Source organism: Eumetopias jubatus, unplaced genomic scaffold (assembly GCF_037043125.1).
Source record: "Eumetopias jubatus isolate StellerSeaLion01/CBP00866 unplaced genomic scaffold, mEumJub1_p1.0 scaffold_16, whole genome shotgun sequence".
NCBI classification, from domain to species: Eukaryota; Metazoa; Chordata; class Mammalia; order Carnivora; family Otariidae; genus Eumetopias; species Eumetopias jubatus.
Window position 1 is genome coordinate 7,998 of NW_028274822.1, and position 121,896 is coordinate 129,893.

The following is a 121,896-nucleotide window of genomic DNA, read 5'->3' on the forward strand; positions in this document are numbered from 1 at the left end:
GTAGGGCTGTGATGCCTTGGGGCCGGCTACCGGTCCCTGTCTTTGCAGAAGGCCACGGAGGACACGGAGAGGCAGCTGGCGGACGTGCCCTCCTCCCTGACAGAGGGGGTGACCCCAAAGGCATCCCAAGAAACAGGTGCTGGGGATTACGAGGCAAGACCTCCGACACCACGTGGACCACCGTCCCAGGTGGTCGTCCACTGGACAGTGGTCCAGGAGCCGGAGCCCATGGAGGCCGAGGCCGAGGGTGAGAAGGGTGGGGCTGGGTGTTTGTGGTGTGTGGGGACGGGTCGGTGCGGCCCCACAGGGAGGAGCTCCCAGAGGCTGGTGTGGGGCCACGAGCAACGACTGGGCACAGAGCACACAGCGGGTGGACTGCAGTTGGGGAGACGTCCCCGTGAAGGTTCCTTCCCGGCTGTGGCTTCTCTGGGAGGCCCTGGGCTGGGCTCTGTCTCTGCAAAGGCCCATGGAGAGTAAGCACAGGGGTGAGCTTTTCTCCTCTCACAGCTGCTCCACCACCTGAGGAGCTAGAGCCCGATCTGGAGGGAGGGCTGATGCCTGCAGTGACTTCAGGAGGAGACCAGGAGCCGGCAGGTGACCCGGCACCTGCCCACAGAGAGCCTGGCGCTGTCCAGGAAGAACTGGCACCTGCTCCTGCCCCAGCCCCTGCCCCTGCCCCTGCTACAGTTCCTGCCACTCCCCCTTCCCCCACCCCAGCCCCTGCCCCTGCCTCGGACCTAGATCCTGACCTGGCTCCTGCCCCTTCCCTTACCCCTGCCTCTGCCCCTGCCCCAGCCCCTGCCCCTGCCTGTGCTCTTGTTCCTGCCCCTGCCCCTGTTCCTGCTCCTGCCCCTGCCAGAGCCACTGTCCCTGACCCAGATCCTACCCTTGCTCCTGCCCCTGTCCGTACTCCTGCCAGAGCCACTGCCCCTTCCCCTGCCCCTGCCAGGGGTCCTGTTCCTCCCCCTGACCCAGATCCTGTCCCTGCTCCTGCCCTGGATCCTGCACCTGCCACTACTGCTGACCCTGTCCCTCCCCTTGCCCCTGCCCCTGTCCCTGCCCCTATCCTGAGCCCTGCCCCTACTCCTGCTCCTGCAGGGCTCCCACAGCCACATCCAGAGCCCACAGCCCTGCAGGGAGAGCTCCTCGTACAATCACCCTTAGTTCCATCCCTGGAACCCGAGAGCCCGCCCGATTGTTTCATCCCCTCCCCCTGTGTTCTTTCTCTCTGGTACATATTAACTGTTATTTTATCCTTCCATGTCCTATATACTGTTTATTATTTGTTTTAAATAAAATTACTTGTTTTCAATTGAACACGTCTTGAGCATTAAGTACATGCCCAACGCTGTGCCACCACACCCCAGAACATTGCCGCAGAATATCTCATTCCCCAAAGGAGTCCCCGAACCAGAAGCCCTCCCTGCCCATTTCTCCTGCAGCCCAGACCCCGGTGACCCCTAAGCTGCTTTCTCTCTCTGTTCCTTTACCTATTCCTGATGTTTCTGTAAGTGGAATCACACAATAGGGGCCTTTGTGTCTGCCCCCCTATTTTCAAAGGGGACTCGTTTTCTTCTGTGTTTCTTTGTCATAAAATTTCCCTTATTTGATATTGAAATCCCCGACGGATGACACATCAGATGGAATCATAGAGGCCACTTTAGGAATTATGGGCACAATCTCGGGGCCGAGACCCCTGGTCCTGCTGGGACACCACAGCCTGAACCCAGACAGGACAGGGCTGGTTCCTCCTGAGACCCACACAGAAACCAGGGAAATGCAGAAAGCTGGAAGACACACCACAAAGGGCAAAAGCATTGCTCACAACCCAAGGCCAAAGAAAGGGTTCACCTGACTCTGGTCCAAACCACGCTCCAAGTCACTGGGTTCCACAGGGACGGAGACCAAACACATGCAAGTCCAAGGCGGAAGGATAGGCACGCAGGGAATATGAGTCAGAGATGCGGGAGCTCCTGGGGAAGGACTCCGGCAAAGGAAACCCTATGGAGGCAGCGCTGGTCACCCTCAGACTGGCAGCTGTCTGGTCTGGGGACCAGCAGCCCTGGGGAGAACATGAGGAAGTAGAGGTCCCCTGGAGAGAAGGGTGACAGGCACCCCTGTCTCGGAGAACAGTGAGCAGCACCCATCCCAGGCCACAGGTGCACCCATCCTCAGCCTCGGACTCAGCCCCGGAAACTCCGGCTCGGTTTTTCACACACCTATTGTCAGGAGTGTTCATCACAGCGGTGCTGGAGAGAGCAGGGAATGGAACAGCACTAATGCCCAAGGAGATGGATGGGATCCACGGTCCCAGTTCTCATGACAGAATGCCCTGCAGCTACTGTCCCGGTGTCATCCGGGGCACAGGATCCGGGAAGCCCCTCCTGAGACCCACCCCTCCTGCCACCCTGCCCCTGGGAACATTGGGAATTGTTTGAGGAGGAGGGGGAGAGGATCCAGGATGACAGCTGGTCCAAGCAGAAGGAAGGTCAGCACTGGGAGGACAGATGGACGTGCCCTGAGCCACCATCCAGGGCCCGGGCTGTGATGCCCTCGGACTTCACCCCAACTAAGGACTCCTGATTTATGGACCCGGCTTCTGTGGTTTTACTCCCTCCCTCATTCATTCTCTCCCTCATTCATTCCCCACCTCCAACCCTCCCCTCCCTCCCCCTCCCTCCCTCCCTCCCTCTTTCCTCCCTCATTCAGCAGAGGATCTGGGGTCCCTGCTGTGTACTGAGCACTGGGGCTTCATCAGTGAGCACCCCCCAACCCACATGGTCACGTCCACTGTGGGAGGTGACGGGGGCAGTTCTCAGGGCTAGCACTGGTGATGAGCACCAGGAATCTGCTCCTGAAAACACCGGCCAGTTGCACAAAGAATGGAGAGACCCATGCTTAGCACTTCCTCTAGAAAAATCTAGTCCTGAAAAGTGATGAAAAGTAAGTATATCCTAGACTTCATGCGATGTGAGTTCTAATGGCAGGTACACACTGATTCCTAGAACCAACAAAGAGTAAATCATCCAGTGTCAACTGGGGGGTTGTGACACAACTTTTCTGACCAAATGACAACATTTTAGCCAACATCTCCAGGGCCTCCGAGTTTTCCCAAGGGTCTCTGTGATCCTTTGATCCTTCCATCGACCTCCTTGGGAAGCTCTGTCCTGTTGTCTTCCTTGTCTCCTGCCTCTTCTGGGACCCTTCCGTGGCTTCCCCCTCCCCCCCGCCAGGGCCACCCTCACCAGGATTCCCCATGCCCCTTGGCTGGGTGCCCGCCTCCCACACTGGGCCCCATGAGCCCAGTGCCTTGTGCAAGTTCCGTGCACTCCCTCTGGGGTCACTTGGCATCTCCCATGCAGCGGCCTGCCTCTTGCTGTGCTGAGTCTCCTCTGACCAGTCTGTGAGGCCGGACTGTGCCCATGTCACAGGCATGGAATTGCAAGTTCAGAAGGTCCAGATGACCTGCTCCCAGTCTCAGCATGTGGAGCCTGGGCAAAGAGTGGTCCCTGAGCAGAGGAGGACTTGGGCCCAGGGAGCCTGAGGGAGGACGTGGCACAGTGAGCCTGCAGGAGGAGAGTGAGCAATGAGGGGGCCTGTTGCTCAGACCTGCTGGGAGACCACGTCACACTGGCTCTGTCCCCAGGGCTGGAGGTTGTCAGGGTATCCACCCTCCCAGGCTGCAGGCTGGCAGGGACTGGCAGGAGAGGAGGAACCTGGTGCAGGAGAGAGCCCTCAGGCAGAGAGGAGGGGGCAGGCTCTCCCCCAGCAGCTGGAGGAACTCAGGGTAGCCACCCCCCCAGGCTGCAGGATAGCAGTGGCTGGCAGGGAAGGAGGCACCTGGTGCAGGAGAGAGCCCTCAGGCAGAGAGGAGGGGGCAGGCTCTCCCCCAGCAGCAGGTGCACTGGGGCAGGCTGAGAGGGCATCAGTGGACAGCAGTGCCTGCAGCTGGGGTCTCCACACAGACCCTCTCCTGAGGCTCAGCACAAGCTTGTCTGGATGACCTCTGTCCCCCAAATACAAAGTCTGGCCCAGGAACCCCCTCAAGCCCCGACTCCCAATCCTTTGACCTCAGCTCAAGTGACAAGAAATGGCCAATAGTTTAGGTGGGGTTGGGTGCACGGGGACATCTGTTTTTCTGGCCCATGCTGTAATGTTGCTGGCATTTTAAAGATCTCAGGGCTTTGATTCAAAAACAGTAGGATGCTGGGAACCCCCTGACAGCTTTCTGGAAACCTGACTCTGGGCCTTGCAGCCCTCCCATCCCACCAGTTCTGCTCAGAATCCCTCCAGGTCACAGACCCACAGTCTTAGGTCCTCAGATGGCCCAGATGATGTGCCTTCAAAAAGCGATCCTGGTAGGACAGCAGGACACACTGCGGATTCCAGCTAATCCCCCTCCCAGAAAGTGAGGGTGCTACTGGACCAGCTGCCGAAAACAGCCAGGTCAGGGTTCCAGGATGACACCAGAGGCATAGGAGTAACTGAGGAGCATCCAAAGGCCAGGGAGGGACAGTGAGACTCTCCGTTTGTTTTTGTTTGTTTGTTTGTTTTTTGCTTTTTTAGGGATTTTATTTATTTATTTGACAGAGAGAGACAGCAAGAGAAGGAACCCAAGCAGGGGGAGTGCGAAAACGAGAAGCAGGCTTCCTGCTGAGCAGGGAGCCTGATGTGGGGCTCGATCCGAGGACCCTGAGATCATGACCTGAGCTGAAGGCAGTCGCTTAACCGACTGAGCCACCCAGGCGCCCTGAGAATCTCCACTGTTTTTGCCTAGGAACAGCTCCCGTCCCCCTAAACCCTCAGTGTGATGGCTCTACTGGGGGATGGGGGGACCATGCCTGGAGGACCCATGGCTCCACTGTCAGAGGTCACCGACTTGATCAGTGCACAGGTGGGGAAACCCAGCCACACCCCGAAGAATTTCTGGGAAGAGTAGCCATCTCAGTGGTAGCTGACCTGGGAAATCAACCTTCCAGCTGCCTGAGGTGGGATCGAGCCCCAGACCAGCGCACTAGCCAGAAATGGAGGAAGGAGAACCAGTTCTTCATTTCATAGTTTCTAAGTTACCCATTTGTTCCTATGATTAGTATACTTTGCATCCTGGGAAATCTCTGCCTCTCTAAGGTCTTAAAAATGTTCTCCTCATGTTCTCTGCTGGAGAGGTTCTTGAAAAATCTCTGGTTTATGTATAAATCATCCAGAATTGATTTTGGTTGGCACAGCCATGCTGGGAAAAGCATGGAGCTTCCCCAAAATACTAAAAAAAGAACTCCTGTATGATCCCACTATCAGGTAGACCTTTTCAGAAAATGAAGTCAGTTTCTCGAAGTAAGATCTACACTCTCCCACCCAATCTCCCTGAGGAGGGGCGGCCACCCTTAGCAACCCTCCCCTTGAGGCAGGTGCCTCCCTGGACAAGGAGATGCCCCAGGGCTGGGAGGTCTCCACAGCAGCACACCCAATATCCTGGATACTAGGAGACAGAGTACAGCACCAGGCCAGTGAGGGCCAGGACACACTAACCCAAATATGGCACCTTGGCAAATTAAATATAGAAGCTGAAAGAACGTTTTTATGGAGCAGAAGCAGGAAGGTCCCTCTGACCCCCAGCCATCAGCCCTTCTTCCCTTAAGCAGGTCAGAATACTCCCATGTGGAACTTTCTCTCCCCAGACCACAGGGAAGACATGCTTATCACCAGGGTCAAGGAATTTAGGGCCACGAAGGCTATACAAACACACCTGGTTAAACTAACCCTTATCTTCCTAGTTAGTTCTTTACCATATACCAGCCCTAGTCCAAACCCCTGTGATCTGTCAATTCTTCACACATTTATTGCTTCTTTTTTTTTATTTTTTATTTTAAAAGATTTTATTTATTTATTTGACAGAGAGAGACACAGCGAGAGAGGGAACACAAGCAGGGAGAGTGGGAGAGGGAGAAGCAGGCTTCCCGCGGAGCAGAGAACCTGATGTGGGGCTCGATCCCCGGACCCTAGGATCATGATCTGAGCCGAAGGCAGACGCTTAAAGACTGAGCCACCCAGGCGCCCCCATTTATTGCTTCTTTGTCTAAAAGGTAGAAGTGTCTACTCCAATCACCTCTGCTGGTCTCCATAGTCTTGTGAGGCTCCCACCAAAATAAATCAATACACTTGGCTTGCTTTTCTCCTGTTCATTTGTCTTTCCCAATTTCCAGACTCAGCCAGGGACCTTAAGAGGGTTGAGGAAAAGTTTTTCCTCTCTTGCAGCACTGTGTGTGTGTGTGGGGGGGGGTCAGGAAAACCCATCCCATCTTCCTGGCCTTGGATAAAACCGACCTCTCCTGGGAAGTAGCACAGGACTGTGCATGGCTCAGGGAGCCAGAGAGAGGCACATGGAACATGTAGGAGCTACTTGGCCCCCAGCCGGGGGACTTGGCTCCAGTGACAAGTGCAGGGTGTGATTATGAATAATATAATGGAAGCATCCTGAACATCAGACCTTCCCCACACCAGGCTTTATGATTGCTGCTCGTTGTAGTTGCTACGGCTGGCTCAGTGACTTTTTTGAACTGTCAAGTCTGTGTTCTTTGTTGTGTGTATGGCTACTGAATCCCTGTGCTGTTAACTTAGTGGTCAGCCAGTGGCTGGGCAGAGAAGTCACCCCTGTTTCCGAGCTATGGGTTACAGATTGGAGGTCCCCACAACCTCCTCCTCAGGTTCCAATAATCTGCTCGAGTGGCTCATGGAACTCAGAGAAACATGTTACTTACTAGATGACCAGTTCATTAAAAGGACAGAACTCAGAGCCAGGCAGATGGAAGCAATGAGCAGGGCAAGGTGTGTAGCAGAGGCTCGGAGCTCCCTCGCTCTCTAACTACCTCCACTCTGACCTTCGTTGGTACTTCCTAACTGATGACGTCCTTCCTTTGGGCTCATCTGTTAACTCAAGTGAAAGACCCCACGGGCACCAAAACGACCCCTCAAGCAATAAGCACTGCTGCTGTCCTGGTGATTCTTGGGCACAGCCATGAATCTCAGCTTCTTCATGACAGGGGCCAGCCCAGCAGCTGCGGGTCCCACAGGTCCTCCGGGGACAGCACCTTGAGGGGCTTGTGGTCCAGCAGGTGCCTGTTCAGGTGGCTCTCATTGTGCCACATGGCCTCAGTCCCACTGGCCAGGTCGACCCCCATCGCCTGGTGACAGGCCAAGGTCAGTTGGTGAACCTCCACCATCAACCCCCCAAAAAAGGCCCCCATGTAGTAAAAGTCACCCTTGTCCCTGGGGATGTGCGCCTGGGTCTATGGCCAATGCTCGTAGATGAAGTCCTTCTGGGCTGCCCAGTAGAAACTGGGGTGCATGGTGATGAAGAGGTCAAGATCTCCAAGCTCACGTGGTCGCGGAACTTCATGTCCACCTCTGTGCACACCAGGTAGTCCACCTCACGGAGGAATTGTGGAGTTAATCTTAGAAAATATATTGTCAGCCCTAAGGAGTGATTGTGGAAGCAGCTGAAACGTCAGCAGCGTTCCTGTTCTCAGGCTACTGAACACAATGGCCCGGTAGGAGCAGGATCCCATGATCCCCAGGGGCAGGGCCTATGTTAGGAGCCAGGAAAGAATGTAACCCTCCGAGCCCCCCTTCCTGCACCTGGCGTTTGCTAGCACAATCATCCCACTCTTCCCTGATCCCATGACGGCCTCCCTGCGTGCCAGCGCATACGGGAGGGTGCAGGCCTGCTTCACAGCTTCAGCATACTTGCCATCCCTTTGTCCTCCTTTCCCACGCTTTGAGGCGTCTGCCTTTGCTTTTCTGATAAAAAATGACGTAAAAGCGATGTGCAGAACCCAGCTGCTGCTGCCCTACTTGCAGAGGCAGCCCTGCATGGCCGCTCAGATTGGTGTCTGAGAACTTTATTTCAGCGCGCGATGACAGGAAGAGCTGCTTACAGAAGCGGTGGATCATCACGTGCTCTGCATGGACGCGACCTCCCAGCGTGGGGTGCCGGGGACCTCGAGGACCACCACCTTCCGGCCTTCCCAGAGGGGCACATGGGGCCCAGCAGCCAGCTGATTGGTGAAGACATAGTAGGTTACCCAGTGTCCCACCGTGAAGTCCTTCACCACCATCTGCAGAAACACCTCCAGGAAGACCACGTATCTACAGGGACAGGGGACAGGGCTGGAGGAGGGTCACTGCCAGAGGCTGGCGGCAGGACCCCAAGCTGGGGGCTGTGTACGTGTGCACCTTCTTCAAGGGGGCAGGCCCTGGGCTGCTTTAAGCAACAGCCACCCTCCTGGCCTGTCCTGAGTGAGTCTGCCGGCAGAGCCTCCCTACCTTCTGTCCCAGAGATGGGGGCCATAAACACCCCATCTTACAAAGGGGAGCCTGAGGCTTAGGAGGCTAGAAATCCATGCAGCCCCACAGTCAGCATGCTGGAGCCAGGAACACTCCCCCTGTGCTGAGCTCCCGGGCAAACCCAGCAGGTGCCTTCCCCTGGCTGCCCACATGCAGGTCCTGCCCCACCTGCCATGAGTTGAGCACCTTTGGGCACAGCCCTTTTTTCTGTGCCCTACAGACTGGGTAGAACCAGCAGGGCCAGCCACCTGCCCCACTTGGCTTTGAGTGGGCTGCCACTGGCCCCCAACAGAGTTGTCTCCGTCCCCTACAGGGTCCTCCCTTGAAGGCTACTGGGCCTCTGGCTGACAAGGTCCATCAGTAAACCACTGGTATTCCTAGGAGTGGTCACCCTCAAACTCCCCCAGATCAGGTCCAGCCCGTGGGCAGGGAAGGGGAGAGAGGACCTCTGGAAGAAGAGGGGGCTTGCTTAGGCCCCAGCCTTGAATCCAAGGGTATGAGCTTCCAGGTCCAGGTCTACATCTCTCCGGCCCCAAGAAACGGAGTCTTGTCCAACTGCCTCACATGGCTAGTCCCCATTTTAGGGGACTACCTGCTCCCCACTGTGGGGACAGCAGCTCTTCCATTGTCAGCAGTGTGGTGAGCCCCTCTGAGACTGATTTTTTTTAAAGATTTTATTTGAGAGAGAGACAGCTAGAGAGGGAACACAAGCAGGGGGAGTGGGAGAGGGTGAAGCAGGCTCCCCACTGAGCAGGGAGTCTGACACAGGGCTTGGTACTAGCACCATGGGATCATGACCTGAGCCGAAGGCGGACACTTAACGACTGAGCCACCCAGGCGCCCTGAGACTGATTTTTTAACACAGGCACTAAGGCTACTTCCCTGGCCTGCCCCATACCTGGCAGGTTAGTAATTCACTTACACACGGAAGGCAGGTACTATATTTAAATAGGGGACAAGCACACACCCCCATCACACAAGTCGGGTCACCAGGGAGCAAGTAGACGCACAGCCAATGGGGGAACAGACCTGACATGATGCAAGGGGAGAGAAGAGTGCTCCTGGCAGAGGGCACAGCAAATGTAAAGGATTAGAGTCAGGCCCGGGGCACATGTGGGACAACCACACACCTGGGTGTCCCCCAGAGGTGGGGGCTGGGGTGGGAGAGGTGAGGCTGGAGAGGATGGCCAGATGGGGAGCAGATTGCAGAGAGGCTCAAAGGTTATGTTCTGAAACCATGAAACTGGTTACCGGAGAATAGGATCCATTCAGCAGAGGACAGGGAGACCCTAACCCTAACCCCTAACACCTACCCAAACCCTACCCCCAATCCCTAACCCTAACCCTAACCCATAACCCTAGGTCCGTTTCTGAGCAATCCGTCCCCAGACGCCTGACTCCCAAACCTCAGGCATTGGGGACACCTGAGCAATACCAGAGGACTCAGCCTGCCACCCAGAAGGAAACCACGCCATTTGGAACTACAGAAAGCATTCAGAGCATGGGATCTCTGCATGCCCATCCCAGCAAACCCCCACTTTCAGCAGCCCCCTGGACGCAAACCCTGAGCCTGACACTCACCCTGACCCATGCCCTCAACTCAGCCCCCCAAGAAGTTCTCCACAGCACCAGCAGGTTGGGCCTGCCATGCCCCTAGGCCCTAACCCTAACCCTAGGTTGCTTCTGAGGGGTCTGTCCCCAGAGGCCTGGCTCCAAAACCCCAGGAATTGAGGACCCCTGAGCAATACCAGAGGACTCAGCCTGCCACCCAGAAGGAAACCACGTGATTTGGAACTCGGAAAGGATGAAGAGCTGGAGAACTCTGAATGCCCACCTGAGCCAATCCCAGTGAACCCCCACATTCAGCGGCCCCCTGGACACAAACCCTGAGTTTGACACTCATCTGAACACACCCCCTCAACTCACCTCTCCTGGAAGTTTGACACAATGCAGATATATCAGTCCTTCCATGCACCTGAGACTTAAACCTAAATTTAGGTTTGGTTCTGAGCAGGCCACTTCCAGAAGCTGCCTCTAATCCCCATTGATTAAAGACACCTGAGCAATACCAGAAGCCTCAGCTACAACACAGAAGGATTCCAAGCCATTTGCAAATCTGAAAGGATTTAGAGCAGGAGAAATCTGAATTTAAACCTGAGCCAATCCCAGCCTCCCCACATTTTCAGCGACCCCTGGACCACAAGCCCTGAGCTTCACACTCACCTGAACCCACGCCCTCAACTCAGTCCTCTGGGAAGCTCACCACAATGCCCACATATTGACCTTCCATGCTCCTAGATCATAACCCTAACCCTAGCTTGGGTTCTGAGAGTACCACCCCCACAAGCCAGGCTCTAAAGTCCCAGGGATATGGGACACCAGAGCTGTACCAGACAACTCACTGGAACATAAAATGAAATGGTGCCATTTGGAACTCCAGAAAGGATTTAGAGCAGGAGAAATATAAATGCATGCAAACTTGTGCCAATCCCAGCGAACCCTCACTTTCAGCGAACCCCTGAACACATTACTCTGAATGTATATGTGCTTAATACTCCAATCATAAGACACATGGTATCAGATTGGATTAAAAAAACCCAAGACCCAGCGATATGCTGTATGCAAGAGACTCATTTTAGACTCAAAGACACCTCTAGATTGAAAGTGAAGTTGTGGAGAACCATTTATCATACTAATGGACATCAAAAGTAAGCTGAGGTGGCAATCCTTATATCAGACAAACTAGATTTTAAACCTAAGACTGTAATAAGAGATGAAAAGGGAGACTATATCATAATAAAAGTGTCTATCTGACAAGAAGATCTAACAATTGTAAATATTTATGCCCCTAACTTGGAAGCAGCTAATTATATAAACCATTTAATAACAAAACTGATAATAAAACAATAACAACATATGAATAATAACAACCTTGATAATAAAACAATAATAATAGGGGACTTTTAACACCCCACTCACAGCAATGGACAGATCATCTAAGCAGAAGATCAATAAGGAAACAAGGGCTTTGAATGACACACCGGACCAAATGGACTTCACAGATATATTCAGAGCATTCCATCCTAAAGCAACAGAATACACATTCTTCTCAAGTGCCCATGGAACATTCTCCAGGATAGATCACATACTGGGTCACAAATCAGGTCTCAACTAGTACCAAAATATTGGGATTATTCCATGCATATTCTCAGACCACAATGCTTTAAAATTTGAACTCAATCACAAGAGAAAATTTGGAAGGAATTCAAATACATAGAGGTTAAAGAACATCCTACTAAAGAATGAATGGGTCAACCAGGAAATTAAAAACAAATTTTTAAAAATTCATGGAAGCAAATGAAAATGAAAACACAACAGTTCAGAACCTTTGGGATGCAGTAAAGGTGGTCCTAAGAAAAAAAGTATATAGCAATATAGCAAGAAACAAGAAACGTCTCAAATACACAACCTAAACTTACACCTAAAGGAGCTGGAGAAAGAACAGCAAATAAAGCTCAAATCTGGCAGAAGAAGAGAAATAATAAAGATTAGATCAGAAATCAATGAAATAGAAACTAGAAGAACAGTAGAACAGATCAACAAAACTAGGCACAGATTCTTTGAAAGAATTAATAAGATCTATAGACCCCTAGCTGTACTTATCAAAAAGAAAAGAGAAAGGACGCAAATAAATAAAATCATGAATGAAAGAGGAGAGATCACAACCAACACCGAAGAAATACAAACCATTATAAGAACATATTATAAGCAACTATATGCCCACAAATTAGGCAATCTGGAGGAAATGGAGGCACTCCTAGAGACGTATAAACTACCAAAACTCAAACAGGGAGGAGTAGAAAACCTGAACAGATCCATAACCAGCAAAGAAATTGAAGCAGTAATCAATAAACAAGAGTCTAGGACCAGAGGGCTTCCCAGGGGAATTTTACCAAACATTTCGAGAAGAATTAATACCTATTCTTCTGAAGCTGTTTCAAAAAATAGAAACCGAAAGAAAACTTCCAAATTCGTTCTATGAGGCCAGCATTACCTTGATCCCCAAACCAGACAAAGACCCCACCAAAAAGGAGAATTACAGACCAATATCCCTGATGTACATGGATGCAAAAATTCTTACCAAGATACGAGCCAATAGGATCCAACAATACATCAAAGGGAATATTCACCACAACCAAGTGGAATTTATTCCTCTGATGCAAGGGTGGTTCAACATTGGCAAATCAATCAATGTGATACATCACATTAATAAAAGAAAGGACAAAAACCATATGATCCTCTCAATTGATGCAGAAAAAGCATTTGACAAAATACAGCACCCTTTCTTAATTAAAACTCTCCACAATGTAGGGATAGAGGTAGCATACCTCAATATCATAAAAACTATATATGAAAAACCCACAGTGAATATCATTCTCAGTGGGGAAAAACAGAGCTTTTCCCTTAAGGTCAGGAACACGACAGGGATGCCCACTATCACCACTGCTGTTCAACATAGTACTAGAAGTCCTAGTCTCAGCAATCAGACAACAAAAAGAAATAAAAGGCATCTGAATAAGCAAAGAAGAAGTTAAACTATCACTTTTCACAGATGACGTGATACTCTATATGGAAAACCCAAAAGACTGCACCCGAAAATTGCTAGAACTCATACAGGAATTTAGCAATGTGGCAGGATATAAAATCAATACACAGAAATCAGTTGCATTTCTATACACTAACAATGAGACAGAAGAAAGAGAAATTAAGGAGTTGGTCCCATTTACAATTGCACCAAAAACCATAAGATACCTAGGAATAAACCTAACAAAAGAGGTAAAGAATCTGTGCCATGAAAACTATAGAACACTTATGAAGGAAATTGAGGGAGGCACAAAGGAATGGAAAAATGTTCCATGCTCACTGGAAGAACAAGTATTGTTAAAATGTCTATGCTACCCAGAGCAATCTACACACTCAATGCAATTCCTATCAAAATACCATCAACTTTTTTCACAGAGCTGGAACAAATAATCCTAAAATTTGTATGTAACCAGAAAAGACCCCCAAATAGTCAGAGGAAAGCTGAGAAAGAAAACCAAAGCTGGTGGCATCACAATTCTGGACTTCAGGCTATATTATAAAGCTGTAATCATCAAGACAGTATGGTACTCGGGGCGCCTGGGTGGCTCGGTCGTTAAGCGTCTGCCTTCGGCTCAGGTCAGGATCCCAGGGTCCTGGAATCGAGCCCCACATCGGGCTCCCTGTTCAGCGGGAAGCCTGCTTCTCCCTCTCCCACTCCCCCTGCTTGTGTTCCCTCTCTTGCTGTGTCTCTGTCAAATAAATAAATAAAATCTTAAAAAAAAAAAGACAGTATGGTACTGGCACAAAAACAGACACATAGATCAATGGAACAGAATAGAAAACCAGAATAATAATAAAATAATAGAACCTTCCAAATTCCTGGGCCCCAACCCTAACCCTAGTCATGGCTCTGGCACTACCCAGGCCCAAAGCCTAGGTCAGAAAAACAGAGGATTGAAGACACCTGTCCAACAACAGAAGACCCAGCCAGCAACACATAAGGAAGTCGTGCCATTTGGAAAACTGGAATGGAGCTAGTACAAGAGTATCCTGAATGAAAACCTAAGCCAACCCACCCATCCACCCACAGCACCTTCACACAACCCCTAACCCTACCCTAGCCCCTAACCACTAACCCTAACCCTGACCCCTAACCCTGACCATGACCGTGACCCTGACCCTGACCCTAACTCCTAGCCCTAAGCCTGCTGCCCCAGCCCAGACATTCAGCCTGCACCTCAGGCTCAGCCATGCTTGATCTGGCCCTCTGTTCTCCCTGTACCCCCATCTGCCATGTTAGGTCAGGGCAAACTGTGTCCTCACACATCCCTACCCTCCCACCCTCCCGTCTCACCCACCTCTGGTCTTGCTCTGCCCAAAGCACCAGGGAAGCCCACCGTCCTTGCAGTCAGGGGACCAAAGACTATAAGATGCTCCCAGCCATCCAGCCCTCTGGGGTCCCCCAAACACACCCCTGATGGTAGTGATGGAGATGCAGCTGGAATCTGAGCCATACTGTGCTCATCTCCCCTTCACTGAGAGGGAAGGAACTCTATCCATGAAACAGACTGCATTTATGCTCTTTAAAAATAAATCATTTTCTTGGGGACTTTTATCCCAAAGTGTCTTCTATAAGGCAAAGTTCAATTATGAAATTTCTTTCAGCACATTTTCCTTTTACATGAGTCCTTATATGAGTCCTTAAAGCAGGTTGTGTATTAAATGAGGTGTGCAGTTTGCCATTTCTCTGAAATTTGAGACACCAGGGGCAGAGTATGCCTGATATTTATTATTGTTGATTTCACACTGTGTTGCGTTTTCCCGCCTTTATCTCAAGAACCAAGGACAGGAAACAAAGTCAAGATGAATCTACACACTTTGAAACGTCTCAGGTTCCCACAGAAGTAAGCTAAAGGCTAGGGACCTAGGTGACAAAAATGGGGGGAAGATAGCAAGTAGCCAAAAGTAGGTGTCATGGTGTCTGCAACCTTCTCTACCTGGTGAGAGTGAGCCATGCTTCACACGAGGGGGTCATACCTGGACCTGGCCCCTCTGTCTGTGCTGCCCTCAGGCAGAGCAGAAGCTGTGCTGAGCCAAGGGGGGAGAGAGGAGCTGGCCATGGATGCCACCTGTCAAGTACCTACGGGACCAACTCCCAGTCCGCAGCTGAAGTTTAACAATAATTGTAATTATTTGTGTATTTACTGTGACCTGTAATGTGCTCAGTGTTTTGACTATATTCTCTCCTATTTTATCTTTTTAAACCATTTATGGAGGTATGACTGACATTTTAAAAAAAAGCTGCACATAAGTGATGTATGCAACTTGATGAGTTTGGAGATGGGTTTATACCTATGAAACCATCACCACACTCTATACCATAAACATGTCCATCACCTCCAAAAGCCTCCTCCTGCCCTCTTTATCTTCATCACCACTGCCATCATCTTCATCATTTGTGTATGTGGTAAAAATACTTAACACAAGATTCATCCTCTTAGAAACTTTTAACCTTGCAACACAGCATCATTACCTATAGACACCATGTGGTACAGATCTCTCAGGACTTGCTCATCTTCCATACTTTGCATACTTGGCAACACTGACCAGCACCTCTCCATTTCTGCGGGACTGGGGGCAGGGGAGGGAATACCACTTCAGGTCCTAACAGCTAGGATGTAGTAGAGGGTTGGTGTCTTCCTGTTCTGTGCAGACCTACATGCCAGTCGGTAGCTGCTCTGCTCCTGCCCATGTTCCCTCGATCACACACACCCTACATCTCAGCCTGTCTCCCAGGACCACCCATGGGTTGCAGAAACCTTTATCCCATGGGCCTCCCTCTGCCTCCTTTTTCTTAGCACTCTCTTCTCCCTTCTTCCAATGCCCCTCCTTGCTTTCCTACTAAAGAAAGAGCTGGTGGAGAAGAGGCGGGGTCAGACTATGGTAATAACAACACACAGGTGCCTCTTGCTGTAAGGGGGGCTGTTCAGAGTGCTGACTAATTCACACATTCAATCCTCGTAACAACCTTGCGTGGGCAAGTACCACTATTACCTTCACTTCACAGATGAGGGTACTGAGGCAGAGCGCGGGAGTAAAGTACCCAACCTCACACACGACAAGTGATCAGAGCTGGAAACCACCCAGATGTTTTTAACCTATGCCTCACGTACAGGGAAGGTTCTGGATCCAGCCCCCCATGAAATTCAGCCACAACCCACCTCAGATTCTAGGAGAACCTGCTAGATCCTTATCACAAATCCACTCAAGGGTCTTAAATAATCTTTGCTGCCAAGTTACTCCAACCTCAGGCGGCAAGTCTGGAAAACATTGAAGAAAGATTGGGAGAGCCCACGTAATAGAAGAGGAAGAAGCTGCTACCTAGCGGAACAGTGGGAGAACTTGGGGAGAGATGAGATACATGTGACTGGGAAGGAAGAGCATGTGGACCCTCTCACAGCCCCTTCCTCCACTCGAGCACAGATTCTCACTAAGTACAGTGCAGTATCAGGACTCTCCTCAACAAATGTCTGCAAAAGAAAAGAAACAAAATGGATAGTTCTATTCTGAGTCACCGAGACTCAGCTGTGAGAGGCAGACACCAGCATCACCTGCTCTTTCTCCAGCACATACATATCCAGGCCCGGAGGCAGATTCTCCAAGAGCCATTTTGGACATTTGTAGACATTATCGGCACTTTTTCTCCACAGAGGAGGAAACTGAGAATCACAGAACTCAAGTCCCCCAACCAGGATCACGCCCAGTCTACAGACGGAAGTTGGGAAACATCAGTGTTCTGGGAGGTCACCATTGCTGATGGAGCCATGGCTGAATGTACTGGCCAAGAGCGAGACAGGACCCTTTTGCAAAGCTGAGAACCTGCACTGAGCTGCCACATTATTAGGTTACTCATTACAGAAATGCATACTTAGGGCAGGCATTTCAAAATGCAAAAGACAATGGAGACAATACACACTCCTTGGTATGCCACCCCACTGCTAACCTACTGACGGGTCTCCTTCTGCCTCAGGCTGTGCTGCTCTGACCTGGAGCTTCATCTGGAATGGACACCATGCCACACACTGTTCCTGAACCTCCTGGGACACAGCTGGGCCACATGCTGAGAGCCTAAGAGGAGGTGTCTGTAACCAGGAAAGCCTTCTGGGGAATGGACTGGAAAGGTCCTGGGCTTGGAGTAGGAGTATGGGGGTGTGTCTTCGTCAGGCCTCTGCTACTTACCAGCCTCACCACTCAAAGATGGTGCACAGAGCAGCCCCTGCCTCACTGCTAATTGCCCTAATTTGTCTCTTTCTAATCCAAATACCACAGCCTACATGACCAGTAAGACTGACAGCAAACCTGCAACACTAAAGCCTGCAACCACTTGACTGAGTTCTTCAGACCCTGCTCCACAGCAAAGGAGGGAGGGATGGGGGTGCTGGGGACCCCGCTCCACAGCAGAGGAGGGAGGGGTGGGGGGTGCTGGGGACCCCGCTCCACAGCAGAGGAGGGAGGGGTGGGGGTGCTGGGGACCCCGCTCCGCAGCAGAGGAGGGAGGGGTGGGGGGTGCTGGGATGGTCACTCTGATCCCATGAAAGTTAGGGAGCTAACAAAGCCTTCTATTCCTGACTTCTAAGGATGGGACATTGGATCACCCATCATCAGTAGACAACAAAAGGTCCTTAAACTTGACCAAGTTAGAGGAGAGGACCACCTGTGGAGGCTGGAAGAGGGATGGGCTGGGATCCTGAGCTTCTCCTGGAGGCCAGCATTCCTATATGCCCATGTTTCTCATCCTTGGCACCACTGACATTCTGCTCAAGATCATACTTTGCAGCGGGGGCTGTCCTGTGCATTGTAGGGTGTTTAGCAGCTTCCTGGCCTCTACCTGCCATCAGCATACCCTCCAGACATCACCAAGTGCCCCTGGGGCGAGAGGGTAGGAGTTCTGTTTAGGAACCCTGAACCTATCCTGCTGCACAAACTCAGGCTCTGGCCTGCCCTGAGGCTGGCCATGTATGCAGGCCTCCCCTCCTAGCCAGGCACTCTGGGGGGCAGGGGGCACTCCGGGAGGTGGGGCTGGGCTGGGTGGGGAGGGCGCTGGGTCTCTGCTCCTTCACTGATTCTTTCCATCACATCTGGAATCAACAAGATGTGTTGACAGCTGATTTAGTGACTCACATGAGGTTAGCATTTCTCTATTATCAGAGTTTTAAAAACAATTTGTCTGTATGTGTTTCGTTATTAAATCCCTTTTCTTTGTGATGAAGATGCCTTTTGTCTTCATGTATTTAGCAGTTTGAGATCTTTAACTCTACTGCTCCTTCCATTGTGGATACCAATGACCATAGGGTGAAACCTAGGGTTTTGGGGGAACACATTTTTCTGGGTCTACAATGTTTCTCTTTTGACTCTGGGGGACTTGGTCACCAGTTTTGGATGGATTATTTGAAGAGGATTAGGCCCCTCTCCATTTTCATTCTTAGCCTCTGACTGAAACCAGCTGCTCACCCTGCAACAAATAGTAAGGGTGTATCTCTGTGACCCAGGCCTCTGGCTCAGCCATGTCCACTCCCCCAAGGGAGGTGCAGGCACTCCTGGCACCACCCCTGCCCCAGGCCAGGCAGGAGACCCCTCTGACCACTTGTACTGGTAGAGCGCTTTTAGATTCCCCAGTGGGACCACATCCGCTGTGTCTTCTCATTACTGGGATATTGCCAGGAAGCTGGGGGAGGGGGCACCGAGCACCCACCTCAAAAATAAAGAAACCTGAGGCTCAGGTAAGCCACATGCTCAAGTTCACCTGATGCAGGTCCTTTGTGGGATGCCTGCAGAGCACACAGTGCAATTACCAAAATTTCCAACACCAACACCAACACCTGCTGATAGTCTCCTCATTTAACTTCCTCTGAATCTCTGAACACTGTCCTGAGGCAGCTAGCTTAGCGATAACCAACAGAATGGCCATTAGGATTGTGTGTCCGGCCTGTGTGTCCATTGGGAGCCCACCTGCCAGCCAGAGAGAGCCCAACAACAGGGCCTCCCAAGGCTCCCGTGCTTATGTGTCAGGCCAGCACCTGTGGGGAGGTTTTCAGTCGTGCTGCTGGGCGAGAAAGAAGCTTTTCCATCTTCAGGCTCTGCCTGGCCACTCCGCTTTGTCTACACCCAACTCACACACAAGCTTGAAGCCCAGAAGAATCACCTTCAGGTTTGCGCTGCAGACTCAGGCTCCCTCCACATGCATTTCCTCCTGCTGACCATGCCAGTCAGGTTTGTAGAAAACTACAAAAATGGGGCACACAGCCCACCAGGGGATCTTGCTTAGGTGCAGATTCCGATTCCGCTCAGGGTCTGAGTGGGGTATTGATAACAAGTACTGGGCCTTGGACCACACTGGGCCATAGGCATGACAGAAATTATCTCACTTCCACCAAAGACAGAATCTTGTAGCTTCCAGCCCTCCCTCCCTATCTCCAGGCCCTGAGCTGGCCAGTGGTGCCCTGTACCTTCCCTATCACCTAGAATGCTGTTCATCTCCCATCAGCCCCTTCTCCCTGCTTCTTAAGAAATCTAGGTGGGAGCTCTCCCCCCACCATGACCGCTGTTCTCAGCAATTGGCAACAACCACAGACCTACATGAAGTTTAGGGGATTTCTCTTTGAAAGAAAGTGAGCACCTCTGTGCACAGAGTGTGTATCTCTTTGACATTAAAAAAAAATTCTACCTGGAATTTATTAAAATTTACATTGATAATAAACCATTATATAAGGCCTTTTGTAGCTTTCAGACTAGTGGACATCCTAAATCTTTTGTCTGGAATGTTTTTTTACTGACTTTCTGTGGGAATCTGTTGGCATTTTGCCTTAATTCGGAATTCTGTCTACATGTCTGGACCCCAGGCCAGACTGGTGTTTCTCTTATGGGTAGGACTGTAACTGTGGGTCTCTGCGGTTGTAGTCCCTGGCATGTATGTAAGAGGATACTTAGTGAAGTGAAGTAAAAATTAAATTCGGAGTGATAGTGTTTGGAAATCTGTGTTAAAGGATATGTGTACTCCATGGCATAGTAATTCCATTTTTTGGAGTCAATTCTAATGAAATAATTAGAAATAAGTGAATTCAAGAAACGCAATATTTTATAAAAACTAAATATTGGAAACATCTTGATTATCCAATAGTGGGATGATTAAAAGTTATGCCTGTATTCATATTTGCAGCTCTTAAAAACCGTATTTCTTAAGAACACTTAATGAATATGTTCCTTATATAACAGGAGGTGAAAAAAGTAGGTTGCAAAACTGGTTAAACAGCATGATCACAATTTTGTAAAATATATGAACATATACACAGAAAAAGGAACAGAGATAATATACACCAAAAGGTTAACAGAATTGATTGCTGACTAGTATAATTATGGGTGACTGTAACTTTTGTCTTTGAATTCTTTGTATTCTCCAGATCTCTTTTACAATGAATTTATAGTAATTTTACAATTACATAACTTATAAATTACGATTATTTAGAATATAATTTATAATAATTTTTAAATACTTATTTGTCCTGTTTTCTTAGCTTCATCACAAATTCGTGAAGGGTGAGGATTTTGGTTTCAGCAGCTCCTCTTCCAGAGCCCTCTAGAAAAGAAGTACTCACCGACATTGCTAACAATTGATTCCATCTTTCTCCTAAGATACTCTGTTTTCTACCGGCCTTGCAGAAGACTTCCTTCTCCATCAGCTAGGCCTAGAGGTGCTTCCGACCCTCTCCTTACTTCTACCTGTGCTAAAGTATGCCTTAGGAGTTTCCTCCTTGCAAAACCTTCGTCTAGAACCATTTACTACCTGACAGCTAGTACAGACAGGTGTGGCCCGAAGGAGTCAGTCAAGCCTCCATTGGTTCCCGCATCGCCCAGGAAAATAGCAAAAATCAGCCCAAATCAGCCCCCTCGCCTGGCCACCCAGTGGAGGTAAACAAAATCATGGCGGAGGCGAGCATGAGAGAGAAGTTGTGGGTGCCCAGGTGGGAATGAGACGCCCCGGGTTGGTCCAAGCTTATCTTCCCTGCTCCGGATTGCGCTGAGAGAAGCGCGCACCTCCCGGGGCAGCCCCGGCTTCGGGGGCGGGGCGCTGGGGGCGGGTCCTTGGGGCGCGGGGCGGGACCACGGTCCTCGGGACTCATGGGGCGGGTCCTCGGGGAATGGGGCGGGGATGGGGGCGGGTCCTTGGGGCGCGGGGCGGGACCAGAGTCCTTCAGACTCGTGGGGCGGGTCCTTGGGGCGCGGGACGGGATTGGGGGGCCTGGCCCTCGGGGGCGGGTCCTCGGGGCGCGTGGCGGGACGTGGGTCCTTAGGACTCGTGGAGCATGTCCTCGGGGGCGGGTCCTCTGGACGCGGGCGGGACAGGGGCCCCTGGAGCTTTGGGGGTGGGCCCTGGGGGGCGTGGGTGGGGCGTTGGCGGCTGGTCCGCGGGACGCGGGGCGGGACGTGGGTCCTTGGGGCTCGTGGGGCGGGTCCTCGGGGCGCGGGGCGGAGATTGGAGGCGGGTCCTCGGGGCGGCGCGCGCGGCGTCCCCCTGCTCCTCCCGCGCGCGGCCCCTGGAGTCCCGAGGCGCGCGGCCAGCCCAGCTCGGGCCGCCGCACTCGGAGCGGCTGGGCGGCCGAGCGAGCGCGGGCCGGGCTGGGTAGGGGTCGGGGCCGGGGCGGGGGGCGCCGCCCCCAGCGTCCTCCTGCAGCCCCTGGAGCGAGGAGCCAGGGAGGAGACGAGGCTGAGCGGGGCCGGAACCATGAACCGGAGTTTCCACAAGTCTCAGACCCTGCGCTTCTACGACTGCAGCGCGGTGGAAGTCAAGAGCAAGGTAAGCCGGAGCCGGCGGTCTGCGCCCCCCTGAGAATGAATGAGCGTCCCGAGGGGGGGACTGGGCGCTGCGGGAGGTAGGGGGGCTGGCGACAACTTTGGAGTGCGGGCGTCGCCGCGGGATGCGCGGGGGTCCCGCCGCCCTTCCCGCCCCTGCACGGACACAAAGCCCGGCAGCCCGATGGGTGCCGCTGGAGCCCGGCGCTAGGAGGGCCGCGCGGGCTCCGGACCCCGCGGGAACGGCTCTTTTGTTCCACGAGCGGGAGACGACCCGGCGCGCCGCACGGTGGAGGGGCGGCGTTTCCGGGGCGACCCGGGGGCTGCTCGGAGTGGGGCCGTTGGGGAGCCTGGGGGCCCGGGCCGAGGGAGGGCAGGGCCGCGCCTCCTCCTTCGCTACGGTGGAGCCTCGGAGCCCGCGAGGGGAGAGCGGCAGCCGGCCGGGGCCCCCAGCCCCGCCGGCGCGCCCCAGGCCCAGGCTCTCCGGGCGCGCCCGGCCAGTGGCCCCTCCCGCTGCCCGCGCCCCGGCCCGAGCGTGCCCCAACTTGCGGGTGGCTGTGCGTATTCGGCTAATTGGCTGATAGGATCTGGCGCTTCTGCCCTTTGCGGGGGCGGCTCTTTGGAGGCTGACGCTTTTGTCTGCGAGGGTCTTGGTTGCAGTTGTTCAGGGTCCCGGAGGAGGGGGCTCCTCGGGCCCTTCGCTGCTGCTGCCTGGGAGTCGGCCCTCTCGCCCTTTCTCTATGCCTCCCGCCTCCTGTAAAGCGAGGCGGAGCAGTCTGAGTGCTTGGAGAGGGGCTGGGCGGGGGTGGGGGGTGGGCTCAGAACCCCAACTCCGCGCGGGGCGATTGTGCCTTAGGAGCCGAGTACAGCGGCCCCCCTGCCCAGGCCGCCCCTGCCGGTCAAGGAAGGGCCAAAGGGGCCTTTGGTAAAGGATTTACAGGGCATCCGCCGAGGATGGGGGGCGGCTTCTCTGCAATGAACCAGCGAGTTACAGGATTTCATTCTCATCTTGGGGAAACGGTCTTTTTATGAACTCCTCACTTCTCTTAAGATCGCAGCCTTTCCCCAGTGCTAATTCTGTGTCCCTCCCCCGGGACTTATCCCCTCTTTAGCCCAGGAGTGCCCCCACCCTCGCAAATCAAATGTGCCCTCTCTGAGTTATGTGTGGGAATGTGGCTGATCAGAGCTCTTTGACCACTATCATGGGCACTGAGCACATGTGATGGGTCTTTTTGGTTTTTTTAACTTTTTAAGATCATCATGGATTCACAGGCAGTTGTAGGAAAGAATATAGAGATTCCCATGAAGGTCCGTTCTTGTAGCGTGGGCTTGGTCACGCACCTTTGTTGGATGCACATCCCTGCCATCTCCAGCAAGCACAGTGAATATACAGAACACTTCCAGCAAGGGTCCCTCCTGCTGTTCCTCCAGAGGCTACTTGATTTTAAGTGTAGGTTGACTAACAAACACTTTCCCTGAGTCACACAAGCCACATTCCTCGTGCTGCGTAGCACGTGCTCCTTGAAGCTGCCTGGTGACATGCACAGTTCCGGAGGATCTATCTAGAAGGATCGATCTGGAGACACTGCCCTCACCAGGCCTTATGCAGTCTGAACTGGTGGTACCATGCAGGCCGCTGGGAGATGGAGAGTAAAAGCCTACCTTTGCTTCTCCTCCAGGAGGGGTGGAGGGCTGTGGATGTCCTGGCTGCCCAGCAGGCTGCCTCCGACTGCCCTACCCCCTTCGGCTCCCCAGTGAAGAAGGGTGCTTGGGTTCAGGTTCAGGTGCAGTGAATCTTCCCCTGGCGGTGAGGGGCAGAGCTGGAGTTTTGGTTGAATTTGGGAGTACCCCTGGAAGGGCCACACCAACCTGGGTGGGCCCTGCTGAGCTGGCTGGTTCAACACACACACACACACACACACACACACACACACACACACACACACCATTTTGGATGATGGGGCTTGCCTTACTGTTTGTCCAGAGAGTCCACTTGGCTCTTCCCTCTGTACACACTCTCCTACTGGCCCCCTTGAAAATTAATATTTGCTACCCTGGAACCCATTTCTGCAGCTGCTGTTGTCAAAATACAGGAAGTAAGACTTTATGACAGTGATGTCTTTATTCACATTAAATGCAGCTCCAGAAACCTGGGTTTGCATGTGGGGAAAATGGTGCTGGGCTGAGTCCAGCCAGGTCTGCAGCCTAGTACTCTTTGGAACCTTCAGGAAAGTCCTTCAACCCTTCAGAGCCTCGTTATTCCACCTGTAAAATGGGCATTGTTCCTGTTCTTACCTCCCAGGACAAAATGAAGTGATGACTATGAAAGCTCTTTGAAATCTACGGACTGCCTGCAGCTGTACCGGTCACTCCCTGCAGTTCAGGGTTCTGTGGCATTTCAGAATTTTGGGCCTGAAATTCACCTCTCATCCTCTCAGAATTTGGGGCCATGTGCCACAGCTAGTCGACTTCCCAAGCCTTGGGGACATTGTCTTTGCCTGGTGGTTCTCCCCCATCACACAGGCCCTTACATTCCCCAGACATTTCTGCTTTAATACCTGTGATTCATCTATTCCTCCCCAAACCAGCAGAATGCACTTGCGACTCCTTAGTTCTGGTAACAAGGCTGCCATTTTCCCATTTGCTTTTGACTTTTGCCTCTCCTCCCATAAGACCTGCAGTGTGGAGAGAGGGGCTGTGCACAGGTCTGGGGGGGGGGGCATGTTCCAGGCCCAGGGAAACAAGTCTTGACCCCTTGTAGGGGTGGCAGGAGGACCAGTGCTAGGGGAGGCCTCTACAAGGAGCAGAGAGGACTCCAGCTATGTGACCCTCTGTCCGCAGTGTGCCGCCCTGAGCCCCTGCCTTCTAGTTGGGCCTCACTCACGTTCTCTTAACCTGGCAGTCTGTTCGCTCTGGTTATGTGGCTTTCCCCCACCTGACATGCTCTCTGAGAATCCGCCCTATGCACCAACCCTCTCCTACCAAGCCCATCCGATGCCTTCACCAGGCTGCGCTCCCTCCATCCTCCGACCCCTGCTCATCTTATGGCCCTTGTCACAGCACTGGCACAGTGTGATTGTTAAGAGCAGAGACAGAGGACCATGTTTACACCCCCAGGCATGTCATGTCCATTGTGTTTGGGGGAAAGTCACTACGGAGGGTTTTAGTCCAGTGTTTGCTGCTTTGTTTAAATCGTGTTGGAGGCTTTTCTGGACTCTAAAGAAATAACGTTGTCATTGCTGAAAATTTAGAAACCACATCAGGCACAAAATGAGGTAATTCTACCATCCAAAACGGAGCCACTCTTAAGTGTGGCTGCATGTCTTCCTGACCCTCTATGTGCACATGCACCACATGCATCTGTATTTTACAGAATCAGGGTTATATTTTATAGGCATGTTATGCTGTAGCCTGCTGTTCCCCCTTCAGCTGAACCCTGCAAGTGTTTTGTCATGTCATTAGTATTTTTAAAGAATACATGTATTCTATCTTACGTGTAAGCCATAATTAATTTAACCAGTATCCTATTTGGGTCATTTCCAATGTTTTCTATAACAAGCAATGCTGTGAAAAACTTCTTTGTACTTGAACATCTGCATAAACATTATATACAGAGTATGTAGAGATTTGTTACATAAAGGATATAAAGAACGGTTTCTTCAGGACAAATTCCTAGAAGTGCACTTACTATGTTAACAGTATACACGTTTTGAAGACTTTGAGTATATAGTGCTAAAGTTTCTTGCAGAAAGGCTCTTGTGCAGATTTATGTACTGTTTCCTGTCTGTCTGTCCCTCTCTCTCTCCCTTCCCTCCCTGGGTATTTTTTTCTTTCCCAATCACATAACTGGAACCCCATCCCATTGTTTTCATTAGATCCTTAAATTATTAGTGAATTGAACATTTTTATATTTGTGGGCTATTCATCTATTTTTAGCTGCCTCTTTCTTTCCTGAAGTGTTAGTGTTCTTATTTTTTATGGAGTTATGGTAACTGTTTGACAACAGACTTTCTAGTCAGTGCTGAGGTAACAGTGATTTAATTAAGCCTGTATGTTTCCCCTGGTCCTCAGACCCTGTCTCTGGCTGAGGCTGTTGGCTGCCCAGTGCAGCAGGGACACGTCTCTCCATCTGGTGGGCTGGGGGCTGGGCCAGGCTCTCCCCATGGGGTGGTTGAGCACTTGCCTCCCATGGGCCAGTTGAGAACTGCCTGACACAGTTTGACTCACCTGTGTGTGTCAGCTACACCCTTTTAAGATTCTGGTTTTGTATGTGTGCATGCCTGTGTTCAAACAGGTTGGGTGACTTGATGTGGGAAGCTGCCTCTGGAGGAGACTCTCACCAGGGACCCAGGTAGCGATTGTCAGTCTGGTGGGTGCCAGTGGTGTTGATGTGGGTCTCTGGCCTGGAAGTAACAGAAAGCCCTATGCACTCCCCCCAGGGGGGCACCCCAACTAGCCAGGGGTTCAAGCCCTTTCCTAGGACCCATGGCATTTCAGATAGAGAATTCTCCCACCTTGAGGAAAGGAGTGTCAAGGATTGGAAGGTGCAACCATTCAAGGTATCAGAAGCTCTAACGTTTGTGAATCATGTCTAGAATCATCCTGACCCTTTCCCATGAAGGGGCCTTCCAGACTTTTAGAGGCAAGCAAGCAGGGAGCTTGGAATGGCGGTGACAGAAGCATCCATGACCGCAGTGGTTAAAGGGAGCATCAGGGTTAGTGTCAGACTCGTTCAGCTGGCTGTGTGCATGTTTACTGGCTCACCACTTCCTCTTGGCAAATTTCTACTCTTCTGTGAATGTTGGGAGCAATGGCAGGTATCGTGACCCTTTTTAGCCCCAACACACACCCTGCAACCTCCCTCTGAGGCTGCCCCTGGTCACGGTGGGGTTATACACATGGTCGAGGCTGGACACTGCCCTCTGTGTATATGTTGCACTCAGAAGTGTTTAAGATTATTTAACCATCTGCCCCAATATATAAATGGGTATACATGCCAGACACTGTTCTAAATATATTGAAATTGCAAATAATAGTTCATTAACCTCCATCACAACCCTGCAAGATGGGTTCTGTTATCTCCCCCATCATACGAGAGGAAGACTGAGGTCCAGGGAGTTTTGTAAAGCCACCCAAGGTCAGAGAGCCCAAGCAGTCTGGCTCCAGAGTGCATGCTCTTTGCCACGAACTTTCAGTGGCCACTGGGGAAGGAGGGCTCCTGATTCCTCTTCCTCTGACAGGCCCTGAAGTCCAGGTCCAGGTATTGATGCAGGTGTCCCTCGCTTGCCCTGTGTACAATGAGACTGACCCCCCCCCCCGGGCTGTCTGGATCTAGAGCTTTGTAAGGACAGCTCTTGTGCTTTGGGGCGGGGGGGAAGTTCTACCCTTCTCACATCACCACAGCAGGTTCTGTGGCTTGATGTCAAGGGAAGTCCTCTATTCAGTAGTTGGTCTTAAAAGTCGGATTCTGCCACGTGTTGATCCATTCATTTATTCATTTATGGAGCAACTACTATGTGCCAGGTATAGGACATGTGCTGGGGGACAAAGATAGTCAAGATAGTATCTCCTCCATAGAGACTTACGATCCAACGAAGGTTTGGTCTAGTAAGTGAGAAGATTGGGGCGGGGGGTTCTTCATTCTAATATCCATAGTGTCACCAAATGACTACTTCACATCTCCTTGAGCTCAGAGGTTTCTACTGCCTCCCAGCCGGCTGACCTGCCCACCCAGCAAGGCCAGTCATGATGCTCAGCCTCCAGGAAACGTTCCCATCTGTTTTCCAGCATCAGCAATGTCGAAGTCTGCTATGGTTGCTTTGAGATAAATCAGAGCACCTTCTCCCCTCATTGCTTCCAGAAGTAGCTGGGCTCTGGCCTCCACTTTTCCCTATCTGGGGGCTCTCCACTGTACTAGACTGAGAGGCCAGCTCAGGAAACTAGCTGCATTTCTCAGTAGTATGCTCCAAGGAAGCACTCAGCGTCTAAAGTGTGAAGAGCAATGTTTTGCATACAGGAGGTACCCAGTAAATGTTGGCTGAGTTGAATTCAGGTAAGGAACAACTTGATTTTTCTAATAGCTACTAGTTCAGAAGTTGTTAGGGTACTTTAGACAAGAACTACTTTTTGAGGAAGGCAAACAAAGCTTGACTCCCCGATAGGATTATTCCCAGGACACCTCTGAGAGGGGTCAGTGGCCTTGTCCCCTCCCTGCTAGTGCTGTGAGAGAGAGAGCAGACAGAAGTGGGGGGAAAGATGAGCTGAACAAAAAAAAGAGAAACTTTTGAAGTCAAAAGGAAATTGATTTAAAAGCCCATGTTGAGGGGCGCCTGGGTGGCTCAGTCATTAAGCATCTGCCTTCGGCTCAGGTCATGGTCCCAGGGTCCTGGGATCGAGTCCTGCATCGGGCTCCCTGCTCAGCGGGAAGCCTGCTTCTCCCTCTGCCCCTCACCCACTGCTTGTGTTCCGTCTCTCACTGTCTCTCTCTGTCAAATAAGTAAATAAAATCTTAAAAAAAAAAAACAACAAAGTGCATGTTGATATTTCTGCAGTGTTGGTGTCTGCTGAGTTCCTCAGGGTTTGATTACAGGCTGAGAGCTCCAGGGGGCACAGTGCGTGGGTCCCCTCTTCAGAGCCAGCTCTGTGTGCATCTCCAGGAGCAGTGCTGTTACCCCTTCCTTGTCAACCCTACGTGCTTCCTCCTGCAGACCCCCCCCCCCCCCGCCCCGCGCAGCCCCGTGTTACCTACAGATAGGGTAGCAGGCCCAGGACACTCACTGTTACAGCTGTGACATCAGCTACCTTCCCTACCTCTTTTTGTCTGTCCCCTAATTTCAGCCTGTCCCAGGTTCCTGGGGTCCAGGGGTGTGTCTCCCACATCCCACCATCCATCTCTCTCTCTCTCTCTTCCCAAGGCTGTGTTCCTCACTGGGGCTCTGAGAAGATGCTTGCTGGCAGGCTCCCCTCCTCATCCCCAACCAGAGCATCTGCTCTGTATTTTGGGGTATGTGCACTGCATTTCACTTGGGGGGAGAAAAAAAGCTTTTGCTGCTTACAGAGTTTGAAAATCATGCAGGGCCTCATGCATGGCCCAGCCCTGTTAAATCCTTGGTTTGTCTCCTGCCCGTGCTCCGCATGCTGACCTTCTTACAACCCGCCCCTGTCCTGCTCTTGCCCAGCCTCAGGGCTGAAATAGCTGCCTTTTCAGGAGGCTGTTCCAGACCTCCTTAATGTGGCGGGTTCTCTCCTGTGTGACAGTAATGTACACAAATCTCAGGCATGCAGCCTAATGAAATGTTGCATGTTTGCATACCCAGATGAACACTATACAGATCAAAGTATGGAACATTCCAGTATCCAGGAAGGTTCCCTCATGTCCTGTCTCGTCAGCATCCGCCCTCAGTGTAACCACCATCAGGGTCTTTGTCACTGAAGATGAGTGTGCTGGTTCTCGGATGTGATGTAATGAGGTACTCTTGTGTCCGAAGGGGACATTTGCCTGTTTAGATGGCACCCCAAGCTGTATGCATGTCCTTTGCTGGCTGCATATGTGAGTGCCTCTTCGGGGTGCTCATGCTTTTCACTAGCCTTTTGCGATGCTGCTGTACTCCCGTGCCAGGAGACACAGAGCTGGCCTGGGTGGTCTTGGTTAGTCTAACTCACCACGCAGTGTGGCTGTTCTCGGCTCTAACCCTGGACTAGACTGGATTTGGGGGGAAGGGCTGCTGTAGGAGGTCTGACCATTTGGGCGTCCCAAAGGCCTTGAACTACAACTTACTAAGTGTTTGTTGATTAATAAAATAATTCAGGAAGAGATTCTTTGTCTTGCAGAATTTAAGGTTCCCGCCACTGATGTGTGAAGGGGCTCTTAATACTCCTTCATGTGGCTCCCTGGTTCCAGTTGCTGCCTTTCTTGGCTTTCCTTTAGTCCAGCTTCCATGGGCCCCTCTGGTGGGCCTGGCACCATGGGAGAAACTGAGACTCCAGATGAACAAGGTTGGGCCTGGGGGCTGCTTCATGGGTCATGGGGCATCTCATGCATAGGCTCTTCAGTGAGGATGGGAAATCTCCCTTTTGAAAATTGTCTGAGCCTCACATGTAGAACGAAGACTCCATGAGCAGCCTCCAGCTTGGTGGGCTGTGGACACCTGTGGACACAAGTGCTTTAGACCGCCTTCACCCTGGGAGGTTTGCCGTGTCGCCCCACAGCCCACCACTCTCACACACCTGCTGATGTTGACAAATCATGTTGTAGCCACCTTTGGGGCTTTGTCTGCTCCTTCTAGAGAGTGGATGTACTTATTCTCCATTTTATCACGTCAGCATGCTTGCCAAAAGGCAGGTTAGGCATCAGTCTACAAGGCAGACCTCTCTTGGTTCCTTTGCCTCTGAGACGGCAGGGACAGACAAGGGGCCTCTTCTTGGGGACATGTGCTTCATGGAAGGACCCTGAGGTCCCTGGGTAAGGGCTCTTCTGTGGAAGAGAGAATTGTAAGGGCCATACGGCTGCCATGCTGGAGGGCTTTGGAAGCAAGAGTCACGTCAGTATCCTGTTTTCCACGGCATGGGGGCCTGAGCCACTGGCTCCTCACCCACAAGTCCTGACCTCACTTCCCTCACCGGTCTGGGATAATAACAGGGCGTTGCTATGGGACAAAACAAACTTCTGTGTCTGTAGGGTGGTCCCTCATGTGGAGGAGAAGGGGGCACCCAGCCTCTGGACTCTGGTCACCTCAGGCCCATCAGCAGCTGTACGAGTGCAGGCGTAAGGGGCGCAGACCCCAGCCTCACCGGAATGCACTCCTGTTGACTGGAAGGTGATGTAGGGGCTCTGCATGTCTGGAGACCTCCTGCAGGAAATGCTGTAATGAGGACCCCCTTCCACTCCTCAGGAGATGAGCTGCCCTGGGATCCCTTCTCCCTATGAGCTTGGAGTCACCTGCCCTGTCCCCCCGCCACACAAGCTGGGAGCAGTCTCCCAGGGGTGTGGCCCCGTTGCTTGTCTGTCAGCAGCACCTCTTCTCAGCCCAGGTGCGGAGGACTAGTCAGGGCACTGCCTTGAGATTGGCCCAGTGTTGTACCGTTGGGGACGCCCCACACTTCCCCTTGGTTGTGTTTCTGGGAGGCACATGGTCTCTGGGCTCCCTCCCTGCACGGGGAGCTCGGTCAGCCTGGTGGGAACCGCTGCCACTGGGTCACATCACCTGGAGGAGAATCTGGGCAGGTGTGACCTTCTGTGTTCAGTTCCAGTGAAGTCTCGTGGTTACAGCTCCCTTTCTTGGAGCATCAGCTGTGCACTGGGCTTTCTGCCGGCCTGTGCATGGGCCCTGGAGAGGAGGACCCTGGGGGCTTGACCACCCTGTTAGGTCACCTAACCAAGATCCCATCTGCAAGTGCAAAACCGGGTCTTAAACCCTCAACTGCTTCCCATCTGTTTCACATTATTTGCTGATCCCACCTCCTGGAAAATAGACAACACCTACCTGCCCGGACGCAGTCTGAAGTCATAACCTCTCTCTCTCCACCTCCCTCCCAGAACCTACTGGACACTGGATCAGGGCTGTGCTACTTCCTCAATATCCCTCGTGCATCTTGTGAAACCCCCTCTCCCAGGCAGCCCCATGAGTTCCGACCTGTGTGCACCGTCTGTTTGCTGGGAGATGGTGGGTACAGGGAGAACCTGACGAACTCTCCCACTTCCTCCTCTTTGCAGCTGTGTGCAGAGTAGTATTGGCGACTCCCCTGGTCCCTGGCACACCTGGACATGTCACTTAGCAGATGCCCCTTGAATTGCATGACTAGGGGTGCATAGCAAAAGGGCTGCCTTTATTGTGTTTGCAAGTTTCAGTCTTTGAGAAGGGCTCAGACCACAGCCCTGTGAACGCCTGTGCATGATGCACCTTCTTCAGGCACTCTGGTGAACAACGGCCCTTTGCTGGGACCACACTGTCTCAGGATGGCACACGTATTTGAGTCTCACAAAAACCCTATGAAAAATATGTTTTTGTCCCTTTTCTACAAAGGAGGAAATATGCTCAGAGAAGTTTAAATTATCCGGAGTCACACAGCCAGTAAAGGCAAGTCAGGAATTTGCACCTCAAGAGCCTTGTGCGTAATGACTCTGTCCTCCCATCTGTATTGATAAAAGACAACACTGGTCCAGACCCCTTCCCACCTCAGCCCCTCTCCATTCCTGGAAACTGCCCCCTTTTTCGTGAATCGTGAGTTCGTACTGGGATGTAACCTCACTTCCTTGGGGGCCAGTTTCCAGGCTTCTACTGGAGTGGATTTCTGCTTCCGAGAAGTCCCATGAAGGCAGGGACAGATGAGAAACCTGGCCTTCACCTCCTGCATGCTCTGACCTCCACAGTCCCTCCAGTCTGCCATCTCTACCTGTCATAGCAACCAGGTCTCCTGCACCTTGACCCTCAGCTCCTGGAGCAGCCCGGCTCTCCATCACGCTGCTCCACCTGCCGACAGCCCTCCTTCCTCCATGCTGTCGGGTTCAGGCGCCCCTTCCTACCTGGGAAGTCTGTTCCCGGTGGGATATCCCAGTGCTCGACTTCCCACATGGAGTACTCACCATTGGAGCTTTTTAGCTCTTTTCTGCATTCCCTCTGGTATTAGCCTCAGTTCTTCTATTTACTACTCTCATGACTGTGGTTAGGGATCGAATCCTTCCAGGTCTCAATCTCCTGGCCTTTAAAATGGACGAGTGACACTTCTGGGTGGCTGTTAGGGTTAGAGAGAGCTTGTACACAAAGCATAGCACTGACCACACCTGCTCTACCATACTGGAAATCCCTGCCAGACAGAAACCATAGACCCTGTTCCTAAATCTCTGTGTCCTCCACTCTCAGCCCGACCCCACATCTCCATTAGCCAGTGCTGGGTCCACGGATCAGATCTCACGTGTGAGCTGGAGAGCATGTATGTGAGCAGAAGAGCATACATGTGACCTGTAGCACACACATGCTCACTGAGGTGACCCAGGTGCAGTGGGTTCTTAGTGCCCAGCAGCCTCACAAAGGATGTTCACCTGAGCAGTTCTGTGGCTACTGGTGGCTGGGCCATCATCACTCTGGATCAGGGTGTGTGGATGGGCACAGGAAGGGGCCAGGCTCTGCTGTCGGCTCCACCCCATCTGACTCAGGTCTGTGGCCTGATTTTAAACTGTCTCAACATGTCAGCCCAGGAAGTCATTGCATGGCAGGGTCCCACGCTCTGACAGATGCCACATGAGGATAACACCCTGTGCTTCCTGATCATTCCCTCAGTGGGAGCCTTCCCACGGTTTTCTCTGTGGTATGCACATGTACTCCTGCTCCTTGGCCCTGCCCCCAAACGGCCTGAGGTGGTTGCATGACTTTACAGAGTGGCACCTGAGCTCTTTCACATCCAGGGCTGTGTCCTCTCTCCACCTGAATATTTCTTTTCCTCATACACACAATTTGAATCAGGGCCTATGTCCTACAGTTTCTTTGTGTGCATTTCTCAGTTTGTAATTACACATTTGCATGTGTGATTACTGTCCCACATTGGGCTCTCAGACAACCATCAGCCCCATGAAGACACTCAACACGGGCAGTGGGTGCCACCCATATCTGGCATTCAATAAGATTTTGTCCAAGAGACCAACACTAAACAACAGCCCCTAGCAGTGACTAGCAAGATGCACGCTGGGATATGTACAACCCTGCTTTTCAGACTGATATGCACATGACTCCCTGGGACTCTAGAGTAGAATTCTGACTCCCTCCCCAGGCCTGGGGCCTGAGGTCACGCATCTCCAGCAGGTCCCAGGTGACAATGATGCTGCTGGTTCAAGGGACACACGCTGGGGAGGTCCAGCCCCAGAGAGCCTGCCTTCACTGGCCACAGGGGGTCCAGGGGTGCACGGCTCCCTGGGCTCTTGGCTTAAGCAGTAAGGCCCTGGGCTGGGCCTTCTGGCTTTGCTCCGTGCTGCGCCCTAAGTGTCACACTAGATTCAGCTTTGCCTTGTACTCTCTCACTTCCCAACCCCTTCTAATATTTTAAAAATATTTTTATTTATCTATCTGACCAGGCACGGGGGCACAAGCAGGAGGAGGGGCAGAGGGAGAGAGAGAAGCGGACTTCTGAGCAGGGAGACCAATGCGGGGCTCGAACTCCGGACCCTGGGATCATGACGTGAGCCGAAGGCAGACGCTTCACTGACAGAGCTGCCCAGGCGCCCCGCTAACACACCATTTCTGTTGGCCTAATTATATTTCATCCTGGGAATGTGCTTCCTCTGGTGAAAATTTTACAGTTAACAGTTTTGAGAACTGTAAATATTTTGGTAAATGTTTTCCTTGAAAATCTGTTTCTCATGACTTCCCTTGATTCCTCTCGCCTTAGGGGCCTGGAGGCGGGGCCTGGGGGGGAGGTGCTGAGGGGGCGGGGCCGAGCTGGAGGCGGGGCCTCGCCGGCAGCTTATCAGTGACGTCTCTGCGGGGGGCGGGGCCTGGGACGCTGGGTCCCTAAGGCTGGGCAGGGAGGTGCCCTGCAGAGAGAGCTCCGAGAGCTGCGGGGGTAATCCGGGTGGATAACCAGGGTAACATGAGTGCATCATTTTAAGTCTGCGTTTATCGTGCGTGAAAGGACAGAGTGGGCCACTGGATGCCCCTCGGGAGTATCTTTTATCCAAGATAAAGAACCTATTACACTAGAAAGTGACCCTAGGAATTCCGGGTGCTTCAGCCTCGGGCCCAGTCAGTGGGTGTCAGTATGAGACTTAGTGTCTAGGACCCTCCTTGACCCCTCAAGATTACAGCAGTTTCGGGATCACTGAGGGATCTAGCCCTGAAGGGTTTTTTTCAGTAAAACACCGTTCTGGTAGTAATCGTATATAATACAGTGATCAGGAGTAGAGCGTCTGTGGCTGTAACCTGCGCTGAGAGCCTTCACAGCACCCCACCCTGCAGACAGGCTGAGGGGGTTGCCCTAAGTCCCCGCAGTCCCGCGCAGTGGCGGTGGAGGCTGACCCATCCCGAACTGCGGGAAGAGACCCAGGGGCCCCTGTGCTGTGACGGGCTGCACTCCCGCGTAGCCCCCGGCAGATGAGGGAGCACACGTGCCTGCTTAGTGTATTGTGTCCTTTCTCCCATGGCACGTACCAGCTTCTAACTACTGTATGATTTACCTGCATGCGTCATTTTTACTGTTTGCTACCTGTCTTCCCCGCTAGGACTTAAGTTTCATGAGGACAGGCCTTTCTTGTTTGGTTCACTCACTTACCCAGTATGTAGGAGATACCTGTTGCTTAGAGCCACTCCATACATATTGATAAGATGATAAAAGCAGAAGCCATGCATTCCGCTAGTTATTCAGTAAATGAATGTTGTGTGCCTACTATACTCCAGGGTCAGGGGGGGGGGATAAAATAGAGACCATATTTTTCTTTTACAACTGCAAAGCCCAGTGCAAGAATATATTTGGTGAATAAGTTCCTACTTGGTAGTTTGGAGGAGTGAGTTCAAGTACAGACACATGTGTCACTTAATAGGACACTTTTGGAAATGTCCTGGTGGCGTGGTGGTTCTTGGAGTCACGCTCTGGTGAAAGGGAGCAGCAAGAGTGAGTGAAGCGTCTCAGACGTTCTTCTCTTTAGAGTCAAGGAAGGGCTCTGAGCTGGGAAGCAGGTGGGACGGGGCCTCAGAGCCTCTCGGGAGAGTCCATCTGCCTGCAGCAAGCATGCGGTGCCTACTGCATGGTCACTAGTGGAGGGCACAGCCTAGTGTCACGGACCCAAGGACTCCCACCTGATTTATCCCGAGCAGAAGGCAAGTGGTCAGAGCAACCGACTGCCCTTCCTTCCTGGGAAAGTCATTTGGAAACAAGGTCTTTCTTCAGAAACACCTTCAGGCAGCCCCTGGGTGTGGTTGAGACCCCGTGAGCCTTTGTGTCTTTAAAATGGGCACATAACGTTGAGCTATGCCATCGGAAATACAGTCACAAACTGATTACCACAGAGATTGTGTTCTACACGGTTAAAGACCCTTCCAGGTCACCTGTTTACTTACCTGTTTGCAAATAGTGTTGGAACATTGCCTCCTTGGATTTGATGGTGAAAACATCATCTTTGTACTGACACCTGGGGGGCGGGCTGGGTGGCGCTGATGTTTGGCTTCAAATCTCACATACACAGGACTGGGCTGGTGTGTAGCATGGGAACTGGTTGTGACTTCATGCTCCTATCTCCTCTTGTGTTCCTGTTTTGACTTAATTCATTGATTCAATGAAAATTTGTGTGTTGGAACTATACTGGTCTAGAACAACCAGACTCTCGTGGGCTGGTACTCCAGTGGTGAGCTGTTTGCTGCTGTAACTCATATAGTAATTACAAATTTGTGGCTGCATGGGATTTGGGAAGTGCCTTAGAAGTGACTCAGTTACTAAGCAAATTTTACGTGGTAAAGACTCTACCTTAATGCCTGGCTCCTGTGGCCTTGCCTGGTGAGTCTGACAATACCCTGTCATGTCCCTGTGGGCCCAGGGACTTAACCTTCCTCACTTCAGGGGCATCTGAGAGTTAGAGATACCTCCTCCACAAGACCACAAGCATCCAGAAAAAGACTGTTTTCAAAATATAGCAGATAAGTGAAAAAAAAGCACAGAGTTGACCAGTGTGGATAGTATGCTATTGTTTGTTTAGAAAAGAAGGAATATAGACACAGTTCACTTATAATGCCTTCACATGCCTTTGAAGGGCACATACAACTGAAATCACTGGTTCCTGTAGGGAGGGGGCTGGGTGGCTGGGAGACTTTTTACTGAAAACATTTTGAATTTTGAGCTATGTGGGTCTATCCCTATTCAAACCATAAAGAAAAACATACCAAACAGTGTGGTTCCAATTCTTTTTTTAAAGCATGCATGTTAGAGGTCTACAAGAACATGCCCTCACACACTGCAGAGATGTCTCAGTCAGATATCCCTACGTGGGACCCTCATGAGCCAGCCCAGGTACTAGACCTCCAGAACAGGTGAGCTCTCAGCTCCAGATGGCACCTCAAGCGTCATACCAGATACTAGACCTTGATTTTCCTCCTTTTTTTTTTTTTGTCTTGCATGAATCTTCCTGGTTTCCCCATGGTTCCCCCATACCCTTTCACAGGCATGTATGGCCAGTTTTTCTGACTGCTTCAGAGCAAAGACTACCTTGATTTACATGCATAAAAGGAAATAATGTTTTTTAAAAAACAGAGTGTTTTAAGGAAATGATGAAAGAGGATAGAAATTCAGAAATAGAGACCTTTGCCCTTTTTATGAAAACCACCCTGAAAGAGGAGGTGAGCTGAGGGTGGGGGAAGTTGAGTCAGACACTGTGGCAAAGAGAGACTGTGAGCCAGTTATGTTGCCCCCTTGGGTTTGAGCTGCCTACCTCTGTGAGGGGGATGAAGGGCATAATGCATCTCTCCCAAGTGGCCTGAGATTAGAAAAGGAGTATGTGTATCTCCTGCCCCCATGAAACTGTTAGAAACACAAATATGTGTGAGCCTTGAATCCTCCAGTGTTGGAAACAGTGATTAATTGCCCCCCATTCTCTTTGGGGCATGCAGGGACATCACATGGGGTGCAACACCCTCCCTAGCTGGAAAGACAGCAGTGGAAAGGGCCTCAGTGAGAAGAAAGTGCTCAGTTTGATTTTTCTCCTCTTCCCTTTGACTTTGGCCCTATCAGGAGGGATGACATTGAGCCAGAGCTGCTTCTTAGTCATCAAAAAATGTGCCATTTTAGAGTTTTAAAGAAAATAGTACCTGAGCGAGTTTAAGAGGAAAGCTGGGGATCATATTTTCCATTGTAGGAAGAATGACTTTGGTTAGCTTGGAGTGGTAGCCACTTAGTGCTGCAGACATAGAATTGAATCAGAGTCAGGAAATGGGGTCTTATTTCCAGACTGGAATCCAGGAGCTCTGTGACCTTGGGCAGATTCTCACCCTCTCTGAGACCCTCAGTATGGATGCTTGGAGAGACACTTTCAATGAGGAAGCTTAAAATTTAATTGTGGACATGAAGACAGCTAACCCAAACAAGCCTTTAGTGCTCTGCAGTGTTCTACACAAAATAGATTTTTTTTTTTAACATACAGAAAAGTGTAGAGAGATCTCATTAGGTATCAAGAAAAAGAAAATTTTACATTTTTAACATTTTTAACCTGGAAAATAATAAATAATCATGGTAGCGCTAATGGCTCATCCTTGAAGTCACATGACATTGAATGATGAAAACAGATTTGTATTGCCAGAGTCTTGTGACTCCAGAAATATCATTCATATAGAGTTTTAGTTTCTGAATTGGAGAAGAGGGACTGAGGGCCTTTTGCAGTTTGGAGCCAGGGTGGAGATGGGTGTGAGGGAAGGCAAGTTCTACCCTGCTCAGAATGCCTGCCCTCTGTCTTTACCAGTTCAACACTGTGGGACCAATTCAAACTGGAAAAGCTTGCCCTACCAGCTTGAACTAAGTCTTGTATCCTGTTTCTGCTCTGCAAGACCCAGCAGTAATGGGGGGGGGGGGGCTTCCCTGAGTTCTTAAATCTTTATCTTCTAAATTGATGTGTGCTGACAACAGATGCTTGGATACTTGGTTTCCTGTATGCCTAGAACAAAAGCAGAGCCTGCACTGAACCTGTCCAGTGTAACTCTCTGGGGTTTCCATGTTTCCGAACACAGCTTCCAATCAGCCTTCAATTGGCTATTTAAAAAAATTATTATTTGAGTTGAAACTTAAAAAAAATTACAGCTCTATAAGCTATAATTCACGTGAAATAAAATTCACAACTTTAAAGTATAAATTCAGTAGTTTTTAGTATATTCACAGAGTTGCACAATCATTACCACTATCTAATTTTGGAACATTTTCTTCACCCCAAAAATAAACCTCCTACCCATTAGCAGCTATTCTCAATTCCTTCTATCCCCAGCCCCTGGCGACCACTAGTCTATTTTCTCTATGACTCCGCCTATCCTGTACCTTGCATGTAAACTGACTCATCCATGAAAAAATCAGTACATGGTCTTGTCTTTTGTGTCTGGCATCTTTCACTTAGCATAATGTTTTCAAGGTTCATCTTTATTGTAGGCTATATCCGCACTGCATTTTGGGGGACAACATAAGGCCAAGATCCACTCATGGGAGCCTGGCACTATCCAGGGAAAACCAGCAGCCCCACACCCAGTGTTACTGCCTCAGACCCTAGTCTTGCTATGGGGTCAGCGTGCCTGGTGTAGACCAAGCAGACTGCCTCTGGAGTTGTCTTTTAATCAGAAGAAATAAGTTACAAGCAGGCAAAAATACACTTTGACTATCATTTATATATACCTCTGTAGTTACATTTAATAGTGCTCTTGATTTTTCATGGATTCAAGTTAATGCATAGTGTCCTTTTATTTCAGCCTGAAAGATAGCTTTAATATTTCTTATAAGGCAGCTCTGCTGGTGGCAAATTCTCCTGGTTTTTGTGTGTTTGGGACTATCTCGTTTCTCCTTCATTTTTGAAGGATAGTTTTGCTGGATATAGAATTATCAGTTGACATTCTCCGCTCCCCCCCCCACATGTCATCCCACAACATTTTAGTCTTCGTGATTTCAGACAGGAAGTCATTCATATTACTGCGGATTCTTTATATGTAAGGAATTGTTTTCCTGCTTTTAAGATTCTCTCTTTGGCTTTAGGTTTTGACAGTTTGACTATGATACTTCTAGGTGTAGATCGCATTGAGTTTATCTTAATTGTAGTTTGGACTTTTGGATATGTAGATTAAATTAATCAGATTTGGGAAGTTATGGACATCGTTTCTTCAGATATTCTTTCTGCCTTTTTCTCTCTAGTTAACCATGAAGGCATGCCAGACCCCAACTCTCTGACTCTCAACAGGGAATGTATTCCTTGGGATGTGTGGTAGCATGCCACAGATCTCTGAGACTGTTCATTTTTCTTCACCCATCCTCATGTTTGCTGATTATTTCTTCAGCCGCCTCTAATTGTCTGTCGAGTCCCTCTAGGGAACGTCTTCATTTCAGTTACTCTACTCTTCAACTGCAGAATTTCTGATTCTTTTTTTTAAATGATTTTCATCTCTTTGTTGATAATCTCTGTTTATTGCTTTCACGGTTTCTTTAGCTCTTTAGACATGGTTTTCTTCAGTTATTTGAACATAATTATAATAGCTGATCTCAGATCTGTGTCTTGTAAGTGTAGCATCTGGGCCCCCTCTGTGACTACTTTGGCTGCTTAGTTTCCTCTGCACGGAGGCCACTCTTTTCTGTCTCTTTATGTATCTCATAACTTTGTTGAAAACTAAACATTTTAAATAATATGATGTGATAACTCTGGAAATCAAACCCTTCGCTCTTAAGGGTTTGTGGATGTTGCTGCTTTTTGTTTTAGTGACTTTCCTAGACCAATTCTGTAAAGTGTATTATTTCTTATGTGTGACTACTGTTAGCTTCCTGGTCATCTGGTGATTGAACAGAGATTTCCTTAAATGATTTGAACCAGTGAGTCCCCTAGCCCTTGCCTGGGGGCTGTGTGTGTGTGTGTGTGTGTTGGGGCATATCTTCAACACTCCAGCCACTTACTCTTTGCTTTAGCCTTCACTTCCTGACTCACAGAATCCCAAGATCAGCCAGGTGGCAGAGATTTTAGCCTTCTCGGGCCTTTCCTGATCACATACACAGCCCTGCATATGTGTGTGTCCGTCTGTATCATAGGAATGAATCAGAGCTTCTCACAGCCTCCTGTGGACATCTTATTCCCCTCCATTTCTTTTATTGTAGTAAAATACACATCACATAAAATTTGCCACTTAACCATTTTATGTGTGCAGTTCAGTACCCCTAGGTACATTCACAGTGTTTTGCAGCTGTCCCCACCATCTCCAGAACTCTCTTCCTGTGAAACCCAAAGTCTATTAAGCAATGACTTCCCAGTTCCCCGCACCCACCGCCTGCCCTCTGTCCCCATGACCTGGTGGCTCCAGGACCTCACACAAGAGGAGTCCCACGGCACTGGCTCACGTCACTTGGCACAGTGTCCTCCAGGCTCAACTGTGTGGCAGCAGGTACCAGAATATCCCTCCTTTTTAAGGCTGAATAACATTTCATTGTATGGATATATACCATTTTATACTTAGAAGTTCTCTATATATTCTGAGTATTATTTTACAGGCTTTCATACTCTGTGAATAGTGTCCTTTAAAAAAAAAAAGATTTTATTTATGAGAGACAGAGAGAGTGGGAGGAGGAGCAGAGGGAGAGGGACAAGCAGACTCCATGCTGAACGCAAAGCCCAGTGCAGGGCTCGATCTCAGGACCCTGAGATCATGGCCTGAGCCGAAACCAAGAGTCAGGTGCTTAACTGACTGAGCCACCCCTCTGTGGCTAATGTCTTTTGATGCACAAAAGGTGGATTTCCCTAAGTCTAATGTCTATTTCTTTTGTTACCTATGCCTTTGATGTCATATCCAAGAAATCATTGCCAAACCCAGTGTCCTAAAGCTTTTGCCCTAAGTTTTCATCTAAGAATTTTATAGTTTTGGGTCCTACATTTAGGACATTTACCCATTTTGAATGACTCTTGGTAGTGGTGTCACATAAGAATCCAACTTCATTGTGATAAAAGCATCTTATTTAAAAAATTAATGGCATGGGGTACTAATCTTATATTTTTACTTCCCCTTTATATCAGATTACACAAGTTTCCTCTAGATGCAATAATTAGCAGGCACAATTCATTGTCATATAATTCTTGATGAACTTAACAGAATTTGAAAAAGTGAATTGTTCCAAGGATTGGGCAGGAAATCTTGCAAGTCCAGTTGTTTCCAGTACTTTGCTTTCAACGGCATTAAAAGTTGTCCTAATTAAATTGTCAGCTAATAGATTATTAAAAATAATTTTAATGATATGATTATTTACTTTTGGCACATTCCTTGTCGAGAGTCAGAGAGCTGGGGTCTGGCATGCCTTCAGAGCCCTCAGTCCCATCTGTTGCTGCCGAGACAAGGCTTTTCAGTGCTGACATTCACGGCCAGAAGTAGCCAAAAAGCCGAGGCTACACTTGCCTCATGTAGCATTAAACATTTTTCATTCAGTGAAAGATTTTTTAAATGTTTACTTTGGATGTTTAATAATTATGAAATTTTGTAACTGTGTTCTAATTGTGATTTAATAATTGTAGTGACTCAGTCTAGAACCTTTACGGTAAAAAATCTATTTTATATTACTTTATAGTTTTGGTAAAATACACATACATTAAATTTACCATCTTAGCCAGTTTTTCAGCAGTTTAGCAGGGTTGGTTCCATTCACATTGTTGTGAATGTGTGAGGACTCTTTCCATCTTGCAAAATTAGAGTTCCATACCCACTGACGACAATGTAGAAATACTCTCCACAAATAGAGCCTTACGGCTATGTGAAAAAGAAGGTTTAATTTAATTTATCTGTTTTTCTGGCATAGAAGAGTGATAGGGTACTCAAGCATGAATTCTTAGGATAAACTGTTAGGGTTCGATCCTCTTGGGGCACCTGCTCTGGGTTAGCAGACAAGTTAGCTGCCTCAGACAGCCCATCTTTTCTTCCTTGTGCCCTGACCACAGCCGTGACACTTCCCCTTGGAAGGACCAGGGTCCACAGAGTAAAGCAACCCACAGAATGGGAGAAATCACATACCTATTCAGGGAAACGAGCCAGTCACAAAAAGACAAACTGTATGATTCCACTTGTGTGAAGTGCATAGAGGAGTCACAGGCCTAGAGTCCTGGAATAGGTGGTGGCAAGGGGCTGGGGGAAGGGCTGGGGTGTCATGTTTAATGGGGACAGACTCAGTTCACAGGATAAAAAGGCACATGGGTGGTGGGGACCTGGCACAGAGGGTAAATTTTATATTATGTGTATTTTGCCACAATAAAATATAGGAAAAATGCTAATATCCCATTTCATACCTCTTTTTGCTAAACTTGGAGGTTCATTCAACGTATAAAGCGTGTTCGCCATCCTGCTGGATTGATAAAGTCAGCCTCATTATCAAACAGGTCAGACTTGCTTTCTGTCAGGAAGAAGTCTGGATTTTCATTTCAAGTCAACACGTTAGGACATATTTTGAAGAAAACTACTAGAAGAAGTGCGAAATAACTTAGATGTGTCTTAGATCAAATGCAATTACAACAGAAACATCGCAGAACGGGCTTGTCTAATGTGCTGATTCTCATGCTCACGCTGGGATGTCCTGAGTCCAGCAGGAGTGAGAGACGCAGCCGGAGTCCCTTAGAGCAAGTGCGTGGTGTCCAGTTTGGGGGAGTAATCGTGAAAGTCAGAGACACTCACTAGTTTCATTAGACACCATCCAACTCTCTTTATGTATATAATGAAAAGAGGGTGTATACAGATAAAAACTAACTGTTCTGGAAGTTAACTTGTATTAGATATGAGATGGCAGAGATGATGGCTATTGTTCAAATAAAGATTCATGATGTGCTGACATAACCAAATCTGAAAAAAAAATCACATTAAATGTATGTTGTAGGCTTGGGTTCTTGTGTCTTGACAAGTTTTGTGGCCACAGGACGTAGCCCCTGTGTATGAGAGGTTCCGTATTGCTCACCCTGGGCCAGCTAATGCTGCATGCTTGGAATAAATATCGGGAATCTTTATATCGCTTATCTTTAAATAATGCAGGGAGGGATTTCCAGGTTTGCTGTGCTGTGTACCTCCAACAGCAGAGGGATGGGGGAGAGCCTCGCCTTGGCCCCTTGCGCTGAGCTCAGAGCCCATCCTTCCCTTACCCAGTATGTGGGAGGCAGGCCTTAGGAGTTTTGCTTACTCACTGAAGGTGGCTTTTCCCAAACCCATATTTTGGAATGTCCCACTGTTGTGCGCCTTGAAGTATTTTATTCCTGGGGCAATGCAGGGTGGGTGAGGAGTTTGTTTTCTTTTGCTTTTTAAAAAGAGGAGTGGAACAGGAGACTCTGGTTCTCAGAGATCTGTGGACGTGGAGATTTGGAGACGGATTCCCTTAAAATCAGTGGTTTTATGTGTGCGGTCCCCAGCCCGACAGCATCAGCTTGTCCTGGGAACTTGTTAAAAATGCAAATTCTTGGGCTGGTCTCCAGATCAGCCCAGTCCAGATCTCTGGGGGCCCCCAGGTACTCTGATGCCGGCCCAGTTTGAGAACCACACAAACCCACATGGTTTGAGTTGATTTGCCCTTGACTAGTTGACATAATGTCTAGATGATATAATGACTCGTTTAGTATATAAACATTAGACGTTTCATTTATGTGTATTTTGGAACCACTATAATTAGTTTTCAGTTATATTGAAGAGCACTGAATCTGTCCTGATGAATAAAGGTCTCTATTGCCAAGTAAGGAACAACAGCATGCCCTAATCCAGAAAACCTTAGGCCAAACCGCGGTGTCCTCAGATCCCAGGATGGTTCAGCCCGTGGGAGGTGACCTAGGGTCCTCTCCCAGCACAGGACTGCCTGGGCACCTGAGCCAAGGCCAGGGACTGTCAGGAAAGATGGGCCCTGGGCATTCCCTGGGACAGACAGACTGAATACCATCTTTTTGGGGGAGAGATCTGCTCTTTTTGGCCAGTACCTGGGCCCTATCTTCCGAGATTTCTGAAACCTCCTTTTTACCACTTCCCTTCCTTCCTTCCTTCCTTCCTTCCTTCACTTTTGCTTCCGCTTCTGATCCTTTTGAAGTATAGCCATTTGGTCTTTTAAAAATGCAAATCGTATCAAATCAGTTTCTTGCTTAAAATTGTTACAGGACTACCCATTGCTCTTAGGAAAAATTCCAGAGGTTTCAGCTGGCCCTTGCTTTGCTCCTGCCTCTAGGCATCTGACCCTGCCTCAGGGTTGTTCAGACCCTAACCTGGGCCTGCACAGCCACCCCAGGTGAAGACCCTCACCAAGGCTCCTGTTTCATTTCATCCACCATCCTCGTAATTAATTTTGACATTGCTTTTCCTCTCTAGCCCGGGCTCCAGCACCTCCCCTGTCCTCAGTGTTGGTGGAACTGATTCCCACACTTTTGTCTTTGCACAAAGCTCTGTGAGGGCAAGGACACTGTCCGCCGCTGTGTCCCAGGCCTCATGGATGGCACACACATGTCATTCAGTGAACAAGCCTTATTTTGGTACTTTTATCCGCCACTCATTTACTCCCTGTCTCTTGCATTGTAGTTTGGGGCTGAGTTCCGAAGGTTCTCCTTGGACCGTCACAAGCCAGGGAAATTTGAAGACTTCTACAAGCTGGTTGTGCACACGCACCACATCTCCAACACTGATGTGACCATCGGCTATGCGGACGTGCACGGGGACCTGCTGCCCATCAACAACGATGACAACTTCTGCAAGGCGGTCTCAAGTGCAAACCCTCTGCTCCGGGTCTTCATCCAGAAACGAGGTACTGGGCGGGGCGCTGCTCAGTGTCCATCACACACATGCAGCTCCCACTGTCATCTGTCAGGACAGAGCCATACAGTTCTCATTTCTAGGCTCTGGGGCAGATGAAAGAAAGTAATGTTTATTTGGTCAACATTAATTTATTTGAAAGGCTTAAAAAATTTAAAATGCATTTTCCATCTTCAGTAGTGTTGACTTCTGATCTTTAAATAGTGAGGAAAAAATAATATTGATGCGTTCATATTTTAACTGGAAGCAAGGGAGTTCACTAACAAAAAGGCATTAGCCAGTAACCAAAGAATGAAGCTTGTGGTTGCTAGTGTGTGTTTTCCACTGTCTTTTTAGGATTGGAAAATGATGCTAGCTTTAAATTATGACTTTGGTTAACTTTTCACTCTGAGGGCCTAGCTTTGCTGTAACAGTATCATTTTATGGGAAAATAAGCTGCTAATGTAGGTTAATGGTTGAAAGGGAAGGTGCCCTGCCATTGAGTCAAAGTGGGTCCTTGTGTTGCTCACTTCTCAGAATGGCATCTTTTCATCTCTAAACTTGGGAGAATCTTCACATTTCACAATAAAATACTGAAGGGAAGAGCCACCTGTAGGTGAGGCTTGACGTTTAGAAAATGGCATTTCCTGGTTGACTGGGTCATGACTGGACCTTCTGTGCCCATAGCGAGCGCGCTGCTATGGCACGTCTGCACGGGGCAGAGCAGCCTCGGGGACACTCACAGAGTGACAGCTACCGCTCACGGTGGGGAGAGGGGGGCTGAGCACACACTGGGGGCAGTAGCCACAGTGTTCGGGGCAGGAGGAGGTGTGGGGCCAGGTGCCTGGTTCTAAAGGCAGGCAGGGCACCGCAGTCCCTCCTGCACATGAGGGCCGTCTGAACATACGTGCCCCTTAGGTCACCCTGAGATAAATAGGCCACACTTGCAGGTGCGCAGAGCGCTGGCCGGCCGGCCGTGCTCTTTGAGTTTTGTTTGTGGTGATGGAAGGGAATGCATAGAGAGGGACTGCAGGAGATCCGCTGACCTCCCTTTCTGACTGGTCCTCTGGCGCAAGATCAGACAGCTTTGCATCTGCGGTCTTGCTGAGCTCAGTGTCCTGCTGATGGTACTGAGAAGCCCGCACAGCTGTCACTTCCTCACAGTGACGTCTGCTTCGTCCCTGGCCCCCCGTGCTGCTGGGCATCTGCACGCTCTGCTGCCTCTGCGTGGCCCCTGGCTCAGCCACAGCCTCCGGCACCCTCCTGTTCTTGTCCCCCTTCCCTGTGGCCACACCTGCAGCCCACTGCCCCGCCTGGAACTCTTTGCCGTTCACGTCGCTCCCGTGTTTGTTCATACACCACCCTCTCAGAGCAGCCTGGTCCAAGCCGCTCTGCCTCATTACCTCATGTTCCCTCAACCTCTTCTCTGTCCTGTTCTGCTTCCCTGTGTTTATCAGTTGTTCTCCAGGCGCCAAACCCCACGTTCCCCAGGCTGCCCTGGCCGTCCAAGGTCATGGGGTTTGCTCATAAGGTGAGTGTGGAGCAGCGTGTGGGTTACAGATCTGCACACGGGCTTTGTCATCTGCCACACAGGCTGGACTAGTGCGTGCGGGGCTGGGGACGGAGGCCCTACCAAGGCCACTCTTGTCTCGAGTGCTGGTGGCACTTGGTGCCCCATGCTGCTGATTCACCGAAGCGGAGGTGACCCAGGAAGCTCCGGGGTTTGTGTGTTTGCAAGTGGGAATGTGTTACCTTCACAGTCTGTCTTCCAAGGTGAAGTCACTCACATTTGTTTGTCGCCCAGAATCGATACTCCAGGCCCTTGGGTGGCCATTCGCAGAAGTGCAGAGCGGGAAAGGGTCAGCAGCCGGTGCAGCTGAGATCGGAAAGGGCACCGCTCCACCCTCCTGCTTCTGCTGAAAAACGTGTCCTTTTCACAGTCCATGCAGTGTCCTATTTGTCACTTTTTCTGCATATTCTTTTTTTTAATTGTGGTAAAATATATATGACATTAAATTTGCCATTGTACTGTTCAGGGGCATTAATACATTCATAGTGATGTACAACCATTGCCACCCTGTCTCCATAATGTTTTTCATCTTGTAAAACTGAGTCATTCTGTCTTTTAACTAACTCCCTATGCTGCCCGGCACCCGCCACCCTACTTTGTGTCTGTGTGGCTGTGAGCCCTCTAAGAAACTCATAAAAGTGGAATCCCACAGTATTTGTCTCTGTGACTGGCTTGTTTCACTGAACACAGTGTCCTCAAGGTTCATCCGTGTTGTATCATGTTGCACAATTTCCTTCCTTTGTAAGGTTGAATACTATTCTTTTGTGTGGACAGAGCACATTTTGTTCATCATTCATCCATCAGTGAACATGGGGGTTTCTTCCACATTTTAGCTATTGTGAATAATGCGGCTATGAACGTGAGACAAATATCTTTTTGAGACCCTCTTTTCAATTCTTTTGGGTATATACCCTGTAGTATATATATTGCTGCTTCATATGGTAATTCTGTTTTTAACTTTTTGAGGAACTGTCATATTGTTTTCCACAGTGGCTGCGCCATTTTGCATTCCCCCCAGCAGTGCACAGGGGTCCAGTTTCTCCACATCCTTACCAACACCTGTTGTTTTCTGGATTTTCTTTTTATCTTTTCTTTTCCCCCCAACACGGGACTTGAACTCACAACCCCGAGATGAAGACCTGAGCTGAGATCAAGAGTCGGACACCTAACCAACTGAGCCACCCAGGTGCCCCTCTGATTTTTCACTAGTAGCCATCACAATGAGTATGAGGTGGTTTCTCATACTTTTGATTTCTAAGTCCCTAATATTTAGTGATGTCGAGTATATTTTCAGTGCCTAATGGCCACTTCTACATCTTCTTTGGAGAGACATCTGTTCAAGTCCTTTGCCCATTTTTGTACCAGATTCTCTTTGGTTGGTGAGCTTCAGGAGTTCTTTATATTCTGGATGTTAATCCCTTATCAGATATATGACTCACAAGGATTTTCTTTCATTCTGTGGGTTGCCTTTTTCCTCTGTGATTATGTCTTTTGATGTACAACATTTGTAATTTTGTACAAAGTCAAATTTGTCAATTTTTTCTTTTGTTAACTGTGCCTTTGGTGTCGAATCCAAGAAATCACTGCCAGATCCAATGTCCTGAGGCATTTTTCCTAAGTATTCTTCCAAGGGTTTTATCGTTTTAGGTCTTACATTTAGGTTTTTAGCTTTTATAATTGGCCATGTGTTAGCCTTCCCTGAGACCTTACTCCGTGCATGGCTTCCTGCTGCTGTCTCCAGTCCTTCCCTTGCGCCTGTCAGACTCCTGGGAGCGGCTCTTGCAGGAAAGGTCCAGGTGGTCACCGACTGCCACAGCTTTTGTTTGTCTGGCAATGACTTGATTTCTCTCTCACTTTGCAGCACAGTTTTGCTGGATATAGGATTCTCGGTTTTTCTTCTTATAGCTCTGACCATATTGGTGTACTTTCTCTGAAATCCAAAGTTTCTGATGAAAAATCTGCAGATAATCATACTGAGGATCCCTTGGATGTGATGAGTCTCTTCTCTCTTGCTGTTTTCAGGGTTCTCTCTTTGTCTTTTGAAAGTTTGATTATAACGCATCTCCGAGTGGGTCTCTCTGACTTCATCTGACTTTGAATTTGCTGAGCATCTTGAATTTTATATTCATGTCTTTCTTACCAGTTAGGAAGGTTTTTGGCCATTATTTCTTCAAATATTCTCTCTGTCCCTTTCTCCTCCTTAGACTCCCACGTGTGAATGCTGGTGCTCTTGATGGTGTCCCACAGGTCCCTTAGGCTCTGTTGTGTTTTTTTTTTCCATGTACTTTCTATTCCAAAGTGTTAATCATTTCCACTGTCCTGTCTTCAAGTTCACTGGTATTTCTTCTGTCTGCTCAAATCTGTTTTGAATCCCTCTAGTGAGTTTTTCATCTCAGTTACTGTACTTCCAGCTCCAGAACCTCTTTTTTTTATGTTCATTTAGCCAGCATATAGTACATCATTAGTTTCTGATGTAGTGTTCAATGATTCATTAGTTGTTATAACACCCAGAACTTCTTTTGGGTTTCTTTTCTAGTTTTCTACTTCTTTATTGATATTTCCATTTTTCTCATACTTTTTTTTTCATGATTTTATCCACATCTTCCTCTAGTTCTTTGAGCATCTTTAAGACAGTTGCTTTAAAGTCTGACTAGTAGATCTGACCTCAGGTCTTTTTTAGGGACAGATTCTGTTGAGTTCTCTTTTTCCTTTCAGTGGGCCAGACTCTCCCGTTTCCTTCTGTGCCTTGTGATTTTTTGGCTGACCACCGAACATTCGAATCTCATGATGTGGTACCTCTGGAAATCAGATTCTCCCCCTTCCCCAGGGTTTGCTGTTTTGTTGTCATCGTTCTTTTGATGGTTGCGGGCTGTCTCTGTGCCGAGGACCAGCCTGAGGTGTAAACTGAATGTCTTCTCAGGGCTTTTCTGAGCCTTTCCTTGGGCATGCGCGGTCCCTTCCTAATTCCCACGTATGCAGCTCTTTTTGAATGTCCCACTCTGTGGCTCCCAAAGGGGGAAAAGTGAAAAGCAAAAGGGGGACAAGGGGGCCCTCGCCCTTCCAATGCCCTTGGAGTCACTGGAGCTGGAGGGCCGACAGCAACGGCCGCCAGGCTCTGTGTCTGCACCTGTGTGATCAGAAGCAGCCAGCAGTGGTCAGAGCTTAGACTCCTGCTCTTTGGAGGACGGGATGCTTCTTGCCCACCTGGCGTCTGCAGGCTGCCCCAGAAACACGTGCACAGCTGCCTGCCGCACGGCTGGGTAGCTGCTCTGTGCTGGGAGCTAGAAGAGACCAAAACTGACTACTTCTCCTGGACAGCTGCAAGCCTTCAGCCGACTCCGCAGTCCCCAAATAGTCCCATCAGAGAGATTCTGCCGTGTGGTCATTGCCCGGTGGGCAGAGATTCCTGGTGCTCCCTGCTCTGCCCTCTTCCCAGGAGCCACCTGTGCTTTTCTTATGATGTCACTGATGAAAATGACCCCAAGCATCATGCAGGAGTGCTGTTGAATTTTCCTCAGTGCAAGAGGGGTGTGATGTGCTTTATGTAGAAAATGCTCTTGGCTGTGAGTTCAACATTATGAATTGGTAATGTCTTTAAATAGAAACACATATAGCACAAAGGTTTGTATTGCTCGGTGGATAAAAACATGATTAAGAGGCTCACAGGACCCTAATCCTGTATTTTCCCAGGAGCCATGGTTCAGTGTTCAAGGAGACTTTATAGAATATAACTACCATGGGGCGCCTGGGTGGCTCAGTTGGTTAAGCGACTGCCTTCGGCTCAGGTCACGATCCTGGAGTCCCAGGATCGAGTCCCGCATCGGGCTCCCTGCTCAGCGGGGAGTCTGCTTCTCCCTCTGACCTTCTTCCCTCTCATGCTCTCTCTCTACCATTCTCTCTCTCTCTCTCAATAAATAAATAAAAATCTTTAAAAAAAAAAAAAAAGAATATAACTACCATGAATAATGAAAATCACCTCTGTATGAGAAGTCCAGAGTGGGAAAATCCATAGAGACAAAAACAGATTCATGGTTGCTAGGGGGAGGGGTATTGGGAGATTAGGGTTTCTTTACTGGACAGTGGAAATATTCTGGAATTCAATAGTGGTGTTGATTGCAGGGCTTTGTAAACATACTCATAACCATTGAATTATACTCTTTAAGTGGGTAGATGTTATGGTATGTAAATTATGTTTCAATAAATAAATTATATCTCAGTATCTCTGTTTGAAAAGTATGAGATTTAAACCAGACTCTCCTGGATCTGAGCTTCAACCCTGGGTGATGTCATTTGGGCTCATATTTAGCCTTTTTTTCCAAAATTCAGCCGTTTTCAATAGGTGTGAATACTTGCACTTTTTAGTTAATTTCTTTGGCATCAAAACTCAAGACAGTGCTCAGGACCCTGCATTTGGCTCCTGATGGGCCTCTGTCTTGGGTCCATTGATAAATTTATTAGGAATGTAACTGACACTACACAGCAGGATTAGCAGGACCCACCACTTTGTTGCCAGTAGAAACCACAGATATTTTCATGTGGTGTGTTCATGTGTTCCTTGTAGCCAGATGTGTTACACATCATTTGCAGTAATCATTATTTTAAAACAGCAGTACAGATTGTTATTTAATGCACTAGTAAGAAAGCACACATGTGTTGTATCACATATTTGTTGTAGAATTTTGATTGTCTTCAAAATAACTAATTTCCTTTGTAAATACATGTATTTTACTTAATGCCTTTAAGAATGTTATTCTGAGAAGCAGTTTCCCAGCATCATCAGATTGCTGAGGGTCCTTGGAGCACTCGGGGTTAAGAACCCAGTTCTGGATAGTCTGCATTGGGGAGCTCAGATGACAGGCCAGGAATGACTCAGATTTTTGTCCCCCTGGGACTGAGTCAGGGACATCTTCTTAGGGTGTTAGATGGTATTTCTGTCCTGGCTGCAGACCATGCCTTTGGACTTAACATATCCAGGCTTCTCTCTTCCAGCATTTACTAGGCTTCTGCAATCCTCTCTCTGGGGCTGGACTCCTGCTAAAAACTGTGGCATCTCTGTGTGTATATAACAGATGTCATTATGCCTTTCACTTTAATGCTTTGCCCATTAAATAAGTTACAGAATCAAGAAGTCACAGTGGGAGAATCTGGGCTCAAACTTAGCACACTCAGCCAGTGTTGAGGAACCACTTTCTCTGTCCCCTGCATGCTCCTCTGGTCCCCCCTAAGGACGCAGGAACATTTTGGAAAGCTGGCCCAAACCAGAGAATGCAGACAAGACCAGCAGAGATACTCAGAGTATCTCTATTTTTAGCAGAATAAACAGGAAGTGCAAACACTAACTTTTCACCACTTATCCATCAAATAAACCCCTCCAATACCAGCATTCCTAGCACTCTTGTTATTTAAGAGATGGGCCTTTTTGCCTCCCAGGCCCCAGCCCAGAACTAGAGGTGGAATCCTAGTTGAATTTTGGTTGCTGTTTTGTCCCTCAGGTGATTAACATCTCCGGTTGTCACGGGAGGGTTGTGAGGACTTAATTGTCCCAAGATTTTCAGCACAATTAGAGTATTCTGAAATATTTCCTTTTAAAGGAAACATAAATGCTGCATATTTCCATGTGTCTGGTAACTGTTTTTGGCTTTCTGGCACCCTTCTCGGTGTCTAGAATGAGGAAGACACATATGTCTGATTTATCAGAAGTTGCTTGTTTGGAGATGGTGGGGAGGTATTTGTTTGTGATTTCGCTTAAGTGAGTTGCCAGAAAAAGTGATTACGGGATGTTCTTCAAAGTAAAATGTATATAATCATTGAGAATTTGGTAATACACACTGGCAGAATCTTATAAATCCTGCTGATGACTGCTCTTCTCAGATTCTTCATTCAGTAGCCGGAGGTGTGTTTGGTTTTAGGTTGGGGTTCACTGCTCAGCAGGAAGCACTCAGTGACTTTTTTTTCTTTTTTTTTTTGGTGCTAAAAGTTCCTTTTATTATAGCATGGGGACAGGACCCATGGGCAAAAGGAGCTGCACTCAGTGTCTCTGACTTTTTGAGCTGCTTTAATTCTCTTTCCTTAGACACTGCCCCAGGTTTGAGGCTGCATGTGTTGAGGCAGGGGAAAGTATAGTTTTGCTGAATTAACCTTATCTATGTCCCTGTGCTTGTAGGAACAGATGCAACACCCCTCTGCTGTGGGAGCTTTTTCATGAGACACATTTGCTTCTTTAATTGCCACTGATTTCTGAAAGTTTGCATATTTGGAGAATTTCTTCTTTTTTTTTTTTTTTTTTAATTGAGAGGGCACACACTCTCCCACTGCTCCACCGTGGGAACATGCAGAAAACAAAATGCCTGAAGCCCGCATTCACCCCTGGAGTGGGAGTGCATGGGGGGAGAGAATGTGCTGATGTAGCTCATTAAAAAGAAAACAAAGCCAGAGCCACCCACCATCCAGAAGAATCCAGGGGCTGGTCCTGAAAAGGCTAGCCATCTGTGCAGGGAGTCGGAAACCACGAGGTCATCGGCATCCCCTGGACGTGGCATGGTGCACCTGTGCCCTGGGTCTGCCTCTCCCCCCAGCTGAGCCTATGGGAGGGAGGGAGAACGCCCCATCCCAGAGAACACCTTGTATGTGAATGGTGAGATGGAATTGGATTCTACTCTTTTCTAGTTCATATTCTAGTCCTATTTACTTTTTCATATTCAAGCCCATGGTATGCTTATGATTTGGACTCATGCTTTTTAAAACTCTAATATATCATAAGCATATCCTGTCATTAAACTCTTTGTAAGCCTTTTTGTTTTTATTTTTTATTTTTTTTAAGATTTTTATTTATTTATTTGACAGACAGAGACAGAGCGAGAGAGGGAACACAAGCAGGCGGAGTGGGAGAGGGAGAAGCAGGCTTCCTGCTGAGCAGGAAGCCCAATGCGGGGCTCGATCCCAGGACCCTGGGATCATGACCTGAGCCAAAGGCAGACGCTTAACGACTGAGCCACCCAAGCACCCAGCCTTTTTGTTTTTAAAAAGTCTTTTCTGCTTATGACATATTTGTAGAAGAAAATTCAAACAATGTGGAAATAATTCCACCATTCCCAGGTAACCACATTAGCATTTTGGTGAGCCCTTTCCAGACTGCTTCATATAGATAAATCAGTTGAACATAGTTTTTCATAAATAGGGTGATAAAACACATACACTTTTAAATTAATTTTAATTTTTGGACATTATATTAAGCTAGCATTGTATTTTTGACTTTTTGTAGATGTGTGTAGATACACACTAGCCTTTTAGCAGATCTCAGTTATATAAATGTAACAATATGTAACCAATCCCTTATTTTATATTTAAACTGTTTCAACTTTTTATTTTTATAAACCATGTTGTGCATTTTTACATATGTGTCAGGTTATTTCTTTGGGGTAAATTAACAGAAAAATCTTGCTAGATTAAAAAGCGTGTGTACTTTGGACTAAGATACATACTCCCAGTGGTCTTTTCGGCAGGGCATTTGAATGACATTTGAATGGAATCTTTTTAAACACATCTTTAAAAACTGTCCTTGTGTGGCATGAAAACTCATGAGCTTTGAATCTATCCTTTTTGAATTCTGCAGTGAAGGCCAGTGAGGGTCTGGCCAGAAGTGTGGGCTCTGGGCTGCCCTCATGGGGCTGTTATACTACTCCAAACACCTGGTGTCTTATATCCTGAGTTTAGGAAGCTCCTCTCAGCCTGGCCTTGCTGGGTGGGAGCTGCAGACCCCTGGAGCTGAAATTTAAAGTGGAGACAGTGGTTGGTGCATGAGCCACACTGTCCCTGCTGTAGCTTCTGTGGAGGCCAGAGTGTTGTTTGGCCGGAGGTGACCATCTCACTGTTTCTTTTCCATCATCTTACAGTGGCTGATCATAGGGTGATTAACATGTTTATATTTAAGCCAGTTCTCAAAGAGGATGAGCTCAAGGATGTCCCATTTGAGAGGGAAAAGGCCAAGCATGGAGGCACAGCGTGGGGCTTTCTTTTCAGTTAAGCTGACAATCCTGAGCTGAGTGATTGGTTGTCAGGCTGCCTGTGTTAGCAGGATTTCTCTTTGAAACAGATCCTTTTAAACAAAAAGCAGCATACTCCTCAGATAATATAACATGTCTGTGTTTCTGTTTCCAGGGTGGGTTTGGGTTATGTGCCTTCACCTATTTTTAGAAGAAAGGCCCTTTGGATGGCCTGCCTGGTAAGCTGCCCACCCTATGCCCCAACCTCCTCTGTGTGCCTGACTGTTTGGAAGCTGTCAGAGCTGGACACTCAGGCACTTCCCATGGAGGTGCCCACCTGACCACGCAAGCCTGCACACTGGTCATTCCTTGCTGGATTCACTAGATCTCATGCTTTCCTCAAGCACCATGGCAAGCAGATTGGAGATTTCCCATCGGCTTGAGTGCAGGTGTCTACTAGGGGCCGTGGGGATGTGTAACAGAGCCCTAGAAATGGGCCTGGTCCCACAGGGGCATGCAGGTTGTGTTGGGTGATGGAGAGCCATGGGAAGGATTCGCAGGGCCTCTGTGGGACCTGACAGAGGTGTTGCTGCAGGTGGTGGTTTATGGGAAACCTGCCGAGCTGCCTTCTCTAAAGCCAGATGATAACCACGTGTTCCTGCATGTCCTGGACCACACGCTCTGGGGGCAGAAGTGTCTTTGGAAGTGTCTCCCTCAGCCAGGACCTAGGTTCACTTGGGACCTATTTGTCTAGAAAGGATGGAATTGAAATCTGATGTGCTGTTTATTAAACATTGCAAAAGGCTGACAGTATGAGAAATGCCAGCCCCCTTGGGCCTTTGTGAGCAAGAGGTTACATTTGAGCTTTCTTGGTGGTTTTGGGGGATTGGCAGCCACAGGTATCAGCACAAAGAATTTGGAGGGATGATCTGCCCTCTAGTACCTTATGAAAGTCAGGTTCTTGTTCTTCCCCGTTGACCTGGATGACGGCACCTAGGGAGGTCAGCCAGCCTTAACTTTGCACCATAAATTATAGAGCCCTCCGCTGAGGATTCAGCTTCTAGGATATCACTCATAATGGTTACAGAATGACCAGCTCTTCGCTAATTTCTTCATCTAGCTAACCCAGTACATGGATAGGCTCATCTCAGTTTGTGTGGTTGTGCTTCTGCTCCTCAGGTTTAGCACCCCATTACTAAGCACCCACTGGTTGGGCAGTTACAGGCTCACCTCACATATGGGCTTCGGGAACCCCACATCCTGCCCAGGAAAACAGTGACCACCTAGGTAGGTGTGCTGTGTGAGCCCTAACGAAGGTCCAGGGGGCTTCATGAGGAGGTGGTGCCAAGCCAAGCATCAACAGGCAGACTGAAAAGTGTGTGTGAAGACCCGGGAGAAGCACAAGGTTGGGGGCTCAGTCTAGAAGTGCCAGGCTCGAGTGAGCAATGGGAAGAGACGGTGGGAGGGCCCCAGGGGTCTGGAAAGCCCCCGAAGAGCCTGGTGATTGTTTCCTTGCCTGCAAACAGTAGGTGTACACTAATGAGCTGGAGACTACCTTAGGAAGCTCCTGGCAGAGGACACCGTCAGCCAAGAGACCCTGCACAGGACGGGCGGACAGGCTGAGAGAACACGTAGGGAAAGCACCCAAAGTGACATGCAAGCTCTGTGACCAGTCGTATCTCACGGGGAATCAGTACTCAGATTACCTTGAGCTGAGACGTGTTTTAGCGTGTTTATGAAGGGGCTGGCTAAAACGTCCTGTGTAAGTGAGGAGTAGTTGATGGGTATTCATGTTAAATCGTGTTCTCTTCAGCATTTTGCACCGGAAGCATCTTTGTTAGAAAAAGGCACCAGGATACTGAACACAGTTAAGCTCTTCCTCTTAGCCAAAGGCTAGCCCACCGAATCTACACCTAAGTTGTAGTCTTAGGGTAACCAAGCTGGGTATGCTACTTACAGCCCTATTACTAGTCATTTTGAACCCAATCAAATGCCATTCCATTTGGACAAAAATCTTTTTAGGAAGGAATGAGGTTGCCAAAGAGAGCCTGTAGTTACTGTTGGCCCGGGAGGGCCCCACAAGGGAGGGACCGGACCCTGGGTGCGGCCCACCCAGAAACGTACATGGATGCTCCTGGGACAGGTTCCACCCGCCCTGTGTAGCCATGTCTTTCTCATTCCAGAGGGCAGGTGTGGGAGGCCCGAAGCCAGGGGAAATCCAGGTGGGCTTGCCGAAAGCCCACACTCCGGCTGAGATCTGGCCTCAGCAGGGTTCCCAGGGAGGAGAAGGGTATTGTCTCCCATTGGCAGTTGGGCAGGAAAGGGGATGCTGTGTTTTAGAAATGGTTTTCAAAGCCCTGAAGGAAATTACTAGGGTGCCCCCTCCATCCTAGGCCCTTGGACTCACAGCTCGTTTGTTCCTTCCCAAATGCTGGCCTGTTTCCCTACTTCCAGCACCATTATTCCAAGGCTTACCCCCTTCTGTGTGTCTCTGCAGCTCCACTGGAGGGGCCGTGCTGGACAGAACACACCGACAAATGGTTTACCTGCACTAGTTTGGAGTCCAGAGATATAAAAATTTCCACTGTGAACTTTTCTCTCCCAGAAGCGTAAGCAAGACTTGGATTTCCTCCTGCACAGTGGTTTGTCTTCCTGTTTTTGCCCGGTATCTCTATTTTCCACCCTGTCCTGTGGGAAAATGATTCAGCACAGAGGCCACCAGCCACAGCACATCCCCCGGCACCCCAGGTCTTCTCCCAAGCCCCGAGCCGTTTTGTGGCATTCCACACATGCAGACAGAGTTGGGATGAGGCCAACAGTTGGGTTGGGGAGCACAGGTGCAGCATGCGCCCCCTTGGCCCGCCCAGCCCCACCCCTGCCAGGTTGGGAGTGCTGCACATTGTTAGACTATGAAGGGGATTGTTTCCACAGTGTGTACTGACCAATGATAAAGGCTAATTTTTTTTATTTTGGAAAAACATCCATAACATAAAATTTACCATTTTAACCAGTTTTAAGTGTACAGTAGAGTCAAGTACATTCACATTGTTGTGTGGTCACCACCCATCTCCTGAACTTTTCCAGCCTCCCAATTGAAACTGTACCTATTGAAACCTTATGTGTTGGGTAAGTTCAAGTCACGCTCTGCTTGGATACATTCCTACAACACATCCATGTATGTCTGATGTCTGTCTATCATCTTGTTAGAAATTTCAAATCAAAAGGTGAGAAAATATATTTTCCAAAAGCACCTTGTCACTTGCTGGTGGAGTCACCACGTCCCTGGAGAGGCCTGGGCCTTCCCAGGGGTAGTGTCTGGCCAACCCTCCTCCCTCTGGTTGCTCACACCTGAGTCTCAGGCAATGACCACGTGGGGACCTGAGGCTGGCAGTGACGTCTGTGTTTCTTGGATTTTAGATTGCTTGTTGTGAGTCTCAAGTCACCCCAGGAAGAAGCACCTCCCAGACCCTCTGGACATACCAGGGCATCAGCGGCGGTGACTCAGAAGAGTCAGTAACCCTACCCTTGTCTGCCACCTGCTTGGGACCCTCTGTACTGTGAGGAGTCCAGGTTGGGAAGTGTGTTGTCTTGGGATGGCAGCTTCTGTGCTGCCTTTATGTGTTGGGGCGGGAGACCCCTGACGGCTCTGGGGCCTTCTCTGCCAGTCCACCAACAAAACACTGCAGATGTGCTTCCCTCTGGACATGTCTCCTTCCATCTCCCAGATGCCCAGCTCTGCAGCTCCCTCTCTGTGGCTAATAAGCCCAGAGGCCGTGCTGACAGAGCTAAGTGCAGGAAAATGGCGAGGTTTGGGGCCAGTGACCATCCTTGCCTCCATCCTGCCTGTCTTCCCTGGCATTGCTGGACTGCCGTGCATCAGAGCAGCCTGGGTCTGCTCTCCCCTCAGCCTTGGCCCGCTCTGGGCTTCGGTTGGGGTGGACGTTTGGTTGAGGCCTCTCCATGGGCCCCTGCCCACCCTTGTGTGACCTCAGTGGAGAGGTCAGACTCAGAGACCACCAAGAAAACCTGAGTCGATACTGCTTGCCTGCGGGAGCACCTGCCCTGGGACAGGGTGCTTTGTTGGCGTCTGTCCTTAGAGTGCCCTCTCACCTTTGACCCGAGCACCTCCTAGGACTCTCCAGCTTCCCTCAGTGATTGGACAGAGGGGCTTTGTCCCAGATCATGCACTTTCAGTGTTCAGAGTCACCAGCAGAGCAGATTCAGAGACCTTTGACCAACTTCAGGATCTGGGGTTTGGGGGACTGGTTTGGCAACATGAGGAGGTGAACCCCCACCTGGAGCAGGGTTTCCTAATGTGAACTCTGTTGCTAGCCAGTGACTCTTCTGGGTGCCCCCCAACCCCAGACACACTGACTTAGTGAGCGCTCACAGGAATTTGACATTGCGGTAGGCCCAGGGGTCGTGTGGTCCAGCCCCTGGCCTACAGGTGAGGAAACAGACCCTCACGTTATGCTGCAGGTCTTAAGGAGATGATTCCGCAGGAAGAGTTCCTGGGGGGTGAGGGGTTCCTGCTGATTGCCAGGTGCTTCTGAAGTTAAAATACGTCGTCTTTACCCTCTTTTGCTTTTAACCCTTCATCCACCTGTTGCTGCAGACCCAGTTAGATGTCCCTGTGCTGCCAGGCCTGTGTGGTCACTGCTAGGCGTTCCTAGGACAGTGGGTGAGGGGCTGTAGAAATGCTGTGTGTTTCACGGGAATCAGGCAGTTTCTGGGTCTGTGTTACAGGAGGCACGCATGGGCCCTGTCTCCTGCACACAGACAGTGGTTTTGTTGGGTGGGCTGCAGGGACCAGTGAGGGTCCCAGGGCTGTGCAGCCGTCACGGATGAGTCAGGGCGTCCTGGCCCCCCCAGACCCCACAGCACCCCTTCCCCCTGCCCACCACTCCCCAAGCCCAGGGAGGTGGGGGTGGGCTGTCCCTTTCACAAAGGACAAACCTGAGCCCCAGGGAGCTGCCAGGGTCAGGGTCCAGCCTGTGCCCGGGTCTGCCTCCATCGTCTTTGCTCTGGTGTTTCCTCCCACGGCTGGAGTTGTGGACGAAGCAGAGCCCTCAGTGCGCAGACTGAACGGCACACAGGTTAGAGTCTCCTTTCACCTCAGGTGGCCTAGGATAGCAAATTCCTTTGGACGGCAACATCTGTATGGCAGGTGGACGCACATCGTGGTTCTCGGCCCGCAGCGCACTGCCCACCATGGATGACCCCACTGGGCAGGACTTTCCTGGCCCAGATGGTTGTTGCTGCACTGGGCAGCTTCTTAGAAATGCAGGGAAGATGACGTGTTCATTCTTAAAATCCAGGGTCTTCAAGGCATATTAAGTGGAAAACACTGGATACAAAATAGTGTGTATGCTCCATTACCCTCTGTAGGGGAACGAGAGGGTGAGAATCTGTGTTCACATTTGCTTGTATTTGTATAAATAGACTCTAGACACATGAACTAAATGGGTGGAGGTGGAGAGTGGCCTTTGGGTTTGGGGTTTCTTTGTGGGTGATGAAATGATCTGGAATTCAGCAGTAGTGGTACTGGTTGCACAACTCTGTGGACGCACCAGAAACTGTTGGTTTGCACACATTCGGCAGTGCACTCTGGTAGATAAATCAATACCGAGTGATGTCTCAGTCAGAACGTCTTCTTGAAGCAGCATTGCATTTGGCTTGGAGCCTCCATCTAGTCATTTAACACCAATGGAACTCCGGGCACTTTGCCCCCTCCCTCCAGAAGGAGACGGAGGTGAGAGGGGGCCCCCAGGAAGCCGTGTCTCCAGGAAAGAGTCAGAGCAGGGGCTGTCCCTGAGCACAGTGTAGGAAAGAGTGCCTTGGGGGTGTGGTGGGGCTCTTGTGGGTATTCGTGTGCAGGGTGGAAGATAACAGGAATCGGGGGTCTTCTTAGTGGGCTCAGAGGAACAGAGGCGTTTGCCCAGTGGCCTCTACTTAGGAAGGGCTGCTCCTGCAGGGCTGGGGCCCTTGGTGGAGTCAGGAGGGGCTTCACCCACCCACAGGCCTCTCTGGGGCTCCTGCCATCCTCTTTGAAAGGAAGGAGGGTGGTCGGTCCGGTGTGCCAGCCAAACCTGGACTGTTGAACACTGGCCATGAGAAGCACGAAGGAGGTCTGCTGTAAGTGTGGGCTTCCCTGCCAGGAGCTATTCTTGGCTGTTTCGATTACAGTTGTTGGCTCTGGTAACTGCCAAAACGTCCCCTAAATACAGGCTGAAGCACAGCCAGGGCTGGGAGGGCAGACACGTGGACGGTCCTGCTCCTCCTTGGAGGTGCCGGTGACCCTGTGAGGCTTTAAGGAGCGTCTCAGAGAAGGCAGAGCCGGTGAGCGCTGCCTGTAGTCTCTGACTTGGCAGCTCCGTGTGCGGGAGCCCCCCCGGGAACTGGGGAGGCGTAGCTGCAGTGACCGCACACAGCCCTGACTCCTGGGGCAGCCCCTGCGGGCCTGGACGTGTGTCCGACAAGCTGGCTCTCTGCCCGGGCAATCCCAGCACGGAGCGACTGGTACGGACGCCATCCTTCTCCTGAGACAGGCTCCGGAGAGGCTGTGGGAAGTCAGTCCTCCCATTTCATTGGAGACTGGGGTTTCTCGTTTCCGTCCTGTTTTCCCAGCTCTTTTCTCCTACACCGCAAACAAGGTTTCAGTGTGAGGACGCTCCTTCTTGGAGAGGGGAGCAGGGGCAGGCCCTGAGCCACTTCAGCCCCCAGCACGGTTGGGTGGGCCTGCTGAGGCGAGACCATGCTCTTGGTTATTGTTCACCGCTGGGAATGCCACATGCAGACTACAGGCGAGCGGGCAGAGCAGGTGCATAGACCATCAGTTCTGGGTCTCAGAAGGTGTCCCAGGCGGGCTGGGGGACACCAGCTCCATGTCCTGGTGCCCACCAGCTATGCTGGTCATAGCCAGGCCCTTGGAGGCCATGGGAGCACGCACACCTGCTTCCCGGTGGTTCCTGCGTCTGGATCAGGGATACAGGACAAAAAAGCATCCAACTGCACTGCAAGGCAGGAATCCTCTACAGTGGGAGAGATTGCCTGGGTCCAGGACCCCCACTTCTGGTTCTGAGTACTTTTTGTGAAGTCTGTTGTCGGAGATCAGCTCCCAGAACTTGAGTTTTTCTGAGTCTCGCTCCCTTGGAACCACCCATGTCCTCCACCTCCTGGGTCAGCCGTTGTCCTTGGAGCGGACCCCAGGGAAGGCAAGCCCCCCAGCTTCTCAGCTCGGCAGCCACACGGCACTGGGCAGTTCCGTTCATTTCTCTCGTACCTCAGGCTCCTCGCGCATCAGACCTCTCAGAACGGCATCTGGTGCACTGGGTGAGTTGTGTCAGCTACTGCCACACTCTTTCCCCTTCCTGTGGCCCTTCGGGTAGTTGGGGTGGGGCCGTGGGTGCAGGAGGCGGGGTGCAGGCACCCCAGGACCTCCCTGAGTGCAAGCCACACCCCTGCCACGGCTGGTAACTGGGTCCTCCCACACGCCCGGTCCTCACACAGCCCATCATGTGTGTCCTGTCTGTGGGACAGAGTTCCTTCCACTCTGGAGCAAAACTCAAGAGCAGTGAAGCCCACTTCCACACTGAGCTCTCACTGGGAGGCACGTGGTGTGCAGAGACTTGGGGGCCATCATCCTGTGTCCGCGGAAGACGCCATGAGAAAAACTCTTAATTGGACCCTCCTCCATTTCTTACACTGGTTTTGAAGAGCAGAAAAGAAGAGAAAACATTGATCATGAAGCAGATTTTAAGGATGGGGGGTGAAATTTTATGTTACTTTTTTTTTAAGATTTATTTATTTATTTTAGAGAGAGGGTGTGCACGAGTGGGGGAGGGCAGACACAGAGAGAGACTCCCAAGCCAACTCCCTGCTGAGCAAGGAGCCCCACACGGGGCTTGATCCCACGACCCTGAGATCACGACCTGAGCTGAAACCAAGAGCTGGATGCTTAACCGGTTGAGACACCCAGGCGCCTCACTTTATGTTAATTTTAAAACAGTGGAAGGAGCAGCAGCTGCTGTGAAATACTTATTAGCCTCTGTTACAGATGTGACTGAGCTGCTGCCCGGGGTTGGAGGGTGCGTGTGTCTGCTTGAGTGTGCATGTGCATGATGTGCATGTGTGCGCATGTGTGTACATACATGAGTGTGTGCATGCATGAGTGTGTGCGTGAGTGCAAGCATGAGTGTGTGCATGTGTATTTGCATGCGTGTGTGCCTGTGTATTTGCATGTGTGTATGTGCGCATGCATGTGCATGTGTGTGCATGCGTGAGTGTGTGTGTTTGCACGTGCGTGTGTGCATGTGTTTTGTGTGTGCACATGTGCATGCATGCGTGTGTGTGCGTGCATGTGTGTGTATGTGTGTCTTGTTGGGACCCAGGATCTTTGGTTATGTGTCTGGAGTGATTTTACTTCAGGATGACCTGACGTTCAGGTAACTGGCTCCAAGTTTAGCAAGATGGGAAAGACAAAGTTAATTTACTTTCATTAACATTTGTTTTTAAATCACTTCTTCCTAACGTGTTAGAAGTTAAAACACCTTCTGAGGATATAATTGGCCATTTGAAATGGATCTGTAAGTAGAAACTCTGTGGCTTTGCCACCTGTGGGCTCAAGGGAATTAACTGCTCATGCCAGCAAAGCGAACCACCACTCACTAGACTTTCACTAGTCGAGTAAATTACTGGAAGCTATCCAGGCTGCACATCTGAAGCATTCAGGACCTTCCAGTTCATCATAGACCATGCGATTTTCTAGTAATAGATCCGAAAGAATCATTTCCTTGAGTCCAGAGCAGAACCTGGGAGGGTAATAAGATGGCTGATTTAGACTCACATTCATGCTTGTGTCAGATTCTGAGCAGCTGCAGTGCGCTCAAGGCACCAGAAGCCTGCAGCCCCAGAACCGGCGCAGACAAGGATGGGAAGTCGCCAAGAGCAAGCCCGGCCACGTTGTCTGGGTTTATCTTCTCGGTGTAGCCTCTGTCTTCACTGCACCGGCAGGCAGCTTGTCTGCTGAGATCTTGTGCCTTTGATTGCCCACTCAGAGAACCGGACCATGGTTCTGACCCAGGGGAGTGAGGACCCCTGTCCACCGGCCACTGGGAGGGAGCATCTTGCCCGCCGAGTGGATGCTGCTCCCTGTGGGTGTGAGGAGGGCTCAGGCTCTCAGGGCTGCCCAGGGTGGCAGAGGTCACTCAAGTGGTGGCTGCAGAGTCAATGAGGCAGCTAGTCTCTTGTTTTCTGACCCTCGTTCTGGACTGGTGTCAGCCCTACTGTGCCACCTTAATTTCTGCCTCGTACAGAATGGAGATCATCTTGCTTCTCACTTGCTTATCTGATAAATGTGCTGCTAGAGTTAATGCAATAACGTTGGCAGATGACTGAGAAGCAAGGTCCGGTGTCTGTGTGACATCATTCACACTGCACTAACAAGGGGGTCCATCTTGCCGCTCCCCTGTCTTCCCGTGGCCTGAAACTAATGGCAGACGTTTGGGATCACCCTGCAAATCCTGCTGCCTCCTCTGCAAATCCTGTTGCCCTCACTGTTGCCCCCTGAGACCTGCACAGAAACTGGGATGGAACAGTCTAGAATGACTGAGAGCTCCAAGTTTGTACGGACAAAGGAGGAGGAAGAGCTGTCAACACAGGGAATGGCCACTGTGTTTGGAGACGCACTGGAGACCCGCGCGGTTGTGATTTATGGCACCTCACCGGGGGTCTGCAGTCAGCCAGGGCTCCCTACACTGCTGTCTCGGGGTGGCAGCCCCGTCCCTGCTCCCACAAGGCCCTCATCCCAGGGACAGGAAGCATGTGTGGAAATGGAGACACTAACATACCCCGGAGAGCACGCGGCATGCACTGGGTAGTGTGGTTTAATTCAGTAGCAGTGATTGTTGTCCACTTGGGAAGGACAAGAGATGAAAAGTCGCAGGTGGGCAAGTGTTAGGGTCACTGACAAATCTCTTACGGCTAAGAGGCGTTCTGCTGAGGCTGCTCTGTTAGGCCAGCGGGACCTGCTGTTCCCCAGAGCTGGAAGGGACCATTTTATCATTCAATACAGTTTTTTGAATAAAGACTTTATTGAGGTATAATTTACATATCATATAATTCACCCATTTCAAACGTGAAATTCAGTGGTTTTTAGGATGTTCACAGAATTGTGCAACCATGAACAAAGTCAGCTTTAGAGTTTTTAATCACCCCAAAAGAAGATCTGCACCCATTCCGTCGTCCCCCACCCAGCCCCAGCACCCACTAGCTCTCTGTGTGTGAATTTGCCTGTTCTGGACGGTGCACGTTGCTGGAATTGTGCAAATGTGGTCTTTTGTGATGGTGTCTTTCACTCCGCACCGTGTTCCTCAAGGGTAGCCGCATGGCCCTGCATGTCCGTGCTGCATCCCTTTCCATGGTGGATATGTTCTGTTGTGTGGATGGGCCACAGTCTGTTCATCCATTCCTTAGCTGATGGACACTTGAGTGGTCCCACCTTTTGGCTGCTGTGAACATTTGTGAACAAGTTTCTGTGTGGACGTGTGGGTTCCATTCCTTTTGGCAGTTCCTCAAAAGGATAAACGTGGAGTTACTACGTGGCCCAGAAGTCCCACTTGAGGGTTACTTTTACTTTTTCCTTTCCCACCCGGGTGCTTCTTCTGTCTTAGCTAACCGCCTGCTGGAAACTCCAGGACAACGCCCTTGTCCTGTTCTGACCTGGAGTGAGAAGCATCAGCCTTCACTGCTGAGTAGGAGGTTCGCTGTGGGTTCATAGGGTTGAAGACCTAGTGTTTCTTTCTTATTCAGGGGTTAAATGCCCCTGGGGGCAAGTTCTTAATTTCATCTTGAGAAATAAAAAGAACCAAGGAAGGCAGAGCTACAAGCACTAACATTTACCAAAGAAAAAAGTCCATAAAAGCAGGAGCTAGAGCTCTTTCTGAGTGTCGATGTCCCTGGAGTTAGAGTTTTAGTCCGTGTCTGTATGTGTGGTTTCATTGTCTGTGCTCAGCTCAGACAAGGATGTGTGAGTTGATTTCCTGACTTGGAGAATTTTAACTTTATGCCACAGCTTTATTTATAGGATTCTCTTTTTTTTTTTTTTTGTATTTTCTTTCCTTTTTTACTTAAAAGTTATGTAAGAAGTCATCAAGGCTGGTTTTGATATAGAAAGCTCACTGTGACTGGTTTACTAAATTCAACTTTTGTGGCCTGGGGACCGGTGGGGACCTAAAGCCAAAAGAATGTCTGCAGGGTTCCTGCATGTTATTCATAGCACAGGGGTGGAGACACAGGATCTTGGGGTTTGTGTGTGAGTGGGTCTTCTCTGGGGTCACTGTTCTGTGCAGGAGCCCAGCCTGCAGCCTGTACCCTCAGGGCCAGTGAGAATTGTCTGAAGGATGCTGGCCCTCGTTTGCCTTTAGTTTTTGCAGGAACCTTTGGGAAGACTAGCAGCTTTGCCCCATGCTCATTCATGGCCAGTTTCATGGAAACTCCTCAGCTCTGCATCTTACCTACCGTCTGCCCCACTGCAGCCCTCGTTCCTTCCTTGATTTCCCTGCAGATGCCTCCCTCCACCAGTGAACTTGTGGGAGGGTGCTGGAATGCAGGCCCATCTCTGGAGGACTCCCGTGCCCCCTCTACGCAGACGGCCCACCCCACTGGCCCACAGGCTGCAGAGGGATTTCTGTTGGCTGGCATGTTGCTTCAGCTCTTTGGCACAGCTAATGCAGAAGAGACTAAGGCTGCTTATCACCTTCCAGGTGATTTCCAGGTGATTGAGAAAAGTGTTGGATTAGTGCCTGTTTTTCCCTGTGAAAGCTGTCTTTTTGCAATTTGTGTCTGTTCTCAGAACACACTGGCCAAAAACATTATTGCTGTAAAGTGTGAATTAATTTTTAGTGCATATTTTCAGGTATTATTAGAAATAAGTTTAGAGTTGAGTATCAAAACGTGTCAAGATTGGTTCCTCAGCTATTAGCAAACACACCAATGAGTCTATTATCAGTGGCAGCTGATCGTTTGCAAGTGCAGTTCCAGAGCCTAGAGCTAGCTGCCGTGCCTCTTCCTCTGGCCCCGTCACCCCTTACTCCAGTGCAAGTGGGAATGGAAAACAGGTCTGCCGTTTCTCTGAGCCGCTCAGCAGAGGCTTCCGAGGTGGCCCAGGCATTTCGGGAGAGGGGCACAGCAGAGCCAGGTCAAAGGCAGCCTCACAGTGTGGATGCAGAAGGACCTGGAGTGCTTTGGGTGACAAGCCCAGCAGCTAGCAGGACTCCCCGCCTCAGTTTCCCTCCTAACATGGGGGAGGATGGGGGAGGCAGCTACAGGTGTGTGAGAGCTCTGGACTTCACACAGTCTTCCCACCTGCAATATGCACACAGTCTTGCTAGAGTGCATGTCCTGTCTGGCTAGGCCAGCTCTGATTTCACATGTTCAGCTCGCTGGACAGCTTCACAGACTGGCCTGCATAGCAGGACTGCGGTGGCTCAGCCAGGGCCTACTTCCTGCGTTTGTGCCACACGGAGGGGGCAAGACCCGACTGTCAGGAAGACCAAGAGAAGAAGGCAGCTCCCAGTAGGGGCCATAAGAGAACGGTCCAGACTCCCGTCTCATCCTGCCATAGGCCTGGGCCCTAGTCAGACCCCTGGTGAGGACACGGTTGTGAAAGCAGGTGATACTCTCTAGGAGGCTTGGTGGGTGCTCCAGGTCCCACGTCAGGACCCAGAATGGCTGGGGGTGCATCCTCTTAGGGGGCCCAGGCTCAGGGTGCCATGAAGGCTGCTTCCTGCCCCGGCCTGTGTGATCCACTGTGTGCAGTGGGGTTCCCAGAGATCCAGCCAGGGCAGGGGACAGCCACACACCTGTCACCTGCCAGAACAGCTCACCCTCTGCACACAGCGTCCAGGTTTGCCCGTCCCTGGCCATGCCCGCAGGTCTGCCTTGTGGTGGCATCACCGCCCCAGGCCCCTCCATCATGGGGACATCCTGCCTGGGATGAGGACTATCAGGCCGAAGTGGCTGCCAGCCAGCCCCAGGCAGCCTGCTTCCCTGGCTCCCAGCCCACGACCTGGTATTTCTAGTGTCTGCAGTAGCCTGGCCAGTCTTCTGGGCCATGCCCTGTTTGTGGCCTGCAATCCCTTCCGAGCCTGAGAAGGGCCCCCGAGCACCAGCTTCCTGAGACACTGCAGGGAGTGCAGGAAGGGGGAGGGCCCTCCAGGTGTGGTTCAGGCCAGACACTGGAATTTGGGGAAAGGGGGTGTGCCCGCCTGCCCTTTGGGAGCAGAGAGAAGAGGTGGTAGAGTGCCGTCCTCCTCTGACATGTGCAGGACACAGCCAGCGTGAGGCATTGAGACCATGGCATCCCAAAACGGAGGCCCGCGCAGAGTCCCGGTGGGGCTGCCCCGGCAGGACCCAGGATGCCCCACCAGCACTGCACCCTCGGAATGGCCCCACCGCACGGAGACGCTGTAGGCCCACACTGTTCTCTTGCGTGACCCGTGTGTTCACACAGCGACTTCCCCTCAGTTTCCAGGCACCCACATGATGCCAGCAGCACCCCTAATTATGACAACCACAGATGTCTCCATCTCACCACGTACCCTCTGGGGGCAGGAGCCTCTGGTGTGAGTCGCGGCTGCTCCGTGCTGTGGTGAGGAAGGGGCTGGGCTTGCAGGCTGAGGGTCTTGCTTCCCTAGGGAAGGCCAGCCCCCTGGTCTCAGGCACATGCAGCACATGCTGAGGGGACAGGCCAGAGCTAGACCCGTCTTCCTTCTTACGGAGATCAGGTGTCCCCATCATGCTGAGCACCCCATCACTGCAGCGTGACAGAGACAAGTAGGTTTAAAAATGCAGTGGTCCTTCTCATGGCCCCGCCGCTGGGGTGGCTCCCAGCTCTGCTGCACGCTAACCTCACAGGGGAGCTTGAGGAGCATCAGGACGCCCAGTCCTGGGCCCACCCAGAGGCTGGATCAGTGTCCACAGGGCCCGGTGTCCATATTTCCAAAGAGCGTCCAACCATGCCTGGACCAGGGAGTGGACTGTGGTGCAGGGCTCCCTCCCACGCTCTGGACTCCTGGGGAGCCCATGTGGGGCGAGAGCCCTGCTCCCCCAGGTAGAGAGCTGAGCGCTGCACTGTCGGCCTGCTGCCCGTGCCTGCCTGTTGTTCTGCCCCACAGCGGGAAGCCAGGAGGTCAGCCAGGACTGTACCTCCCAGAGCAGAGCAGTCTCAGAGCCCTGACTGTAGGGACACCAGCTGGGTCTTCGTGTCCTTTATGCACGGGCACTGCACTCTCCCTTCTCTCGAGCACGACTTTTATCCCTGCCAGAGTCACAGTGGGCACTGTGCTCAGACTTCTGCCTCTGTCCACGGGGACAGGGCCAGCAGGGCCCCCACCTTGTTTGTCTCTCCCAAAGACATTAGCTGGGGGTAAGGAAACCTGCCTCCATGTCAGACTGTGGGAGCATCTGTGTTAGAGCTCCATTCCTAACCAAAACGTAACCATCTGTAGGATTGTTTTGGAATTTGTGTTGTCCCAACCATTTGCTCTAACGGGACAGTATCTGGGCTTGGCAGATTCCTGATGGCGTACTCCTCATGGTAACAAGACCACCAGGCTTCAGGGGCAGCCATTAAACACGCAAGGTGACCCCCCCCCCCCCGCCACATTGGTGTTTGGCCCTGTGCTCGCTTGTCCAGTGAGAAAGCATGGCCTTGTGGGCGAAGCAGCCACGCAGCGTGCAGGGACAGCCCTCCAGGGCTGGGGCAGCGTTCAACCCCAAGCCATCGGGGCGCCCTGTGCTCATCTCCAGCCACCCCACAACCAACACAGGCTCTGTTCCCAGCTGCTGGCTGACTTTTCCCCCTTTGATCCAAGTCCTGCTGGGAACCATGGCTGGCAGCTGAGGATTCGGGGACACCCAGAGGCAGCAACAGGAGACTCCAGAGCCAGGCGTGAGGAGGGGAAGCGTGGCATCACTGGGGACTCCGCTCCTGTCTGCCCTCTGCAGTGGTGTTGGGGGGCTACGGCCTGCTGACAACAGGACACAGCCCTGGCAAGAAAAGGAATTTTCCCTGCGCCAGCCGAGTGGGCAGGGGCGTGTTGCTACAGCCTGAGGCTTGTGCCCAGCTTGTGCGCAGATGATATCATCCTGCCCCAGCCTAGCTGTGTCTACGGCTGCTTCCCTGAGACACACCTGAGTGACTTCAGCTCCCAGGGATTACCAAGTAAAAATGTTCCCCTCTGGTTAAAAAAACATGGCTGTCATCATCTTTCCAGGCCCTCCCTTATAGAGGCTCATGGGCTGGATGCCTCGAGGTTTGGCGAGAAATTCTCCCACACAGGCTTGAGGCAGGAACGGCCAGTTCCAACTGGGGCTTTGTAATCAGCCCCCCTTTGTGGCTACCACAAAAATGTAGGAAATTGGGTGGTTGACTCTTTCCCTTGACTCTGCACGTTGTTAATGAATGGTCAGCCCAGGCTGGGTCCTTCCTTCTCGGGGTTCTTCCACTGCTTCCCAGCAGGAGGGGCAAGTGCTGTAAACCTGTAAAGCTGTTTGGGAATGAGGAAGGGACTGGGGGAGAGGGAATGCTGCCCTATTCTCAGTGTTGACAGGCTCAGGGAAAGACGCCCAAGGAAATCATGTTGAATGCCCAAGAGGCCCCGGAAACAGTGCCCCTCACCCCTTTTGTCTTAGATCCACGTCTTTTTTGAGCAGCACAAAAGAGCTAGGCCCCGGCATGCTCCCACACAACCCTCTCCAAGACTGACTGTTGTTTTCATAGGGTAAAGAGCCTTTGGTTTTCCAGAAGGGTGTGACCAGAGGGGTCGTGCTGAAGACTTAAGCCGCACCCTCCCAGAGATAACCCTGGAGCCTGTGTTTGCTGTTGCAGGAGGGGCGGCCCGAGGGCTGGCCAGCCTGTAGGGCAAGTGAGGAGTCAGCGTGTGGGCTTATCAGTTTCCCAGAGCACCAGAGGCTCTGGGGAAGTCTTCCTGCCTGCATGCTGCCCAAGGGTCCAGTGGGGCCCTGAGAGGCCACAGCTGCAAAGACCACAGAGCTCGAAGAGGTGACTTCACCACCCTGATCCCTGGGCAGGCCCAGGGTGCTCTGCTCGGTGGGGGTTTCATTGAGATGATGGCAGTTGTCAGAAATAATGCAGAGGTCCCTGGGTACTTGGCCCAGGTTCCCCAGTGGTGACGCTCTACAGGACTGCGGCACAATGGTTCTGCCCACCTTGTTCAGATCTCCCCACTTCACTCACAGTTGTGTGTGCTCATGCAGTGTCTTACGGCAAATCTCAGCACTCTCTGGTGAAATCAAACACACACAGAAAAGTCACCGTTTACTGTCGGTGGCAAGACGTGCCGTTTCATCAGACTGTGATTTATCCTGTGCTTCCTGTGTTTTTGGGGCCTGGTGAAGGGCTGCTTACTTAGATCATGGTTCCCCCACGGCCTGTGTCTGACACCTGTCAACACTCGCTCCCGCCCTGTGGAGCTGCTCTGGGGCCTGGCTCCCTAGTATGTGGGATCGGTCTTCCAAAGGGAGTGTCAGCGAGAGAAGCCAGTGAGGTTGTCCTGTGCTTTTAGCTCTTCCCATTTTTCCTGCCAGTCTCCACTCCCGCTTCCTCCTGCCCCAGGCCACTGTAACATGCCCTCTTCTCTGGGCCGAGGCCTGCGTGTGGCTGGGAGCCCAGAGCAGCTGCTCTGGGGTTTGGGGCTTTGGGGCATTTTTGTTCTCGGTTTTGATGGGAGTAGGAAATACACTTTTTAAGTAGGATAACTGGCTCTGAAAAATTCTCCATTTTCTACATTCAGACTTAACATATCGGATGTGTCCATGTCTTCTCAGTGTGTTGAATTTTTCCAGGTGGAGACATTAGGAAAAACTTGATGCACTTATGCACACACTTTATTTTTTTTGTTTATTGATTAAATCATCAGCCATTGGTAATTATACTCAATCTCCAGACCTGCTGCCTTCACTGGGCAGGGGTTGGGAAAAGTTTCAACCTTCTAATCACATGGCTGGCTTCCCTGGCAACCAGCCCCCACCCTTAGGTTACCTAAAGGCTTTCTTTTCTTTCTTTTTTCTTTCTTTTTTTGGGTTTTTTTTTTTTTGCATTTTTTAAAAAATTAAATTCAATTAATTAACGTGTAATGTATTATTAGTTTCAGGGGTGCAGGTCTGTGACATAGTACCCAGCGCTCATTACAACACATACCCTACCCAATGTCCGTCCTCCAGTTACCCCAACCCCCCACCCCGCTCCCCTCCGGCAACTCTCAGTTTGTTTCCTAGAGGTAAGAGGTTTGTCTTATGGTTTGTCTCCCTCTCTGGTTTCGTCTTGTTTCATTTTTCCCTCCCTTCCCCTATGAGCCTCTGCCTCGTTTCTTAAATTCCACATATGAGTGAAACCATATGATAACTGTCTTTCTCTGACTGACTTATTTCACTCAGCATAATACCCTCTAGTTCCATCCACGTCGTTGCAAATGACGGGATTTCATTTATTGTGATGGCTGTGCACACACTTTAAGTCTGGTCAGGTACTGCTCTGATGGACGTCTCCTGCTTTCCTGACCCTTTAGCCACTGTTCCCTCCTGTTTCCCATACGTCTCTCTGTTACAGATTCTTTCCAGGTAAAATGTGAGTTCCATCAGTTGTAAGAAGTGTCCCTTAGGCCCCCACATCCCTTCTGACTTCCCCTGACCTTCTGTCTTCGTCATGACGCCATGACCTGTGGCTCCTCTCCTCTCCTCCACCTTCTAGGCGTTCTTCCCCACAGACCCTCAGGGTAAAACAACAAACCAGTCCTTCCAGAGCATCTCCTCCAGGAAGCCTGTCGGGATTTACTGTCCCCTCACCTGAACAACATCACAGCAGGTTGCTGGTGCTGGTGGGCAGTGGGGTCACTGGAATCAGATACACGGCCTGAGGAGCCTTCACAGAAACAGCCTTGAGACTGGCTCATCCCATGTGCTGGCTCAGAGCTCAGCATCCCCACTTCCAGGTAAACATGGATGCTCACTAGAGATCGGTTTTTGGGGTCAAATGGAGAAACAGAGGTACATCCCTTCTAAGTACCCTTGAAACCATTACAGAGTTAAGAGGGGTCTGTCCTGGGTAGACAGCAGATTTGTGAGCCTGTGCTGGGGATAACACTGCACCCCAAATCCTCCTGATGAACCCTAACCCCAGTGTGAGGGTCTTTAGGAGGTAATTAAGGTGAAATGAGGTCATGGGCGGTCCTGGTCCTCACAGGAAGAGGAGGGGCACCAATCTGCCTGACCAGAGCCCCTCTCTGCAGGGCACGTCTCTGAGGGCATCTCCAGAACAGACCAGCATGAGTATCAGTGGATGCAGTGGAGAGATGCTCTCCCCTGTGGGTGGGGGTCCAATTTTTCTGTCTCTCCTTGAGCTGGGGCGATCATCTTCTCCTCCCTTCCGACCTCAGAGCTCCTGATTCTCAGGTCTTGAGACTTGGACTGAATCTCACCACTGTCTGCCCTGGTTCTCCAGCTCACCCTCGCCTGAGCCGGTTCCCACAATGAAGCTCCCCTTCCCCATGTGCTGTGTTTCTTTGAGAACCTGAACTACTACACACATGCTTTGTTGCAGGGAACACTCTGGAGAAATAGGCACCAGACTGTGATGGGGGGGCAGGGGTAAGACTGATCAGAGGGGGCAGGGATACAGACTGTGATCAGAGGGGGCAGGATTACAGACTATGATCCGGGGGGGGACTACAGACTGTGATGGGGGGGGCAGGAGAACAGACTGTGATGGGGGGGCAGGATTATAGACTGTGATTGGGGGGGGCAGGAGAACAGACTGTGATCAGAGCGGGGGGGCAGGGGTACAGACTATGATCGGGGGGGCAGGATTACAGACTGATGGGGGACAGGGGTACAGAATGTGATCAGGGTAGGCATTAACAAGGTGCACAGGGTGGTCAGCAGGGCGTGGTCCTGAGCAGTCCCCTTTTCCTGCAGCAGGGCCCACTCCTCAGCCTGGGAGGGGGCAGCACTGGACAGGCAGAGCACCTCTGCCCCCAGCCCGGCCAGTGAGAGGGCCAGCAGCCTCAGGGCAGCTGTGATCCCCTCCCTAGGAGCTGGCTGAGGGCAAGTGAGCACTTACAATCATATCTGTGGGTCTACCCTTCTCTGTAAACTCTATCATTAAAATCTTTAGTTCTTTATTATTAGCAGTTCTAATGGACTGGTGACCCATCTCACAGTGGACGGGAGCCCTGGGTCCTCTCTGTGCCTAGTGGGTGGCCAAGTGGAAGGATGCCAAGTGGTACTTAGTAGGGAATGCCCCGGCAGGTGGGCTGAGACAAACCCATCTGCCCGGAGAGCCAGAGAGCCGAAGGTACCTGACAACAGGCAGGACTCAGGTATGCTGGGGGGAAGGGCAGCTCTGACCCCATTGTCACAAAGTCCAAACCCACCACTGAGATCGCCAGTCCTGGAGCCCTCCTTCCCACTCACTTTAAAACATATTCTTTCAAAATAAACTCTCCTCATGTGAGATTTCAGGGAGGTTGGGAGCTGACAAGCTTTCCTTTTGACAAAAACAAAACCCACAAAATACTAGTTTTCACCCAGGTAGTGTTTTCTGTACTGTTAAAGAACATTTTATTTCTACTACGACAGGAAGAAAGGAAGCCCTAGGGCATGAAATTCTTGACTTTAGGGTCTTGTTTCTGGAATGTTCCCCCCACCCCCCAAGCCCAGGGCAAGGAGACACAGGGAAGGAAGCAGCAGAATAGAGCTTAAACTTTCACTGAGAGCATTTAAGAAGCATCTTGTTTTGGTTCTGATTCTCTATTATTTCCCTCTATTAAAATCAACTCAAATGACCCATATTTACTATGGAAAAAAATGGAAGCAAAAATAAATTTAAAAATCTAAAAAGCTGCAATCCCCTGAGGTTACCACTGTCAGCATTTCACCATATCTCCTCACAACTGGGATCCCCTCGGGAAGATCACACCGCGTCCCCTGCCCCATCTGCTCCCGGGCACCCCTCCTCCCAGGTCCCCCCCAGTCAGCACGTGTTTCCACCCACCCCAAGAAGACCCCTGTGGCAGATGACACCAGGCCCCCCTCCCCGCCCCAGCTGGAGGGTGGGAGGTCAGCACAGAACACGGAGTGGTCCAGGACACAGGCATCTGCCCAGCTCCTTATATCACTAGCCTGTGTGCATTCCCTGTGCATCTGCCTTAAAGCTTTATTTTATTGAGGGATAAATTTCATGTAACATAAAATTCACCATTTACACTATTTTAAAGTGTACAGTTCATATATATATATATATACATATATATATAAATAAATTCATTTTTAGAGGGGGTGGAGAGAAGACATGTGCATGGGGCAGGGAGGGGCAGAGGGAGAGAGAGAATCTCAAGCAAACTCCCCCTGAGCACATAGCCCATCACGGCACCTGATCCCAGGACCCCAAGGTCATGACCAGAGCCAAAATGAAGAGTTAGACGTCCAACCGACTGAGCTGCCCAGGCACCCCGGTGGTTTTTAGTATATTAACAATGTTGTGGGACCATCACAATGATCTAATTCCAAATCATTTCCATCGTCCCCAGAAGAAACCCACATGTTACAATGTCCTCCCCCCTCCACCCTCGCGCAAATACTACTTTGTGTCTCTATAGGTTTGCCTATTCTGAATTTTCCATGTAAGTGGACTCACACACTATGTGGCCTTTTGTGTCTGACTTCTCACTCGGCGTGATGTCCTCACAGTTCATCTACATTGTAGTGGGTGGCAGGGTCTCACTGGCTGAGTGACAGAGCCTGCGGTGTGGACAGGCCACACCTTGTTTATCCACGCATCACTGGAGGATTGGGTTGTGCCCACTTCTTAGCGACTGTGAATAGTGCTGCTTGGACATTGGCATGCAAATCTCTGTGTGCATGTGAGTTCATTTCTCTGAGGTGTATGCCTAGGAGTGGAGTCACTGGGTCAGACGGCAGCTCTGTGTTTAACGTCTGAAGAACCTGAACTATTCTCCACAATGGCTGCACCATCTCAGGATTTCTTCACATCTGCTTTCATTGGTGTCTCACCTTTTCCTGTGCTTATGGGCTGTTTGTATGTCTTCTTTGGAGAAATGTCTATCCAGATCCTTTGCCCATTTGCATTTGGACTGCCTTTTTATACTGATGTGAGTGTTCTTTATGTATTCTAGATATAAGTCTCTTATATATGACTTGAAAATATCTTCCTCTATTCTGCTGATTGTTTTCATTTTCTTGATAGTATCTTTTGACACAAAAATTTCAAATTCTGATGAAACCCATTTTATCTGTTTTTTCTTTTGTCGTTTTCGGTGTCAAATTAGGAAACCATCACCTAATCCAAGTCCCTCTTTGACCCCCAGGTCATTTCTAAGCAAAGCGGCTAGGGCCCTTGTTCAAACAAACAGAAACATGAATACTGTCCTTGCTTGGGGTCTGGTGTTAGGAGCTCTTTCTGTCTGCCCCAGAGAGGAGGTCCAACCCCAGATACCAGGCATTTATAGAAGTTTTCTGGAACCCCAGCATGATGTGAAAATGAACCAACCAGCTATGCATTGTGCCAAGTCCTAATTTAAGGAATTAAGTCCCACTGAGCTCAGCTGCCAGTTTCTCCAAATTCACATGAATGTGATGTGTGCCAGGAAATACATTGCTCTGGGATGCTGGAGAAGTCTGTCACGGAGGAGAGTAGAAGAGGCAGACCAGACCAGCAAGAATTGGACCTGCCTGGAAAGGTGGCCCGGCCCTGGCAGACACCCACCAGCAAAAGGGGGAGAAAGTGGGCGCCTAAGTGACTCAGTGGGTTAAGCGTCTGCCTTCGGCTCAGGCCATGATCCCTTCACTGCCCGGGCTGGGGGCAGAGATGCTCTGCCTGTCCAGTGCCGCCCCCCCCAGGCTGAGGAGTGGGCCCTGCTGCGGGAAAAGGGGACTGCTCAGGACCACGCCCTGCTGACCACCCTGTGCACCTTTGTCAACCCAGAACCAGCCTCTGGGTGAGATGTGCGGACAGGACCACCGAGAGCCTATCTGGAAGGTGCCAGGGAGGCAGGATAGGCAGCTGGCGGGAGCTGGGGGAAGAAGACCCAAGCGGGGGAGGGAGGGAGGGAGGAAGGAAGGAGGAAGAAAGAGTGACTGCGAAAAGAAAACAAGTTTAGAAGATGCTCCGCTCGTTAAAATCAGATCTTGTAATTGGAGAAGTAAAAACCCCAAAAGGCAAGTTTAGGGACCCAGGCACCCTCCCCGCCGTGGCACATGGTAGCTCCCCGAGAAGGGCCCCCCCCTCCAGGGAGCTCTGTGGGTGACCTCAGGCCCCTGCCTCTGGGCACTCTCCTTCCAAGCCTCCTGATGCCAGCACTGGTGTCTGACCTGTCCTCAGCATGGACCCGCCCCCTCAGCCCACAGCTGGTCCTCGGTGACCCAGAACTACCAGCTCCTTCCCTAATGGGATCATTAACTGATGAACTTTGACACATGCTGAGTGTCCATGCAGAGTCGTGTGGCTGTGCAGCCAGGGGCAGCAGGTGTCATGAGATGGAGACCCTCTGTGTCTGTCGTGTGACGCATGCCCCAAAGCTGTGCAGACCAGGCCCCTTCCTATAAAGGACTGAAAGGCATATTTGCCTTCAGTGATGACCTCAGTTGCTCTGGAAGGGGGTCCTGGGACGACAACACAAGGACCCCGATTGGCCTGAGGCGCATGACTCTGGCCTCACCCCATCCCTTGAGTGAGGAGTGGGCTGAGAGGTCTGCAGGGAGCTCCCAGCCAGGAGGAGGCAGGGGCTCAGGAGGAAGATGGGCTAACCTGTGACCAGCCCACCCTGCAGTTTTCAGAGCCCCACGTCTCCTCCACCCTCTGAGCTGCTTGATACCAGAGTCCAGGATGGACCTGCTGCCCTGCATCTTACTCCACATTCACTTGAGTCATTTTGTAAAAATGCTTATTAAACTGACTTTGAACGTGGGACCAGCCCTGATAAAAGCAAGCGCAAGGCCAGGATAGATGTTGGAGCACAGTAGCCACTTGGTGGAATGCATGGACCCAGCACCTTCTGGGCTGCAGGAGGGAAAACCGCTGGGGGGCGGGGGCGGGGGCTCTGGCTGTGGGCCCTGTGCCCCGGGGGGCCAAGGGACTGACCCCAGGAGCCCCCTGAGTTCCTTCCACAGGGCAGTTCCCTGGAGTGCAGTGTGGGTTGGGGGGAAACTGAGTCCGAGACAGGTCCCCCCAAGATCCTCAAGACAAAGTCTGGGGACAGAGAACACTGCTGGGGGTTGTGGATTCCTTTGTAATGTGTGGCACATTTTGTTTTGCAACTTAGGTGGCAGATGTTAAAAATGTTGACATTTCCGGTATCTTTAAGAATAAATAAAATCTTGTTCTGACTTGTTTTTTGATCCAGTGCCGCAGTTCTTCCAGAGTGTTTTTTGTATGTGTCTGCATGTTTGTTTAATTGTGGAAAGGGGAGCTATTTGGTCTTAGCTCCCTTGGACAAGCTGAGACTGGAAGAGGTATTTTCACAGGGCCGTGCTGCTGGCTGGCTAAAGTCATCCCTGTGTGGTGTGTGTCCTGTCACCACCCAGAGTGAGAAATCTGTGGTCCTCTCCCCTCCCCCTCCCCCTCCCCTCCCCCCTCCCCCTCCCCTCTCCCTCCTCCCCCTCCTCCCCCTCCCCTCCCCTTCCCCTCCCCCTCCCCTCCCTCCTCCCCCTCCCCTCCCTCCCCTCCCCTCCCCTCCCCCTCCCCCTCCCCTCCCCTCCCCTCCCCCTCCCCCTCCGGTCCTTCCCCATCCCCTCCCCTTTCCCTCCTCCCCCCTCCCTCCCCTCCCCCTCCTGTCCCTCCCCATGCCCCTTCCCATCCTTCCCCTCCCCCACCCTCTTCCCTCCCCCTCCCTCCCCCTCCTCCTCCTGTCCGCTGCCCCCTCCCTCCTTTCATTTTATTTCTAGAATGCTTTTATCCCAAAGCCAGCATCCCTTTGCTTGCACACTCCCTGTAGGGCTTACCCCCGGGTGACTCTCCCGGGTGACTGAAGTGGGGTTAGGTTAGGGTTAGTGGCTGGTCTTGTGACCCTGATATCAAATCTGGCTGATGAGTGGGCTCTTCTCTTCAGGTCAAGGGAGGGAAAGAGAGCTCATGGGGTGAGACGCCGAGCCAGCAGCAGTATGAGGTTCAGGTTGTGTAGGAAAAGCCTTGGTTCCTGCATCTGTCTGAGCGTGTGGATGGAGTGCCCCATGGATCTGACCCCAGCGCTCACCCTGGCCAGCCCACGCATGCCCACAGCGTCGGTCCTGCTGCCCGAGGCCCAGAAGGCATTGCTCCAGTTGCTGCTTTGTAGAGTGTGCAAGCATGTGCACAAGGCCACTACCGTAATTGCAGATGAAAGCTACCTGAGGTGGTGTTTTCCCACGTTTCTGTGTCTGTGTTTCCCTGTGACACCCTGGGTGAGTGGGGGTGTGCCGGGCACGCTTTCATGCCCCTAACAGCACACGCCCTCTGATGCGCTCACCGTCCGACCTGGCTGGTCCAGTTCTGGGAATCTGCCTTAAGGAAGAGAGATGTGCACAGCCCCCTACCTCCCTGATGTTTGTAAGACTAAAAAGTAAAATCAAATGTCCAACTGCAAGGGCTGGCTTAAATAAATTCAAGCAAATTCATATGTTGAATCATATGTCATCTTGAAAAGCATCTCAAAGCAGCATATTTACTGAGCACGTGTTTCTAAACCATGGCATTAATGAGAAAAGCATCACACCAGACACACGGTGTGAGCCCCTCCCCATACACACACAAAAGGGAAACAGCCAAAGGTCAGAAAAATCATCCCAAATTGTGGGGGCAGATGATTTTGTTATGTCATGTATATACACAGCTTAGAAATATAGCCGTGAGCATGTATTATTTCCAAAATCAAGAGAAAAAGAACAGCCATGGGGAAAACAGGTGCCCTTCTTGACAAGGACAGCATCACATTCTGCGAGAGGTTGGAACCGGTGGGGTGTGACCGGCTGGCTGCTCCCACGAGATGTCCTTCTACGCAAGGGGGTGGCTGTGGCTGGCTGGGTGGTTCACACAGCAGCAGCCCTGGGTCAGCTGTGGGGGTGCAGAGCGTGGACGGGCATGGGAGCCCCGCCTCAAATCACCTGCTGTATTAGCCAGCTCTCAGGCCATCCAGGCCCAGCGCTGCCAGGGGCATGCGGCCGCACAGAGACCTTCCTTGGTGCCGATGCCCAGGCCCTGCTTTCGGCCGCTGTGCCATCCTGCCAGGATGGACTCTTCTGGGCCACGCGTCCCTCTTGTGTGAGTGGGAATGGCAGAGATGCCTTCCATGGGCACCAAGCTCTTTGTCCTCAAGTGCAGGGGAGCCCAGATCCTTTTCCGTTATTTCTTGATCTAGACTGTGGGCATTCCTGGTTTCTAGAGACGCACAGAATAGCCAAAGCTGAATGGGACGCATGCTGGTTAGGTGGAGCTTGGCTTTATTTTTGCCGGATACACAGCAAGACTGATAACATTCACTTTTGCCCAACAGCCTTTCAGCCCCTACCCGCTGCCCAGACCCAACAACAGATGGGAGGCACGTGTGTGTCCTCCCTGGGAGCGGGCACAAGGGGCAGAAGAGCCCCGGGGACCGTGGCCGCTGCTGCCCCACCATCGTCTGGAGCTGGGAGGCAGGGAGACAGGCCCTGAAGTCCCAGAGGGGGTGGAGGGCAGGCAGGACGCTGAAGTTAAGAAGCTGCCTGGCTGGACCCCAGGCCTCTCTGCCCTCCCGGTCTGCTCGCCCAGGAGGCTATCCCTGTTTGCAGGGTCTACGGAGCCCACGTGGTCACCCTGTGCCGCCATGCCCTGTCCATGCCTGCAGGCACTTCTCACCCTGGAGTTGTCTCCTGCTCGTTGCAGGTGCAGAAACCATGTGTGGGACCACAAGTTCCTGAGAGCAGGTGGCTCTCAGCCAGTGTGCCCTCCGCAGACTCTAAAATCACTGTGTGCTGCCTGAATGGGTGGCCAGGAGGCAAATGGCAAACAGTTTATAGTTCTAAGCTCGCAAGCTGCTTTACGTTAATTCAACAAGCAGTTACTCTGTTTTGTAAATTCAAACTTTGACTTTCCAGTTAGCTCCTGTCTTTGCCAGTTATGAAATAAATATTTAAGCATGCCCAAAGGGGCTTTATGACTGATGCTGGAGGGGAAGGGTCTCCAGTTTCTGTGATTGCTGAAGGGTTTGTTGAGGGCCAAGGGCCAAGGGCAGACAGTGTCTCTGCCCTTGATGGGGGAGCTCAAGGCAACTCCTTCCTGGGCCCCAAAGTAGCTGCTTAGTGTGATGGGTGAGGGAAGCAAGATGCTTTCCTTGGGCGTCATCCCCCAGCCGTCCTGTCTAAGCCCGCGTGCGGCGGATCCCGAGTGCTGGGCAGAGAGAAACAAGGAGTGGCTGGGAGCAGCTGGGAACTTTTCAGGGCACCAGGTATTGAGCCACATGGGAGGGACAGCGGCCAGGACTGTGTTGCAAGCTTCTCCCCTTGATGGGGGAGGGGCTGGGCGCAGGGCAGTGATGGGCTCGCCAGAGTCTCCAGCAGGCGTCCTTCCCAAGTCAGGGAAACTGTGGGCACGGGAAGAGAAGAGGGTCTTGCCTCTGCTTCACGCCGGCAAACTGCGTCCTGTGCTTTATCCCTTGGGCCTGTCTCTGGACCCCCAGGGCTGCAGATTCGGTGAAGGGCGTGGGACCTCGGTGGCCTCTTGGGTCCAGACTGGCTCCAAAGGGACAAGATTTAGGTGACTCCGTCGAGGGACAAGAGAAAGTGTATGGTGACTTCTGGACCCCCACAAAGTTTCTGTCTGTCCGTCTCCTCCTCTCCCGTACCCTGGAGGACTGCTGTGCGTTATTGAAAAAGGAAGCTAGGCCTTCACATTTGCCCGTCTCCTGAAGCACTGAAGTGTTTTTGGTCTCTCGGTGCTGCCTTCACGTTTGCCCGTCTCCTGAAGCACTGAAGTGTTTTTGGTCTCTCGGTGCTGCCTAGCCTGTGGACTGTCCCCGTCGTACAAGGGCTGCTCCTGGCATGGGGAAACTCTGGACGCTCTCCCACCCCTGGTCTCTTCCTAGCGCATTATTGAAAATTGCTCTTGACTGCTAGTTTTCCCGTGTCCAGTGCTTGGCTGTGGGCTCTGTGAGGCGGAGGCTTCTCCTGTCCTGGGCACAGTCGTCCTGAGCAGCTGTGGGCACAGAGGGGCAGGTGCTGGTGTGTGAGTGACCATCCCCTGACTTTCAGGGCACACCAGGGCACACCAGGGTCCCCTGACAGGTCCCCAGGGTCCTGGCCCAGCTGAGAACCCTCACGTGACCCTGCTCGTTCTTGGCTCTTGTGTTCAGGTGCTCGCCAGTCCAGGTGGGTGTGCGAGGGTGACATGCAGGTGCATGTGGAGACCTTCCCGCGGTTCCTCCTGCCACTCTACAACATGTAACCATTAATGCCTCGTTTACTTTTAAAGAAAACAGTTGCACTAAGGGAATCGTTTGTTTTGTGTTTGAACCATTTCGTGATGGTTAGCCTTTTATGTTTTCAGGTATTTTAAAATTCAATAGACTTTACTTTTTCAGACCAGTTATAGGTTTACAGAAAAATTGAGCAGAATTCATAGCAGGTTCTCATTTACCCTTCTCCTCCCCACATTCTGCTTTTCTACTCTAACATCTCATGTTAATGTGTTCATTTGTTAGACTCGATGAGCCAACATTGATACATCATCAGTAACTAAAGTTCATCATTCACATTAAGGTTCACTACCGATGTTGGGTTATTCTGTGGGCTTTCCCAAACGCACGATGTCACGTATCCGGCATAACACTACCTACGGAGGAGACTCACCGCCCTGGAAATCCCCCGTGCTCGGCCTGCACATCCCTCCATCCATCCCCCAGCTCCTGGCCACCACGGGTCTGTACTGTCTCCATGGTTCTGCCTTTTCCAGAACGTCTTAAGTTGGAGTCCTACAGGACGTAGCCTTTTCAGACTGGCTTCTTGCACTTCGTGAATCGCACTCAAGTTTTCTCTGTGTCTTTTCCGTGGCTTGTAGCTCATTTCTGTTTAGGGCTGAGCAATATCCCATTGTCTGGATGCAGCACAGTGTATGAATCCATCACCTTCCGAAGGACGTCTGTGGTTGCTTCCGGGTTTTGGCGATTAGGAATGAAGCCACTATAAACATCCTTGTGCAAGTTCTGTGTGGACATGAGTTCTCAGTTTCTTTGGGTAAAACCAGAGAGTGCATTTGCTGGATCATATGGTGACAGCATGTTTAGTTTGCCAGAAACTGGCAAACTGTCTTCCACCGTGATTTGGCTGCACCATTCTGCAATTCCTCGACCTTTCTCTTCATGGTCTCATTGCTCTAGGTGACTGCACCCACCAGGGGTACCCCTGCCCTGCATTTCCCAGCACACATCTCCCTCCTCCCCTGTGAGGGTCCCTAACCCAGTGCCACTTCAGAACACGTTTCAGTTGAATGGAAAAGGACTCCCCTCTCTACCCTGCTGGTCTAGGGATGCCTCCTCTGCAGCTGCTCCGGACAAGGCATAGCCCTAACCCTACCTGCGTCCTCCTGGTGAGGTCCCCAGGGGTCTGCAGAAGTGGGGGAGAGCCACAGTGTGCTGCTGCCTTTCCACCGATTATGACAGAGGGGTGAGCAGGTGGGGCTGCTGACCCAACCGTTATTTTTGTCACAGTCTTTCTGTAACAGCAACAGCAAAGAGAAATAATCTGCTCATCTGCCAGTTAAAATGAGAATGTTTCTAAGTTTTTCATCAGAATTCTTAGGCAGCTATATGACTCTTTGCCACCTTGACGCAGAGGGTGAGCTCCTTCCCTGAGGTCCGCGGTTAGCCCAGCGGCTGCATCCTGGGCACGGCATCCCCACGTGCCTGTGATTGTGCTCGGCTTTCCTGGCTGAGGCCGGTGGGCTCACTTCTTGGTGTGCCTTCCAGGAGTCAGTCCCTGGTAGAAGGAGCAGGGCCTGTCAGCCTGCCCTCATTTGCACCTGTCCCTAAAAAGCTGTGACATCATACATTTTCAAACTAAAGATGAATCTGAGAAGTATTTTCTCACAAAGGAGTCCCCACGTGTGATGTATGTGTTTGACGTGGGTTAAAACAGCTCCTGACTCTGAGCTGGCCTCCTCACCTGCGAGGGAGGGCTGGGAAGTGGCAGAAACCTGCCTCTCGCAAGGTGTTTGGTGCCATCCTCGCAACAGAGCCCGTTGAACTGGACCTGGGCAGAGGGAGAGAGACAGGCAGGAGGGAAAGCAAGCACCTGCGCCCACCTTCATGCTCTGGCTGGCTTGAGGAAAAGCAGGGCCAACAATCTTTCTCCTCCTGCCGGAGATCTGCGGAAACAGAGGTAGAGAAAAAAACTATAATTTGACTGAAAATGTGTAATCGGATGGGGGGAAGGGCGTGTGGACATTTGCCTGAATCTGCGGACCTCCCTTAGTTGTCCGCTTTGTAGAAAACATGAGATTTAACATAGTGCTTGATAGAAGCTGTGACAATTCTGCTCTTGTAAAAGGTAATTTAGGGACCAACATTGGACTTTTAGGAGTGCGATATTCTTTGTAACAAATTTTGTTTTTAAGATAGTTGGGAATTTTTGACTAATGAAGTGCACACACGATGGTTTCTGGGGAAACTACACGGAGCTGGACACTTCCTTCCTGGCGCCTCCCGCCCTGGACACAGAGAGAGTTCATGCTTTCACGCCTTTGCCGAGGCTCGCTGGAAAGTGGACACATGGTTTGTCCTTTGGGTGCTGAGAAAGGTGGTTCAGGAGAAGCTGTAACCGGCCCACCCCCTCAGGAATCCCATGCTCACTCTCCCTCTTCTCCAGAGGCCCTTTGAACACTCACTGACCAATGCCCAGAGGCTCATCAGCTCTCAGTTTTAACAGTCGTTGCCTGTGGTGGAGGTATTCCTTAACTCATCAGCTCCCTTGTTCAGAATCAGCCAGTGAACCAAGGGCATCAGCCACCCCGAGGGCTGAATCCCAGACCCTGTGGTCAGACTTGCATGAGGCCCAGGATCATCAGTCCGTTTACAAAGCAAGTCCTCAAAAATGCCCTGCACACACTCATCCTGGGCCACATTCTGGTACTCCTCACCTCCAGCCACAAGTCCCAGATCAGCCACACCCTGAGAAAGAAGGCAGGAGCCCCTAAGCCTTGTGATGGCCTCAGATACAGGCAATTGGCAAAACATTTTTCTGGGTGTGTCTACCAGGGTGTTTCTGGAAGACTGAGTCAAGCAAACCACCCTCTCCCGTGTGGATGGGCCTCATCCAATCCCCGATCCGTTGGGGACCTGAATGGAACAGGAAGGTGGAGGAAGGGCAGATTCCCTTTTTGCTGGGATGTCAGTGCCCTACTTCTTGGGCTTTGGGGCTTGGTCCACCATTGGCTCCACTTGGTCCCCAGCTTACGGATACAGAGTTCTGGGTAAGCCAGTGCATGATAAACCTCTCTCCGTATGGATCCATAACCTCCCCCCAACACACACGCATCCTATCAGTCTGTTCCTCTGGAGGGCCCTGACCAACACACATGTGTTTCAGGGATCTGAGATGCCTCCCTCCTGGAGAGGGGCTCACGATGGGTGAGGTGTAGCCACTGCCCATCGTGGGGGCCCCTCTCAGGACCCCGTCCCACCCCCTGAGGAGCACTTCTCAGGTCTCTGGACCTGTGCTTGCTGCCCACATGTGTGTTTCCCAGTGGACAAGGTGCTCCTGGGAGGGGAACCGTAGCAGAGAACCTACAACAGGAGTGTCCTCTGCTCCTTGCCCCCAGGTGTAGCCATTTGCTTCCTTTGTTTCTACTGACCAGTTTCTACCAAAAAGTAATAAGCTTCCAATGTGTTGACACTTTGGGTCACCTTTAGATTTGCTAAAACATTCTCGGAGGTGCTGCTAAATAAACCAGGATAGCTGGACAAACAGGGTTGAGGGTCAGTGTTGGATGTTGGGTCTTGCCAGCATGATAAAGGTCAGAGGTTAGGAGCCCTGGGGCTGTAGGGTCCCTAAAGAAAGGAGGCCACCATGGTGTGGGGAAAGAACCCCCGTCAGCCCCTCGGGATATGTGATGAGGAGGGTCAGTCTGGCCAGAGCATGGCCAGGGCCCTCTGGCTGTGGGTTTTGAAGCTTCGCGCCCATATTCCCAGCCTGCCCTTGTGCACAACCCTGCTGCCCCGAAGGTCACTGAGGACAGAGACACATTTTGTAAATCGGCACGCGTTTGGTGGCTGTAAGAAGCAGAAACAGGCTGAAGTGGGCAGAAGTCTTCCCCACTCCTATGATAATCTCTACTGAGGATATTTAACAGAAAATTGAAAACATTTGTTTTGTTTTTAAATACTAAACTGGCACCGAGCAGTTGTGTTTTCTTATCTAGCAACCAAGGACATCTCATGATGGAAGGGGTGGGTCCAGGGTCACACCCTGAACAGGAAGGTTGTAATTAATTGCTTACGGTGGAAACTTGCTGGTCTTTAGATTCAAATGGAGGGGGAGTATGTGTAAGTGCGTGCATGTAATTGGATAATTAATACCAACGTTCAGTTTAAACATTTATCTGGTAGGGTTAGAATGCTTCATCACTGAAAACAGGTTAACAGCCTTGTGTTGAAACACTACAATGTACAACATGTTGTTCAAGTAAAAGTGTCAAAACCAAAATTGTGTACAAAAAAGGATGATTAAGGAACTCAGAACTGCCAACTTCATGCTGATATGCTTTGTGCATGGAATTAATAGTGTTTTGAACAAAAAATTTGTAGTGTATTATTTGGAAGTACAAGCTGGCTTTTGTTAAAGTAACTTTCTGACTTGCGGTCAGGTAAATATGAAAAATAGTTGGCATTTCTGTACATGAATTGCTAGAAAGAACAGCTCTAAGGAACTGGAAAGTCTCCCATTGACTGAGAACCCTAGGAACGCTAATGATTCACCCGTGCTGAGACAACACAGCCTCCTGGCCTTCCCGCCAGCCTCCTGCCCATCTCCAAACAACCTAATTCCAGAACTTCCCACCAAGATGAGGAGTCCTCCTGGTGCCCCCCAGGCTGTGGAGTGGGTCGGGTCAGCGGCGTTTCCCACGCACAGATGCCCCCAGACTGTGCTGCCTCATTGGCAGAACGAGGTGGGGTTTCCCAGACATGGGGCTGGGACTGCCGGACGCATGTTATTTGAGGTGGATGCAGCAGAAACGCAGTAGTTAATGACTGGTGCCAACCTGACCAGGTGGCCTCGGGGAGCCGGGCAGTATTGTGGGGGGACACTGCTGGCAGGCCTGCCTTCATTTTAGAGGGCAAACACACCAGAAGACTCAGCATTTGTTTACAGGTCCAGATGGCGACAGAGTGGTAGCTTTGTCACTCAGGAAATAAGTGGAAATGATAAATGATAATGTTTTCTGGCAGCTTCCTAGAGGTTAGCAATTCAACACTATTTTTAAAAAAGCATTTATTAAAATGTGAAGCTGGCTGGGATTATATTTTATATTGTTGTCAGGTGGGTAAACAAGGCTCCCTCCCACACAGTCATGTATTAGGGTCCAAGAAGGCCCAGAACCCCACACTCAGACACAATGCTAGTGAAGAACAATATGGACCCTACAAAAAAATACTTAAGTATGAAAGTTTTATAAGCTATATAGCCCTTTAGACAAGAAGAGAAAATATCCTGGGGTGGGGGGGATGCCCCTTGAAGTTTGACAGGTTTCAACTCCAAGGAAGAGAGAACACGTGTTAGCAGTCTTTTGGACTTGGTGTGGCAGGGAGTTGGGATGGCCTCATGAGCACATAACACAGATGGGGAGGAGAGGCCCTGGTGGAGCTAGAGGATATGCTTTGCAGGCTAAGTACTGGAGAAACAGAGATGATAAGCGAGCCCTAGTGGCCTTGGAGCACAGATGGGGGCACGGCAAAGCACCAGTGGCCCAGGACCTGGGGAAGGGCCAGAGACCCAGTGGAGAAGGGCCAAGGGCCCCAAGGGAAGGGCCCAGGACCCAGGGGGAAGGGCCCCAGGATGACTGCGCCCCCATGAGACTGTGACAGGAAGACCAAGCTCTTAATTTCATTGATTTTTTTCTGTTGTTTCGCTTTCATGGAACTACTTCCTGTCTGTATTATTTCCTTCCTTCTGTCTCTCCTGGGCTTATTTTGTGTGCTCTCTCTGGGTGCGTGTGAGGTGTGGGCCCCAGATGACAGCACCTGGTGCAGCACACCCCCCTGAGTGGTGTCCCGCACACTGTCCTCTGCCGTTTCATTTTCACGCTGGCCAGTGTTGGTTTTTTTCTCCTGGAGATTATGTAGAAGAGTGTTCTTTTCCGAGTGTTTGGAGAGTTTCCTGTGGTCTCTCTGTATTGATGTCTAGTTTGTGCTCATGAATCAGAAACACGGTCAGAAAACACATAGCACAATTTCAATTTTTAAGCATGTATTGAAGGGCGCCATGGACGGGAGCTGATCTGTCCTGGCGTATGTCCCGTAGGCACCTGAAAAGAGTGTGTGCTCTACTGTTGTTGGCTGCTCTGGAAATGCCTGCTGGGCCCTGCTGGTCGATAGCACTGTGGGGTCTTCCATGTTGCTGGTCTTGTGCGGACTTGTGACGTCAACCACAGACAGTGGGTGAGGTGTCCCTCTGGATTCCCCGTTTCGGCTCTTGCAGCGTCTGCGTGGCTGTTACCCTGTTTGTTGTGCTTCACACATCTTGCTGCTCTGTTGGGTGCTCACGTGCAGGGCTGTCCTGCTGGCTTACTGGTTTGTGGGGGGCGGCCCTTCCACCCCTTCGCCTGACTCCCCTTCCTCCAGTGCCGGGGCAGCTTCCCCTCTGCCCGCCTGTGTTGAACAGTTGTGTGGTCTCACTCGTGCCCTGCCTGTGCCATTACATCGTGCCCAGGTGGTCTCATGACACTGGCCGGAGGGGGCTCCAGCTGATCTGGGGACCTGTCCCCACCATGGCCTCCGCTGCACCATGCGGCCTCCTCACTCGGCCTTTGCTGTCGAGTGTGGGGTGTGGCTGCACTTCTCTGTCATGTTTGGGTGGGGTGGAGTGGTCGGGGTCTGAAAGCCTCTCTTCAAGCTGCCCCTCTCTGGCCTTTGGAAAGCAGGCTCTTTTTGGGAAATGAACAGAACAGCTGGGGCTCCGGCACTGTATGGCTCCCAAGGCCCAGGGCCCCACCCCTGGTCTGCCGTCTCGTCCCTCGGCGTCTTCTCCCATCGCTGTCATGTGTAGAGTCCAGGGTTTCGGTGGAACTCAGCCGGAGGGGTGGGGATATGCACACCCCTCTTCCGGGAGCAGAAGTCCATGCTTGTTTTTTTGTTGTTTTTTGGGGTTGTTTTGTTTTTTGTTTTTTTGCCGTGTCTGCCTAAGTGCAGAGCCCTGGTTTGCCCTCCTCTGTGTACCCCGACTTCCGGGCTGGTGCTGGATGCACAGGTGAAGCGTCCCTGAGCCTCAATCTGGTCAGCCATGCACCACACCCATAGCGCCCACTTGTCCACGGGCCCGGCCCTGGTGACACAGGTGCTGAGCAAGCCACATCCAGACTTGTAGGAGGGGACGTGCTCGTGGGAGTCGGGTAAGCTGGGGCTTTCAGACAAGCCAGCTTGGGGAGCGGGGCTGTGGCAGCTCCAGTTCTGTGAGCCAGTGGTGAGAACAGAGAGGGACTCGGGTAGCACCTTTGTCCTCTCACTCGGCCCCTGCCTCCCCCGCCCACTCTCCCTGGGTTTGTGCTTAAATCCTTCGCACACACAGATGCATGGTGGCTGTCCTTCTTGGCCCAGAACTAGCCTGCTCCTCCCCCCACTGCAGGCTGGCCAGTGTCAGTTGAGGGCTTGGGCTCCTGAGCAGCACCTGGCCCTGCTCCACACCTCCCCGAATAAACGGCCTGGGGACGGGCCCACCTACAGGAAGGGGTGTGGGCCGGTGGCCACGTGCATCACACAGCCCACTGCAGGAGTGTGTCTGGAGTGCCATCCTTAGGAAGAGGTTCTGATCTGCTCTCCACGGAGACACGTTCAGAGTCCCCTGTCCATGGGAGCTGCCATTTCTGGTGTGGGTTCACCTAGAGGCTGCCTGCCAGTGAGGGTGAGCTGGTCCTGGGGGCAGGTGACTGTATTGGGGTTCAGTTTTTAGTCCAGGGGAGCCCACCCTGTCCCAGGCCCTGAGCCACATCCCAGCAGCAGCTTCAGACCTCCAAGCTGCAGTGCTCACCACCACCCCCCGTTACCCTGGAGGGTGCCCCAGCCCCTCGCCGTTCCTGACGGGTCCAGCATATGCTCTTCTTGAGGCCCTTCCCAGACGCTTGTAATCTGAAGTCATGTTTGTCTCTCTTACTAGTCTCATGGTTTCTTCAGGGCAAGGAGTTCAGTGAGCATCTGCTGATCACGTAAGGTTCAGAGAGGCCAGGTGCCGGCCAGGAACCCACACTGGCCATCAGCAGCAGCCGAAACCCTTCCGCACGATGAAGGAGCAAAAGCCGTTGCAAGGCGGTGTGTATAGCAAGATCCATGGCTATAAAACAGCAGAAGCACGAGAAGACAACCACAGGTGTGTGTGTGTGATAGGTACCCCCAACCATCGGTGGTTCCATCTGTGGAGGAGAGCAGAACATATTCATATATTACAAACCCTGGCCCATGGTATATCAGTGTGGGTACGAAATGACGGTAACTCGCTTGGTGGTGTAATCGATTGACGGATGGACTTGGCCGTTGAGCTGGTGCCTGTCACGGCCCGGCTGACGGCTGGTCCCGGGTCGGAGGACCCGGTCCTCTTCCCGCTCGGGTCCCGTGCCTGCAGCCCATCTCAGAGTCTGCCCCTGAGGGGCCAGCGCCGGCCGGCCATCCGTGTCCAGCTTGGAAATCCTTTCCTGAGGTGTCAGCCAGTGTTCGTGGCCCCCAGAAGACATCACAGGGTGGGCGCATGTGCTCAACAGAGCCCAGCCATGGTGTGGGCCTGTGGGCAGGCAGCCGGGGGCGAGGGGGCCTGCTCTGGGACACCTGGCAAGGTGTGTGTTGGGTTCCTGTAAATTAGGAGAAGAATTACGCATTTTGGAGGGACAGACTGAAGAGAAATTGTTTGATAGGCTCTTACGGGTGTTCTGTTGGCGGCTCCCAGCACTGTTGCAGACCGTGCTGATCCTTTCTCTGTTTCTCTGACCCAGCTTTTCCGCTCAGGCTTCCTGGGCTGACTCCCTTCCTATCAGTCCACCTTTTGTTTCACAGCCATTCGACTGAGGAAGGCCACTGTTGACAGGCAGACTGTTTCGTGGGTGCCCGGAGAGCTCTCAGGGCCACCGCTGGGCAGGGGCACCCAGCAGGGCGAGGAACGGCCTCCTGCAAGGGGAGGGCTGTGGAGACAGTAGGGAAGCAGCAGCATTGGCCCCCAGCCCAAACAGGAGAGGCTGTCAGGTGCAGCAGACTCCCCGGGACTGGGGGCGCCTGACAGGAACAAAGCTGTGTGGACCACGGCTGTGAGTAGACACGCGGGCGGCCAGCTGCCTCGGAAAACTTTCCTTGTGGAGTCCATTTCAAAGACAAAGAGGCGTGGTGCGTTTGTAAAAGAGAGAAAGAAAAAACAAACGAAACAAGCTATCTCTGACATGAGGAAATGCTTTCCTCAGGGTTTCCAAATGTCACCTGCCTGTTTCCTTCCTGTTCTTTTAACTTTTTAAAAATTTTACTTTAGGGTACACTCCTTATTACAGCATGTCCCTTGTTGACGAATGAATCCGTTTGGCCTTTGTTGTGTTCTGCCACAGCCTACTTAGGGTAGAGTGTTTCGTGCACGCCCGCACGCGGGCCCCGCCCCTGGCAGGTGGGTGCGGCCAGGTGGCTCCCGGGGTTCCTGACAGAACATGCAACTCCTGGGGCAGCAGGAAGGGGTTAAGGCAGAGCACATGGGCGGGTGGGAGTCTTCCTCCACCTGCATGAACACCTGCGGGACTGTCAGAACGAGCAGCTTCTTCCTGCTTTGGATACTGCTCCCTCGGCTCCCCCTTTCTCATCCTGTCACTTACTAACCAAAAATAAGTAAGAGTGATTCACTTCCTCTACCGAGTACCAAACACATCTTCAGTTACACTGAACTGCTAGTTGCAAACACTTTCATTCATGGGTGCTATTTCTGATTAACCTAGAAAAGGAAAGGAGTCTCTGATTTACAGGTGAAAGAGAGAACATACCTGGACCATTTTCAGGAACTCAACTGGGTAAGTGCAGGGAGTCCTGCCCCCATGAAAGCTCCTGGTGCCTGGAGCCCTGCTGGGGTTGACTCCCTCTGCAGGAGCGGTGGGAGCATGGAGGCACGAGTGTGGCCGGGTAGGAGTGTCCCTGCAGTGGACTCCCCTGAACATGCTCCTGGAGCCAGGGCAGCTCGAGGGCTCACTCTGAAGTGGCCCCAGGGCTTCCCATTCCCAGCACAAATGGTTTTGCTCATAATACTAATATACGTCTTTCCCTGGTCAGATGTAATCAGTTATAAAAATCCATACTGTGGTCACTGGCTGCTCCCTCCCTGAGCCCACCCAGGGGACACGAGGGGACAAGGCTGGAGTATAGGGGATGACACAGAATGCTATCCCCCAAGAGAATTTTATGGATTTTGTTCAGGTTTTCTTATTGTGGTAAAATGCCCATAAAATTGACCATGTTCACCATTTTTGAGTGTAGGGTTCAGTGGAATGAAACACCCCTCTGGTTGTGCCACCATCACCACCATGCACCTGCTCTTTTCATCCTGAGAGACTGAAACTGTCCCCATGAAACATGAACCCGCCTGCCCAGCACCACCCCCCTGCTGTGAGTGTGACGGGGACTCCTCAGGACTTCGCACATGTGGAACCAGCAATATTTGTCTTTTTGTGACGGGCTCGTGTTCCTGAGCACAGTGCCCTCCAGGTTCACCCGTGATGTCGCAGGCATCAGAACACCCTTTCAAAGGCAATATTCCATGTGTGGATAAACCACATTTGGGGTTGCTTCCACTTTTGCTATTGTGAATAATGATGCTATGAACATTTTCCTAATTATTAGTGCTGTTGAGTGTTTTGTGGCCATTTGTGTATCTTGTTTGGAGGAATACATTTCCAAATCCTTTGCCTTTTGTTGTTGTTGTCGCCATAACCACAACTGTGGTTTTTACTGAGAAACAGTCGATGTACAACATTATGTTAGTTTGGTTACGCAGCCGGTGTACAGTATGTGCTACAGGAGTTGATATTTGTATATATTACAAACACTGCTCATTTCTGAATTGGGATCCTGTTACTGAGTTTTAGGAATTTTCTATATTCTGGATCTAGATCCTGATCAAACGTGCAATTTGCAAACATCTCCCATTTTCAGGTTACCTTTTTTAGTCTGTGGATTGCACTTTTAATGCACCAAATTTTTAAAATTTTCACAAAGTTCAGTTTGTCTTTTTGCTCTTTTTGCCTCTGCCTTTGGTGTCACAGCCAAGAAATCACTCCAGTGTCCTGGAGCTTTTCTCCTGTGTTTTCTCTTAAGTTTTATACTTTCAGGTCTTACATTCAGGTTTAGGTTTTTGATCCATTTTGAGTTAAGTTTTGTGTGTGGCATTAACTTGTAGGCATCCAACTTCATTTTTTGCCTGTGGATATCCAGTTTTCCTAGCACTGTTGATAGAAAAGACGCTTCTTTTCCCGCTGACCGTACCTGTGAGGGCTTACTTATGGGATCTCCATTCTGTCCCATTGGTGTATCTGCCTTTACCCCAGTGGTATGCTGTGCTGATTAATAGAGATTTGTGATTAGTTTTAAAATCAGGAAGTATAAGTCCTCCAGTTTTGTTCTTCATTTTCAGGATTATCTTGGATGTTTTGGGTTTTCTCGAGGTTCAGTATGAATTTTAGGATGGGTTTTACTGTTTCTACAAAAAAAGCCATTGGATTTTGATAAGGATTCCACTGAATCTCTAGAGCATTTACGGTAGTCTTGACATTTAACAATATTAAGTCTTCCAGTCCGTGATCATGGGGTGTGTTTCCATTTATTTATGTTTTATTTTCTTTCAGCAGTGTTTTGTAGTTCTCATTGTACAAGTCTTCACCTCCTTGGTTAAGTTAATTCCTGTCTTTTATTCGTTTTGATATTTTAAATGGAATTATTTTTGTAATTTCCTTTTCAGATCATTCATTGCTTATTTATGGAAAACTGCTTTTTGTGTGTTGGCTTTATATCCTGCTACTTTGCAGAATTCATTTATTGGATCTGATAGCTTTTTTATGGAGTCTTTAGCATTTTCTACATGTAAGATCATATCATCTGCAAACAGAGATGATGATTTTACTTCTTCCTTTCCAATTTGGATGTGTTTTCTTTTTCTTGCCTAATTGCTCTGGCTAGGAGTTCCATTACTATGTTGAATAGAAGTCATAAAAGCAGGAGTCTATGTCTTCTTCCTGCTCTTAGGGGAAAAGCTTTTTTTTTCACCATTGAGTATTATGTTTGCTATGAATTTTTCATATGTGGACTTTTTATGTGGAGTGTTGAGTGTTTTTATAATGAACATGTGTTGTATTTTGTAAAATGCTTTTTCTGCATCAATTGAGATGGTCATCTGTTTTTTCCCTTCATTTTGCTGATGTGGTGTATAATATTGATTTTCATGTTTTGAACCATCCTTGCATTCCAGGGGGGGAATCCCACTTGGTCACAGTGTATAATCCTTTTAATATACTGCTAAATTTTGTTTGCAAGTATTTTGTTGAGTATTTTTGCACCACTGATCATAAGGAATATTGGTCTGTGCGGTTTTCTCCCTTGGGGTATCTTTGTCTGGCTTTGGTATCAGGGTAATGCTGGCTTTAGAATTAATTAGGAAGTGTTCTCTTTTCTTTGAATTTTTGGGAAAGTTTGAGAAGGACTGGTATTAGTTCTTTACATGTTTGGCAGAATTCACCAGTGAAGCCCTCAGATCCAGGGCTGTTCTTTGTTGAGAGATTATTGATCACTGATTCAATCTCCTTTCTAGTTATAGATCTAGTCATATTTTTTATTTCTTCATGAGTCAGTCTTGGTAGGTTTTGTGTTTCTAGAAATTTGTCCATTTCATTTAGGTTATCCGATTTATTGGCATGCAATTATTCATAGTGCTTTCTTAAAATCCATTTTATTTCTGTAGAAATGGTAGCAATGTCCCCACTTTTGTTTCTGATTTTAGTAATTTGAGTCTTTTCTTTTTCTTAGTTCATTTAGTTAAAGGTTTGTCAATATTGTTGATCTTTTTGAAGAACCAACTTTTTGTTTCATTGATTTTTCTCTACTGTTTTTCTATTCTGTACTTCGTATATCTCTGCCCTAATCTTTACTATTACCTTCCTTCTGGCAGCTTTGAATTTAGTTTGTTCTTATTTTTCTAGTTCCTTAAGTTGTAAAGTTAGGTTGTTGATTTGAAATTTTTCTTGGTTTTAATGCAAGCATATATAGCTATAAAATTCCTTTTTAGCACTGCTTTTGCTGCATCCCATCAGTTTTGGTAAGATGTGCTTCTAAGTATTTTCTAATTTCCCTGTGATTTCTCCTTTGATCCATTGGTTGTTATAAAGTGGTGTTTAGTTTTCACATTTTGGTGAATTTTCCAGTTCTCTTTATGATATTGATTTCTACTTCATCATGTTGTGGCCCGAGAATATACTTTGCATGCAAGATATTTATCTTTTAACATCTATTGAGGCTTAATTTGTGGCCAATATTTGGTCTGTTTTGGAAAATGTCCCATGTGCACTTGATAAAATTACATATGCTCTTCTTGCTGGGTGGAGTGTTCTGTATTTATCTATTAAGTCTGCTTGGCTTATTGTATTAAGTCCTCTATTTGCCTACCTCTGTTGTCTGGTTTTGTATCCATTACTATGAGACGGGTGTTGAAGTCTCCAGCTGTTACTGTAGAACTATTTCTGCCTTCAGTTCTGTCAGGTTTTGCTTCACATATTTTAATGGTCTGTCACTAGGTGTGTAACTGTTTGTAACTGTTATATCTTGCTCTGTTGAGCCCTTTATTAATATATAATGTCCTTTGTCTTGTGTAACTTTTTTTGGAGTCTGTTTCGTCTGATATCAATAGAGCCGTTCCAGCTCTCCTTTGGTTACTATTTTCGTGGAACCTCTTTTTCCGTCTGTTCACTTTCTACCTGGTTATGTCGGTGGGTCAAAAGTGCGTCTCTTGTTGACAGCATATTGTTGGTCCATGTGTTTTTACTCATTCCGCCAATCTGTTCTGTGATTTCAGAGCTTAATTCATTACATATAAAGCAACCGCTGATCAGAAGGGCCTTACCTCTGTCCCTGTGCTATTTGTTTTCTATAGGCCCTGTAGCTTTTTTTGTCCCCCATTGCCTGCATTCCTCTCTTCTTTTCAGTTAAATTTTTTGTAATGAAATGTTTAAATACTTCTTAATTTCCTTTGTGTCTATTCTGTAGCTGTTTTCTTGGTGGTTACCATGGAAATTATATCTAACTTCCTATGGATATAACATTCTAATATTAATTTATAACAGCAGAACTTCAGTAACAAAGCAAAACAGTTCTATCCCCATCTCTTTCAGTTGTTTGGTGTCACAAAATTACATCTTTATACATTGTGTGACCAAAAACATAAACTGATAATTCTTGCAAATGCATTAGTCTTTTACATTATGTAGAAGACAAGATTTGAAGTTACAAACCAAAGTTACAATAATAAGAGCTTTTAGGCAATGCTTATCCTTTAAATATATTAGTCTCTAAATCATGTGGAAACAAAAAGAGCAGCTACAGACTATTATAATAATACTAGCATTTGTAATAGCCCATGTACTTACCTTGATTGGGATATTTCTCACATGGCTTCTAGTTACTGTCTAGTTGTCTTTCATTTCACCCGCAGGACCCCCCCTTGAGCATTTCTTGCCTGACAAGTCTAGTGATACAAACTCTCAGTTTTTTGGAGTTTTTTAAAAGATTTTGTTTATTGGGCGCCTGGGTGGCTCAGTTAGTTAAGCATCTGCCTTCGGCTCAGGTCATGATCCCGGGGTCCTGGGAGTGAGTCCCACATCGGGCTCCCTGCTCCGCGGGAAGCCTGCTTCTCCCTCTCCCACTCCCCCTCTGCTTGTGTTCCCTCTCTCGCTGTGTCTCTGTCAAATAAATAAATAAAATCTTAAAATAAAATAAAATAAATAAAATGTTTAGTAGAATTCATCTGTGCCATCTGGCCCTGGACTTTATTGTTTGTCAGGATTTTGATTACGAATTCAATTTCATTACTAGTAATCAGTCTGTTCAAATTTTCTATTTCTTCCTGATTCAGTCTTAGAAGATTGTATGTTTCTAGGAATTTATCCATTCTTCTAGTTGTCCAGTTTGTTGGTATATAACGTTTCATAGCAATCTCTTACAATCTTTTGGATTTCTGTGATGTCAGTTTTAAAATTCTCTCATTTCTGATTTTATTTACTTGAGTCTCTCTTTTTTTTCTTGATGAGTCTGGCTAAAGGTTTGTCAATTTTGTTTATCTTATCAAAGAACCAGCTCTTAGTTTCATTGATCTTATCTATTGTCTTTTTGGTCTCTACTTCATTTATTTTCACTCTCATCTTTATTACTTCCTTCCTTGTACTAACTTTGGGCTTTGTTTTTTTATAGTCTTTTTTAGGTGTAGGTTTAGACTGTTTGAGACTTTTCTTGTTTCTTGAGGTAGGCCTGTATCTATAAACTTCCCTCTTAGAACTGCTTTTTCTGCATTCTAAAGAATCTGAACTACTGTGCTTCCGTTTTCATTTGTCTCCAAGAACTTTTTTTATTTCCTCTTTGATTTCTTTGTTGACCCTTTGTTTGTAGCATGTTGCTTAGCCTTTACATGTTTGTGGTTTGTTCCGGATTTTCTTGCATTTGATTTCTAGTAATACCATTGTGGTCAGAAAAGATGCTTGATATGATTTCAATCTTCTTAAATTTATTGAGACTTGTTTTGTGACCTAATGTGACCTATCCTGGAGAATGAACCATGTGTGGTTGACAAGAATGTGTATGCTGCTGCTTTGGGATGGAATGTTCTGCATATATCTAATAGGTCCATCTGGTCCAATGTGTCATTCGCAGCCACCGTTTCCTTATTGATTTTCTGTCTGGAAGATCTATCCACTGATGCAAGTGGAGTGCTAAAGTCCCCTACTATTATTATATTACTGTCAGTTTCCCCCTTTAAGGTATGTTAACATTTGCTTTATGTATGCAGTTGTTTCAGGTTGCATGCATATTTATGATTGTTATATCCTCTTGTTGGATTGAGCCTTTTATCATTATATAATGCCCTTATTTGTCTCGTTACAGCCTTTGTTTTAAAAGTCTAGTCTGTCCAATGTAAGTATGGCTACCCCAGATTGCTTTTTTTGCTTCCATTGGCATGGAATATCTTTTTCCATCCCTTCATTTTTGATCTGTGTGTGTCTTTAGATCTGAAGTGAGTCCCTTATAGGCAGCATATAGATGGATCTTGTTTGTTTATCCATTCACCCCAATGTCTTTTGATTGGAGCATTTAATTATCAATACCTTATGTACTTATTGCCATTTTGTTCATTGTTTTCTGGTTTTTGTAGTTCTCTGTCCCTCTCTCCTTCTCTTGCTCTCTTCCCTTGTGATTTGATGACTTTCTTTAGTGTTATGCTTGGATTCCTTTCTCTCTATTTTTTGCATATCTATTTATAGGCATTTGGTTTGTGGTTATCATGAGATTCATATATAACAAAAATACAATATCTATAATTAAGTTGATGGTTGCTTAAATTCAAATACACTCTGAAAGCATACTTCTCTCCTCTACAATTTATGACATATTTTACTTTTTTGTGTATCCCTTAATTTTTATAGATATAATTGATTTTACTACCTTTGTCTTTTAATATTCACACTAGTTTTGTAAGTGATTGATCTACTACCTTTACTATATGTTTGCTTTAATCTGTGAAATTTTTCCATTTCATAATTTTTGTATTTTTAGCTATGGCCTTCTCTTTTATGCTTAAAGAAGTCCCTTTAACATTTCTTATAAGACCAGCTTTAGTGGTTATGAACTCTTGATTTTCATTTGTCTGGGAAACTCTATCTCTCCTTTAGTTCTGAATGGTAGCCTTGCTGGATAGAGTATTCTTGTTGTAAGTTTTTTTCCTTTCAGCACTTTGACTATGTCATGTTACTCCTTTCTGGCCTGCAGAGTTCCTGCTGAAATATCAACCGATAGCTTAATAGGGTTTCCTTTGTATGTAGCTAGTAGTTTTTCTCTTACTGCTTTTAAGATTCTCTCTTTAACATTGCCATTTTGATTATTATATGTCTTGGTATGCACCTCCTTGGGTTCATCTTGTTTGGGGTTCTCTATGCTTCCTGGACCTGGATCCCTTTCCTTCCTCAGATTGGGGAAGTTTTCAGTTGCTATTTCTTCAGATAGGTCTTCTGTCCCTTTCTCTATCTCCTCTCCCTCTAAGACCCCATGCTGGGAATATTAGACATTTGATGTTATCCCAGAGGCCCTTTAACCGGTCTCATCTTTGAATTCTTTTTTCTTTTTGTTGTTCAGCATGGGTGCTTTCCATGTCTGTCTTCCAGACCACTGATCCATTCTGCATCCTCTAATCTGCTATTCATTTTCTCTGATGTGATTTTCATTATAGTTATCTCATTATTGAAGTTCTCAGAGTTCATCCACTCTTCTTTCAAGTCTGGTGAGGATCTTTATGACCATTACTCTGTATTCTTTATCAGGTAGGTTGTTTATCTCCATTTCTTTAGGTCTTTTTCTGAGGTTTTGTCTGATTCTGTGTTTATTTCTATGTATTAGTTCCACCAGCTGTGTCTTCTGGTCTTGAAAGTAGTAGCCTCACATAAAAGGTGTCCTTTGGGGCCACAGTCCCCTCTGGTCATCAGAACCATGTGCTTCAAGGTTGTCCCCTGTGGGGCCTGCATGCCCCCTCTTGTTATGACTGGGCCATGACTGCTGGAGCATGCCGGTAGGTGGAGCTGACCCCCCTCCTTGGGGCAAGAGTCCCTCTGGAGGGGTGTCAGTCCCAGCTGGGGACTACCCCCTGGGTGTGGCAGATGGGGGCTGCTCCGGAGGGGTGCCTGCCAGGGCAGATGAAGCAGTCCTAGCAGGTCAGATGGAGAGTGCCAGAAGTGGTGCCGGGCCAGCTAGGCGGAAGGGGGGCAAGAACAGAAGTGCCCATCAGCACTTCCATTCCCAGAGAAAGCTCCTACAGATCCCTGCCCCTCCAGCACATGCCCTAAAACTTGTCAATAAATCTCAGGCACTTTTCAAACTGCTGCCTCTGGAGCCAAGCAATACAGTACATTAACCCTTTAAGAGCAGAGTCCCAATTTCCTCTAGCCTTTGCTCTCCTGGAACTGGGCCCCACTGGTTTTTAAAGCTCCCAGGGTTAAGCCTTGCTGATTTTCAGAGCTAGACATTAGGGGGGCTTACTTCCTGGTTCAGGTCCCTAGTGCCAGGGCTGCCCGTGGTGTTTGATCCCCTCAGTCCTCAGGGAGAACCTCTGCCCCTGTGATATCCCTCCCATGTGTGGGTTGTGTGCCAGGAATGTGCTTCCTGACTCAGTCTTTGCCCCTGCTACCCTTCTTGGTGTGGCTTTTTCTTTCTGTACTTGGCTGTGGGAAGAGCTGTTCTGCTGGCCTCAGGTTGTTCTCAGGTTGAGTTGCTTTCTATGTGGTGGATGCCTCGGTGTGTCCCTGGGAGGAGGTGAGCTCAGGACCCTCCTACTCCACCATCTTACCCCACTGTCTCAAGGCATTTGTGTTAAAGTCTGACTAGTAGATCTGACCTCAGGTCTTTTTTAGGGACAGATTCTGTTGAGTTCTCTTTTTCCTTTCAGTGGGCCAGACTCTCCCGTTTCCTTCTGTGCCTTGTGATTTTTTGGCTGACCACCGAACATTCGAATCTCATGATGTGGTACCTCTGGAAATCAGATTCTCCCCCTTCCCCAGGGTTTGCTGTTTTGTTGTCATCGTTCTTTTGATGGTTGCGGGCTGTCTCCGTGCCGAGGACCAGCCTGAGGTGTAAACTGAATGTCTTCTCAGGGCTTTTCTGAGCCTTTCCTTGGGCATGCGCGGTCCCTTCCTAATTCCCACGTATGCAGCTCTTTTTGAATGTCCCACCCTGTGGCTCCCAAAAGGGGAAAAGTGAAAAGCAAAAGGGGGACAAGGGGGCCCTCGCCCTTCCAATGCCCTTGGAGTCACTGGAGCTGGAGGGCCGACAGCAACGGCCGCCAGGCTCTGTGTCTGCACCTGTGTGATCAGAAGCAGCCGGCAGTGGTCAGAGCTTAGACTCCTGCTCTTTGGAGGACGGGGTGCTTCTTGCCCACCTGGCGTCTGCAGGCTGCCCCAGAAACACGTGCACAGCTGCCTGCCGCACGGCTGGGTAGCTGCTCTGTGCTGGGAGCTAGAAGAGACCAAAACTGACTACTTCTCCTGGACAGCTGCAAGCCTTCAGCCGACTCCGCAGTCCCCAAATAGTCCCATCAGAGAGATTCTGCCGTGTGGTCATTGCCCGGTGGGCAGAGATTCCTGGTGCTCCCTGCTCTGCCCTCTTCCCAGGATCCAATCAGGCACTTTCAAACTTTCCATCTGTTGTTCATCCTCTTTATTGCAGTTTCTTATTTCTGCTTCTCCACCTTGCAGTCATTTTGTCGGTGGCCTGTGGGTGGTTCTGGAGAGTTCCAGAGAGCTAACTTTAGGGAGGCAATTGCACTTGAACTATTGGGGCCAGCTCAACGGATGCCAGGATTATTTGTGGACTCAGTGAAACAACTCAAAAAGTTACTCCAGCATATCCTCCTGGAGGTTGAGACTTCCCCAAAAAGTGAGGTGTGATATAACAAACTGGTAACTCCTAGGCATGTGGGTGAGACTCGTAGGGAATTAGCTGAAAGACGTGATGTGATTGTGGGGCGCACTGCGCCGAGTTTCGCGGGATCCCGGGGCCCACCGGAGGAGCAGATGACCCGTCAGCAGCAGAGAGGCAGGCTTTGCCAGGCACGGGCATCCTCAGCGCGCATGCGTTGCGGTGCCCTCTGGTGCTTTCCCACACCTGCGGCACCTGTCCTGACCGTAACCCCTGCTGTTTCAGAGGAGGCGGAGCACTGCAGCTTCGGGGCCGGCTCGCTGTCCCGCCGGAGGAAGGCACTGGCGCTGCGGGAGGATGGCCCCCGCAGGCGCGCACACCTGCACATCGGCCTGCCGCACGACTTCCGCCCCGTGTCCTCCATCATCGACGTGGACATCCTGCCCGAGACGCACCGCCGTGTGAGGCTGTACAGGCACGGCTGCCAGAAGCCACTGGGCTTCTACATCCGCGACGGCACGAGTGTGCGCGTCGCCCCACAGGGGCTGGAGAAGGTGCCCGGCATCTTCATTTCACGCATGGTGCCAGGCGGCCTGGCCGAGAGCACAGGGCTGCTGGCCGTGGACGACGAGGTCCTTGAGGTGAACGGCATCGAGGTGGCCGGGAAGACGCTGGACCAGGTCACGGACATGATGATCGCCAACAGCCACAACCTCATCGTCACGGTCAAGCCGGCCAACCAGAGGAACAACGTGGTGCGCGGTAGCCGTGTGTCGGGCAGCTCGGGCCGCTCCTCGGACAGCGCCGCCAGCCGCCACAGCCTGCCCGCCGCCCCCGCACTGCTGCACCTGCAGCCCGACGACGCCGACAGCGACGACGAGCCCGACGTGGTGCTCGAGGGCGTCCTGGAGCCGCGGCCGGTGCCCAGGCCGCCACCGCCACTGCCACCGGGCAGCCAGGCGCGGGTCAACGGCACGGGCCCAGCGCCGGGGCGGGAGGGCCCCGCGCACCGGCTGCTCAGCTCCCTGCGCGCGGACCCGCGCCAGAGCCTGGCCCTGCCGCTGCCCCCGGGCGCCGTGGAGGAGCACGGCCCGGCCGTCACGCTGTAGGCACACGGGACGCCCCTGCGAGACGCTTGTAAAGTGGAGTCTGAGTTGAAAATCAGTACGGGAACGTAGACTTCACCCCTTTTTGTTTTGATTCTCCCACACTCCGTGCTTGACTCGAACTTATGGATAGAAAATACAAATGCTATTTTTATAGAATTTCTCCACAGAACATAAAATGCACACGCCTGCAGTCTGTACCCAGCCAGGTACACCTCCCGGCACTTTCCTGATCAAGTGCAGAAAATGTTTCAGTTTCAAGAATACTTTTATAAATGAAGCTTTAAAAGTACTTTTTAAAGACAGTACATCGTGTTTTTAATGTGACTCCTGCAGACACAGCCAGTTTTTACTGCCTTGCACGCTCCGCTGATGGGCAGGACGGCACCCGAACCTACAAGATGTATAACTGTAGACCATGAATTTCAAATTTCCACCTTGCTGGTAGTTGTGTTTCAGATAGCCAGGGGGTGTTGGATTCCCAAACATCCCTGGGGGAAAAGAGCTGGCCTGAATCAGGGCCTCGCAGGCAGGTGGTCAGAGGGCAAATGCCGGCTCTACTGGATTGGAAGGTGATGCTCAGCAATACTTTTGTGACCAAAAGCCAATATTTACTCTGTCTTTTCCTGTGGACTGATTGTATCTGAGGGCAATTTTTGATATATTATCAGCAGAAAGGATGGATAAGCCTACCCACACCTCCAGCCAGGCCTTTGAAAGCTCATAGTCATTTGGATGTATAGTTTCTGTTATCTTTGTTTTTAAATAACAAGTCACCTGGAACTTGATTTTTAACAGATTAAATTCACTGTCACTTCCCCTTGATCTTCCAGCAATATTTATATATTTAGTAATTTTAAAGGTTTATTCATGTTTGATCCAATTTTATATGAAGTCTATTTTGCTTGAATCCAATATCGAGGAGAAAATTACACTTATACTTTGAGAACTAAACTTTGACCAAATAAAGCTTTCATATTAATACAGGTAAAAATATTTTTCTAGGATGCCTTTCCTGGGAGAGTACACAGCTGCTTCTCCTATGGTCCAGCACCCCCTGCTGGCCAGTGGCAAAACTGTCCTGATTTATGGCCGCTAACAAATGGAAAACAGTACCTCAACATCTTCATTTTTCCTGATTTCATTAAGTGTAAAAGCCAATTATTTTTATTTCTTTTGGAAACTATTTATTGGTCAGAAATAGTTTTTATTGAGTAGTTGTGGTCTTCTGCGCCTATGTTTGATTTTGTTATTTGTACACCAGCCTCGCTGTTGGTTTTGTTCCTAAGCACAGGGAAGACCAAAGGTGCTCTCCCTTTGAGGTCTGGGGTGACAGTCCAAATACACCCAAATTTATGTGCTCCAGTGAACTGTATGAGCATCTTTTCTGGCACACAAGCCATCAGAAGTGGTTTTTTTTTTTTTTTTTTACTACAATAAGTATTATAGAACCAAAACTCTAATGCTAGTTACTATCACAAATGAAATGTTCTTTTACTAAGTTATTGCTGGTTATTGAATATCTTGTTGAGTAACTGGATCTGTTACCAAGAAGGAAAGTTATATTTCTTACCATGTTTAAGTTAAGCAAATGTGAATAATTTTTTAGGGTCAAAAGAAAAAAAAGCCTCCTCTGTGACTTGTATGCTGTTGTTCATAATTTTAGGAATTCTGAATTTCTTGGAACAGCTGCTTGAGTGCATTTTTGTACCCATATCTTTACTTCTGCCATTTTCTCCTTAAACAAAAAAACTATGTTGTATTACACATTAAAGTTTTCTTGGTTTTATATATCAAAGAATAAAAACTTTTTCTTTGCATTTAATATTTTTCACTTGTGTTCTAAATACTGGAGAGATTAGCAGTGTTAGTGATGAGCAGAAACTTGCCCCTCAGAATGGAATGCCTCTAATATTTACCAAGTGCCTGTCACGTGCCATATTTTTTCACTTAATCATCACACGCGCTCCATGAGGCAAGTAGCATTATCCCCATTTTACAGATGAGAAAATGGGCTCAAACCCAAACAGGTAGTAGGTCATTTCAAATAACTAAATTATAGTTGTATTTGATGGGAGATGGATGTGTCTTAGGTCTAGAAACTTCTTTTTAAGTCCTTTGGAAAAAGGTTTTCTAAATACTTACTATACAGCTCTTCCTAAATATACCCAGGTTTGCAGAACTGTCATTCATGCTTTCTCACTCTGACATTAGTAAACATCAGTGCATAGCGTCATGATCTACTCAGTCATTACGGATATTATGGTGATAGCAGCGAGCACCAATAATTCCTGGAAGAAATGTGCTTTCTACAGGCATTCATCAACGTAAACCTTTCAGTGGCTTTTCAAGTTTACAGTTGGGGAAACTCCAATAGCTGGCCTGTCCCCCACACATTCCGAGGACATGGAGCTGCTGGTGAGGGAGGTGGAGATGCAGGGCTTGCCTTTGTGCAAGGCGCACGCACCTGCGTGCACAGTGGGGAGTGCAGGTCTCCCTGACCCAGTAATCCATATTGCCCACCCTAGGGCATGTGGTGCTGTCCAGAGGAGCCCACCTGTCAGCGGGTGATGAGGCTGTCCACGAATCAGACCTTATGTAGCATCTTGCAGAATTACTCAAAGTGATCACACATGGGGAGTGGGGCTCATGGCAAGTTGCAAAGGTACCTGAAAAGTCCTGATTGTTAAAAAGTCCAGTTTAGCTAAATCTAAGATAAGTCTTCCAAAAGAAGGCCATTACGTTATTTTCATGTCTCCATCAAATGTTTTTTGAAAGCTCTGAGGCACTTCTGGGGTCCTCGTTTCCAAGATGACCAAGAAAAAGAGGAATAACAGTGGTGTGCAAAAGGACCAGGGCTGCGTGCAGCCTCCCACTATACCAGCTGCACCCGGCACGCCCAGGGACACATTAAGAAGGTCGTTGTTCAGCACATAGAGGCCACTGCTGTCAGGGACATTTCCGAAGCAAGCGTCTTGGCCGCCTAGGTGCGCCCAAGCTGTGAACCCTTTCCTGTGAGCCTTGCCATTCACAGCAAGGTAGTTGGGCACTGCCCTCCAGAAGCACAGAAGGACCAATTTAGACCCATGGATGCTGCCCCACAACTTCCACCAAAGCCCACATAAGGAGCAAAGGCTTCAAACACTGAAGAAAAAGTGTTCTCTGGAAACAGGTAAAATGGAGATTGTACTTTTAAAAGATATAAATGAATGAATGATAGCTCTGATGCACGTATGAACCAAAAATGGTGGAAATGCCCCCTTTTAGTCCTTGCATGAAAAGAGATAGCTGCTAGAATGGGTGGTAACAGGTTGTTCTGTTGGAGAAAACTTATTCATAGCAGGAATTAGTATGCTGTGGTTTTTGTAGCGGCTCTGAAGATCAGTCACAGTGGTCTGAAAGTTCAACTTAAAATTACATAATAAGGCTGAACTCATAGCCAATCCCTAAATGCACACAAATATTTAATATGAATCACTAAATTATACACCTGAAACTAGTATTATACTATGTGTGACCTAACTGGAATATAAATAAAAACTTGAAAAAATATTCAATATGCATTGTTTCTATTGAAAGTATAAGCCTACTTAGCTGATTTCCAACTTCTAGGAAGATAAGGTACTCAGTGTAAGCTTCAGGATTTCCCATTTGACACAAGCTGGAGGGTGCTCCCACGTCCTGAGCCCAGATTGTGGCATCCGTGTCAGAATCAGCCAGGGCAACCCGCCCACCCCCAGAGGCTCAAATGCAGGAGACCAGTGGGTAGGACTTGAAATGTTTCATTTCTAACAAGTTCCCAAGTGATGTGGAACCTGTCAGTCCAAGAATCACACCTTGAGAACTTTTTTGGGCTAATCCCCCAAAAAAGTGTTGCCTAGAGAGTTGTAGGATTTGCCTCAGAGCAAATGACCTTAATGACCAAGGGCTCATCCAACAAGCATTCAGGATTTTCCTCTAGTGTGTTATATGCTGGTACTGAAACCATAACGTAACACCAGGTCACCTGCATATGTCCTTCCCAATGTGCAGAAAACTTTCCGTGAATCACTTTCTGTTCCCCACCACTCTCTACCCTCCGTTCTGCCTCTAATGTCCAATTCCCAAGTATCGTAAGTATTCCTTATTCCAGAAGGCACCCTAAGCCAATATACAAATTCTTTTTCCCTCTTATCTTTCCTTGCCTTGTTTTCTTCTCCTTTATCTTCATAAAAAGAGAACTTTCGGGGACTGAGAACTTTTCATTACTGAACCACGTTTCTAAGGAATGGAATAAACTCTTATTTTGTTAATAAAAAGCAAACAAAATGATTCAACATTGGTCTCTCCAGCCCAGGAAATGAGTGCCATCTTCTGAATTCCCTTCCCCAGGGAGCTTTGAAAGTGAACACATTATTTTTTGACCTGAACCCACTTAGCCTCAAGCTAATCGTCCAGGGGAGACAGGGACCCCATGCATCTGCACTGCAAGGGGGAGAAAACATCTCATCCCAGGACAGAGACCTAAGCTTTCAAGGTGCAGTTGTTTTTCCCCCTCTACATAATGACATGCACTGCCAAGAGCCTCTAGTTCACAATGTGACCCTACACGGACACTCATAACCCCTCCAAGGAAGGTGGGAAACGTGCTCTCATGGCCATGCTAAATCCAGTTGCTCACTCATATGTGGCTGAGACAAACACAAAGTTTTCTGACTCAAAGGTCATTCCTGCACTGCACAGAGCTGACATGGTACCCTGGAAATAGTCTCCCCTGCCCTTGATTTCCCTAGGGCCTCTAGGTGTTCAGGCGGGAGCCTGGGAACACCACGAGAAATCTGAACCTTGTACGGAAGTTCATAGCTGGTATCTTCATGTACTGAACCAAAATTTCTACTCTCAGAGCCTGTTCTTGCCCTCTTGCCTTCAAGTGTACCAGTCCGAACCCACACAGTGCTCCAGAAAGCGTGAATCACAGACACACAAACCCTGAGGAGAGACAGCTGTGTAGACATCCACACAGGTCAACACTGAAGCGGTACATAAAGCAATGTGGACACAAAAAGCACAAATACTGTGAGCCAGAACCAGTTGTCTGGGGATGAGGTGGTGGACTTTTCCTTTCTGACTCTTTGAGGTTTTCAGAAAAATGCAAGCAATCCATTCTGAAGTCAGAAAAAATACAGAATCTCTCACTTAAAAAAAAAAAAGTAAATGGAGCAAATGAGAATAACAGATAAATCTTAGGACTGCCATGTGCTTAGAGGACCACAAGTGTCCTAACTCCTTTGAAGCCTCTGAAAGGTTCCTGGGAGACAGTGGGGTTATGTGGTTTTTTTAAACCCTTTCTTCTGACTATAAAAATTATATATGCTCATTCCGGAAAATCTGAAAAATGGCATGTACATAAAGAAGAAAACCACCCACAGTAATCCCAGCAGACAATCACATTGATGTTTAGGTGCTTCCTTGGAAGTCATCAGATAATTCAAGAGACACTAAATGAGAGACTACCCAGCATGATGCATCTTACTTTCTCATGTAACATACCACAAGATTTTTCCTGAAGCAATAAAAATTGTTCCAAAGCAGTATTTTTAATAACTGCAAAACAGCAACTACACCTAAGTTGGCCATTTTCCTGATAGATACTAGGTATTTACAGAGTTTATATTACAAAAAGTATGTAAGCTTTATACATAAATCTTAGCTTATGTTTCTGATTATTTCCTTAGGACAGATTGCTAGAAATGAAATCACTGTATCAAAGGTTATGAACAGGGGCACCTGGGTGGCTCAGTCAGTTGGGAGTCTGACTTCAGCTCAGGTCATGATCTTGGGGTCCTGGGAACAAGCCCCACATCAGGCTCCCAGCTCAGTGGGGAGTCAGCTTCTACCTCTCCCTCTGCTTCTCCCCCTGTATGTATGCTTTCTCTCTCTCAAATAAATAAAATCTTTAAAAAAGGGGGGGGGTATGAACACTTGAAGTTTCAAAAAAAAAATTCACAGAAAATTTACAGCAAAAAAGCTGAAAAGTAAGCTGCCAACCCATGCCCCAGAACTGTTAGTTACAATTTCCTACAAAGAGGACATTCTCCTACACAGCCCCAGTACAGCCGAGAAAACCCAGATTCTGACCCAACTCCTCCATGGACATGCCAACTCTACAGCTACATATGGCACAAGTTCCTCTGAAAACTAGCTGAGCAGCTGCCTCATGTCCGCAAATCAGAGCCACATCACGGTGGGTAGGAAAGGCTGTCTTGGTTTCAGCATAATCTCCACCCCCCAGGGCAGTGACCCACAATTGGGAGGGAACGCACAAACCCAGACCTTCTCCCTGAGGACCAAAAGGTTTACCTCACATCAGGCACAATTGTTAAGAGCTGCACCTGTGGAACAAAACTTCAAAACATCTGGCTTTGAAAAGCAATGGGGCAGGTGACCACAAGACCCAGAGCACTCTAGCAACCTGAGAAATGCCTAAGGGGCTTGCATCCATTCACCACCCCAGGGCCAGTGCAGAAGCAGCTGTTTGAACAGTGCCCAGACTTTATGTCAGAGATCCATTTGCTAATCTTGAAGCATCGGCCTAAGGGGCCAGGCCTCCTGACATATCCCCCAGGACAGAGTCGTTTTCAGGCTACCCCTCTGCCACACTCCACAATAATAGTATCTCTCAGAGAGGAGCTTTCACACACATTTGGTGCCCTGGTTTTTGCAGCTGCAGCCTAGGAACGCCCCTCAAAAGTCTGGCTCTGGAGGCCAGGGGGCCTGTTCTTGGGTCCCACAGGACTGTGACGATCAAAGAGACAGTTGTCGGCAGAATGCCGCCCCCTGGTCACCGCACAGACAGCTGAAACAGACCTCCACCGCTCTGAGAAAGGGGCAGGTTTCAGTATGGCACACATCTAGAGGGTATGGAGGTGCTCTCAGGGAGAGAGGCCAGGGTACTCCATCCTTGCACTCTCCCTCTGCCTCACTGTAGCTCACTGGGATCTCCCAGGAAGGAGCTTCAACCTTTCTGGCATCCCTGCGTTCAAAGCTGCTGCCCCGGACCTCCTCTACATCACCTGGGTCTAGTGGTCAGTTGGGCTTTAGGCTCATGGGTCCCCTAGGCCTGTAACCAATGGAAAAAGAGTTCTCAAACAGCCACCCCCCTATTCCAGGGCAGAGTGAGAAGGAACAGAGCCAGGAGTTCAGTCTTTTGGAAACCCTCCTAGAGACCTTGGAAGGTGGGTTCTATCTTCACACTCTCCCTCTGCCATGCTCCAGAGTGCCAGTGTCTTGCAGAGGGGAGCCCTTACACAGGTCTGGTGCCCTAGTTCTTCCATCTAGTGTCCTGGTTTTTATGGCTACCACCCTGGGACACCCCCTTGGGGTGGCCAGGGGGCTTGCATTACTGGGTCCTGTGAAGCTGTAACAGAGACAGTTCCTGGTAGTCTACTACCCTAGGCCAGGGGACCTCCAGATCACCTGTTCTGGTGGCCAACAGGGCTTATACTTGTGTCCCCACAGGACTGTACATATTTGAACACTTCAAAAGCTGTTGCCTGAATGTCTGGCTTCCAATCAGCCTGAATCTAGATGCTGTCTGAGATTTCACCCACTGGGACACTGACAGGCCTTGGCACACCATCAACAACTTGGAGCTATTAAAATAGGCTGCTTGGATAATCACAAAGGTTTTAGAGACAACAAAGAGCTAGGGCAAGTTTGAACAATAACATTCATCTCCCACAGAAGGCCACTCCTTTAGAACTGAGACAGATGGCTGTTTCATCTAATACACGAAACATATGGAGAAAATCAAGCAAAATGAGGAAACAGAGGAATATATTCCAAACAAAAGAACAAGATAAAACCTCAGGAAATAACCTTAATGAAATAGAGATACATGGTTTACCTGATGAAGAAGTCGAAGTAATGTTCACAAAGATGCTCACCAAACTTGAGAGAAGCATGGATGAACACAGTGAGAACTTCCAGAAAGAGAGAGAAAATACAAGAAAGTATCAAACAGAAGTCACAGGCTGAAGAATACAATAACTGAACTTAAAAATACATTGGCTGGGTTCAGTAGTAGACTAGATGAAGCAGAAGAAAGGATCAATGAACTGAAGTGCAGGGCAGTGGGACCCACCCAATCAAAAAGAAAAAAGAATGAAAAAAAAATGAAGACAGCTTAAGGGACTTCAAGGACAACATCAATGGGATAACAGTCACATGGTAGCGCTTCCCAGAAGGAGAAGAGAGAGAGTATGGGGCAGAAAATTATTTGAAGGAACAGTGGCTGAAAACTTCCCTAAACTGGGGAAGGAAACACATCCAGATCCAGAGCCTAGAGAGCTCCAAATAAGACAAACCCAAAGAGACCCACACTGAGACACATTATAATTAAAATGTAAAAAGTTAGAGACTAGAGTATCTTCAAAGCAAGAGAAAAACAACTTGTTATGTACAAGGGAACCTCCACAAGACTGTCAGCAGATTTTGCAGCAGAAACTTTGCAGGTCAAAAGGGGGTGACACAATATATTCAAAAAAATGAAAGAAAAAACTTCCGATCAAGATTACTCTACCCAGCAAAATTATCATTCAGAATTGAAGACAAGACAAAGAGTTTTCCAGACAGCAAAAGCTAAAGGCCTTCATCACCACTAAACCACCCTTACATGAAATGTTACAGAGACTTCTTTAAGCTTAAAAGAAAGGGTGCTCATTAGTAACAAGAAAATATAAGTATAAAACTCACTGGTAAAAGTAAATATATAGTAATGGTAGTTAATCACTTATAGGTATGAAGGTTAGAAGACAAAAGTAGCGGGACGCCTGTGTAGCTCAGTTGGTTAAGCGTCTGCCTTTGGCTCAAATCATGATCCCAGGGTCCTGGGATCGAGCCCCACATCAGGGTCCCTGCTCAGCGGGGAGCCTGCCTTTTCCTCTCCCACCTCCTGTTCATGCTCTTTCTCACTATCTCTTTCTAATAAATAAATAAAATCTCTAAAAAAAATGAAAGTAGTAAGAATAACTATAACTACAATAATTAAAGAATACACAAGATAAAAAGATGTAAATGTGACATCAAAAACATAGAATGTAAAAAAAGATTCATGATCATCTTATTAGAATGAAATTAAGAAAATTAACTTTTAAAAGAGTTTTAAAAAAACATAAGATGTGGTAGGGACTAAAAATGTACAGCTTTAGAATGTGTGCAAATTATTTTCTACTTAAATTGTTATAAATATAGATTGTTATATGTAAGCCTCATGGTAACCACAAAGCAAAAACCTGAAGTATATAAAAAAAAAAGAGAGAGAGAGAGAAAGGAATCTAAACATACCACTATGTTTAGGGGGAAAAAAAAATCATCAAACCATAAAAAGAGAAAGAAAAGAAGAAACAGAGAAACAACAAAACAGCCAGAAAACAATTAACAAAATGGCAGTAAGTACCTACCTATAGATAATTACTTTAAATGTAAAGGGACTAAATTCTCTAATCAAAAGACATAGAGTGACTGGATTTTTAAAAAAATTCACTTGACAGAAATGTGGGCCCAAGTACAAGTCATGTACAAGAATGTTTATAGCAGCAATTGCTAATCGTACAAAACCAAAAGCACAAAAAGTTCATCAACAGTAAAATGGACAAATAAGTATATTTTTTATATTTTATATATATTTTTGTATTTTATATTTTACATATATTTATATGTAAATATATAAGAATAATATATTCTTATAATGGAATTTTTACAGGAGTGAAAACAAACCACTGCTATGTACTGCAATACAGATGAATCTCCAACCATAATATTGAACAAAAAGAGCTAAACACCAAGAAACATACTGAATTATTCCATTTATATGAAGGTCAGCAAGCACTAAGTGATGGTGTTGGGAGGCAGGACAGTAAAATCACTGAGGAGCAGGACAGGGAGGGTGTCTTGGAGGTAGCATGAGGACTTCTGGGGGGGTCTGGTCACGTTCTCTTTTTTGTCCCTGGTGTATTCATTTTGTAAAAAATTCATTGAGCTGTGCATTTGTGACTTATATACTTTTCTGTATTTGTGTTATAATTCAATAAACAGATAAAAAATAATTTTAATGGTTAAAAAAAAACAAGACCCATTTATATGCTACCTACAAGAGACTCAACATCAGATGTAAGGACACACACAGACTGAAAATGAAGGGATTGAATAGTGCAAATGGAAACCAAAAGAAAGCTGGGGTAGTTATACCTATATCAGAAAAAATAGACTTTACAGGGCACCTGGGTGTCTCAGTCAGTTAAGCATCTGCCTTTGACTCAGGTCATGATCCATGGGTCTGGAGATCTGGCCCCATGTCAGGCTCCCTGCTCAATGGGGAGTCTGTTTCTCCCTCTCCTTCTGCCTCTCCCCCTCCCTTCCACTTGTGCTCTCTAAATAAATAAAGAAATAAAGAAATAAATCTTTAAATGGACTTTAAAGCACACTAATAGGACACAAAGAAGAGCATTACATAATGATAAAGGGGTCAATCCAATAAAAGGTATGTTTGTAAATATTTATGCACCCAACATAAAAGCTCCTAAATGTATAACACAAATAATTAACAGACTTAAAGGGAGAAATGACAGCAATACAATAGTAGAGATATTTAATACCAAACTTTAATCAATGAATAGATCATCCAGACAGAAAATCAAATAAGGAAACATCAGTCTTAGATGACACATTAGACCAGAAGGACTTAACAGATCTATACAAAACATTCCATCTGAAAGCAAAAAATACACATTCTTCACATATCTTTCCTGACCACAATCATACAAAACTAGTAATCAATCACAAAAGGAAACTAGAAAATTCACAAATGCTACTGAATAACCAAATAGTCAATGAGGAAATAAACAACTTGAGACAAATGAAATTGGAAATACAGCATACCAAAATTTATAGGATGCGGCAAAAGTAGTTCTAAGAGGGAAGTTCATAGCAATACCTCAAGAAAAAAGAAAAATTTCAAACCTAACTTTATACCTCAAGGAACTAGAAAAGAACAAAGCCTGAACTTAGTAGAAGGAAGGAAATTATAAAGATCAGTGCAGAGATAAATGAAATAGACTAAAAAGACAATAGAAAAAAATCAATGAAACTGAGAACTGGATATTTGAAAAGATAAAATTGACAAACCTGTAGCTAGACTCCCCCAAGAAAAAGAGAGAGGGCCCAAGTAAATGAAATAAGAAATAAATAGGAGGAGTTAAGATGGCCAAGGATTAAGGGGACCTAAGCTTATGTTGTCCCTCAAACACAGCTAGATAGTTATCAAATCATTCTGAATACCCAAGAAATCAATCTGAAAGAAAAAAATCTGTAAGTCTACAAGTAGAAAAGCAACCACCTTTTGGAAGGTAGGCGGTGAGAGAGTTGAATTGGGGGATATATATATGTGGATACGGCAGCAGGAAGGGAGCCTGCTTATGGACGCTACCACAAAGTATTATAAGCAGCAAAGCATAAAATCAGAACTTTTAGAAGTCTGCTACAGTGGGGGACATGCTTGGCTTAAAGATGCTCAGGTGGTGAAGTGGGGCAGAATCCCAGGTGTGACAGCATGGTCTCAGGATCCCCAGGGTTGCAAGAAGAACAGGTGATGCCTAAGAGCTACACTGTTCCCTGCACAGGTGCAAGGAAGCCAGCTGAGAGCAGGGGGTCTAGGCGGGGCTTTCTGCTCTGTTTTGCCATAAAGTGTGAACCACTGAACAGTCATGTGACCACTTTCCCGGGACTCCCCGGCAAATGGCAAAAGCACAGCGAGACACACACACACACACACACACACACACACACACACACCCAGAGGAACAGCAGGGGTCCTCACCAGGGGACTCCCTACAATTTAGAGTTTTTTTTTTTTTAAAGATTTTATTTATTTATTCATGAAGGACAGAGAGAGAGAGCGAGGCAGAGGGAGATGCAGGCTCCTAAGGAGCAGGGAGCCCGATGCGGGACTCGATCCCAGGACCCTGGGATCATGACCTGAGCCGAAGGCAGACGCTTAACCATCTGAGCCACCCAGGCGCCCAAATTTGGAGTTTTGAAACTCAGTCGTGTGCCTGAGATAAAATAAGTTCAGACAAGGCAGGGTAAATACAGGGTTCTGATGGAAACCAGGGACACAGAGTGATTGATTGCTCTTCTGTGAGGGCTCACTGAAGAGTGGGGAGCGCCAATTTTCAGCTCCAAGGCTAGAGGGTGGGGCACAGCCATATTCATCTCACCCATCAGTGCTTAAAGCCTTCAGGGAGCAAAACAGTGCCACCTGGTGGAATCTGGAGCCATGTACACCAAGCCCTGCCTCTGTGCCCTGGAGGTGCATTTCTACTGGAGCAAGTCCACCTGAGAATCAGCTCAGCAGGCCCCTCCCCCAGAAGACCAGCACAAACAACTAGCTGGCACCAAGTTTACTGATCATAGAGGGCTGCAAATTTTCAGCTCTAGAGGAAATAGGATCTAGCTTCCTTTTTACTTTTAGTCTTCATTTTTTTATTTTTTCATTTATTTTCTTCAATTCCTTTTTATTTTTTATCAATCTTATTTAATTTTTATATATACTTTATTTTTCATTTTATTTTCATTTTATTTTTTTTATTTTGGGATCTAGATTCTTTTTTAAGATTTTATTTATTTTAGGGAGAGAGAGCATGCAAGTGGGGGGAGGGGCAGAGGGAGAGAGAGGATTTCAAGCCGACTCCATGCTAAGCATGGAGCCTGATGCAGGGCTCAATCCCACGACCCTGAGATCGTGACCTGAGCCAAAATCAAGAGTTGGACGCTTAACTAACTGAGCCACCCAGCTGCCCCTGGGATCTAGATTCTTTTAACAAGCAGACCAAAACACACCCAGGATCCAGTTTTTTTGTTTTGTGGTTTGTGTTTTTTTTTTTTTTTTCTTTCTTTCTTCTTTTCTTTTCTGGACAAAATGACATGACAGAGAAATTCACCCCAAAAGAAAGAACAGGAACTAGAACTCAGGGTCAGGGATTAAATGAATACAGATATAAGTAAGATGTCTGAACTAAAATTTAAAACGATTATAAGAATACTAGTTGTGCTTGAAAAAAGCATAGAAGACACTAGAGAATCCCTTACTGCAGAGATAAAAGAACTAAAATCTAGTCAGTCTGAATGTAACCAAGATGCAATTGCAAGTGCAAGTCATAGAAATGAGAATGGATGAAGCAGAGGAGCGAATCACTGATATAGAAAATAAAATTATGAAAAATAATGAAGCTGAAAAAAGAAAGAAAGGTAATGGATCATGAAGATAGAATTAGAGAACTCAGCAACTTATTAAAACATAATAACATTCATATCATAGGAGTCCCAGAAAATGAAGAGACAGAAAAAGGGGCAGGTTTATTCAAATGAATTACAGCTGAAAACTTCCCTAATCTGGGGGAGGACAAAGACATAAAAATCCAAGAAGCACAGAAAACTCTCATTCAAATCAACAAAAGCTGACCATTACACCAAGGCATATAGTCAGATTCACAAGATACACGGACAGGAATCCTGGAAGGAGTGGGGGGGGGGGGGGGAGAATCCTTAACCTACAAGGGGAAGACAAATCAGGTTTGCAGCAGATCTGCCCACAGAAACTTGACAAGCCGGAAAAGAGTGGCAGGATATATTCAACGTGCTGAATGGGAAAAATATGCAGCCAAAAATTCTTTATCCAGCAAGGCTGTCATTCAGAATAGAAGGAGAGATAAAGAGTTTCCCAGAGAAACAAAAACTAAAGGAGTTCATGACCATCAAACCAGCCTTGCAAGAAATTTAAAGGGGGACTCTTTGGAGGAAAAAAAGGCCAAAAGCAACAAAGACTACAAAGGACCAGAGAACATCACCAGAAACACCAATTCTACAGGTAACACAATGGTACTAAACTCATATCTTTCAATAATCATTCTGAATGTAAATGGACTAAATACCCCAATAAGACATAGGGTATCAGAATGGATACAAAAAACAAGATGCATCTATATGCTGCCTACAAGAGACTCATTTTAGACGTAGAAACACCTGCAGATTGAAAGTGAGGGGATGGAGAACCATCTATCGTGCTAATGGACATTAAAAGAAAGCCAGAGTAGCCATACCTATATCAAACAAGCTAGATTTTATTATTTACTGTTATTTTATTTATTCATTCATTCATTTTAAGAGAGAGACAGAAAGCACATGAAGGGGGACGGGCAGAGGGAGATGGAGAGAGATAACCACAAACAGGCTCCACATCAAGTACAGAGCCTGATGTGGGCTCAATCCCACGACCCTGAGATCATGACCCGAGCCAAAATCAAGAGTCGGATGCTTAACCAACTGAGCCACACAGGTACCCCCAGACAAACTAGATTTTAAAACAAAGGCTGTAACAAGAGATGAAGAAGGGCATTATATCATAATTAAGGGGTCTATTCATCAAGAAGACCTAACAATTGTAAATATTTATGCCCCCAATTGGGACCACCCAAATACATAATTCAACTAATAATAAACATAAAGAAACTCATTGATAATAAAATAACAGTAGGGAACTTTAACACCCCACTTACAGCAATGGACAGATCATCTAAGCAGAAAATCAACAAGGAAACAATGACTATGAATGACACACTGGACCAGATTGACTTAACAAATATATTAACAACATTCGATGCTAAAGCAGCCGAATACACATTCTTTTCAAGTGCACATGGAACATTTTCCAGAATAGATCACATACTGGGTCACAAATCAGCCCTCAACAAAGTACAGAAAGATTGAGATCATAACATGCATATTTTCAGACCTCAACACTATGAAACTTGAAGTCAACCACAAGAAAGAATTTGGAAAGACCACAAATACATGGAGGTTAGTACATCCTACTAAAGAATGAATGGGTCAACTAGGAAATTAAACAAATAAAATACATGGAAACAAATGAAAACAAAAACACATTTGTCCAAACCTTTGGGATACATGGAAACATGGAAACAAATGAAAATGAAAATACATTTGTCTAAACTTTTGGGATACAGCAAAGGCAGTCCTAAGAGGGAAGTATATAGCAATATAGGCCTACCTCAAGAAGCAAGAAAAGTCTCAAACACACAACTTAACCTTACACCTAAAGGAGCTAGAAAAGGAACAGCAAATAAAGCCTAAAGCCAGCAGAAGAAGGGAAATAATAAAGATAAGAGCAGAAATAAATGATACAGAAACAACAACAACAACAAAAACCAGTAGAACGATTAACAAAACTGAGAGCTGATTCTTTCAAAGAATTAATAAAATTGATAAATTTTATTTAGCCAGACTTATCAAAAAGAAAAGAGGAAGGACCCAAATAGATGAAATCATGAATGAAAGAGGAGAGAGATTATAACCAACACCACAGAAATACAAACAATTATAAGGGAATATTATGAAAAATTATATGCCAACAAACTGGGCAATCTGGAGAAATAGACAAATTCCTAGAAACGTATAAACTACCAAATTTGAAACAGGAAGAAATAGAAAATTTGATCATACCCATAACCAGCAAAGAAATTGAATCAGTAATCAAAAATCTCCCAACAAACAAAAATCCAGGGCCAGTTGGATTCTCAGGGGAATACTACCAGACATTTAAAGAAGAGATAATACCTATTCTCCTCAAACTGTTCCAAAAAATAGAAATGGAAGGAATACTTCTAAACTCATTCTATGAAGTCAGCATTACCTTGATTCCAAAACCAGACAAAGACCCCACTAAAAAGGAGAATTACAGGCCAATAACCCTGATGAACATGGATGCAAAAATTCTCAGCAAAACATTAACAAATCGAATCCAACAGTGCACTAAAAGAATCATTCACCATGATCAAGTGGGATTTATTCCTGGGCTTCAAGTGTGGTTCAATATTTGCAAATCAGTGTGATACACCACATGTATAAAAGAAAGGATAAGAACCATATGACCCTCTTAATAGACGAGGAAAAAGCATTTGACAAAGTACAGCATCCATCATGATAAACACCCTCAACAAAGCAGGGATAGAGGGAACATACCTCAACATCATAAAGGCCATATATGAAAGACCCACAGCTAATATCATCCTCAATGGGGAAAAACTGAGAGCTTTTCCTCTACAGTCAGGAACAAGACAGGGTTGTCCACCCTCACCATGGTTGATCAATACAGTACTAGAAGTCCTAGCCTCAGCAATCAGACAACAAAAAGAAAGAAAAGGCAACCAAATCAGCAAAGAAGTCAAATTTTCACTCTTTGCAGACAACATGATACTCTATGTAGAAACCTCGAAAGACGGCACCAAAAAATTGCTAGAACTAATTCAGGAATTCAGCAAAGTTGCAGGATATAAAATCAATGTGCAGAAATCTGTTGCATTCCTACACACCAATAATGAAGCAGCAGAAAGAGAAATCAAGGAACTGATCCCATTTGCAATTTCACCAAAAACAATACGATACCTAGGAATAAACCTAACCAAAGAGGTACCTTTACCTGTACTCTGAAAACTGTAAAACACTTAATGGAAGAAATTGAAGAGGACACAAAGAAATGGAGAAGCATTCCATGCTCATGGACTGGAAGAGCAAATATTATTAAAATGTCTGTGCTACCCAAAGCAATCTACACATTTAATGCGATCCCTATCAAAATACCACCAGCATTTTTCACAGAGCTAGAACAAGCAATCCTAAAATTTGCATGGAACCAAAAAAGCGATTCTGAAAAAGAAAAGCAAAGCTGGAGGCATCACAATTCTGGACTTCAAGCTGTATTACGAAGCTGTAGTGATCCAGCCAGTAAGGGACTGGCACAGAAACAGACATATAGGTCAATGGAACAGAACAGAAAACCCAAAAATGGACCCACAACTATATGATCAACTAATCTTCAACAAAGCAGGAAAGAATATCCAATGGAGAACAGTCTCTTTAACAAGTGGCGTTGGGAAAACTGGACAGCTACATGAAGAATGAAACCGGACCATTTTCTTACACCATACACAAAAATAAATTCAAAATGGATGAGAGACCTAAATGTGAGAGAGGAATCCATCAAAATCCTAGAGGAGAACATAGGCAGTAACCTCTTTGACATTGGCCACAGCACCGTCTTGCTAGACACATCTCCAGAGGCGAGGGAAACAAAGGAAAAAATGAACTACCGGGACCTCAAGACAAAAAGCTTCTGCAGAGCAAAGGAAACAGTCGACAAAACCAAAAGGCAGCTTATGGAATGGGAGAAGGTATTTGCAAATGACATATCAGATAAAGGGCTGGTATCCAAAATCTATAAAGAACTTATCAAACTCAACACCAAAGAACAAATAATCCAGTTAAGAAATGGGAGAAGACATGAACACTTTTCCAAAGAAGACATCCACTTGGTTTACAGACACATGAAAAGATTCTCAGGGAAATACAAATCAAAACTGCAAAGACATGCCACCTCACACCGGTCAGAATGGCTAAAATTAACAACACAAGAAACAACAGGTATCGGCGAGGATATGGAGAAAGGGGAACCCCCCTACACTCTTGGTGGGAATGCAAGCTGGTGCAGCCACTCTGGAAAACACTATGGAGGTTCCTCAAAAAGTTAACAATAGAACTACCCTATGACCCAGCAATTGCATTACTAGGTATTTACCCCGAATGATACAAAAATACAGATCCGAAGGGGTACGTGCACCCCAATGTTTATAGCAGCAATGTCCACAATAGCCAAACTGTGGAAAGAGCCAAGATGTCCGTCGACAGATGAATGGGTAAAGAAGATGTGGTATATATACACAATGGAATATTATGCAGCCATCAGAAAGGATGAAATCTTGCCATTTGCAACGACGTGGATGAACTGGAGGGGATTATGCTATAGTACTTCAGTCAGTCAGTCAGAAAGACAAATACTGTATGATTTCACTCATATGTGGAAATTAAGAAACAAAGATGAACCTAGGGGAAAGGAAAAAAAGAGGCAAACCATACTTTTTTTTTTAAGATTTTATTTATTTATTTGACAGAGACAGACACAGCGAGAGAGAGAACACAAGCAGGGGGAGCGGGAGAGGGAGAAGCAGGCTTCCCGCGGAGCAGGGAGCCCGATGTGGGGTTCGATCTCAGGATCCTGGGATCATGACCTGAACCGAAGGCAGACGCCCAACGACTGAGCCACCCAGGTGCCCAATAGACTCTTAACGATAGAAACAAGCTGAGGGTTGCTGGACAGGAGGTGGGTGAGGGGGATGGGCTAAATGGGGGATGGGCACTTGCGGTGAGCACTGTGTGTTCTATGTAAGTAATGAATCACTAAATTCTACTCCTAAACTAATATTACACTGTATGTTAACTGGAATTTAAATAAAAACTTGAAATTAAAAAAACAAAGGAGTACAAATTCCAGCTGCAAGAACTCTAGAAATAACACTTTGGATTCTTAACTGATGTGTCCGTGGAGATTACTTCCTGCTCTGTTTAGGGAGCCCACGGACAGCCCTTCTTTTGCACACACCAGTCCTGTTTCCCTATGGCCTGAGAACACTTTAGGACCAAGAATATGTGGAGCAACAAATCATTGTGGAGTCTGTGTTTGAATGGACCGTGACAGTTTTTTTACTATACCCCAATTACATTAATTTCTTGACAAGGTATCAGGTTGGTCCTTAGTTGCAAGGAACAAAAAATAATTAGTTGATTGAAGCATAGTTTGGAGTGTTTCCAGTGGGAAAGGGGAGGGCAGTGAAGTCAGGGGGGTAAGCAATAACTTGAATAACTGGATACAAACTTCAGAACCCACAGGAGAAGCACAGAATGAACACCGCCCCCCTTCCAGCAGACAGAACCTTTGCACCACTTATATTCTAAGGGTGGTAACGAGCAAAGAATTTTGCACCACTCCTTAGCACAAGCTGATTCCGCTTTTGCATATCAGCACCTACCTTGGAAGAGTGGCCACAGTGTCGCAGGAAAGGTGCCCCACCAAGGCTCTCTCCCTCCCCTCCCGAAGCCGAGGGGCTATGTTGTAAGGGTTTTGGTGCAGCCACTTGGTGAGCTTTCTCTGAACCTGAAATGGGGTCAGGCCCTGATGCGAGAGCAGTT

General features: G+C 48.7%; 1 protein-coding gene and 1 pseudogene across 1 annotated transcript; one reads left to right on the forward strand and one right to left on the reverse strand.

Moving 5' to 3' along the window:
• Positions 1-6,924: 6,924 nt before the first annotated feature.
• Positions 6,925-8,966, reverse strand: LOC114202587 (histo-blood group ABO system transferase 2-like; annotated as a pseudogene).
• A 12,575-nt stretch (positions 8,967-21,541) lies between these two features.
• On the forward strand, positions 21,542-104,189 carry PARD6G (par-6 family cell polarity regulator gamma). Its single transcript, XM_028095856.2, has 3 exons — positions 21,542-21,775; positions 44,985-45,207; positions 101,942-104,189. The coding sequence occupies exons 1-3, from the start codon at positions 21,704-21,706 to the stop codon at positions 102,763-102,765; spliced, it is 1,119 nt and encodes a 372-aa protein (XP_027951657.1). The 5' UTR covers positions 21,542-21,703; the 3' UTR covers positions 102,766-104,189.
• The last annotated feature ends 17,707 nt before the right edge of the window (positions 104,190-121,896 follow it).

Coding starts and splice junctions, on each gene's coding strand:
- PARD6G (XM_028095856.2), top strand. CDS start 21,704: ATGAACCGGAGTTTCCACAAGTCTCAGACCCTGCGCTTCTACGACTGC. Junction 21,776..44,984: donor CGGTGGAAGTCAAGAGCAAG/GTAAGCCGGAGC, acceptor CTTGCATTGTAG/TTTGGGGCTGAGTTCCGAAG. Junction 45,208..101,941: donor GGTCTTCATCCAGAAACGAG/GTACTGGGCGGG, acceptor CTGCTGTTTCAG/AGGAGGCGGAGCACTGCAGC.